We start from the raw sequence: 144,179 nt of genomic DNA, 5'->3' as shown, positions 1-144,179 counted from the left end.
CACCAGCACCACTCCACCACCCCAACCCCACCTCCCTACCCCCTACCACCACCACCTCTCAACCCCCCCACACCCCCACCATCACCTCTCACTCCCCCACCCCCCACCCCATCACAACCACACTACCACCACCACCACCACCCCAACACCACCACCAACACCAACAACAAAACCTAAGTCCTGTACCAATGAGCACTAACATTTATTTACTGTCTCCAATGCTAATTAGTGACAGTATACTTTGTCTCCAGGTATTTGTCCTATCTGGACATTTTATGTAAATGGAATGCTATATGTGGTCTTTGAGAATTCTTCTAATGTTTTCTAGGTTTGCTATATAGTAGCATGTACTATTATTTCATTCTTTGTTACTGTCTGAATAATATTTCATTGTGTGGATTGACCACATTTTGCTTTTCATTTGCGACCAATATTGGGGCTGTTTTCCCTTTGTGACTATGATAACAGACTGGGGCCTCTAGGAACATTTGTATCAAGTTTTCATGTGGACATAGGCTTTCAGTTTAATTAATTTATTTAATTGTGGGTTTTTATTTTTTGGTGTGTGTGTGTGTGTGTGTGTATGTGTGTAAGCACATGCATGCATGCATGCTATGTTATACATGCAGATGTCAGAAGACGATTTTTGAGAGTCAGCTTTTTCTTTCTATCATCACACTCAGCTTGTCAAGCTTGGTGACCCCATGAGCCATCTTGCTGGCCCTCAGATTTCTTACATGTCTGCACGTGGGACTGTATTTGTGAGACTGCTTATAACAATAAGCTTACATTTTTGAGAATCTTCCAGACTATTTTCAATATATTCATGATAGGTGGGGGGAGCACGTTCAGAGGGGGAGAGGATGAAGAAGAGGTTCAGGGAGGCAAGGCCCAAGGAACTATAATGTATGCTCAGCCAAAGCATCCCGTCCCAGATTGACTGCTGTCATGGGAACACAGCCAAGTTAATCTACGGAAGTGCCACAAATCACAAGGGTGTTGGTTATGTTTTACCAGGCTCAAGAACTGTCCCAGAGTCCAGTGTTTTGATTGGGATGAGGCTGGAACAGGAAGTTCATTTTTGACCTTCGGGCAAACACTCTGTGGAGGGGCTGACATACTGAGTGTGTCAGCCTAGGTAATTGCTGTGAAGAAGGAACTCATCACCAAGGCTCACCTCGTACCAGCCCACCCCACAGAACAGCAAGCCTGGCTCGGATCGTGTTTCCTGACCATTTTTTGTCCTTTCATCTCCTTAAGCTGGTTACACTGTCTCTTTGAGCTCTGGCTCCGATTCCCCAGAAAGGCTCTGTCCAGATGTTCATGTATTTAGCAAATGCACTTTTCTGATGCTTTGGCACGGTTGCTCTCAGATGGGGACCGATATTTGATGCTGTTGGTTATTGGGAACATGTACACTCAAATGAACAGCAAAGTCTGTGACTCAGATTCCCTGTGTCTCTCATTCTTCCTGTAATGCAGCTGATGCATCACTTAAGGAGAAACCGACAAGGGGGCACAGGGGAAAGCAGTTCTGTTTCCCTGTTGTACCCTCTCCTGGGTCCTGCAGGAGCTCTTTATGCAGAGAACGGTGTCTTGTGTCTCTTTGAGTTAGGGATTTGCTTCCCATTTTAAGCCCACTTCTTTCATACATAGGCAGAAACATTTAACCCACTGAGTTTTCTGGCCTTTCCCAATACTTTGTATTTTTTTGATCCTCTTTGAGCTAGAGGTATCTCAGAGACTTACATCTTACCAAGTGCCCTGGGGCTAGAGAATGGAGAAGACCTTCTTAAGGCCATCAGATCAGTGGAGGACCTGTGTCCCACATCTCTCTCCACACCTCTCTGCTTTCAGACGCCACTGTCCTGGAGTTGTGGGGTTTTGTCCACCGTTCCATTTCCCAGCATCTAGCTCAGTGCCTGGCACACAAGCCTGGAGCCAGTCTATGCCTTTTTGAATACCGATTGCAACAAGTGCTGCTTGTGGAGAGACTTGAGTATTTTTTTTCTCACTTTCTTTATGAAGCATAGCCAATGACGCAGCCATGTCAAACATGTGTCCATTGTAAGAAATAAATGAATTCGTGCATTTGCAGTGATTTAGAAACATGTCTCTTTCTCTGTACTATGGATCCCTGAATGTTGACTGAGTGGATGGAAGAATGTCTAGCTTATAGGAGCATCCCTCGGGAGGTAGTACAGCATCCTTCGGTCTATTAGACCCTATTCTACACAATAAAGTCTTAGGGCTGGGAAACTGGACTAAGAAGGGTAGTCCTGTAAAGACTGATGCTTTAGCCAGAGGGCTTTGGGATGTAACTATCTCCTCCTGGATATCCCTTCAACCCAAACTGCTCTTCTGAGGATTCCATGGGGATTCGAAAGCACAGCATAGACTCTGTTGTGGATACAGTTCACTGCTTTCGGTGATTGGTAGTTTGTGTTCTAGGAGATCTTGTCTCAGCCGTCTCTTTCATGCCAAAGCCTTTGGGTGCTTAATATCAAATGTGAAGATCTTGAGTCCACTGGGCTTTACTTAAGATAACAGAGTTCTCAGCATCTCAAAAGGAGGCTTGGGTTAAGCAAGATGTGGATTGAGGACTTCTCTGCTCATTCTGCTTCTAAATGCTGTCATTAGAAGGTTTCCTCTATCTATGGCCTGTGTGGTGTGGGAATCCTGAACTCCATCGGAGAGTGTGTGAGCAGGCCATGACCAGCACACTTGAAAAGCCATTCATGTATGATACATACCCAGATTCTGTCAAGGCAAGAAGTAGGTACATGCCTACTGCTCTGCCACTTGCCTACCTCTCTTTGTCACTTACCCATCCCTCCTCAGGTCCAAGATTCAGATAATCTGGGCTGGAAGGGATGTCACTGAGCTCTTAGGGAGGACAGTCTAATGAAGGGTGCCACGAAGAAATGAATGACTCCTTAATGTGGACTCTGGGGCCAGCAGGTTGCAGAGCGGTGAACCTTCATGAGACCTTCCATGTTTAACTTGAAACAGGTGTCTGTGGTGTTTGAATGCCAACGAGATGATTGAGAACCTGCCCTGCTGTACAGTCCTGAAGGCCCGAGTCCAGTGCCTGGAACACATGGTAGGAGGGGAAAACCGACTCTCAAAAGTTGTCCTCTGCTTCCACATACACTGAGGCACATATGTACCTGTCTGTGCACACATGCTCATACATATATACACACACATACTTATGTACATACACGCACTTGCTACTACTAATAAAAATAAAATAAAATAATCAGATTTCTAAATACCAACCTGAATCATGGCAGCCATAGCCTTTTTTGGGAAACTTGAAAATACTGATTATTTTATTTTATTTTATTTTTGTTTCTAGGATTTCTGACTTAGAAAGTTTGGAGTACAGCTGAGGAATCTAAGTTTTTATTTAAGTTCTCCCAAAGTAATTCTACCACAGAGTCAGGCCTGTGATACTCTCAGTCAGGGTTCATTGCTGGCTGCCTCTTAGCTGTGCTTCCAGAAACCGATTCCATGTATTTGGGTAGAAGTTTCTACAGAGCTGGATTTCCTCTCTCCTCTTCTCTTCTCTTCTCTTCTCTTCTCTTCTCTTCTCTTCTCTTCTCTTCTCTTCTCTTCTCTTCTCTTCTCTTCTCTTCTCTTCTCTTCTCTTCTCTCCCTCCTCTCCTCTCCTCTCCCCTCCCCTCCCCTCCCCTCCCCTCCCCTCCCCTCCCCTCCCCTCCCCTCCCCTCCCCTCCCCTCTCCTCCCCTCCCCTCCCCTCCCCTCCCCTCTCCTCTCCTCTCCTCTCTTCTCTTTCCTCTTTCTTCTCTTCTTCCTCTTCCTCCTCTTCTTCCTTTCCCTCCTTCTTCTTTTTGAGATAGGGTTTCTCTGTGTAGTCCCGACTGTCCTGGTACTCACTTTGTAGACCAGGCTGGCCTTGAACTCAGAAATCCACCTGCCTCTGCCTCCCAAGTACAGGTATTAAAGGTGTGAGCCACCACCGCCCAGATTTAAAGTTGTATTTATTTTTAAGTTTTTATACAAGTGTGTCGTGGATATTGAGCTTATTCCGCATTACTGGTTGCCAAGGGAATCTAGGTATAGCCATAGTAGAGAACCAGGGGGGGAAACCTGAAAAGCCTCACAGTCAACTACCCCTTTCCTTAGCAAAGGTACTGATGGAGTAACACCTGCAGGTATGACTACCTGAAATTGAGCATCCTTGCCATTAGGGACCCAGAGGACATCCAACCCAGAGGGTCCTCGTCATTTAGTTGTTTAGGAGCAGATCACTGCAAAAGATACTTTAGGTCTGACAAAATTGCTTTTTTTCTATTTATTTATTTATTTATTTATTCATTTATTTGTTTTGCTAAGTTAAGACACTGGAAACAAAAATACAGCCCAAGCACCATTTATCTGTACCATGCTGTAGTTTGTTTTAGATGACAGGGCTGGAGGGATGGCTCAGAAGTAAGGGCAGTTGTTCTGATCAGAAGGATCTAGGCTCAGTTTCCAGCACCCACATGGCCTCACAGCCACCCATGACTCAAGTCCCAGGGCATCTGATACCCTCTTTGAGGGTGGACTTTGAGGACACCGGACACATCTGTGGTACCTATACATATATGTAAGCCAAATGCTCATATACATGGAAATAAAAACCAGACATTAAATGAAGCTTTTACCTTTTCTATAGAGAACAGACCTGAAATAAAGCCAAGGGTAGTTCTTATGGTGAGAAGATTGGGTTAAGAGGAATTTGCTTCATAGTCTTAATCTTCCTTCATTAAGTTCTAGTTAGACAGTAATCAGCTTCCAAGCCAAGGTTAAACGTTCACAGGTGAAGCAATTGGGCCCTGTAGAAGGGAATGTCTTTGGCTCTGGCCACCGAGTTAGCAGGGCTGGGACCAGAACCTATGCTAAGAATGTCCGCTCATACTGCTATATAAAGCTCTGGTGACAGGCCTGGCACCCCTATTCTTCCTAGCTAACATGTGTGGATCAGAGCTGCTGGGAATGGCTGCCCAGTCCCTTAGCTGAGTCTGAGCTCACTTATCATGGCCACTATGATAATCACCAGGTCAATGGCTCTGGTAGGCAGGATCATCTCAAGGCAGGCATGCACACTTGTAGATTAACTTGGGAATTGAGGCAGCAGGATGTGACTTCAAGGCCAGCCTGGGCCACATAGCAAGGCCTTACCTAACAGCAAACAAACAAATAAGGAGGTAAAAATCTAAAACCTCCAGCAACAACGGAACGTGGAGTCTGATTGTGTGGGTCTCTGGAGTAACAGAGGAGAGCTTCAGTTGTATGATATAGGAGCGCATCGCTGTTCTGTCCCACTAGGACACTGTACTTTGGACATTAAAAATCAGTGAGCAATTAATTTTCTGATTATCTCCCGCAGAGTCCAAGTATCTTCCCTTACCATGTTGTTAACTTCAATAAGTCAATGAGTTGGCTAATTCTCGTGGAAAGGTTACCACTGGGGAGATTTCCCACAATATACTCTTGGAGAAGGAAGAAAACAGACTTCCAAAGGCAGCATCAATAAGTAGGGCATTTGATGCCTGGGATAAGATGTGGACAAGATGTGCCAAGCTCTTGGGTGCAGATGCTTAAGTCACTGCGTGAAGGAGGTAGGGCAGCCATGGTTTTGGCAGAATGGTTGTTTCCTCAGGACCAGCGTGGGACTTTTGAAGGGCAGGCCTACATCCAATTTGAATCTCAAGTCTACCCAAAGTGGTCAGATTCACTGCCTTGAGGTGAAGAACAGTCAGGAAGCAAACACTGGATGGCACACACTCCTCTCCTGAAGGGCAGGGCCATGACCTAGTGTTTCCTAGCACAGGGCTGGCCCTTATAGATAGTAACACCTAATTGGTTGAAACAAAGTGTCTTTTAGGGACCCAAAGGCATTTCCCTACATTGCAATCAAATGGAGATCTGGAGTAAACCAGAGCAGTTTTATGGGGGCGGGGGTGAAGAGCCTGGGAGCGGTCAGGAGGGACCGTCTGCCACGAAGCCATTGGATGGCTGCCCTGAAAATGGGTCGTGAGGGTGCTCTGGATGGGAAGGAGAAACACAGAGCAGAAATGTCATCAACCTCATAATTTGGCTGCTTCCCTAGCCCATCCCTCTTAAACCTATTTCCCGCAGCCAAACTGTTTAATATCCCAGCTGCAGAACCCTCTGGACACTCTGGCTCCTCTGGGATCCTACCTACCAGAGGTAAAAAAGACCGAAGGAATCCAGTTTCCTTTAAAGTCATCATGCGACTTCGTTTTTGACCTGTTTCCTCATTCTAATTTAGTCAAATAAACCCACATACCTTAAAACTGTGCCCTGCACCACCAAGGCACTGCGGCTCATTTAAGCACTGGCTGTAGACAGGAAAGTAGCTCGCTCCTTAGCTCAGCCAAACCCCTGTCCTGCAGCACTTCTGTGTCACTGGATAAGAAGTGGGACAGGACACCTCCCTGCCCTCCCGTCGCTGAATGACGAAGGAGGCTGAGAAACCTACGGCCACAGAGGCTAAAGTAGGAACAAAATCTTGAGACCAGAGCCCTTGTTTTTATTGGCGGGGGTAGGGATGGGGGTTAAAGGCAACTAACTGGAGCACAGGGGGATAAGCAACAAGCCCCAAGCATCACCAGCCTGTGTCAGAGCTGGGCCTGAAAACGGATTCTGTCGGTGAATAACACTGACACCAAGTGCCCGGGATTCCACTCTTGTCCCCATAACTTTAGGCAACGGTCTGATGTCGGAGAATCAGGAAGTGGTCAACTGAGATGCTAAATGGTCTAAGTGATTCATAGGGATTCCGTTGTTGCGTCTGCAGGAGAGAGCCGATAACAACTCTATTAACAATATATGGCCGCACGTGCCTCCGCAAGTCTCTACGCCCGTGAACATTTAAATTGGGGTGAAGGGATCGCCAGGGTTGAGGGGTAAAGGAGGAGCAGCAGGAGGGTTCAGATCCTGGCTCTTGAGCTCTGAACACACCCAGAAGAACCTGCCCTCCACTAGGTGCGGGCCGAGATGAGCGCACCACTGCCCTCTGCTGCACTGAGGTGAATCTGCTCTATGGCAGCGGGCCCTTGGCCAGGGTGGGGGTGGGCGCTGAGTAAAAAGCTGCACACCAGCTGATCACCGCCCCTTGAGGTCAAGCCACACCCCTCCTTTTCTGTTCTTAGCTGCAGGTTAGTAAGGTTAGGAACACCTGGTGCTTGGGGGCTCAATTGTAAAGTAAGATCAGCCATTGCCCCGGGGCCTCCCTAGCCCAGTCTGAAGGGGCTGAAAGTTCTGGCGATTCAATCTTTTATCTTACTGGCTTTACTGGGGGGTGGGGGGGGGATGGGGGTCAAAGCTCAGACTATCAGAATGCTTCTCAAAGGTAAAGCCCCCTTATTGCCTTGGGTAGGCACAGAGACTTGGGAGAAGAAACCAGAAGCCTGACTTCCCTGAAAAGCCTCCTCTTTGCCTTGCAGAATTTTTTTTCTGGCGGAGTTCCCCTGAGTCGCCTCACGCGATCGTTATAAACCCGTGTGTGACGTAGAATAGTAATTATTCTTCTTGTCTAATAGGGAAACTAAGGCCTGGGAAGTTTGTTGCCTTTTGACTGATTTGGAGGTGATTAGCTAAGACAGAAAATGTTCCTCCGGCTGGAATGAAATTCATCAGGCTTTAGATGAAAACAAATTAAACTTCAAAGCAGGAACAAACAAGGCACTCAGTAATTAACTGGGTGACACAAGGGCACAGCACATTGCTGCGCTTTGAGCCTCCTTCCCGATATGGCGGAGGCCTCAGCGTTATGACTGACTCCCAAGGTCTAAGCTGTGTCTGTTTTTAATGGGGTCAGCAGGGAGCCTCATGGTAGAGACTTACATAGCTGACATTTTTCTTTACATGATAAAGATGTTTATGAATTTTTGGTCTCAAGTTTAAAATAAACTGTCCTAATCTACAGTGTTAGGGGAACTGTTATTGCTTGCTTCCATTTTGATGCTGCCGAAATGAAGAACCACCCGATCTTTGGCAATCTTGTGTCTGCCTTGGTATTTATTCTGTGCCAGCCTTCCCGCTAGCCCAGGGAATACAGGAGTGGCCAAGGCACATGTGGTCTTGGTGCCCGTGAAGCTCATAGCCAAGCAGGGGAGAGAGACACAGATAACTGACCATTTGAGTATCCGGAGAATGTATCCTGTGGCTAGAACCATGGATCGGGACAAGACACTGTAGACTCTAACTGCAGGGCTCTGTCTGGCCAAGGCTTCAGAGGAAGCTTCCCCGGAACCCACAGGCTTTTCAGAGCTGGCCTGGCACACGGCGCCGATTAGTGAGGCATTGTGAAGGTCCTGAAGAAATCAGTTATTTGGGACATTCAGTGAACCACGAAAACTGCCATAGCTGAGGCACAGAGGGTCAAAAGAGAACGACCCGAGGTGTGGTCGGTGGAGCCTGAATGGCAGAAGTTTATCTTTTAGCCAAAAATTACAGCTAGTTATAGGCGTGGCGGAATGAATCCAGTTTGCACTCTTTTGGAAGGGAGTTCCTTTTGCTCCTCCCACCCCAGTCCCTGCTCCAGCTGTGCTCCCCACAGCCTGCTTCCACCAGTACCCCCAGTTAAAAATCCCACTAACTCCTCCGTAGACACACGCTTTTTAGCAGACGAGGTCAACGAAGCCGATGACTCTAGCAAGCTGTGGGGTCTTGACACACTGAAGCATTCTCCCTGCCTGCCCCCACCCCCTGCCATGTTCAAGCCCAGCACTGTGTGACAGAATGACCTGCCTTGGGACAGTTTTCTGACCTCACTGTCTAAGATAGCAGCCACTAGTCATGCCTAGCTACAGTAATCTGGAACTGGAAAATCTCAGTTAATTTTAATTTAAGCTTACAGAGTGCTGGGTTTGTACGTGATTTGTCCTCCATGGGCTCCTGTATAGGAATCCTTGGTCCCTGGGTGGTGCTTGCTGTTGGAAAGGTGAGCCCTTTAAGAGATGGGGCCGCTCTAGAGGAAGCAGGTCACTAGGGGTGGGCCTTGAGTTTTCATAGATTAGACTTCCTGTCTATTTCCTGTCTCATGTTTCTGCCGCCTTGTCCTCCCCTGCAGGATGGACTGTGTCCCTTCTCTAAACTCACATAACCCCTTCCTCTTTTGACGTGCTTCTGGTTGGGCGTTTGGTCAGTGGTGAGAAAAGCGACTAACACATTGTAGCTGGTAGGTAAGCATAGTGGGTAGTATGGCCCACACTAGTTCTTTCCATGATGGTGCATGGGCCCAAGGTTGCCAGGCGTTTTCAAGAGGAGCAAAAATCACCGAATTCTAATTTAAAAATTTCTAATTTAAAAGTCCTGGCAACAGTTCAAAATCTAAAGATACACAGTGGGTACTTATGCCTTTGAGAAGATAGAATAGATTCATTCTTATAATCTTTACATTCTTTAAATGCATACATGCATATATGTACATATATGTATATCTATGCATATGTGTGGGTGTGGTGCTTTGTAGAATATATATATGTACATGTTTTTATATACACATATAGTACACATATTTATGTTATAAACATATATGTGTAATGGATGATGACTCTGAACATTGGAAACAAGAAAGTAAGATTTTAGGACCTGTTATGGTCTGGGTGGTAAATGCCCCCACTGGCTCATATGCCTATACCTTGCTCTTTGGCCTGAAGCACTATTGGGAGTGATGGAAACTTTAGAAGGTGGGATCTAGTACAAGGCAAGGAAGTCAAGGCATTGGGGAAGCTCTTAAAATGGGGCATAAGGGACTTTGGCCCTTCCCACCCCCCTTTCTCTTTTTCTGGCTACCAAGATGAACAGTTTTGTTTTAACCCATGCTTTTCCCAACGATGAGGCTCCCCATATACTCAAAACAAGATAGCCAAGTGACGTAGAAGTCATGGACCAAAATAAAACTTCCTTCCTTGAAATCTGGTCATCTCGGACCCTTTTTACGGTAATGGAAACGTAGGTAACACAGGACCCAAGATAGGACCCAAAGTTTTCTTCTTTTGTCACATACTCTAGGCGTGAAACCAAACAGCACACCAGAAACCCCAACAGGCATGGAAAAGCTGAGTCCCAACGGAAGCTTTCCTTCTCTGGTCAAATACTGGGAAGGGAGACCACCTCTCAGAACAAGGAGCTTTCAGACAGAAGAACTCAACTCAAGTCAAATATGATGAAAACCATCAAGTCAGACATGCCAGCAAAGGTCAGATTTGCATCCACTGAGGCAGCAGCAGTTCTGCTTGGGCCTTGTCAGACAAAACCAAGAGAACTGGGACTTGCCTTTTGTGAACTTAGAAAACACAACTCTGCCTCCTTTTCCTCCTGCACGCAACTCTGCCGGGAGTGTAGACCACTTGGGGAACTTGGGCTTTCTTGTCTGCTTACAATAAATAGTGAGGGTGCCCTTCTTTACTGGGCTGGTGCTAGAGAGCAGCATCAAGAAAGGACGCCCCAAGGGCGTCTCCATTGGCAAGATATGTGAATAGCATTCCTGCAAAGTAATTACAAATACGTAGAAGAGCATGCAAAAATAAACTCAGAAGCAGTATGCATAAACAAAATGGTTTGAAAAATAAAATAGCTCCAGGAAGGCAATGAGACAGGAGGATGCTGAGCATAAAGAAAGAGTGCGTGAAGAAGAAAACAGTGGATTATTTTCAAGACTGAGGATAAGGCAAGGGTGGTCACTGTTGTTTCCTATATCCAATGTAGTGTCGTGTTGGGACTACACACTTAAGACAACACTTACTACACTCAAGACAACAGGGTCTTAAGATGCAAAAAGAAAACAAAAGGAAGTCATATAAAGAAGAAAGCTGTCCTTTATAGGCACCATGACTGACTATTTGGAAGCTCTTGAGGAACCTATCAAGCCAAGCCAAATATACTCGGTGTCCTAATACATGAATTAAGTAAAGCTACAAGAAATCAGATAAACATTAAAGGTTTCTAGCAGTGAGCACATGGGCACTGAAGCTGAAAAGGCAAGATGCCGTCACTCAGAAGTAGAATACTTGGTTAGGAATCTAATAAAACGTAGACAGGACTAAATTCTGAGTGCTGCGGGAGATGGCAAAGACCCCATGAATAGAGATAAGTATACCTCTGGATTAGAAACCCAGCAAACTGATGCTTTACTTTATCCCAAACTGGTGTGTTGGCATACAGGTTTAATGAAATTCCTATACAGGTTTAACAAAATTTCTATCAGTATTTCTGCAGTGCCTTTTGCTTTCCATTTGTGTGCATGTGAGTGCATGCCTCTGTGTGTATGTGTGCTTGTGCGCATATGCTCACATGTAAGCATATATGTAAAGAGTATATGTGTATATGGGTTCATGTACATGTCAAGGCCAGAGGTTGATATCCGGATTATTCTTGATGGTTCTTCCACCTTAGACAATGAGACAGGGAACCTAGAACTTGCCAAGTGCCTGGTGTTGCTAGCCAATTTGCTCTGGGGATTCCCCTGACTCTGGTTTCTGAGGCTGGGCCACCATGCCCATTTGTCATTTACAGGGAGTGTAGGGATCCAAACTTCTGTCTTTATACTTGTGCGGCAAACACTTTAACCTCTGTACCACATCATCAGCCCTGCAATGTCTTTTATGGGCATAGGTAGGGTATTCTCAAGATGTACATGGCAAAGCAAGAAAATCCAACTAGATAAGATAATTTTGGAAGAAACAAATAAAGTGGAAAGAATCAGTCTATCCGATGCTGAAATTCACCGTATAGCAGCAGTGTTAAGACTGTGTCTTAGTTGTGTTGGTGAAGGAGTACAGGTCAATGGGGCTGAATGAAAACCTAGAACCAGATCTGCAGAAATGGACCCCATTGGTTTCTGGCAAAGATTCAAAAGTAACTCATCGGGGAAGAAAGCCTTTTCAAGAACCACACCCTAGCACCTGGACATTGTAAAACAACAACAACAAAACTCTCTCTTTGTCTCATGTTACACATACAAATTTACCCCAAGTCAATTATGAACTTTTTGAGTGAAATACAAATCTATGAAACTTTTAGAACAAAATATAAGAGACCTTTACGATCTAGGTTTAGGCAGGATTCTTAGACAATGTGTAACAGCGCAATCCATAAAAAGAAACACTGATAAATTGGGCTTCATTAAAATTAAAGACTTCTGTGAGAGGCTGTTAGGAAGATGAAGAAAGAAACTCTATCTGAGAGAAAAATGACTGCAACCATGCAGCCAGCGGGGTCAGGACCCAGAGTAGACCACAGGAAGAAGCCTGGAAATGCAACGCAAAGTGTCCAATTAGAAAACATTTGAAAGACGTGAACAGACATTTCAGTGAAGAGGAGCCAAAGGTGGAGCCACAGGCAAACATCCCAATGAGGATCATAATGAGATGCTATGACAGAACCATAGGAGCGGCTAATAATAGAGTTGTAAGAATCTTAAATGCTGTTGCTGCTGAGAAACTAGATCACTTACCCACTGCAAGTGGGACTGGAAAACAGTGCAGCATTTTGGGAAACACTTGGACAGTTAAAAAAAAAAAGACAACTATTCAGTGTGGGGCTGGGGAAACGGCTCAGTAGCTACAGGTCTTGCTCTACAAGAATGCTGACCTGAGTCCATCTCTCCAGCACCTACATAAAATGTCAGGGGTGGTGGCACCTGCCTGCACACCCAGCGACATGAGGCAGAGGCAGGAGGGTTGCAGGAGCGTGCTGGTCAGCTAGTCTGAGCAACTGCAGAGCTCCAGGTTCAGTAAGAGGGTGTTTCAAAAAGGGGATACAGAGCAATTGAGGAATACAGGCAATATCTTCTCTGCCTCTACATGTAAGCACATGGGCACAGGCACCCACACATGTATCCACACACGTATCCACACATGTATATATACATACACCCACATACACCTGCACATAGGTGCACATGCACATGCACACATGACCTAAACATGCATTTATATCCCAGACCAGCAATTGTACTGTGGGTCATACACATTATGAGACACCATTCAGGAAAAAAATAAAAGAAACGAGAGAACAAACTAACAGTATATGCTAGTGTGGATGGATTTCCAGAAGGGCACAGTGAGTGAAAAATTCCACTGATTTTTAGAGATGGAATGAAGTTAGTCTGGCCATAGATGTAGATGTAAGTGTTCCCATATTGTGATGATGGATATATTTGATATTTTGACTGTGTAATGCAAAATGTTACGGTCAGGTACCACTATGTGAAGAACACAAGGAAATTCTTTGTTATTTTTATAATTACATATGAGTAACAATTGCCTGAAAATAAAAGGTTTAAAGAATACGTTACGAATACCAAATAAAAATATACCACTTGGGGCCAGAGAGATGGCTCAGTGGTTAAAGGTACTTATCATCAAGTTTAATGCCACCAAACCTGATGAGCTGAGTTTGATCTCTGGAAGTCACGTTGTATGAGGAAGAGAACCAACTTCTGTAAGTTGTCCTCTGACTTTCACATACGCACTGTGGTTCACAGAGATATATGTACAGACACACTCTCAATAGATAAATGGTAAGTGTGTGTGTGTGTGTGTGTGTGTATCTTCTAAGCCAGACATCAGGACTCATGTATCAAGTCCCAGAACTTGGAAGACTGAAACAGGATTTCAAGTTCAAGGCCAGCTTGGGATATATACATACATATATATATATATCAAGTGTGAGGCCAACTGAGCTGTGTAGTGAGACTCCCAAAATACCAAACTACACACGGCACACTTACCACCATCTTCTGATTTGTGCCATCCAATTCCTCTTCCTCTGAGTCGTTGCAGGCCTTCCCTTGGCAGCCTGGAGTGTGCTGTGACTCTTCACACCTTCCCCCTGGTTGTAGGGCTTCACACGCGTGAGTCATATCGCCCTACTTACTGTGTGCTTTCGGTATGGTTTCCCATTTGTCAAAATTCTATTTAGGTGAATTTTCCTATCCGCTTTGCCCCCCCCCCCACAAACCCCCATTTCCCTCGAATTATTTTCCTTCTGCTGCTTTGATGATTTGAAATGTGTACATTTAATCTACTGTGGCTTAATTAATGTATTTCATGTCTCTGATGGTACAGCAGGAAAGCCAGCTCGCTCTCTGCATCTAACATAGTTGAAAACACGGTGCTCTTCTGTGACGGCAGACGGCACAGAGATGGCTCTTCACCAGTGAGCAGGCGCCCAGCTGCGCGGGGACACCAGCTGGCTAGCCTCCGATTCATTTCTGACCTGCCGCTCTGCACCTGGAGATGGTGTCAGCTCTCACGGGCTGAGGTCTCAGTTCCTCAGACAGATCCCATGTCGGACATCAGCACCAAGTCCAGGCCTTCATCATTTCTGACCCATGTCTACATAATGGGGCTTCCATACCCTGATCCGATACACGTGCCGCACCCCTGCTCAGCCCGTGGAACTCACAGAAAACACTGTGCTTTTACTGTCCTTTTGTAAAGGACACTTAAAAAGTACTAACAAGCATCGGGTGAAAGTGAAGTCTGGGTCAGGAGCCTCTGCTCTTTGTGGTTGGAGCATAACACCCTCCCGGCATGTAAGTGAGGTCTGTTTCCTGCCCCCAAGCCCCTATGTGCTTAACTGTCTAGATGCTCTCCTCATCTTGTTCTTTGGGTTTTTACTGAGCTGTCTTTGCACAACAAGGATTTAAGCATGGGTACCTATGTGGAAATGAGATTAGACCGAGGGTGTGCCCTAATGCCAACAGACTGAGAGGACCCACAGGGCTCATCTGACCAACATCTGCTCCTTCAGGGAACAGAACAGGACCCCTTTCTGAAATGACGGTCTTAGAATCTGCTGTGTGGCAAGGTAGACCAGAGAGTTTCTTTCTGGCTTGCTTGCACCAGGAAGGCAGGGAGTGGGTGATTGGAGTATGCCTTCAGTTTCTATGACCTGCTGTGGGGAAAAAGAAATTCTACTTTTGATGGTGCACTTTGGAGAAATGAAAGGGACAAATGAAGGGGACACAGAAGCTTATAAGAGAGTGTCACGCGCCCACGCTTCCCGCCGGTAGGAACAGGCGTGCAACAAACAAACAGATTCTTCTGAGGATAACCTTTATTGTACAGCACTTTGAGCAGGGGGCTTCTTGAGCAGGAAACTTCTCTCTGAGCCGGGGACTCCCTACCGGGTTCTACTGTCTAGGCGACCTCTCTTGCGCAGTCCCCCACGTGCGATCTCTGTCCAGTCCCTGTCCACGCGGGATCTCCCGCAATCTCTCCTATCGGGTTTCTCTCCACGTGGTATCTCTCCGCCATCCCTCCACGTGGGGTCTCCCGAAATCTCTCCACTATCTTCCTCTTCACGTGGGGGAGAAAATTGCACTGCTATATATGCCTAGGAGACTCGTGTCGCTACCTGATTGGTGCGCCCTCCAGTAACTCAATAGTATGCCCTGAGAGCGGGCTATGATGTATGTGGCGCATGCGCATTAAGTCTCTTGGCTGGGCAACAGCTCTGTTTGCTGAGTTCTCAGCGGGAAGCTGGCGCCAAGTTTGGGTGTGGCACAAACGGCTCCCTACAAGAGAGGGAAGAAGGTAAGGAGAGAGACAGTGAGCTAGGGAGAGATCTCCAAGATTATGGTGAAGAATGCTTAAGTAGCATTCTGGGGAGGAGACCAATGAGGAGAAAAGAGTGTGAGGGTTGTCGTGGGTAGAGTTTTACTGCTGTGAACAGACACCATGACCAAGGCAACTCTTATAAAGGACAACATTTAATTGGGATGAGCTTACAGGCTCGAGGGTCAGTCCATTATCATCAATGCAAGAAGCATGGCAGTGTCCAGGCAGGCATGGTGCAGGAGAGGCTGAGAGTTCTACATGTTTATCTGAAGGCTGCTAGCAGAATACTGACTTCCAGGCAGCTGGGATGAGGGTCTTAAAAATCCACATCCACAGTGACACACCTATTCCAACAAGGCCACACTTTCTAATAGTACCACTCTCTGGGCTGAGCATATACAAACCATCACAAGGGTCAATGGGGTTAAGAAAACAAATAGGAACAAAATATATTGATAATTATGTCATAATTGAATCCATTACTTTGTATGCTAACTTTAAAAAAATGAGTCACTCTGGGCCTGTGAGACAGTTCTGTGGGTAAAGGTGTTGGTGCCAAGTTAGGTGACTGGAGTTTGATCCCCCAGTGACCCACATGTAGGAAGGGGAAAACCAGTTCCTGCACACATGCACTGTCTGGTGCACAAGTGTGCATGCACTACTAATTATTATTATAAATGTAATTAAAATGATCACTCTGAGACAGGCAGGTAGCACACATCTTTAATCCCAGCACTAGAGAGGCAGAGGCAGGCAGATGTCTTGAGTTCAAGGCCAGGGTGGTCTAAGAGTAAGTTTTAGGGCAGTCTGAGCTATACAAAGAAACCTTGTTTTGAAAATCAAACCAACAAAAAATGATCATTCCGAAGCATTCCAAAGCTGATTCAAGAAGCAAGATCAAAAGGCCAAATAGTGTTCTATCATCAATTAGTCTTATTGTTCTAGTGATTCAGGAAGTATCAAAAAGTATGGAATTTATGAGCCAAGAACCGTGGATGAAAATCAAAATACATAAACCAGAACAGCAGACAATTGAGCCTGTAGCTTATTGTAGCTTTGTCTGGTGTTGTAGTTGTCCCACCCAGTGTTACAGAAATTTTCTTTTGTGAACTTATACTCAGTGAGACTTCATAGGATCCCATGAAGTCTGTGTTGACGGCACTCTCTGCAACAGTGAGCTTACACTGATCAATCTGGTGACTCGGTGGGAATCAAGACAGTTCCCAATCTCCTTGGCCTGAAGCTGTAGCCCCGTAGGAGAACCTTTGCCTGGCATCTGCGAGACCATGGACTCAACACTCAGCACCGAAGAAACAAACAACCCAAGTATGCCTGCGAACCAATAAATAAAAGCATTGTTTCCTTTCCTTTCTAAAAGAAGGCTGTAGAGACTAGCATTCTTATTCCCCAAGGTTGGCAGCTGGGGCATTCCTCCACCTCACAGGCGAACCAAATATGAATCTCAGCAGCTGTAACCCGGCTTCGTTGCGGGGGTATTGCCTTCTCCTGTCCCATCTGAAGCCTAAATTAATTGTCAATTTTATTCTTCTTTTTTTCTTTTTCTCTTTTCACTTGTTTGCAAACTGCTTATGATTACTTTGTGGGTTCTTATTAACATAATTTGATGTATTTGACGCAGCTTCCGTTGCTATTTTAGTATGCACATTTCAGTTGCTAACGTACACTGATTTCAACATTTTAACATCTCCAGTGAACTGTAAGATCCGGCTTTCCATTCAGTTCCCTTTATCTTCACCAATTTTCGATATTAGTGTTGCAGGGGTTGTAATTCTATTCTAAAAAGGACATTTTAAATTAAATTTTATTTTTTTACACATTCATTTTACATTCTGCTCACTGCCTCTTCCTGTTCACTCCCTTCCATAATCCTTCCCCCTCCCCCTCCCCTTCTCCTCTGAGCAGGTGGGGCCTCCCTGGGTGTCCCCCACCCTTGCACAGCAGTCTCTGTGAGACTAGGTGATTCCTTTCCCACTGAGGTCAGACAAGGCAGCCCAGCTAGAAGAACACAGGCAACAGCTTCTGGGACAGCCCCAGTTCCAGTTGTTCGGAATCCACGTGAAGATGGAGCTGCACACCTGCGACTTATGTGCAACTACATAGGCCTAAGTCCTGTCCTGTTTGTTCTTTGGTTGGTGGTTCAGACTCTTAGAGCCCCAAGGATCCAGGTTAGTTGACTCCGTTGGTCTTCCTGTGAAGTTTCTCTCCCCTTCAGGGCCTGCATCCTTCCTCCTATTCTTCCATAAGAATCCCCAAGCTCCAGCCACTGTTTGGCTGTGGGTGTCTGTATCTGTCTGAGTCAGCTGCTGGGTGGAGCCTCTCAGAGGACAACATGCTCCTGTCTGCAAGCATAACAGAGCATCGTTAACATTATTTGAGATTGGTGCTTGTGCATGGGATGGGTCTCAACTTGGGCTGGTTATTGGTTGGCCGTTCCCTCAGTCTCTGTTCCATCCCCTGTGCCTGCATTTCTTGTAGACAGGGTAAATTTTGGGTTAAAAATATTTTAGGTGGGTTGGTGTCCCCATCACTCCACTGGGGTTCCTGCCTGGCTACAGGAGATGGCCTTTTCATGTTCCATATCAATGTAGTGACTCATAGCTAAAGTCACCCCCTTTGATTCTTGGGCACCTCCCTAAAAATGCAACTCGCCAAGATATATAATCCACTGCATGTAAGCCCCAGTTTTATTCTTTTATTCAGAAAGCCTCAGGTTTCTGTCTTTTATCATGTCTTCTGTTTGAAGAACCTACCTCAGTTTCTTAAGAGACATTCTTCTATGGATTATTCTAAAATAATTTTTTTCTGTAGTTATCTTTAAGAACACTAAATATATTGTGTTTTGGTTAGGACTTTTGAACATGGAGACTACGTCAGCAGGTGGGAAAACCTCAGGTGCATGTGAGTGAAAGGCTTTCTGGGCTGAGGCACCTGTCTTGACAGAATTCTTCTTGCTGGTGTCCCCAGAACACCTGGTATCTCCCAGGGAGGAGGAGAGCCATAATCTCAGTGGGGAAGACCACCTCTTTTGGCCATTTATGATGGCCATCAAGAGTAGGCTGATTGTTTTGTGATGCTACTGAGCATTATAAGAGTGTTTGACTCTTTGATCCAGGGGAGAAATGAGGCAGCCAGATGACTTTCTGTTGGTGGAGAGGAGGTTGGCAAGTGCATTTTCCCCCCATTGGATGGGAGGTCAGGAGAAGAAACCCTTTCTTTCACAGTTCTACTTTCAGTTGGCAGATAGAAATGCATATTTATGTCTACATATAACATATATATTTTCACATTTATATGTTATATGTAATAATCAGCTAATGGTAATCAGCACATCTATGTCTTCAGGAAAATGCATTTGCTTTGTGTTGGGTACTCTGGGAATTTTTTTTACTAGCTACTTCAAGATATCCAACTCAACAGATTGCTGGGAGGTTATCCCATGCTGACCGCCTCACCTTTATCCACCCTGTCTCTGTGCCCCTCACACTCCATACACTCCCCAGAGACTGGTTACTACATTGTTTCCCACTTCCTATTGGTTTTGTAGACGCTACGTGTCAGGAAAACATATAATAGCTTCTCTGCAGTCTCTGACTTTATATTTAAATTGGTATATTATATAATTAAATCAGCTGCCTAGGCCCATCTGTGTTGCTACAAGTGACAGGATTTCATTCTTCATGGCTGCATAATATCAATTTGACAACTGTTCATAGTGAAGATTTTGGTTTCTTTAAACAACATAGCAATATTGTAAGAATAGGTTTTTGTTTGAATCTCAGGTGTGGGGGATATGAGGCTGCTTCACTGTAGGTAACAAAGATTTGCCTTGTGCTCTAGCAGAGGTGTGGGTCTGCCAACTACAGATAGTTTCTTCAAGTATGTGAAATTTGGAATTCTGGGAACTTTTCAGAGAAGATATAAATTCTAGAGCCCTGATAGGTTGTGGCTGGTTGATGGGTTGTAGGTTGGATGCTGATGATTGCAGTTTGTTAAGTGGTCATGTGCAAAGAAGAAATAAGGAGAAATTAGATATCCTGATAGCATATATCAAACTTGCCCCAGGTAACTCAATTCCCCCAATCAGCAGTAAGTAGTCTAACAATAACAATGTCCTCTCTCCCCTCTCTCCTCTTTTCTCTTTTCTCTAGTGTTAGAGGTTGAAAGGGTAGAAGAAAAAAGAACCCACAAAATACCCAAAAGTCCAGCTACGGTTGATTCTATTCAACATTCAAGTTGGTGCTGCTATATAGATTTCCACATGATACATTATTACTTTTTTTTTATTATGCATGAGTTTTCAGGTTGCTTTCATCCCTGCCACCAACACTGATTCATTTAACAAGTTTGATTTTTCTTCCCCTGCTGGGGGACAGAATACAGGTCCCATACATCCTAGGTGAGCACACTACTGCCAAGCCAAGTTATCAGCCTTGATATGTGTGTGTGTGTGTGTGTGTGTGTGTGTGTGTGTATGTATGTATGTATGTATGTATGTATATATATGTATATATATATATATATATATATATATATATAGTGATTTGAGTTATTCATGAATAGTTATGGTTAAGGAAATCATTCTACAAATATACTTTTCTGGGTATCTCTCAGCTTATTCCCTTCATATATAAACAATGTGGCCAAATTATCTGGGGGAACCAGATGGGCTTCAAAAGTATACACGGCTGTAAAGAGAGGACATCTCTGCCCCATCAAAGACAGGGACAGCTTGGAGGGTGTAAACCACAGGAGACAAACAGCAGAAGTGAGTAACAGCAGAAACTGGTATTTTTATGCCCAGGTCTGAAAGGGGTCAAGACTGGCTGGGCTGGCTGAAGGGCGCCCCTTTTTCAAGTGATCAGTAAATCTCGGAGAGGGACATAAAGGGGTGCTCATGCTCTGCAGGGTCTCCACAGCAACACCACCCATGCTCCAAGCAGATAAGGCTGGTTTCCTTAGAAATGATACCAAAAAAAGGAATGGAGTTCATGAGGAGTAGGTTTTTGGTGAGGAGCAAAGAAAATTCCAGGAAGCTGAAAATACATCTTTATCTGCCAAAACTTAGGAAAGTTGTATTAGGTCATATTAAATAGTTGGCTTGGAGGGAGAAAGTATTCAAGATTATTTTCAAGGTTACCTGCAAGTACTTTATGTTTTAGCATACAATTATGCAAAAACAAATAAAACAACACCACCACCACCAACAACACCTTTTCCTAATGTAAACAATTTCTTCATTATAGCCATCAGGTGGCAATTTTCTGCTGGCAAAATACCCAAAGACTAGGTGAACATCTTAATGTGTACCGAGGGGGTGTGAATCAGAAGGGGCTTCACTGGAAGCGATACTTGTGAGACAGTGAACCTGTCCAGACTATCAAGAAGGGAATTTCAGACTTTGAGGACTGGGTGGGAAGTTTTACGTCCATGGCCTTTGAGAATAAGAATCCCTGACTCTGGGTGGGCATTTGAGAGAAGCTCTGGAAACGTTCAGTGTTGAAACAAACCGTGTGGAACAGTTTCCATTTTCCTCCCTGGAAAGCTCTTTAACCCTGAGAGCTACACCCCCAGCCTGGCGGAAAGCCCCGTGAGGAACAGTGAGGAAGGAGGCAAACGAGGCCAGGATGTTCCATCCTGCATCTCTGTCGCTGTGGCTTCTCCATGAACTGCACAGCAGAGTCTCTCTAGGCATGGACATAGTGTTCTACCTCTGGGTCATCACTGCCCTTCCCCACTGCTGAAGCCCAGAGGTGGGCGGGAGCTGCCCAGACATTGGCTGCTCTTCATCTTGTTGCGCCCTCTATTGGCCACAGCGTTGTAAGTAATCCCCCTTTCAAACTATAGCCAACCAACCTGTGTGCATGCATGCGTGCTGTGATTTAGCTTTCCCAGTACTCTGGCAGATAGATGAAATAAAAGATGTAGGAAATGCTTCTCTTTCTGAGTCTTGAGAACTTTCTAAAGAATACTTCAGGAAGGTGGGGTGAAATATTGTGAAAGAAAAACTGGCCGGTGTCTCTGGGCAAAAACTTCCTTCTCTAAAAAGAAAAAAAGTTTCTCAAAACAAATCTCGTTGTAGCGTCATCATCAAGAGTATAGAAATCAGACCACAAGATAGCAATCAATTTTTCCTCTTATCATCTTCTAAAAACATAACATTAGATATAAGATGAACTATAATAATCTCCTTTACGCTATGGAGTATGGAAAAATCCATACCCACTCCCCCCAATAATCGGGGTCCTTGGGCTTTGTTTTGACTCACATGGCACAGAAAAACAGACCTCTTCATTCTTTTGAACCATCCTTATCCTTTTCTCATTGATAAAATATGGTGGATTGGGCCACGTGGTTCTTAAGTCCTGTAGCTTTAACAGACTATGTGATTAACGGGGCACAGAAGGAAGCCATAGTGTAGTTTATGAACAGGGACAACATCGTATACGAGTGAAGACTGGAAAGTGTGGTGTGAATGTGGATGGTACCGGCACGCGGTTTCAGGCACTGAAAATCAATTTTGAGGAAAATAGAGAAATTCATGGCATGGCTTGGGTTATTGCTTGAAGGTGCAGAATCAGAAAGCAGTGCTATACCAGCTCTAAGTTCAGTTCACACTGGAGTCAAGCAATACCTGTATAATGAGCTATGTGAAATTCTATAAGGAAAAGTATTGAAGGGTCAAAGTTTGGGAATGTGCTCTCACTGGCTAGTTGTATAGGCTTGGCCGCTTTCTCTCTTTAAGTTCTTGAGTGAGGCTGAATGAGAGTTTATGATCTCTAAGGTCACTTCCACACTGGAATCCCAGAAGCCCACAAATTGGGCTACGTTCTCAGGGAGTTTAGGATTTTTCAGAAGATAGGATGCTGAGTTCTATAAAGCAAGAGGTGGTGATATACAGAGAGAACAAGGGAAGGATGAGGGGGAGGGAGAGGCAGCAGATGTCTTCATCCTCATCCCCAGCCTTTTCTTATCGTCAAATGGCATCTTCCTCCTCTTCTGTATTAGCTTGGAAGAGAAGTGACATGTGCACTTTGCTAGTCATTGTGGCTATTAACAAATACTCAAGGACTTCTTTCTGTCCAGAAATATTCAGTTTATGTGGGACTTAAAGCATATATGAAAATATAAAATACAAAAATGTCTCAATATAACAATGTTTACAAGGCACACAGTCATGTAAACACACTGCTTGGCCTCTCCTGGGAGGAGCTCCAAACACATGGGGGCTGGAGCTTCATCTTCCCTGCTTTCCCAGAGCACTGTCATTCCCAGCTGCTGGTAAGAACCTGTTTTCATCTCTCCAGAAGCTCTATCTGGCTGTCTAAGTTGAGTCAGCACCCGAACTATCATCAGAACTGATACCTGCCACCGTGCAGTGAAAGATTTCCAAGCCTGTGTGTGATGTGACCTGTCTATATCTACCTTGCGTGGGGACTGTGGAAGCAGCTGTCAGCACAGAGCTCTCACACAGGGAATGTGACAGTGATCAAAATGGGACTGTAAGCAAAAAAAAAAAAAAAAAAAAAAAAAAGCCATGGATGGTGTGAAACTAAGGAGACTTCGGGGATTTCTGTTGTTGTTGCTATTACAACAATATACTCTAGCCAAACCTGACCGTAACAGCAACACCTAATATGCTTTTATAAGCATGGTGGTATTTATTCTGGAAGATCAGATCAAGCTCAGAAAGGCTAAGTGTGTCAGTAGTGAGTAGGTAGCCAGCCTGCCGTGGAGCCCAGCCAGCTTGGTTCTTAGGCTCTGTTGGTGAGAGAATGTGGTTCAGGACTCACTTGCAAAGCATCTGCATTACCTTTCTACTCAGTTTCTCTCCCGGTGGTCCCTAGTGAAGTCTAGACATCTCCTGAAGCCAATAGTTCACATCCTTTACATGGTCCAGCTGGGTCTCTAAGGGGAAGTGTTATCATCGGACAGATGAGAGCTCACAGAGAGGGACCACTGCTTCTCTTTTCGGGAATCCAGATAAGTTAGGAAAGTGTGTGTTTTGAGTATAAAAAGACGTGTTCATACCTCATCTATTTCGGACTGTAAGCTACACTTTCATGTGGTTGCTGTCAACCTTACCACAACCCACGGAAAACTGAGTCTTGAGAAAAATCCCTTTACATTCTCAATGATCATCAGACCAAAACCAGTGGGGTTAATTTGACTTAGGAAAACACAGGTGCCTCAAGGAAAGACTCATTTCCCAGGAAGTGTACTACAAGCCCCTAGCTACACTTCCGGTTCTAACACCAAGAGCCAAAGGGAAGGAAAGAATTCTCATTGGCTGAAGGTACTTGTCTAGGGCTCTGATGGAAACAGCTCAGGACTCACAGCACTTACCTTCTAGGGGATTAATAGGCTTGAGCTGCAAAGAGACCCATCAGGAAAGTGAAGAAATATTGCCTGCAGAATTGCATTAGACAGTATTACATTCAGGAAGGCTTTGTCACATGGGGACTGGCATGCTGGAAAGTGTAGTCTTTCTCTTTGTGAGAAGTAAACCCTGTGAACTCTGGGGCCTTCGGAATCCCTTTACGGATAGGTAAGAACTCAATTGTCAAATATTCTCCCAAAAGGAGTTTTTCTGTTGGCTTGGGCTCCATCCCCCGTGCACACTTCCTTTGTTCCTTTTCTTTCTGTTTTTTTTTAATCACCCCAAAGCCTAATACTTCATGAGAATTTCCAAACTCCATCCCCCTGAAGCATGATTCAGAGCAACTCACAGAGTAGAAAGCATGAGCTAGACCAAGAGGCAAACCTCGGGAAAACTAGATATTTTTATCTTTCTAGTACACTGTTCTCCTCAAGATACACAAATTTCAAGTCTAAATAATTCTTCACGAGGAGAACAATGCTCTTATTATTCAGAATAGTGAGGAAAACTACAGCATTGTTAAAAGGAGGTTATTATCCAGGCTTCCCGTGGATTTCCAACGCTTGGCTCATTACGATACAGGGAAGTGTATTTAAAAATCTGAGCATGTGCTTCTGGTGTTTCCAAAGGTCCATCATGGGCTGGTGGGTTTGTTAACTTGTTACATTCTGAGTGATTCTCATTATTTAGGACACCAGCTGGGTGAATACAGGAGGCTGAGCCGAGCCTTTGCTGACACGTGGACCCCCTGGGGGAAACTTTATATATAATCTGTCTGATGTAAGCTTGATTTCCTTGACATTTCTCTCTTTCATAAGAATAAAAGGCTACAAGAAGTGTCTGTTTATTTTAGCTTTACTTTTGTTTGTGTTCTGAGAAGCAGAAGGCTCATAATCCTCTGGCTTCTTACCATCTTTCCAACGATTTCCCATCTATGACTTCATCCATCATCCCAGCCTTCTAGATAGCTAGGAAAAGACAATTAGCCTCAGCCTCCACTCCTGCAAGCAGAACTCCTGTCACAAGTGAAATGTATTATCTCCTGTCGCCCAAGCTGGAACTCCCCTGTGTCCTCATTCGTTGCCTTGCATCAAGGGCCAGGGAGGGCAGAATCAGCTTTCTTTCTAGTATGCATCCAGCTCCTTAACACTTGGGCCAATGGTTGCTAACATGAGGCCTCTTTTCTAAAGGGGGCAACGCAGTATAAGAGAAATGTTTATTCCGAAGTCAGAGAATTGACTCTCGCATCCTAGCTTCACCCAAAGCTTCTTAGCCCTCTGCCAAAAGCAATACATTCAGATTCCCCTGAGCCCAGTTTCCCTCCTGTAAAACGCCTAGCTCATCTTGCCCTCGCCATCTGTGTGAACGTCTAGTGAGGACCGACTGCAGCTGTCGGCAGGGAAGACTTGCAGGCCTCTCTGGGTGGGAGAACTGTTCCTTTCCTTGGTCCCACTGGTGAGGTTTCAGGAGTGTCGGTTGGGTGCTGGGATGAAGTTGTTCTGAGATTTGCCTGAAGTTTATAAGTTTGGAAAGGTCCAGTTTTCCAAGAAGGAAGCACCTGTGAACTTGGACCAATGGAAGGTCAAGGTTACATGAGAATAGAAGGGTGGTGAAGGATCTAGGTCAGAACGGGATACATTCATCAGAAGCACCTGCCCTCACTTCTCTGGCTCACTCTTCCTTTGCAGGTGGTCCAAGGACCCTTGAAAGGGCTGGTTACACTTGTCTTCTTGTGCTTCTGGGTCTCACCATCAGCCTTGTCCTGAAATGTTCTCTACCTAAACTGCTCATGAGAGCAACCACTGGCCACAGGTAGGTATTGATTGCTTGAAACATGGCTCCTGTGACTGAGGCACTGAATTGTTAATTTAATTTAATCCGCATTAATTTAAATAGCCACCTGTGGGCACATGGACCAGAATCCTTCTTTTCATTAAGTTTCACTGTGCGGAACGCTGTTCAATTGCATCTGTGTTATTATTATTTTGAAGCAAGGCCATATGGCTAAAGATGGGTTTTGGCATGTGTGTGGGGACAAGGGAGGGCAGACAGGAAGAAGCTTGCCAGCAAGGCCAGCTTGGTGGCTCTCAGGAGACCTCTAAGAGAACATCTGGCTTCATCTTCAAGTTCAGAAAGAGGATTTTTCAGGGCATGGAGAATCAAATTGAACTTTGGAGGTGAGAGCTCTTTAATCAGCTCCCCAAATGGATGCAGTCAGCCAGAAAGCTAACATGTCAATGTGCAAGAAGACTAGGAAGCCTCCTCCTGCTAGGCACTGGGTGAGGGAAGGACATCTGAGGTCTGCAGTAGTGGGCAGCTTGGTGAGTGTGCACCTCAATCGAGTAACACGCAATCATTCAACTGGCAAGGGGTGATGGGTATGTTCTCAGGGCACAGCAGATAAAACTGGTCCGGAGATTGAGGCAGCTGTGCCTGACTGTAGTCCTCTCTGCCTCAAGCATGGTATTTATGGTCTTGCTCTGTGGCATAGGCTGGCCTCAAACTCATGATCCTCTGGCTTCCTGTGGTTAGAGGTGTGTGCCACCATACCTGGCTATCACAGCAGACTTTATTTGCTAACCTTTATGGTCATTTTTAGCCCATTTGTTTGGTTATAACAGAAGTCGTCTGAGAAATAGTACTCCCCCTCCTCTTCTTCCTCCTCCTCTTATTCCACCTCCTCCTCTTCCTCATCTTTCTCTTCCTACTCCCCTTTTCTTCCTCTTTCTTCTCTTCTTTCTCCTCTTCCTCCTCCTCTTGCTCCTCTTCCTTCTTCTCCCCATTCTTCCTTCTATTCCTCCATTTACTCTTTCTTCTTTTCCTTCTTCCCAGCTACCCTGAAGTGAGCAGCTTTTTTCCAGCACGTGCTCCCTGCTGTGATATACTACCTTGCCACAGGCTCCTAAGTAATGGGACCAACCAAACATGACTCATGAAACCATAAGTCAGAGTAAACCCTTCTTCTTTTTTCAGTTGACTGTCTCAAGTATTTCATCACAGCAATGGATATCTATCAAATCCACTAATTTCTCAAAGATAGAAACTGATTTGGTTACAATGTGGTTCTGGGGCTGGAGACATATTTCAGTGCTCAAGCGTTTGTCTAACATAAGAAAGGCCCTCATTTCAGTCATTTGCACTGAGAGGAAAAATAATATGGCATAAGTAATATAATACAAACCTATGAAAATATACCAACGAATCATATTTAACGCATGACCTGAGGTTGAGAGTTTCTGGCTACCATGGGAGGTCCTAGCTTGCTCATTTGGGTTCCCGTTGAGAATAGATCACAGGTGTTGCAGAAGGCACATCCTTCTTTCTCCCCAGACTCTGTGAATTTAGGTCAGTGAGCTGATGGCTTAGATTTCCTCTTGCTTGATATTAGTCTCCTAGGGCTGACTTACCGTGGACTAAGTGCCCAACATATTTTCATTTTCTCAGTTTTGAAGATGGGAAAAAGTCTTTGGTCTTCTGAGATCAGTTTCTCTGGTTCCTAGATGGCCAAGTCTTTTGGGCCTACACATGGCTTTTTTTGTACGTAGGCATCCCAGATACCTCTCCTTTCCTTCTTTTCTTCCCCATCCCCTCCTCCTTCTTTTAAAATTCTCCCTATTTTTATTTAAAAAGTGTTTCATTAGTTATTTGAGCATTTTTGTGCATGCTTTGATCATATTCACCTCCCCCAACTCTTCCCAGATCCACCCCCTGTCTTCTCTATCCACCCAATTCTGAATCCTGTAAAAGAGAACAGGAAGAGTACTTTGTGCTGTCTAAATATTCTTGTACGTATGGTTTTTGCTAGAGTTTCATTGACTTAAAGAAAATGGTTTCTTCCTTTTCCAGCAGCAGCTAAAAATTGCCAATAGTCCAACTCCTGTTTTATGCTGGGATTTGGTCTGACTTGGGCTTGCACTGGTCTTGTATAGGCCATCACAACTGCTGTGAGTTCAGCTGCCTGTTGTGTCTGGAAGACCCTGCACTCATCCACCACATCTGGCTCTTATAACTTCCATCCCTTCTTCTGCAAGGATGCTGAGCTTTGGGAGGAGGGGGTGCAGGATTCGTTTGGCACTGAGCATTCTACAGATTCCTTCTCTGTACCTTGGCCAGTTGTAAATCTCTGAGTTAATCACCATCTACTGTAAATAGAAGCTTCTCGGAGGGTTGAGAGATGCATAGATTGATGGGTATCGTGATAAGTCATTAGGTGATTTAGTACTATGTTTATTGACCAAATAGAGTAGTAGGTTGCCCTAGTGGTCATGACCCGACACTCTATAGGTTCTTGGCCCAATAGTAGTTCCAGGTATGAGTGCATCTCTGGACTAGGACTTAAATCCAATCAGAAAGTGGTTGGTTACTCCCATTATATTTGTGCCACTGTTAAACTAGTGAGTTGGTCTTGTCAATCTATTCATCATTGTAGCTTGAGGATATTCCTGGGCATAACTAATGATGACTTTTCCCCTCTGGTAGCATGCATAGACCTTGCAGTGCAGTGGAAGTAGGGATGAAGCTTCTAGATCAGCACCATCTTCGTTTCCTCATGGCGATAGTAGTGGTTGATAATGGGCTTTTTATTTGTTAGCCTCTGATCTCTATTTAGGGCATGTTGCTCCTTCATAGGGTAATTCTATTTTTCTCAGTGTGTGTGTGTGTGTGTGTGTGTGTGTGTGTGTGTGTGTGTGTGTGCATGGAAGTATATGGACACATGCATGTTGAAGCCAGAGGTAGACATAGGGTGTCTTCCTTGCTCACTCCCTGTTTTATCCTTTGAGTAGGAATCTCACTGAACCTGGTGTTCTTTAATTGGCTAGGCTGGGTAGTCAGTAAGCTCTGAGGATCTGGCTGGATTCACCCCTACAGTATAGTTTATCTATGACTACCCTCTCTCTGTGCCTACACATAGGCACAGATATCTCACAGGTATCTCAGATATCTCTTTCTATTCTCCTTGTTCTTCTTCCTTCCCTTCCTCATTTTAAAAGAAGTCTATTTATCCATTTTTAAATTGTAGATTACAAATTGCACAAACTCACTCAGCCTTTCCATGTAGGTTCTGGGAATCTGAACTGAGGTCTTCATGCTTCTACAGCAAGTAACTTCATCCAGTGAGCTGTCTCCCTCTCTTTCCTTCCTCTTCATATAGGAACACCATTTATATGAATTAAACCCTACCCTTATGACCTCATTTAACCTTAAGTCCCTCCCTAAAGCAGTTATTTTGGGGTTAGGATGTCAACATTTGCATTTGCCAGACATGAAGAAAAAAAATTTAGCCTGTGAAATGTTCATATGATCTATACCTTATTGACAGGTAACTGCAGCAGGACCATCACTCCCATCTGGCTGTCTTCCTCTTGTTCCTCTAGGTCCTTCCTTTAGCCTATTCAGCCCCACCCTGTGCCTGCTCTGGTCTTTATGGACAGGGTCACTGTTCTATCCTGCCTCCTGCTTTTGGTTAAGTTTGGCTCATAAGGAGTCTAAGAATAGGAGGAGAACACACACACACACACACACACACACACACACACACACACAGAGAGAGAGAGAGAGAGAGAGAGAGAGAGACAGAGAGAGAGACAGAGAGAGAGACAGAGAGAGAGACAGAGAGAGGGAGAGAGAGGGAGAGAGAGACAGAGAGACAGAGAGACAGAGAGAGGGAGGGGATGGGAAGGAGAAGAAGGACAGTGATGGGGAGAGTTTGGGAGAGGTTGCCATGAACTGGCCATGTCCTTTCAAGGTCTTATCTCTTGCCTTCCAGCCTCTGTCTCCAGGTTCCCCAACAGTCCTGTGGTAGTAATGCTTCTATGGTTACTGACCACAGGACTTGGCACTAACCCTAGGACTTTCCTACCCCCACTACCCACTTTTTTAAATTGGATATTCTCTGTATTTACATTTCAAATGTTATCCCCACTCCCCCTACACTTATTTCCATGAAGGGGCTCCCTCTCCCAATCACCCTCTCCATCTCAATGCTTTGGCATTCCCCTACACTGGGAAGATAGGCCTTCACTGAACCAAAGGCCTCTTCTCACACTGATACCAGACAATTCTATTCTCTGCTACATATGCAACTGGAGCCCTGGGGTCTCTCCATGTGTGCTCAATGGTTGGTGTTTTAGGCCCTGGGAGTTCTGGTGGATTTGGTTGGTTGATAATGTTGTTCTTCCCATTAGGTTGCAAACCCTTTTAGTTCCTCCAGTTCTTTCTCTATATTTTTCACTGGGGTCCCCCTGTTCAGTCCAGTGCTTAGCTATAAGCATCCTCCTCTCTATCAGTATGACTTTGGCAGAGCAGCTGAGGAGGCATCCTTATCTGGTGCTTGCCAGTAAGCACTCCTTGGCATCAGCAATCGTGCTTGGGTTTGGTGTCTGCATATGAGGTGGATCCCCTTCACTTTTTATTCCTCTAGCCTCAAATCACCCAGCCTGCAGGTAATGGGGCCTTGACTGACATGGCCCCAGGAAGGAGTCCATTGATGCCTCTTCCCAATCCCTCTTTCATTTTGCAATCTCCTCTCCTCCCGTCTGTTTCTAGACAGTCCTGCCCCATCCTGAGGCTTGGCTAGCATCCCTTAGGCCACATGCTTTCCTTCTGAGGTCAACCACATCACAAGTTTTCGCTTTCTTGGTGCACCCGCCATCAGACCCCACAGCCTCTTTCTTAGAGGAAAAAGCCAGTTGGAAAATGCAAATGTGGGCTTCTCAGCTGATGTTACAGTTTATTGAGATGTCCCAGCATGTACTTAGATTTGGGGTACCTGATCCCCAGTTGGTGTCACTGCCAAGTTGTAGACTTTTTAGGAGGTTGCTTGTTGAGGGAAGTAAAGGGGCACTAAGGTATGAACCTAAGGTTGTTAGGTTGTAATAACCCAACCTTACTTCTTATTTAACTTTTGATTCTATTCCACCAAGGTGTGAGGAGGTCCTAGATTCACATTCCTGCCATTCTAGAACCTCCTGACTCTATGCCTTTTCCCTCCATAATGACTGTAACCCATCAAACTATGAGCAAAGCAATAGCTCCTCCAATGCTCTTTTTGTCAGGGGTTTGGTCATAATGAAATAAAGCTGGAGTCTGGTCTCTGCCTGGATAAAGGTATGATAGTGCATAGAATACCTGTACCAAACAAGCAGGCTTTTCCCCCCAAGGATGAAAGGATATTAGAATAGCTTTTGGACAGTTTCTTTTAATGTTCACAGACCACTGTGGGCACGGCAGGTTCCTTTCTTTATCTACAGTGTCTCTACTGACATTACCACTCCTTATAGTCATGTCCCAATGAAGATTCAGACATATCCTGGCTGTTGATGCAGATGGAAATTAATGCATTGGTCAAAGTCGGCAATGCATTCAGCATCAGGAGAGTGACAGGGACAGATTCATAGATGCTGGTGTAGTGTGAGCTGGGAACATAGTGAAGAGGGCACTGCAGGGACCCTGTCCCTTGCCTCAGTAGCAGCACAGGAAGCCATTTAAAGGGTAGAGCACAGGACTCAGGGTGTTCTAGTTCCCTTCTTAGCTGTTCTCCTATGTCAGGCAAGAAGCTCAATTTCTTAAAACCTTTGTCTCCTCAGCAACAGAATGCAGAGAGTCATAGTTGTCTTGTTAGTATAAGATACATGGTGGTGGCAAACCCTAAACCCTTAATACTAGCTTTGGGGAATTAGTCTCACCTGTGCTAGATAAGTGTGACCCACAGACCTATATCTCTGAGTTGCTTAACTCTACTTTGAAATAGAGTATGGTGACACTCGGTGTGTGTGTGTGTGTGTGTATGTGTGTTTGTGTGTGTGTGTGTGTATGTGTGTTAGTGTGTGTGCTCGCGCACACGCAGAACATGTGTGGAGGTCAGATATTAAGCTGTCTGGTTATTCTTTAGCAGTGGTTTACCTTGTCTCTAGATAAGGTCTCTCTCTGGGAGCTAAGGCATCCAGATTAGAGTAGGCTGGCCAGCAAGCCCCAAGGATCTGCCTTTCTCTATTTCCTTAGATTGATCTCAGGGTCCTATGCTTATGTGCTGAGCATTTTACTGAATAAACTCTCTCCCCGGCCCAAGAGTTAATCTTGGTTGTCATTTTGTCAGGATGTAGAACCACATTGGAGACAAGCCTTGAGGGTGGTTAGCAGAGATTGGAAGCCTCACCCTGGCTGTGGGGGGCACCGTTCTATTGGGACGAAATTCAGAACTAATAAAAAGGATGCGAGGTGAGTGCCAACAGTCATCTTTCTTTGCTTCTTCTGAAAATATTTATTTGTTGTATTTATGGGTGTTTTGTCTTCATGCATGTCTACAGACTACAGCACTTACCTGGCACCCAATGAGGCTAAGAAGAAGGTGGCAGATCCCCTGGAACTGGAGTTATAGACTATTGTGAGCCACCATGTGGATAGTGAGAGTTGAATTCAGATCTTCTTGGAAGATCACTCAGTGCTCTTAACTTCTGAGCTAACTTTCTAGGTGCTCTCTGTGTTTTGACTGGAAACTCAGTGTGGCCAACCACCTACTATTCCAGCCTTGATACCGACCCATCATTATGATGGGAGATTGTATCATCCCCCACTTTGAGCCAACATAACCCCCCCATCCTTAAATTGCTATTATTATTTTGATTGTTTGTTTTTGTTTTCCAGCAACAAGAAAAGAAAATAATATTTTTTTTCTAAGTTGCCCAGGCTGGCCTTGAAGCTCCTTGCATAATGTAATCTAGCAAAGATTGTACTAAGGAACAGGGTTTGTGGAAGCCTTGAATAATGAGGAAAGTTTATAGGAAGGATGAGATAATTCTAAAATACACATCAACATAGATAACAGTTCAAAATAAGCATGATACAAATTATTAATGCAGCATTTAAAGGAGGCTATCTATTAGGAAAAACATAGGGAGAGAAGGCTGTTGTCATACTGAGAGTCATATACCACTTAACACTAAATGAAGTACCTGTAGATATTTTATAGTCATTGAAGACATATGGGGGGGTGTAGATGGAGAGGTGGCTCAACCATAAAGAACACTAGCTCCTCTCCCAGAGGACTCAGGGTCTATTCCCAGCACCCACAAGGTAGTTCACAGCTGTCTGAAACATTGGCCTCAGAGGATTGAGTGCCCTATTCTGGCATCCTTGGGCACCAGGCATGCCCATGGCACACAGACTTGCAGGCAGGCAAACACCATACATATGCAAAATAAGTAAAAAGACCTTTTGAGGCAGGTCTTTCTGTGTTGCACTAGTCGTCTTGGAACTCACTAAGTATAGCAAGCTGGCCTCAAACTCACAGAGATTCCCCTGCCTCAGACTTCAAAGTCCTGACATTTAAGGTGATACACCCTACCTCATCCAGAATAAGTAAAATGAGAGATAGGGGTGGTTAGGAGGAAATTGGGGGTGGGCAGGTATAGGAGGCATTAGAAAAGGGGGTGAAGGATGGTCAAGGTATGATCAAAATATGTTGTGAACATATAAATGATTATCAAAGAATTAATAAAAATATGTTTTAAAAATAAGGAGAGTCAGGTGTGGTAGGAGAATGCCTTTAAACCCAGCACTTGGTGGGGATGAGGTAGGAAATTCTCTGTGAGTTTGAGGCCAGCCTGGTCTACATAGAGTGTTCCAGGCCAGCCGAAGCTACATAGTGAGTCCCTGTCTCAAAACAAAACAAATCCCCCTCAAACCTGAGGGAACTGTACTCAGCAAGTAAGAGTATTTGCTGCTCTTCCAGAGACCCCAGGTTCAATTAGGGTCTCCAACTCCGATCTGAAGCCCTCTTCTGGCCTCCAAGAGAACCTGCACTTGCACATGTGTGCTTTCGTGCACACTTATAAAAATAAACAAATCTTAAACAAACAAACAAAAACAATTTAAATGGGACTATGTTTATTTATATAATATGGAACAAATATTCACCTGAAAACTTTTCTTCCTTCCCTTCCTATTTATTTATTTATTTATTTATTTATTTATTTATTTATTTATTTGTTTATTTATTATTGAGACAGTTTCAAATGCTGTAGCCCCAGATGGCCTGGGATCTAGCTCACACTAACCTTAATCTGCCTTAGTCCTTCAGCTTTCTTATCCCGAGTGCTGGGATCACAAGCAGGAGTCACCACGCCCTGCTTGTTGGGCAGTGGGCAGTAAACACTGGTGAGAAGGGAGCATCAGGGCATTGCTGTTCATAGAGGTAGCATAAGACCTGTCTGACAAGAGACTGGACACACATCAAGCCCTTGATATCACACAGAGCTCAACTTAGCTGAATATGAACGATATCTTGAGCCATTCAAGTCAGATGGCCATGCCTAACTTCAGTCAGAAATGAAAAGGAGGCGCTCAGTCCTAGAACCATCCAGCGACAGAGCAACAAGGACTTCATAAGATTCTGATTTTAACATTTTTTTTTGTTTTTGTTTTTTTGTTTTTTTTTTTTTTTTTCAGGAGCAAAATTATAGGACCTACCTGTCTTTCCACCAATGGTGCTGGAATAGAGGTGTCAAGATACACGCCTCAGTGGGTGGGTGGGGCACAGGGTGTGCATATGCCTGCCTTTATGTGGGCAGCCACTCGGAACGTGTGGTAGGAATTTGAGCAGCTGATGCCTGCCATTAAAGAGCACATCCCCATGTTTGTTCAGCACCCTCTTGCAGCTCCTGCCCTGTGCTGACGAAGATGCCTGCTAACATTTTCTCAGTGCTTTTTTAGACTGTGTCTTGGCTGGCATTTTCCCTTGTGGGAGCTAGATGTCCCAAATGTAGAGCAAGAGAGTACCCCCAAACCCACATACCAGTTCAAGGAAGACATGGAGAAAGGCCGTAGTCCACCTGGGAAACGAAGGTCAGTTAAACAATAAAGAAAGAGCCTGAAAGTTCCTGTCCTAATAACCAGGATGAATTTAATGAACCCCTTTCTCATCTATTAAAGGTATATTGTCCCTTTTGAGAATGGGGATGGTGGAGAAGGTGGTGGAGGTATATCCTGATGGTAAGAAGGAGTGAGTCTTTGATGAGAGAGGTTAAGTATGTACACCTATATTTCATACTGTTGATTAGAAAGGCTTGTATAAACCTCAAAATATTTTGGTTAGAAGACAAAAAAAAGTTAACTCCACAGTCGGGGAAAAACCAAACCATAGATTTTTGTGATCATCAATCCGACCTTTCTAATCATGAATAATTTTCTTTTTTTCTAGTAACAGGATCAAAATAAGTAGGCTCCAAGGATTTGGAGATAGAGAGCAAAATAAAAGGCTGTGTTTCATCAAATTGGGAGAATCCTTTGCTGGGGCATTTAACAGTATAATAAGGAAAACTCATGTGGGCTTCTGATGTAGAGCATTTGATATTCCACAGGCGCTAAGTGATTACATTATTGAGAAGATATTTTTCTGGAATCCCAATGCTGTAGCAATTCAAGGAAAGGACAGCATAGGCTGAGATGAGGACTGAGAACCAATTCAGGGATGGTCACCTGGCTCTGCAGATGCTGTGGGGAGGAAGTCTCCGGGGAGTCTGTGCAGACTTACATGCTGTAGGCAATTGATTTCATGAATGCATTTTTACAGAGGCCAGTTGATAGCCTTCAAGATATTTCCAAAATGTCTAGAAACACCTCTGAGGTAAGAGCCACAGATTTAGGTAGCCACTTAAGGAAACTGGAACCCGGTGATCAAAAGACCCAATTATACCTAATATTTATGCTTATGAGATATAATCGCATAACCCATTTTAATCTCATTTATGAAAATTTCATTTAATGGTCGTGTTACATATTTTATCAAAGTGTTCTAACTATATAGGGAATATATCTAATTGAGTAAAGCCAACAGTGTTCTTTCTTATTGCATATATTCCTTAGGGGAGTCTAAAAAGTGAAGAAAACATTAGGAGATGCCGGACAAGAGCTTCTGATACATCAAGACAATTGCTTACCTGCCTGGCACTCAGGGATGCTCCCTGTATAAGGCACCCACATTCCCACATCAATGCAGCCCGTCACTCTGGGTCCCCATCTATCACCCACTGTGGGCTCCTAACAATTGCTGAGACAGGAGAACACGGGAGGCCCGATGTAGTTCAGCAAAGCTGCTGACTGAACTCTGGCAGTCAGATGCTTTATTCGCCTTGATGAGGATAAAAAATGAAACTCTGCCGTTAAAGGTCCGAAGCTTCAGCCAGGGGAACAATAGGCAAGTACATGTAAAACTCTCTTCTGGCCTGACCATCTTCGATGCTCCCTGACTATTCCTATTCAATGAGTTAAAGAGCCAAGTGACTGAAGGAGTGGGTGTGCGGGTAGTGGCTACACCATCCATGGAGAACATTTGATTCCTTTCAAGCATCTTCGACAGCTCAATGAGCAGAGATAACCTAGAAGACATGTGCTGTTATTTTGGTAAGGGCAGAAGGAGAAGTAGGGTCTGATGTCAGAGTTTCCAACAAATTGACCTAAGCTTATTAAAGGCAAAAATCTGTGGTATCCCAGAAGGTTCTAAGTACCTAGGAAGATGGGGGAATTCACATGCAAAGAGGATGACAGGGAATACCTTGTCCAGAACCTTCAAATTAGGGCAGAAGCAGAGGCAAGTACGAACCAAGGCAGCTCTGACCTGGAAGAACTATGAGACCAGTGGTCTCTGGGGCTCCAGATCCGGTTGCAGAGAAGTTGGGATGTGAGGACCTCATGTTCAAAGGCAGTCATGAGATCAGCTCCTATGTCTATGAGTGAGGTGTAACTGTTAGGGTGAGACTCACAAGCATGTTGCAAGCCAGAGTGGGACTGGGGCAGGTAGGAAGTGTGCAGTGGACTCAACCACTGCTTCCTCATCTTCTCCTTCCATGTCCTGATTCAGGAGTAAGGTCAGGAGCTGTCCATGACCGTCAGAGTTCCCCAGAGAAGTCCTAAACATCATATTCTTTTTGCCCAGGCACAGTCTGTTGTTAAGAGGTCAGTGGATGTGAAATTGGCTCTGTTTCGTGGTCACTTTGGTGGCTATAGAAACTGCCATTATGGCAATAAAGCAGACCTAAGGCAAGTGCTGAGAAGTGTGACACCATTCAATATAGCAAGGACTGTCATTCTCCATACCTACATATGGTAAAACCTGTGAAAGAGATGTTAGGGAGCCTGCCTCCTTCACACTGACAGTAATTGACAGAGCTGGGACTTGAACCTATATTGTCCTGCTTCAGTGTCCATGCTGTCCTGACTCTTAATTCCTGAGGCACTGGGCTGTCCTTCATGGTCCCCCCCCCCAGTCTCACCAGCTCAAAGGAGACAGGAAGGAGTTATCTTTGGGCATATGTCAGTGTGTGCATCACAAGGTGGGGGGGGGGCCCAAAGTAAACTTTCCTTACGATTCTGCCTTGCAACTATTTTCTGAGTGTCAGAAAAGATAATAAATGTGTATCTTGGCAGGATCCTCTTAACTCCTATCTGGAGGCTCAGTGAGAGAGAAGGGAGGGAAAAGAAAGAGGGAGGGAGAAAGATGGAAAACAAGAGCAGGAAGGGGTGGCCACACCATCCAAGGAGAACATCTGATTCCTCTCAAGTGTCTTTTGACAGCTCACGGAGCCAGTATAACCTAAAAATCATGTGCTGTTATTTTGGTAAGGGCAGAAGTATGGTTTTATGTCAGAGTTTCCAATGAAAAGACCTAAGCTCATTAAAGGCAGAAGGCATGTGGTCCATGGGCTGTATGTAATCTGTGGTGTTCTAGAAGGTTCTAAGTACCTAGGAATATGGGGGATCCAGAAGCAAGGAGGGTGGCAAGGGAGCACCCTGTCCAGTGCTATCAACGTAGCTAAAGGACAAGGTGAAGTGCGGTAGCTCCCAAGTCGATGGAGAGGGTGTCATAGCTGAACGGAATGGTCTGACCACACCCAGTGCTTGCACATGGTGTCCTCTAGACCTCAACCCCTGACTCAGGTGTGTGGCACATCTCACACCTCGGCTACAGGACCTTCCACTCTTGTGAAGTTTTATATTATTCTAAATAAACTGCTGGTGTCTCCTCAAATTAAAAGCTGGGCTCATTCAACTCGAAAATTGGCAGGCTAGTCATTCATTTTCTCGATCCTCGTGGCTTCTTGTATGGAGTAAAATACAGGCTCTTAGTGAGCTGTTTAAACATTGATGAGGAGCTGAACATTGTTTTTCCAGCTCATCGAAGCGAACGTATGATGCTGTGGAACGAAGAGACATTGTACACTGAAGAAGAAAGAGAACACCCAAAGTCTTCCCCTTCCCAGTGTTTTATTCCTGAGGCTAAATCAACATGCATTACATTTCAGCATACATCAGTAAAGCCTGATGTCAGAGATGGGAACGCACAACAGGAACTTGGAAACATGTTTTCCGGTTCTCTGCATTGTGACTTGAGATGCGGTCTCACTTCTGAGCCATGCCCACTGCCGGAAGAATGTTTAGATTGTTAGAACTCTATCTACGTCTTATTTGAAGTTGATGGCCTACCTATGAGAACAAGATCCTCTTTCACCCCTTCCATCTGCCAGCAACGACAGAACCCAGGTTAGTTTGGGGAGACTTTTGTCTAGCTCCAACTGGAGCCCCTCCCTAGAGGCTACAAAGGTATTCATTCATTTTGCTCACCCTTTTGCTCTGAGCTACACCTGAGCTCTTCCACCTAATGCCTTTCTGGGTCCATCAGTGCTTATGGGTGGTGGGTGTGTGGCTTTAACTACAGTGTCTGAATGCATTAGATCTGCACTTTATGGATAAAAATGTGCACTTTGGAGATTTATTTAGTCCTGGTTCCTGCATTTCTAGTCTCTGCAAAGTACTGAGCTTGCAGCTTTGAGCAGCTGATGGTTTGTCTGCTGTGAAGAGTATAGACCCTGTGAGCCTGGGTCCTTGGGAACCAGCTTCTGGTTGCAACCCAGAGGACTGTCCCACTAAGCAGGCATGTGTCAGGTTCAAGTCCCAACCTTCACAGCCAACCTACCACGCGCAGTTTTCCTCAGACCTTTACTTTCTGATCATAGCAAGCTGCCCCTTGCTAGGATAAAGTAGAGCATCTTCACTGGCTTGTCTTGATCCCCTTCACTGTGCCCACGGAATCTGGCCCAACACCTTGTACAGAGGTGCAAATTAACGAATGAATGATTAGATAATTATCAAACACAACAGTGACATTCCTAGAATCTGTCACCAAATCAAGCACCACAGGAACAGAAAATCCTTTTATGTTAAATGTCTTTTAGAACACCATCCTAACCACTTACATTAGAAACAACCCCCAAACTCAGTGTCTTCAAATACCAAGCCATTGCCTCTCTTGGTGCTGTGGACACACTAAGCTCAGCTGTGTTTTTTTTTTTTTTTTTTTTTTTTTTGGTTTGTTTGACCTGAGATCTGTCATGCTGTTTGAGAATGGAGTTGCCAGGGTTGGAGTCATTGGAAGGCTGGGCAGATATCCAAGATACATTGAGGACAGCTGATGTCAGAGGCAGGATTACCCAAACTTGTCAACTGGACAGGACCAGTTTATAACACTTGGCCTCTCCACGTGGCTTGGGTTTTTCACAGAACGGCATCAGGGTGCCCAAAGGGAACATCTGTCAGTGAGTATTCCGAGAGAGCCGATAACGAGCAACAAGCTTCTTATTATCTAGCCTCGAGAGCCATACCATATGGCTACAAGCAAATGTATTATGTCGGTGACTTGGTAGAGTGCTTGCCTAGAATGTATGGTGGCCTGGGATTGGAAAACAAACAAACAAACACAACAAAACTTCAAAATGCTTTCCCAGAGGACAGCCTGTCTCTGCAAGCACCTCCCTTTATCAGGTGATCTACTGCGCTGCTGAGCCCTGGGAACAGTCACTATCAGCTGGATTTGGCGGAGGGAAGTGGGAGCAAGGAAGGGGAGAAACAGTAGCATGTGAGATCGTGGGTAAGAGTTAGGTTCGATGGAGCTAACGCAGGATTTAGAATGAGGGGAGATAGAGGTTTGCGGATTACCGCAGACAAATCTCACCTGCTCCCTTCACTAGCTCGGTGTGTTCCCGTGGACAAGGCAGAAAGGTGAGCACAGGTCACAGAGTTTCTGCAAATGTTTTTGTCTATTATTTGTCGAGTATAACTCTCAATGAAGATTGCCCTACCAACGGGACCTAAACAAGTTCAGTTCTTTTTCGCGCATGGGCCACTTCCCATCTGTGGCCTCCTGCTGGGTGGAGCACAGGCTCTATGCCTTTCCTCTGGACTCATTTTAGAAATGCTCCTACGTTAGCTGCTGCCTTTGCCTGTGTCCCCATTCAGGTTGAGAAAGCTTGGCGAAGGGCCAGTGAGCTGTGCTTGATTAGGGAGGTGACTCAGGACTCCCATTGTGTAGCCTTCACTGGTGCGTGGACAAAGCTCTAGGGAAGCTGGATTCCGTACCTCCCATTCTGTCTCAGGGCCTGGCTACACTGCCAGGGATGAAGCCCTTAGGGTGCTTCATGAATGTTTATAACTGCCAGCAGGAAGCAGCCATCCTTAAGGGGGAGGCAAGGAGGAAGAGTTTTCTTTTCTTTTCTTTTTTCCCTCTTTAACCTTTCAAGAAGCATGATAGTTTCTTTCAAGCAATTAACCCAGACTCCAAGGTTTTGATTTCTTGTCTCTGTAAGGACCTACATTTCTTCCAGGAAGGGGGATTTTGTTTTACCGTTATGACAATATTTAGGGCAAGAATCTGCTTACTTCTTTTCCGGATGCTGAGATCCCAGGCGTGGCAGACTCTGGACAGGTGGAGGACACCCCACAGTCTCTGCGGTGTCCTCTACTGTCTGCAGTTGCATCCTTGTGTGTCCCTCAAAGCCCACTGCACATAGTTGGTTGTCTTCCTCGCCGCTTCCCCACAGCCAGCTTCCGGACATCTTGAACCCATTTCCTCAGTCAAGGTCTCCTAGAGGATGGCCTGCATCATGACTGGACCTAGGGCACTTGAGAGAGCATTCTGCTCTTCCATCCGTGTGACCTTGGTTAAGTCTTAGCAATCCCCTGGCTCCAGCTTCTCTGGATGTAAAACAAAAAAGCAAAACAAAACAAAAAAAAAAAAAAACAGACAAACAAATAAAAATCCGAGAGACTGGTCTCTTTAGTCCTTTCGTTCTTTTGACCTTGGGGTTACAATTGAAATAATGCTATTGAATTCTGGCAACTTGCCAGGTTCATTGTCATCCATCCTTTGCCAATAACCCTGAGTCTTCTTGTTCATAAGATGCCATACAGACAATGTGGAAATGCAAGTTGTTACTGAAAACATGGACTGGGCTCTCCTACTGCTCAGCCCCTTAACGCCCACGTTTCTTCCGGTAAGTAGGCTCACACTGTTCTTCCTAGCGGCTCATGCTCTAACATCTCCTCTTAGGATAAAGTACAGCAAATGGAAGCACCCGCCGGAAGCCTGGAGTTCAGACATCACATTAATGCAACACACAACACACCAATCCCAGCAGAATGCCCACAGACTGATTTGGTTCTCCTTTGATGAGGCTCAGATGCAAAGCAATAACTACCCTCTTGGAGGGAGGTGTGATTAGCTAGAGGGCTGCGAAGTCCCTGCTAGCTCCATCACCAGAGTATGAAGAACAGCTCCAAGGACGGCTGGATGCTCAGCCCTGGGAGTCGATATTTTGCTCATCTCAACATTGTGCAAGGTCCTGTTGTGCTACTAAGATTAGAAAAGCAGTCTTGAGGGAGATGGACATGGTTTGGCTTAAAAATCAGAAAGCGTTAGAAATTTCTAAAGTGATTTTATGTTCCTCTGCTTTCTGCTGCTGGCATCCACCTTATGCTCTCGGTGTTCTTCCATGTTCTCTGTGCTTGGGATGCTCAGGCCCAAAGGATCACCATTATCATTGCATTTGCTCTTTGGGGCCAAATGACGGGCCTTGGGGTCTGAGTAATTGAGGATGAAATCCCAGTTTTCTCCTTCGAAGGAAGGTTGTCTAATTTCTCTGAATGCCTTTAGTTTTCTTTATTTGTAACAGGAAGCTAATAATCCCCGCCTTACAGGCTTGTAGTGAGAATTACATGTGACAATAGGTGAGTGAACAGCACCAGTCTCGGTTTCCAGCATCCACGGGGCCCACTAAGCAGCTTTTGTTGTCCTTTCCCTTATGTTTATCTCTTATGGGACAAGGTGGAGCTGCTTTGATTTGACTTGTCCTTGAAGGGTTAGTGCTTTGGAAGCCTGGTCCCTAGTCTGAAGATGTTAAGAGGTCTTTGGGAGGAACAGTCCTAGAAAGGAACTAGTCTTACAGTCTTAATAGTAGTCTTGTAGGGTACCCTAGTCCCTCAGAGAGTAAGTTACTATAAACAAGCAAGACTCATGTCTCTTTGGTCAAAGACTTCTTGCTTCCCCATGTGACCACCCTCTTGGTTCTATTTCCCGCGGCCCCCTCCTCCACAAAGACATTAACAGTATTATGATGAGCCACAAAGACCAAACAGATGGGACCAGCCTGTCTTGTACTTCTAGTCTTTCCATCTATGAGCTGAATCAATTCTTATTTATAAAATATCCAGCCTTAGATATTTTGTTATGTAACAGAAATGGAAGGATATACCATTAACAGTATTATATTTATGCAAACATATAATTTATCCCACTAGTTGAAATTTATCCCATTAAAATGATAGCTTCTTGTGGGTAGGAATTAGTTGGCAATCCTTTGTTTTCAATGTTGGAAATCCATGGGCTTTCAATGTTAAGCACAGAGATTTCGGTAAAGCAAACTCCATATACTTGGTTCAGATGAATTGAACTGAATTAAACTGAATTGAATTGACTTGACTACTTTATTTTACTTGCCTTTTCCTTCTGATTTTTATCCAACAAAGACAGAAAAAAAGTCAGTTGTGTAGACAACAGGACAAAGCATCCTATATTTTAAGTTTAAAGCACTATTTTATCGGGAGTGCAGCTTTGGGGTCTTGTAAGCTCTAGTGAGTAGGGAGGCAATTGAAAGCATGACCTTTGTATGTGCCTTCAGTATTTAGCTCTCTACAGGGTGCTTGCTGAATATTTAAGTATGTTGCTATTCATGGTAAAAGCTCATAGAGTGACAGATCTAGGAGCCGAGAGGTAACTCAATAATGGATTTCATCTCAGACAAATGCAGGAGAAAGCCTGCTGAATATTGTAGTTGCCCTAGCTACTCAGTCCCATCCTGACATCCTAATGTGGGCTTTCTTCCTGTGAGGGGCCCTGGTGCTCACTCCTGACGCAGGGAAGAGGCTCTGTGAGCCAGGGTAAGCTCTACTCCAGAGAATGTTCTATATTCTGTCCACCCAGTGAGGAAGTTGTCCTGAAAGCTGGCTTTGGTTTCTGTGTTGGTGATAGAAAGACAGACAGAGCTTAGGAAAGCTGAGGCTGCACAGATGTCTGGTAAAGAGCGCTGGCTTGGGCCAGCTGCCTGGGTTTATCTTCATCCCCACACACCCTGCTTGCTTGTGACCTTAGGCACATTTCTCAATTTCATCAAGTTTCCATTGCTCCGATTTCTCCATCAGTAACTTGGAGGTGATAGTGTGCCTAAGGTTATAATGAAGGTCATAGGTCAGATCTAGATCAGGCATCTAGAACTCTGCCTGGGGTAGCAGTGTTAGTTGGAACAATTATGCAGACAGTGCTGTCACTTACTGCTGATGTAAGGCCTGCTCTGTAGCTTGTGTTTCTTGCCTATCTCAGCTTGGCAGCATCCCCTCCCTTCAATAAGAAAGGACTCCACAGGTAGAAAAGATACCAACTCCGGTGGTCCACACAGGAGTCAAAGGTCAGCATGGCAACGCTGAGAGGTAGAAGAGACAGATTTGGAGAATGGGTAAGAGAGAACACATGGTCACATCATGCCTATCTCAGGAAGGTCCAAAGTGGCCAAGACTCAGAGTCTAGGGGGCCAGTGATGACTTAAAAGAATAAGAGACACTGTAGGAAAAGAGGTTATCAAAAAACATTGGGATGGCATATAGAGATATTCACAACATTTTGGTAAAAGGTTCAAGTAGAGCCTTAAACTGAACATGAGATCCAGTACAGCCAGGAGGCTTACTGCAAGGTGCCTGGCGTGTAGCCCAGATCCAGAAGTAAACATTCACTGGTTTGGGGCCTTGACATCTCTATTTCTAGTACTCTGTGTTATTTTAGTCTGACAATAGTTATAGGCCATGTAAAATGAATGATGATGTTGTTTTAATAAAACTTTATTTACAAAATAGTTGAAGGAGTTGCTTGTCCTTATTCCAGAGCTGTGCTTTGCACATGATAGGTACACACAATGAGTGTTTATTGGGTTAATTTACTAGCTCCGGGAACACAACTCTCTCTCTCTCCCTCCCCCCTCTCTTCTTTCTCTCTCCCTCCCTCTCCCTCCCTCTCCCTCCCCCTTCCTCTCCCTCTTTCCCACTCTCTTTCTCTGTGGTTGTCATTGAGACTTGAACCTAGGACCTTGTACATGCCACATGATCGCTTAACTATAGAGCTACACTCCAAATTCATGCAGGTTTTATAAACACCTGTACTAAATTATTTGAAGTGCAAATAACTTTTGATAATGATATGCAAATATATCCACAAAGACAGATCAGAGCAAGGGTGCTTGGGTTACTCATAATATAAGCCCCTACAGGTTTGAGATATGCCTTAGAACTGCAAAGTATCTCCCTCAAGCCGCTATCTGAACTGAGTTCTAGGCCGTTGGCAAATTACTGCAACGGTGACCTTCAGGGTCAGGTAATGAGAGAAACAGTGGATTTTACCCCACCCGAGAGCCAGGCGAGAGGCACTGGCTTCCAGAAGAGTACTCTGAGAGTGCCCAGGGACCCTGAATGGCACTCTCTCCAGGTCCAGAAAATTGACTGCAAACACATTAAATAATTAAGAAACAGAACAAGAGTATGCATAGCGTCCCTTGTGAAGAGCTGGCCAGTGTGAGGAAAAGGAACATTTCCAGTGGGAGGAAATGGAACAGTAGATGGGGAATTGGAACCCTGTGAAGAAGCATTCATTTTGCAGTCAGGAAACTAGTCAGAAAAAAAACGAGGGAGAAAGGGGGAGGGAAAGAAAGAGAGGGAGAGGGCTTCTTTTTTCAAAATAACCACATAGTAGGGCAAGTTGAAGTTGTAGCTGCAACACTAAACCTGCATTCCTTGGCAACCTTCCCATGGGTGATTCTGAGCTCTGTCAAGAAATGGGAAGCTATCTTGAAGAGGAAGCTTATATTTGACCACAAGTTGCGATGCGTTTTTCTGTTCCCAAGAACACTGTGTAAGGGGATTGCAGAAGCCCAGGGTTCCAGAGGGATCTGGCTGTTCTGAGGAATTCTTTATGTTTTGGTGATGGCAACAGCTGCCTCTTTGCACATATGTGTAGATATACATGTCTATTTATGTGCTATACATATGTACCTATAGCTGTATTATATACAGACAAGTTTTTATATATTCTTAGCTGGGTTGCTAGCGGATAATGTACTATCTGAATTTGCCCCTATCTTTTATGTAAGCCAGCAAAAGTTCCCATGAAGCATGAAGACAATTCTTAATTTAGTTCATAAGTTTAGATAATACTGGGGATGGCAAAAAAAAAAAAAAAAAAAAAAAAAAAAAAAAAAAAAAAAAACAAAACAAAAAACAAAAAACAAAAACAAAACAAAAACAAAAAAAAAAACCCAAAAAAACCAAAAAACCAAAAAAAAAAAAAAAAAAAAAAACCAAAACAAAGGGATATAATATTTTAGAAGTCAAGGTTTCTTTAAAATTTTAAAAATCAGCCATGTCTGTGGGTGACTTTCCGATGCAGCAATGCAATCTGACCCTGATTAGGGACCATTGATACTGCTTTACTCCTAACATGCTCTCTACAGTTTATGTAGGTCCACCGGGGCTTGCTTCCCAGCCTGGGAAAGCTGATGTCCTGGACACAATTTAGTCCCTTGGCTGCTTTACTCAAGCCAACCAAGTTCAATTAGATTATATCCTGCACAGGGCTCCCCATCCTGAAAGACAAGGGTAACTTTGCTCCTCTGGTAACAGGGTGATGGCCACCACCTTCTCTCCCATTTCCCATCATTTCCAGCCACATTCTTTACTATGCCACACACCATATCCTCCCATTCCCCTTGCCTTCCTCTGGCCATCGACACACAAGCTTTCCATTGACTTAATCACCTGGTAGACTTCTACACAAGCTTTGGGACCCAGTTCATTTGCTCTCCTGTGTGGAGCATGGCTGATCTCCAAAAACATCTCATACATCTGTGATTCTCTGGGTCTCTACCTCCATGGTGTGCTATCTCTTTCTTCTGTCTGGACACGGATTTGGGGGGTATCTCAGTCAAATCCTACCTCTTCTGTTTGCTGTGTGTCTTTCTCTGGGACCTTAGCCTTTAGATCTTAAAAAATGAGGATGTTCAGAGGAACAAGTCACAGGATTGTTGGAGGTTTTGGTTCAGCTGTGCGTGTGTATATGTGTGTATGTGTGTATAGAGGGCTTACTTATCACAGAGCCTAGAATAAAGCAGATATTCAGTAGATATTTTTTTATTTTTCAAAGAACTTTTCTTCTTAATCTCTTTACTTGGAGACTGTGGATGTCTGAAATGTGACTAAAATATCTGGGTTACTCGAGTGCACTCCTTGTGAATGGAAAGCCCCGGGTTTCTGCTGTTGCTGTTAAAAGCACAGGTCCGTGGAAAGACAGAAGAAGTACCTGTTTGACTGAATGGTGTAGTGAATGAGTTTGGACACAAGCATTCATTCCTTGTAGGATACGTCCATGACATTTTCATAGCCTCAAGATTATTCTATTCTTTGGAAAGAATTGAGTACCGTCACCTAGGGTTTGTGGTCTGCTTTTAAGAACTAGGTATGTAAACAGGAGACAGATAAACAAAACCAAGATGCAAAGGGCAGCTTTGCTGAGAGATGAGAGGAGCCTTCGTAATAGACTAACCCCAAAACTCATACAGGTTATGGCTGAACTTATTTTTCTAAGTCTTGTTTCCAGGTATGGATAGGGAGAGTGAAGAGATGCTTTTGTGACCACCACTGTCTAACATGGCCCTTAGATCACTCCACTGGGAGAGATTTTCACAGGTGGAGTAGCCCTGCACAACTGTATTCTGTAGCATTTCCCCGGTTCAAGTCCAGCTCCTGTGTATCATCTCATTTCATAGTCAGATTTGTCTTGGAATCATGGCTCTGTGACCTTCAGGGCATATTTAACTGGACAACAAAATGGTACATGTTCAGTACAGTGCCCGGTGCCAGCTCTGATGCATTCTTTCCCTGTGGTGCAGCACAGCACATTGCTATAAAGAAGAAGGAAGAACCAGTCTGAACTCCAACTGGGTCCCTGTGTGTTCAGTCCAGAGGCTGAGCCTGCTGACTCAAGAAACTCGTTTCCTTTCCACTTTGTTTGTCAGTTGTCAGCACATCCCAGAACTAGAAAAATATCAGAGGGAATTATGGACTGCTTTATTGATTTAATCAGATATGTTTACACAAATTATGGGCCATAAAATTATAGGCTCCCTGTCGTCTTGCATAAGGCGCTTCCATGGAGCTGAAAATGGAAAGTACCATCATCCCTGGAAGTGGGATCCAGAGGAGCAGAGATGGCATTAAATGAGATGGAGCAAAACAAATGTAGGAAAAGCAGAGGAGGGGATTTATTCAGAAAACACTTTTCAAATGCTAGCGATTGAGGCCAGAAGGTCCCTACCATGGAGCTATGCTCATCACACCTAGAAACGTTTCCTAAGTCAAATGTGTAAGGAAAAGAGAAGGCAAGAGAGGGCTTGTATGTGGCAGGTGAGGGAGGCTTTAAATAACATTACCTTCAACCATAGGAAGCCTTTCAAAGGTTTTGAGCAAAGGAAATGAGACAGCGGGAGCTTTGCTTCAGGAAGATAACTCTGGCAAGAAGGTGAGAATGAATTCCTTCAGGAGGGGGCGGGGCAAGTGGAGACAAGAGAATGCTTATGGTTTATTGCTTTGTCTGGACAAGAGGCGATAAAGGTTGTGGGTGGGCATGGGGGAGGAACAAATGGCAGACAGAGGGTGGCACTCAGACTACAGGAGCTATGGACTGACTGGGAGAAGGGAAAGGGAGAGTGAAGGATGATTCAGGCTTTTAGCCCACAGAAAGTAGAAGTGTGTGAGTTAGCTAGTGCAACACACAGGGTATAAACATAGCTATCGTTACCAAGATGCGCTTGTTCATTCCTCGTGCAAATGTATGGGTATATATGCAGCTCTGTGTTTTAGACAGTACTTATCAGTCGCATAATGTGCACACATGTACATACTATACCAAAATACATACACACATGAAACACACGCATATACACAATACACCCATACATTTATACTCACAGAGACACACACACAGAGGCAAATATTAACACACATACTTAGACATAGAACTATACACACATACACATAGACAGATATGCACATCCATTACACAATCTATACACAGAGACACATACGCACACACACATACTGCTCAGTGTACTGATTTTACCTTAACTGTATATGAAATGGGACACTTTGAAATGAGAGTATTAAGATCTCTGACCTCATCTGAGGAGGAGCTACAGTTTTCATACCAGCCAGGCAGGAAATTTATGGCTCTGAGCAGACGTGTTAGTCTGATTAACAGTAGTAGCTTTAGTGACTGAACACTTGTACATTCAAACTGTGTACACCCCCCGCGTGTCCTCACAGCAGTGCGTGAGGCAGATACTGTGGAGGGCAAGTTCCCAAGCCATTCTCAAGTTCCTCCTCCCATCCCTCATGTAAAGACTGCCCTTGTAATTAGGGGTCAACACAAACCCAGATCTAGACATGCACGGAAGAGTTATAGGTAAGATGCCGGGTTCCTGTGAGAAGGAATGGTGTTTAAGAGGCCAGGCTGGCAATTCCTCTGTGCTCCTGTTTCTGGCTTAACCATGGCAGGCGTGATAACCAAAGCTCCATTTTCAACCATAGATGACAGGCATAAAGTTGAAAAGCCAAGGGTTCTAGATGTCAGGAGCAGGGAAGAGACAAAGTGTGACCTTAATTGCAATGCCGAGTTAGTGTACCAGTCTTGGGCTCATTATGTTAAGATTTTTTGACATTGCGAGCTCTCTTTTCTGTTTCTTGCAGACAAACACACCCTGGTGTTCAGTTTCTTGCCCAAGACCAACCAAGGAAATGATGGAGCTGGGATTTTTAACCCAAGTTATTCGCAATTATGTTATTAGCTACTCGTGATAGATAATAATAATAAAAAAGTATATGATCTTTGTCCCTGATGGGGACTCCGGTCATACAGTTATTTGCTCTTGGAATTTTCTGAGTGATAAGGATTGCAGGGACATGTTTTATTTTAATGAAGCCATTCTCAAAGAGCCACTAGAACCAGAATGGGGACTAGTCAGCAGAAATAGCTCACCTTGACTAAAAGATTGAAATATTCACTTTTAGCTGTTCCCATCTTCAACAGAGAAAGTGTAGAAACTGAATTAATCATCAATCTGTAATGATTTAACTTATTGTATCTGTATAAAACCCCTTGAATGGCTCCATAAAGTCACAAATGTTGACATTCAGTGAACCTTTGAGTTGGTATATATAGTCACATGCTAGAAGGGTAAAGACTCACGACTCCAAAGACTCCTGCATTTGGACACTTCTAGACTTTGCCCTACCTTTCATCCAGCTGCTCACTTATCTCCCTTATAAGAAATCAGGAACTAACTGCATGTGGAGTGCCTCCTTTTGTTCTGTGAGATCTCCTGTCAAACACAGACCCTGAGGAAGAGGTTTCGGAAAGTCTTAATTTCTAGCTATTGTCAGAAGTATAGCTGGCTTCTGTTGTTATAATAACCTGTTGTTATTATCTTAAGTAGGGACATTCTGTGAGGCTAACTCCTTTAATTGTAGAGTGGAATGCTAACTCCATGCAAAAAAGGACAGAATTGAATTGTGATTTTGAACACTAAGTGTCAGAAAATGGGATAATTCATACAGGGAAAATTTCCTATATAAATGATATTAGGAATGACATCAGAGGAAATAACTTCTACCCACTACCATATCTCTTTCCATATGTTAAAACTATATAGGGTATATTTTGTTATGATGCACACATGCTGTCCCGTAATGTTTACCTCTCTTTGTATCTGCAGTGAATGAACCTTAGATAAAAAATAAGTCTATATACCTTTATTCCTCCATTCAGGTTGTTCATGATGCAGAAGAGGGGCTGGTTCTACGTCTTAGCCTTCTGACAATTTTGTCTGAACTAAGAATTTCCCCCCATTTTCCAATGGTGAAAAGAAAACTGTTAAAGAATATTTTGTGACTAGAAAAAATACATAATTTAAATTTAATTTTATTGACCTTCAAGGTAACTATATTGGAACCCAGCCACAGCCAATCACTTCAAGTGTTGTCTGTAGCAACCTTTGTGCTATATAACCTCAGAACTGAATAGCTGTAGCAGAGATTATAGATTGCAGAGCTTGAGATATTATTGCCTGACTGTTGCGTGTGTGGGGCCTGGGAAAGATTAGGCACATGGACATACCATTGTTGATATAGGAAAGATTTCTCCACACGAGAGAGAGGGACAAGAACTGATCCCGTTTGGGGGTCTATGAACTGCACAGTCAGTTTCTCTCCTGTCCTCATGAAAATCACTGTTTTAAATAACAAGGCAAGAATCAGAAAAATGAATTAACTATCATATTTGCAAAAAACAAAGAGATACCAGAATGGAATCATTGGTAGTGACACAGGTGGAAACTGATTATAAAATAGATCAATAGTACTGATCATATGAAATGTGTACCCACAGAAGATGAAAAGGCAACCAACATCACATAGGCAATTTCAAAACAGTAAGAAATCCAAGTTTCAGCTTTAGGCTGGTATAAATGATAGAAATTTGGGGTCAGCAACAACTTTTAGAGAGCTAAGTTATCTAAATAGACTGATTTACATATAAGAATTTAGAAAAAAAAATGAATCAAAAATGGCCTCCCAAGGATGGTACCAAGGATAAACTGCAGCTTTGAAAGACCAGTAAGTTTCAAAGTTCCAGCACTGGTTAACACATTGAGATACTTTCTTAATGTGGTGAAATGTATCCCAAAAGCCATGAACAGCATTGCAGGGCCAACTAACCTTCCGATTACAGGTAAGGGCTTGTTAACGGTGTTATGCACTGTCTTTTTCACTGGACCCTTGAATTCAAATAGACAATAGAAAGAAACCGGCAATAATGGTTTGAATGAGAGAGTGACACCCTCCCTGTCTGCAGGTGACATGGCTGGCTATACATCAGATGAGTGATTTCAGGGCTCACTTGAAAAAAGAAATACACTAAAATAGCGAGAAAATGCAAAGATGCAGAAGAATTAGTCTTATCAGGTATAAGGACATCTAAGGATCTAATAAGGCAAGACACCATATAAAATAAATAGGCATGTTCCCTAAAACAATATAATAGATAAAACATTCTGTGGTGATTCAAAACGTGACAAAGATGACATCACAAATTAGAGGATAATTCAGTAAATGGAAGTGGAAAATTTGTGTCACCACTTGGAAATATTCCAGCCATCAAGTCTTTGTGCTGGCTGGTGTTTTGTCAACTTGACATGAGGTAGAGTCATCCAAGACAGGAGGACCTTCACTGAGGGGACTGAGTCCATCACACTGCCTATAAGGAGGCACATGGTTCATTCTCTTCTTTAATGATTGGCGTGGGAGGACACAGCTCACTGTGGGTAGTGTCACCCAGGGTGGGTGGGTTTGAGTTAAGCAAGTTAAATCCATCATGCTCCTCTTAGAATTCTGACACCCATCTTTCATTGACCTTCAACAGCACCTTCATATATACATAATACTTAAAAATGATTACTGATCTACCAACAGGGCTAACATCAAAAACAAAACTTACAAGGTCAAGTAAGGATGCAGATTGAACATCTACATACTTTATCCTGAGTGTAAGGTAGACCTTTAGAAATAGCTTGTCAATATTGATAAAGTTATTCTATGACTTAGCATTCCATTCTCTTTTTTTTTTATATTGGGTAAAAATTCATGTGATTATCTACAAGCATGTAGAGCACTCTGTGCGGCCCTATTTCTCTCCACCTCTACTGACAACAATTGATCATATGTCATTCAATGGAAGAATGGATGAATGAATTAAGGTGTTTTCACATAATAACACAGGGCAATAAAAAAAATAGGAATGTCCTGCTGTTTAACAGAGCAGCATGGAACAATTCTACAACATCTACCCAAGAAAAAGTTGGAAGAAGCCAGACACAGAGGGAAAAAAAAACATATATTGACTCTGTTGATCAAAGCTAAAACACTGCAATTTTATTTGTTACGGGTGAAAACTATGGTTTCTCTTAGGGCTGAGGCATAATAGTGAATAGGAGGGGGAAGAAGGGGGTTGGTGATCCGTTCATCTGAATTTCTAGAGCCATAAGTAAGTTCACTTTACAGAAATTCATCAATTAAAACAAATAATAATCCAGGGGCAGAAAGATGGCTTAATGGTTAAGAAAACAGGTGCACACACAAACATAAACATGTGCCAACAGAATAAAAATAGTTCATTTGGTTGTAGGTGTCTAATTCAGTGGATACACAGTGCAGGGATCTGTCCAGAAAGAATATAGGCTCAGATTTTGGGTGTAGCTCTTCCATCCAGCCTCTCACATGGTCAGGATGTGAGATCCTTCCGTGTTGTAGCTGATAGGCACTAACAGACTCTCGCTGGGACATGACATTTATCTCCTTCCCATTTGTACCATACAAATGAAGTGAAAATAGTGACACCCCGTTGGCACAGAAGCACACTAGTTCCAAAGTGCCCCATTTCCTCTTGCTATTAAGCATTCAGAGTGGATTCAGAATAACAAATGCCTGGCCCACTTTGAGAACACAGCCTGATCCTATGGTACGTATCAGGGCTTGTTCTTCCAGAGGGTGCTTATTAAGGGGTCTCTCATCCTTCCTACACAGATCTGCCAAGTGCTTGAAGTGACTCTGTCAGGGCAGTGACTTGTTCTTTCATGGCCAGGGGCTTGTAATGGGAAGGAGGCTGGACCAGAATAGGAAGAACCCCAGTTTATTTAAATCCTGGTAATGACAGAAACCCAGGAGAGTCACGAGACAGTATCATTGGATGCTATCATGACAAGAGGCCTGGACTCAGAGCCAGAATTCTGACTGCAAACCTTGTCTGCTATATGACTCTAGTCCGGTGTAATTATGCTATCCCAGGATCTATGTCCCCATCTGTGAAGTGGGGAGAGTTAATCCTGGGGCTTTGTCTCCCAAGGTTATTGGAAGAGATGTGGAGGTTTTCTTAGTTGAAACATGTGGGGCTTGAAAGCTGCTTCCTCGATTTTCAGCAGCATAATCATTAACCATTAACCTCACTTTCTTTTATGGCCCCTTTCATAGGCTGCATTTTGTTGGAGTCATTATCTTACATTAGCTGGCTTTTTAAAGTCTGTTCATCTCACAGGGAAGAGACATTTCAGATTAATCACATGAAACCTACAGAGCAGTGTTTCACCGCCTGCCGGAGAGGGCTGAGTCCTTCCGTGCTGACTCTTCCAACTCTCTCCCTTCTTACCTGCATCAAATCCGGCTTCAGGGGAGTGATACACGGGCAGTTTTACACATATATAAGTACAACACACACACACACACACACACACACACACACACACACACACGCACGCGCGCGCGCGCGCGCGAATCTCTTCCAAGAATGACTGTGAGCACTGCCTGCAGAGATAGGAAAGAGCAGCAGAGAGCTGAGCAGAAGAGAGCTGCTCCTCTTTGTGAGGGGGACCAGGGGCCAGGATACCCTCTTGAGTGACTTGGTAAGACAGCAAGATCTGTCTACTCAGATCCTCAGAGTGTGGCTTTCTTGTAACGGGATCTTAGCAACGAAATTAGCTTAGTAAGGATGTGGTTGTAGTGGATTGAGGTGGTCCCTGTCCACATGATGAACATCTTAATAGGAAGAGGACATTTGGGCAGAGAAGATGATGCACAGGAAAATAACTATACAGAGACCTAGACTGTAAGAGAGGTGACGGAACCACACACCGAGGAATGCCACCTCCATGGCAGCCACCACAAATTAGAAAAGGGCAAAGGAAGATTTTAGCCTTACATCTTTTGGAGGAAGGGAAGCACTATTTTCATCTTGATATTTGGACTTCTAGCTTTCAGATTTGTGTGAGAATAGAATTTTGTGCTTTTAAGACACACCGTTTGTGGTGTGTTATGATGGTGGCCCCAGGAAATGAACACAAAAGCCAGTGATGGTGTTTTCGGTAACTCTGCCTATAGCACGTGGTGAGCTTCTCCAACCCAGAGCTGAATCTGACTTGTTTCATCAGCAGCCCAGCCCCAGATATAAATTTCCTTCCCAAAGTCCCTGTTCAGAGATGCACCCATGAAATCAGAACATTATAGTTGCCTAAACAAGACTTGCACGCACAAGGGCAACCATAGTAGACACTCCAGTGTTGAGGGGGAAACACGCCAGTGTTGAGCAGGGACAAAATCTCACAAGGTTCCACCCCTAGAAGAATCAAACTGAATTCAGATCTGCTAAGAGGGGGAGAATCAACTGTTTCTTTAAATGAGCTTTCTGGTAGATTACTCAGTCCTAAGCTCTAAACACATATAAGTAACACTAAATTTAAATACATATATATATATATACATATATATATGTGTGTGTGTGTATGCATATACATACATGTATATATGCAACAATCATTAAAAAGGAAGAGGATATAAATTTGAGAGGGAGTGGGAGACATGGGATGAGTGGGAAGGAAGAGGAGATGGGGGTATATGTGATGTAAATACTATACTCACCGGAAATTCTCAAAATAATGTGAAACACCAGCACAAAGCCTCTGTTCCACAGAAGAATGGCAATGCTTGTCTTGTCTCTTCACTGTACTCCATTTTACATTCATCCTTGTAGGGCTTGGGGTTCACATAGACCTGAAAGGGTACTGGTCCCTGGTCAGTTTTCAACCCTTCTCCTAACTTGTGGTGACTTGAATGAGAATGGTTCCCATAGGCTCAGGTGATTGGCTGTTAGGCCTCAGCTGGAGGAATCATTTGGGAAAGCTTAGGTGTGAACTTGCTGGAGGGGGCATGTCACAGGGAGAGGGCTTTAAGGTCTCAAAAGAGCACACCATCCCTAGTTAGCGCTCTCTCTCTCTCTCTCTCTCTCTCTCTCTCTCTCTCTCTCTGATGCTGGAAACCTGTCTCTTGGGTCTACTGGTGTGTTGATGTTCTTCCAACCTCCAGAACTCTGAGAACAGAAATTTCTATTGTTTAAGTCACCCAGTCTATGAAGTCTATAGTGGTTTGCTATAGTGGCCTGAGCTGTCTTCCTGTCGCCTTAATCTCACCCACTCTCGTTCTGCTAGCTACACTCATAGTTTAAAACCACTTAAAAACAGACTTTGGCGGACCATCACGGCTATATCTTGTGGTAGTCGTCACTGATAGTGTTTGAACAATGGCTAGAGCTATGTTCCAATAAAACATTATCAGTTGACACTGGCATTTGAATGTCATATTATTTTTGCCTTCAATGAAGTTTTCTTCCCCTGACGTTTCAACAAGGCAGAAAGAAGAAAATTATTGAGTTTGTGCGAAACACACAGACAGATGAGGACTGTAGTTTCAGAGTCCTTGGGAAGTTTTCTCAGACTTCTTTAAGACGGTCTCTGCATTATGATATTTCACTCTCATAGATACCCCTCAAACAAGTACTGAGCACCCAGGATAGCCAGGGAGAAAGTCTGTATCAGATGCTGGGGATATGCATCTGAAAAAGACATGACCATGAGCCTGGGCAGAATTAGGGGTGATTCCAGGGCTTCTCTTTCCCCCTAAACAATCCAAGTCACAGGGATGTGAACATTTCCAGGCTGTATTTTTCTTCTCTTACATGCTCAGTGCACAGTGGAATAGAAGACTCAGCTCAGCACATTCTGATTACCTGCTGGCCCTTGGCTTTTTGAGTCCTTTTGAAGTCCCGTGGTCTTCTGTTCTTCTGGAGTTCATGGGTGCTCAATATTTATCTTATGAATATCCATGATGGTAAATTATCATTATGCAAAGACTGTCTTAGGGAAGGAGTTTCCCAGGGCTGTCAAACTACACCCTCATCTCTTGTGTGCGTCCCACAAACTCAGTAGTTTTGCCAAATGTGTTGGAACATCAAAGGAAGACTATCTCATTGTAGACAAAAATGATACAGCATTCAAATTTCAGTCTTATTGGAACACAGGAAGTAGAAAAATGTTCTCTTACTGAGATCATTGATCTGTTTATTACAGTTTTTTTTTATTAGTTTATAGAAAGCACAGAAACTACTTCTACAGTAGTTCACAGCCCAACTCATGGACACCCTGAGAACAGCAGGACTTCAGGTGGCTGCTTTCCTCGTCTGATTATGTTGCCTCTTGAAGAAGACACATGATAAATGGCTCAGAACTCAGCACTTTGACTGGGGCAGAGGAGCTACCCTATCGAAACATTATGATGCAGTTTAGTGGAGAATCCAGATTTCATGACAGTGAAGAACCAGCAAAGTCAAATGGGAGTGTTCTGTTGGCCCCTGAGCTCCAACCAGATGCTCCTGGGCCTGGATGCTATAGGTGCATAAAGTGAGCCTGTGCTGTGCCGGGTTTACAGACAAGATTTCTGTAAGGAAGAGAGACTTGCCTGGGTGGGGGTGGGGGAGCTTGAACACTTTCAGTCTTTATCTGTTTGTCTGCATTTCGCTCCAAAGCAAAGGCTATGAGAAAGGGCCTTGGACCCACTCTCAGAACATTTTTAGTAAACCTAGAGGTTGTTACCTTCGGGGTGGATGGTGTGATTTAACAGGCAGGAGGTGAAACAGTAAGGAACTGGATTCTTTTCGCTGAAAATCGGGTCATTAGATCTGCAGCACTGACAGCTGCTGGTCTCCCGAAGGTGACAGGTGTTTCTAGGGTCTTGTGCTAGACCTTGGATAGCAACAGCCATCTGGAGTTAGTTCATAGCCCACATGTATCTCAGAGCACCCCGGGAGCTCACAGCTGATGGAGACCTGAGGTCTATCCGCCATGCCCCACTCCCCACTGTCCCCACTGTAGTTTGGGATAATAATTCCTAATACTCCCCTGGGTCATTTTGATTCTGAAAGATGCTTGAATCGGTTATTTTCAATCTTAGCTGCCCATTGTTACTGTCTGGAAAGGTTTTAAAGTAATTCTGATATCTAAAGGCCCACAGCCAGAAAAATCTGTGTTAAATGATACATTTTCCACATCATAGTAATGGTTTTGACCTTATAATGGCGCAAAAGTGATATACTCAGCTTAAAAAAAAAAAAAAAAAAAAAAAACCCTTCACTTTTGATCTTTTGCCAAGTCAGTGATGTATTTTATCATTGAGTCAAACAAAGAAAATAAAAAAATATTTTGAAGTGGCCTGTGTGGCTAAGCTAGCATGTTTGGTAAATCACATATATGGAATAAACTTAAATATATACAACTGTTCATCTAGCTCTAACGTCCTTAACCTCTGTATCCCATACAGGCAATGCTGGGAGCCAGCAAGCTTCACCGCTGTTCTCAGACCTAAGGACATACCAGCCACTGGAGATTCAGAAGGTCAGGGGCAGCTACAGCTGTGAATTTACTCAGTAGGTCAAGCATCTACCTCCAAGTGACAGTGATAATGAGTATAAACACTGCAATATTTAGACAAGGAGTGAAGAAAGCTAGATACCCCTTCAAGGTTCCCTTATCAGTTTAAATGTGGGATTCCAAAGTCAGCATTTCCCAGCATGTGGAGAAGTTGGGGGGGGGTGGTGGTGAACGTGTTCTGGAGGCTTCAGACACAAGGCAAGGGCGGTAGCCTGGGAAATCCTAGAGTCTGGCCTCTGAGGTCTTTCAGCTCCCATTCTAAGGTCCCACAGGGCAGTGATTCAGTCCCTCCTCCCCATGCTGGAGCCACTTGTTGACTGTAAGCTCAACAGCAGTCACTGTTTGTCAGCTCAGAGGCAGTGTCCCCTGAGAGAGCAGCCAGCTGGCGACGGCACAGAAAGAAGCAAACACATTTGACTTTTCTCTATTGACAATGTTCAAGAAGACTGGACCTCTGTGTCAAGGCAGCAGGGTCACCGAGGCTTTACATCAAACCCAAGGGCAAGCCCAGTTCCTTCTCTGTTTACTGTCTGTTAGTCCAAAAGTAGGTATTAGCCAGACGCAGCAATTGCCTGGGCCCTAGTTCCAACCCCTGGAACAGGAAAAATAGAATTATTTTTAGAGATTGTCTCTTCAGGTTAGCTCGATAGAAGACTGGATGGCCACCTTGATGCTGGAAGAATCCAGAGCTAAAAGAATAAGCAGAGATTAGCAAGTGTGAAGCAGGTTCCAGGGCTGAATTCTGAGCCTGCCCCGGCTCAGAGAGATCTTGCCAGCGCCTCCTCTCCTCCATGTAGTGTGTGGCAACTTAGCGGCAGTGAAATTCATTGTACATAATAGATTGTCAGCTGCTTATTGCTAATGGATGATTTCAGAGGTGGAGAAAGATTTATTCAGGAAGTCAAGCATACACTTCCAAGAGAAGATCACTGGGAATAAAAAAAAAAAAAAAAAAAAAAAAAAAAAAACAATGACATGGTTACACGGGAAAATGTAAACACATCTCCCAAGTTGTCCATCAGTTTGACTATGTAGTTTGAAAGGCTGTGGGGATTTGGTTCAGCAAATTACTAATCGAGATTCTTTTCTTTCCCCCAACTGGGAGTCACTTTCAACACGCTAGCGATGGCTGTAGGAAAAACAAGGGGCAGCAGTTTGGTCTCCTCTTGCGGTCTCCAGGCTTGGATTTCTTGGGATTTAGTGGGTTATTCTTGTGGTGGTAAAAGAGGAGTCCGGAATACTTTGCTGACATCAGGAAAGTGTCCAGAGCCCTGCTGAGAGGGACTTGAGAGGACATCTGGCCAGCTTCATTGTGACGCTGAGGTCCAGATAAGCAAAGGATCACACGGGGGTCGTTTGCGGGGCTCCGTGCCAGGCTTCCCCACCGTTCTTACTATGGAGTGGAAATACCAACCTGGGCCTCACTGAGATGTGCCGGGGAAGAACAGGAATAGGAAGGATATACATTAAGCCCCTGGAGAGGTGGGGAAGGATTGGCTATGAACTTATTTATGCTCATTTTGTGAGGATCCACGTCTTTTACCACCTTACCAGCTGTGCCTACAGCTAGCTGAGGTTCCTGGGCCCCTGTCCCTCCCAGGCTTGAGCACAGGCATAGGCAGACACAGCCCCTGACATTTTCCTTGAGATGGTGACAGCTGGTAAGACTTTTGACTAAAGGCATAAAGAGCAAGCAAGCGGCAAAAAGCAGTTACTGTGTTAAAAGCGGTTTAAAAATGTGCTGCGCCATCTGTTTGGCCACAGAGGTTTTGTGGGGCATGCGTGGGGTGCGGGAGGAGGCCTCACCTCCCACTTCTGGGTATCACCTTGGTCAGGGCCAGCAAGAGAGCATGAGAAACTTTTCCAAGACTGCAAGCTTTGTCTTCTACGAAACTTTTCCAAGACTGCAAGCTTTGTCTTCTACGTACCTCAGCATCTCTTTCTGCTCCCCTTGCAGAGCCTCATCTTGTTTTCTGAAAAGACATTTTCTCAACGTCTTCAGCTGCTAACGAAGAGCCAAATCCGTAGATCACAGTAGAGTGGCTCAAAGGTGGGCTTTTGCTTTCAGCACTGGTTATGCGAGCTGTAACTAGGACTTAGGAGTATCTCAGCTGAGGATGAAGCCCCGTGGTAGAGCACTTTGTACGCTGTATGTGCAGAGCTCTGAGTTCAAATCCTAGGCTTCACTCTTTTCTTTCACATCTTAAAGTAGCCCACACTCTTTTTTCCATGATGACATTTTCTCATGTCTGTTTTTTTTTTTTTTTAGTTTAGTTTAATTTTTTTTTGTAAAAAGGTTTTAACAATACACTTTCTAATTATTTATGCCCCGTTACATGGAAACTATTAATGTTGTTTGCTGATTTCTCGCACGCTTCCTTTGATGAATTCTTGTTTAATTACATCAATATTTGGGTGCCTGTATGTTTTTGATGTAGGTCATTATACCAATTGCAAATATTAACAGCTTTGTCTCTGTGTTGAGTGTTGAACTTCTTACTTTCTTCTCCGGTCTGTCACTGGGCAGGCTTTCAGTGGAGCGTTAAAGAGCAGCAGTGTGTGCTTCTGAGTGTGCTCTGATCCTGCCTCCAGCTATCAGGGGTCTGTGAGACCAGGGCAAATGAACATCGCTTACTGTTTTAATAAAAAAAAGTATTAAAATTTTATCAAATTTCAGCATGCTAAAATCATTCATGGAGACGATTTTAGTCTATCGAGTTACATGGGTTGTTTTTTAATTTTTGTATTCGCCTTACATTTCTGGCTCTAATAAACTGCTGCTTTTGACTTTATGATGTTTTATGTAGAAATTGCATATGTTTACTTCTAAATGAAATGGTGCCTTCCACTCCACATCCACTGCGTTCTCCTTGGCCAGTTTTGGTACCGGGTTGTGCTAGACACATAAAGTGAACCAGATAGCCTTTATCTCCCTGGTGCATGGAATTAGAGCTTTTTTGGGTATTTGGTAGAACATAACCATTAACTTTTCCCTGTCTGTACACCGCAGCACAGGATGGGTGTGGTAGACCCTGTCTTGTTGCTATATCCTTGACTAGTTCTTTGATGATGGTCTTCTTTTCCAATTTTCTTGGTGTACTGTTTCCAAGAAAGCTTCCAAATCATCTATCGTTGAAGTGTTTTTGTGTAAATTAGTATGAATTCACTCTTGAATTAAAAAATAAATATATTTTGAAGCCTCAGAGACCCCTGTCACTATTGCTGTTGTTTGCTTAGCAAAGCAATGGTAAAGGTTGCATTGCTGAAGACACTGCGCATGTCATGCAGAGACTCTTAACTGGACAGAGCTGAGACTAAGTGGCTGTTGAGTGCTCTGTCCTAAGTGGGGGCATCTGCATCATGTCCTTCAAGGCCCTGGGAGCATCAGGAAAGACAGATTGTTAGACCTGGAACACGAGAAGAAGAATGATGAACACTGTCTTCTGAATATTATGTGGCCATTGTAGTCATCAACACAGCTGTGGCTACTGGTGAAAGACCCAACACACACACACACACACACATACACACACTCACTCACACATGCACACACACATGCACACACTCATATATGCACAGTCACACATGCACACACACTCACACATGCACATTCACACATGCACACACTCACACATGCACACACACTTATACACACTCACACATACTCACACACATGCATACACACATGCACACTCACGTACACACACATGCACACACATAATCACATGCACATTCACACATGCACACACACTCACACATGCACACACACTTATACACACTCACACATGCACACACTCACACACACTCATACACACTCACACACACATGCATACACACATGCATACTCACATACACACACATGCACACACATGCACACACACAATCACATGTACTTATACACATGCACACACTCACATATGCACATTCACACATGCACACACACTCACACATGCACACACACTCATACACTCACACACACACTCACACATGCACACACATTCACACATGCACACACTTATACACTCACACACACACTCACACATGCACACACTCACACACACTCATACACACTTACACACACACACACATGCACACACACACACAGTGCGGGAAGGAATAAGAGAGTAAGGAGGTGCCTGCTATGTTCATTATGACCATAACACATGGTATATACATCTATGACATTGTCACCAAGTTGGAATGGGTAGTGGCAATAGCATAACAAAACCAGTGAGGACTTGGGAAGATAGCTACCCAAATAAAGTGCTAGTGAGTACCAGAACCGGGTTCCCAGAATCCATGGAAAAGCCAGTGAGTCTGAATGCCTGCCTGTGTTCCCAGCATGTGGAAGGCAGAGACAGGGACTCCTTACGGCAATTCGGCTAGTCAGACTAGAGGAGACATCAAGTTCTAGGTCCATCAGGAGACCAAATCTCAATATGCAGTAGATGACTGAGGAAGACACTCAGTTGTTCACACCTGTACTCACACAAGCTCTTAGTGACACTTACAGGTCTTATATTACGCTATTCAGGTCTCCCCTTCCTGTGTCGGGCCAACAGCTGTTTGATGTGGTAATTCTGAGAACTAGAGAATAAAACACATAGCCATGGTGGGAAATGGTCACTTTCTCCTTGTGCACATTTTAGGTTTTGCTCTATGTAGCAAATCTATGCTCTTAGGTTTGTGGGGGTTGAGCCATCTATATGGATAGAACACATTCTTTGCATGCCTATTTTAGTGGTGCTGAGATTGGATAAAGGCAGAGGCCAGTCAAGCACTTTGCCGCTGAGTTATACCCAGCCCCTAGATAGTTTATTTCATTGAGTTGGAATAGCTTTTCCTATTTCCTTTCGTCTTTACCTTAACTTATAACTACTCCTTGGGGCACGTTGTTTTTAGTAGAATTGACCTAAATATATTTTCCACTTTTTAGTGTCCTTTTGCTTTGGACATGAATAATAAGCCACACCAAGCTGTATTTTATATTAAGATTCTACTTTAATAATCCCTGTCACTCAAGAGGAAGTTTGACCCATTCATACCGGGATTATCCATAGACTTCCTTCTGTCAATTCTGAGGACATTTTATTCATAAGAAGTTGCTTTCTTGTGTGTTCAACCCTGTGTAAAAGGCTGATGCACTTGGAGGTATTGACCTATGCTGACGCGTGTCTGGTGTCTCTCTGGTGACAACATTAAAATCTGTCATTTTTTTTCTTTTATTTATTGCTTCCTGATGTCATTCACGTTCTTCTCCACCTGAGTGTTTACATACTTTAGTTAAAACTTTTTTTTTTACACTAATTAAGAGCAATGTATAGCTCATCCCCACCTCTTCCTTCCTCTGCCACCCATGTCACTGTCCTTGGTTTCTCTGGGTGTATCTGAATGATCACAGCTTTCGTTTTGTTGTTGTTCTGTTTTTGTTTTCCTCCAGCGTCTTTTTAATTTCATATGGTCTCATCATGTCTTAGAATTCTTTGTCGCATACTTGAAACCTTAAAGAGAATCACCGGGCTGATCAGTCCGTTGTACCATTTGATGAGTCTGCAAACAGGAGGAGGAGCAAGGACTGGAAAGATGTCCAGGAGGGTACTACAATGGGACTGGAGCTGGTTTGTGTTGTGCTCTGAGTCACCAGGTATTGGGGGTAATTTGTTATCTGGTGTTATTACATCAATTTTGGACTGATACAGCAGTCTTCCAGGCCAGACTCAGACACTAACTCTTACCAAACTCTTCTTTAACCCAAAGGCTTGGCTTAGCAGTAAAAAGGTTAGAACTGGTTCCGGTGAGTAAGGTTAGTTATTTCCAGGTCCTGAGACAGGGATTGTAGCAGAAAAAAGAAGACAAACAATCAAAAAAAAAAAAAAAAAAAAAAAAATCCCAAACCAAACCAACCAACCAGACAAACAAAAAACCCAAAAGAAGACAATCAAGAAAACAAAAACAACTCCCCCAAAAGAAAAACCCAACCAAAACCACCCACAGCATCCCCCTCTGTACCCCCGCTCCCACCAAACCAACCAACCAACCACTCAACCAACCAACCAAAAGAAACCAGCCAGCCAATTGTGCTCACTTAATGCTTTCTGGTGACTTCAGTTAGGAAGAGCAAGACTTCGATCAGGAGATGGAGGACTGGGGCTAGGTGGTGCCTGGGGGCTTCCTTGTTTTTTTATGAAGCTTCCCATAGAGACATAGGGACCAGCCACCCTGCCCCTGGGCCTGAAATATCATCTGACCCAGAGGCTCTCAGAATCTCCACTAGAGCAATGGAAGGAATGATAGCTTCCAGATGAGCAATATGGAAGCCAGGAGGCAAGTCTTACCAAAATATCTTGATCTGTATGTTAGGAAATCAGGGAGAAGCTACAGGGGCCGGCTTCCCTCCCACCCAAAGAAAGGATGGATCTTTAGGCTCTTTGCTACAATTGAGTTTCCCTTGCTTAAGTGAATTCCAAATGCTACTAAAAATTCCATTCATTATTTAAACCATTTCAAGCTCCCCTGAGAACCTAAGAGCCCAGCAGAAAGGAAGGCACTTTCAGATGCTTGTGTGCTGGGGAGGCTTGGGGAGCTGGGTTAGAGGCAGAGGGCAGGTTTGCAATGTTCCCCAGGAGTCTAGGGTGGGATCAATGGGGACAGGGCTGGGAGCCATTACAACCATCCTGGGTGTTACCCTAACTCTCTGATCCTGAGAATCATCTGACTACTTGCTTAAAAAAAAAAAAAAAAAAAGATTACCAGGCAGGTGTGGTTTCAGCAGATCTGTATTGGGGTCCAAAGGCCAATCAAGCTTCTTTGCTTTTAGGGGTGCAGATGCTTCAGGTTCAATGATGGGGAGGGTCTCACTTTTGATCACAGGGCTCCAGTTAGCACTGGATCTAAATACAGAACAAACCCACGGAGGCCTGAATAGCATGGGTCGAGATGGCCACATTGTAGCCACATCGGAACTTGCATATCCCCTGAGTGTTCCGTACCCTCCTTGATTTTGGCAGCCCACTTTCTCTTTATAGGAAAAGCCAATGGTGGGCTGGGCCCCTGCAAGCACTGCCTCACTGCAGGGCCACAGGGAAGCTATTGATCTCAGAGCTATCGATATGAATCTTATATCAAATGATGCTTCTGTACCTATTAAGAACATTTATTCAACAACTTATTAGCACTCTGACCAACTATTTGAGAGGAGACTGTCTGAGGAGGAAGGATTTACTTTAGCTCATAGTTCTAGAAGGTTCAGTCTATGGTTTTTCGGTCTCAAGTGCTTTGTTCTGACGGCAAGAGTGAACGAGGAGGAAGCTGTACGTACACCTTGTGATGAACAGGAAACAGAGAGAAGGAAGAGACCAGGACCAGTATAACCTTTAAAGGCATTTCCCAGGGACCTACTACTTGGGGGTAGGGAGAAGCTCCCTAAGTAGTGCCACCAGCTGGGGACTAAGCATTTAACACAGAAGCCTTTGGGAAACATTTTATATCCAAATCGTTCTAGGACTCAGTAAATGGAAAAATCACTACTCCATTTTAAGTGGTATTAGCCAGTAAGCACTTGGTGAAGGAAGCAGATTTAAATGTAAGGCAAGAGCCACATTTTAAGTATGACTATGGGTGTGCTATTAGCATGGGGCAGCCAGCAAGAAGCCTCCAGAAGGGAAGCCTGCACTCAGGGAAGGTAGGCAGGGTTGCCAGGCCCAAGTTCCGAAATGATGCTGATTTCAGGCCTAATAATTAGTGCGGAAATGCACAGGGGTCAGGAAGCTTCCTAGCATCGTTGCCTGTAATAAAGAAAAATCCAGACGTAGCCGGCTGTTTCGATTAGAAGTGATGTAACAAGCAGGCTTTGGCCTAGTTTTCTCAAAGCAGGCAGGTTCTCTTGGCTCTTCCCACACCCTTTTCTGGACTGTCAAGTGATGGCTACTGCCACCTAGTGGTGAAGACTGCACTGCACTGGCATGGAGAAATGCTCTGCTGTGGATCTGGGGAGATGCTGTATCCAGGCGGACAAACCAAATCCCCCAAGTCTGTCTGTCTGTCTGTCTGTCTGTCTGCCTGCCTGCCTGCCTGCCTGCCTGCCTGCCTGCCTGCCTGCCTGCCTGCCTCCCTCCCTCCCTCTCTCTCTGTCTCTGTCTCTCTCTCTATTCTCTCTCCCTCCTTCCGTCCCTCTCTCCCCCTCCTTTCCTCCCTCCCTCTCTTTTTCTCCCCTTCTTTCTTACCCTCTCCTTCCCTGTCCCTTCTTCTCTCCCTCCTCTCTCTCCTCCCCTCGCCCCCACATACCCAGACACAGCATATAGTGAGACTGCCGAGTTCCTTATCTCTCCTCGGACATGGCATTGGAAAATGACATGGTCTGGGAGTTCTTGGGGTTTTTTTTACATAGAGGCAAGTCTCGGCACCTTATTTTTGCTTTGGTCAGAGAAATGCTAGTATGCGAGCTTGGAACAAAATAGTGACCCTCCAGCCACAGATGCTTACAGAAAACTCCTCTGGTCCAGGCTCCTTGCATTACAGGCGACAAAACAGACACTCAAAGATGGGGAACGCCTCGGATGACATCACTTGGTAGCCGACCGTGACCTTAGTCTGTCCTTTCTGAGATCCTCTTTCTCTCATGCATGCTCAGCATTAGTAACTAATGCTACTAGTTGTGAAGAATTTCTAACCACTTGGCAAGAGTGGAAACCTTAGAAACTTCAAGAGAGGTAGGAAGCCATTCCTACTGGTGCTTTAAGCATCTCCAACAGCACTCCTATCAAACCTTTTAGTTAAACATTACACAGAATTAGAATTTATGGATGAAGTCAAGTAATGAAAACTGTGAAGAATGACACTTACTGTGTTCCTCGGACAAGCTTGCAACACCCGAAAGTAAGGGAGACACAGCTTGGAAACCAAGGCAATTTGTGAGGAACTCCAAATGGGGAGTCCCAGCTCCTGCCTTCCTGTCTTCCTCTGGCCAAAGCCTGGGGTGTGGTTCTGGGAATCACATGAGAGAACCAATGAGAGAATTGGAAGATGTGTAAAATGATTTGTATAACACACTGTATCCATAGATGGCTTATTTCCCTTTTCGTGATTGAGTTTAGTTAATAATCAACAGAAACTTGTGTCTCTTAACTGGTTGGGCTGTGGGTGGGGCTGACTGTAACGATCTTAAACCAAAACCTAAGACAGAGCATCCTCAAGGAGAGACAGTGCTCTGCTGTCCTCTCTACTCATGTTTCCAGCCTGGCTCACCACTGTGAGCCCGGGATCTCTAGATGCACAAATTTAGAAGAAACTCAAACAGGTGCCTGAGACAGCTGCATTATTTACTATTCTAGAGGCATGACAGTGCCCTTTGGCCCACAGAATCCACACCTGTGTTGCTGATCTTTCTAATGATGATCATTGTGGTGGGTAAGGATTCACACCCACAGTTAAAATGCCATGGGTTCCATTATGGCTTATTAATCATCAAATAAGCTTCTTTTGTGAAGCAGCCTCCATGGTTTTACCCATTTTTCAAAAAGCCTTTGTGATGTTTTATTATTGATTTGTTGGAACTCTTTATATATTTGATACAAGTTTGTCAGGTTTATATTTTTGCAACTCAGTCTCCTAATTTGAGGTTTCCTACCTTATTTTCTGGATGATGATATCTTCTTAACAGAATGGATTTAAGAAAACATAAGTTCAGTGACCTTCTGTTTTGATTCATACTTAGTGTTCTTTTAATGCTCTCAGATTATCTTTGTTCAGTCTCAGAGTGCAGATATTCCCCCTGGTGTTTTCTTGGAGTCATTTCATGGTTTTCAGTTTTATGCTTAGGCCAGTGGTCTGCCTGAAGTTATTTTTTATGGGTAGAGAAGAGGGACTCAGGATTTCACATGAACGAGAGTCCTTCAAACATCATTTGTCAAAAACCTTTGTCTGTTCACAACTGAACTGGCTTAAAACTTTGGGAGTTAATTTTTAAGATAAAATGTTTTTAAAGTAAGTTTATGTTTTTGAATGCTCATGCCAACTAAATTAAATGAAAACCTAGGACCCGTAGGTCACAGCAGCACAAGTATTCAGGAGCTGTAAGTCCGATGAGTTTTAACTCCTCTATAGATGTATATGTCCACTGTCACAATCAAACACCAAAGAGTCTGATGTCCTCAAACCTCCTTCATGCCATCTTCACATCTGTCCATGGCTGACACATACACCCTGGACAGAACACTGACTGTTACAGTACCCCTCTTACTCATGTGTCCTCTGATTGGCGCACACTGCCTAGATTACTGAGCACACAGTAGGTTCAAAGATCAGGCTGTATGAGGCATTAGCTAGAGGACACTTAACCTGACTGATCTTTCCATGGCATTCCTTTCATACTTGACCTTAGCCAAAAGGTGGAGACATTTTTACAGTAGATTTATTGTGCTCTTCTAAAAGATTTATTTTCGCTTTCTTTTATGTGTCTGTGTCTGTATGTCACATGTGTGGGTGGCCATGAGTGTTACAGTAAATATTTTTAAAAAATCAGTTTATCTCTTTACCAGCCCTGAGGTCTCACTCCTCAGGCCCAACCCTGATACGGAGCTACGCGCAACCATGGTGCCCAGTCTGAGCCGCCTCCACGGCCCAACTTGGCTGGGAAACTCCCTTCCCTAGGTGGTTTACTACGGCCTGTTCTCTGCCTCTGTCCCAGGGTGTTTCTGTACCCCCAAATCCCGCAAACACAACTCTACAGCCTGATAGCTTTTCATGTAGGTTTATATACTCAACTCTCAATCCACAAACCCTCTATACAACAAGATTGTATCAAACAGACAAAGATACAAACTGCCTTTTATATGAGATACTAGACCTGTAAAATCCTTAATGTTCATAGCTTTTTAACACCAATCAATCCTACCTTGGTCTAGCTGATCCTTGGGAAGCTTCATGTTGCCACGATTTTCCCCCTCTGTCCTCTGACCTCCTCTGACCTCCTCTGACCTCTCCACCCTCTTTAATTCCCCTGCCCTGCCCAGTCACTGGCTTTCCTTTATTTTACTAATTAAAATGGGAAGGTTCAGTTGGAGTCATGTGACTAGGCAGCCCTTCTTGGGGAGGTGAAATTAACATTAAAATACTAACAGCTTCAGGACAATCTACACATGAGGACTTTATGTGGGTGCTGGGAACTGAACTCAGGTCCTCTGGAAGAGCTCCCAGCTGCTGAGCAGTCTCCCATACTGTGGTCTTTTCTTCCTGATTACTTTGGGTTAATTTGTTCTTTTTACATTTCTTGGAGACTCTCAGACATCCATGAGATGGTTCTTCTTCCCAACACATACATCTATTGGGACGACATCCCCTCCCCCAGGTTTTAGATGCTTTTCTACTAACTTGGGGATGCTGTCTGTCAGGGAAACTCACTTCAAGTATTTCCCAATTTCTTTTGAGAGTCTTCCCCCCCCCCCCGACTCATAATTTACTTAGAGGTATAGTGTTTATAGATTTTCCTCTCATCTTTCTTACTGATATCCAACTAAGTTCTGCTACATCTTGGGATGAATGTATTTTGTGTTCCCATTATTCTGAATTGGTGACTTTGTGTTCCACAATCCATGCCTCTGGTTTCCATTGGCATGGGCTTAATGCTCTCTTAAAAAGAATGTGTGTTTTTCCTTGTTGGGTTACTACAACTACTCAGGGGAGCTATTCATTTGTTGGAGATTTTTTTTTGTTTGTTTTTTCATATCTGAAATCTGACTCTCCTACTTTTTTTTTAAAGATGCCTTCTGATTTTATCATATATTATTTATTAAAAAGAATTTTTCATGAAATATATTTTAATCATCTCCCCTCCCCAAATATCTTCGAGATCCTCTGTACCTCTCTACCCACCCAACACTGTCCCTAACTGCTCCTTAAACCCTTTCTTACTTCATGAGTCAAGATTGTAAAGAATTCCAGTGCTGTCAGCCCATTGTATGTTCCTGGCTCTGCCAGGCTCAGGTCTAGGGAGGCTAGGAGGATGTGGGGAATTCACAGCCCAGTGCTGCCTGGCCTCTCCCCTCAGTCTGCATGCTGCTTCTCACTTTGCAGACCCCCCCCGGATGCTCTCAGATTTTGAAGTGACATTTTCATCCGGAAGCGACCTCCTCTTTCTCAGTTAACGAGGAAGCATGAAGGGTAGCCATCATGGTAGCCATGGGTCCTTGTGCCGTCTCCTGGCCACCTAATGTATTTGACTACAAGAGTCATTGTGGAATGGACACTGGACAAGGGATTTAAGTTACACAGCATGAATCACAGCTGAGACTTTTGTTTAGCCCAGAGAGACATAGAACCTGTTCTCTGGAGTTCATTGCTGGAGTCAACTCAGCGCTTGGGAAGAATTTACTTGAGAGTAAGTTGGCAGACAGATAAAAATAGTCTGTGAGGGGAACAGGGAAGCAGAATCCTAAGGAGCTTTCCTTGGGGAAAGTTCCCCATCCAGGATTCCTTCTTAAGCTTGAGAGCAACGCCCACTTTCTGAGAGGGCAAACAGCTTATTTCATGGTTCTCCAAGCCAAAACAGTTGTCCTAAAAGAGTCTCAGCTAAAGCTCAGAACCAGAGCAGAGAAGCTGCTGAAGTTGTCATGAAAGGCAAGCTGTGCTCCAGGGCCTACTTTTGATGGCCAGCGTTTGTGGGGCAATTGGCCGGTGGTGAAGGATACCCTGATTCTCTGTCGAGATAAGTGAAGCCCCGGAGGACCCTAAGGGATGGTAGGAAGCTTCCTAATCTCCCGAGAAATCAGGCCTCTTCACGCAGCCATAAGCACCTCACAGAACCTCACCCCTAAAGTGGCGTCGGTCATGCCCCAAGTCCCTCCTCCACAGGTGAGGATATGACCACACCCAGGATAGAATTAGCATCACATCCCCAAATATGTAGACAAGGTAGTCCCAAGTCCTCAGGCCAAGCAAATAGGAAGCACCTGTTGTCAGACTCTGAACCATCTCAAAACTATATATTGGGCCTGTCCGAAATTGAAGGTGTGCAGGAATCACTCCATCATCTTAGAGCTTCTGTCATAAGAGCTGTAACACTGCCACATGGGAAGATATCTGCTCTCCCTAATTCGGAAGCTCCCCTGCACCCAGCGCAGGAGTCTACCACGACCTCAGCCTGGCCCAGCATCTAGGCAGTGTCAGAGACAGAAGTGGGGTAGCCCTAGCAGCAGAGGCCAATTTTTCCCTCCCTGCCCTGAGCTCTCCCTTTGCCTGAACCCACATGCCTAGGCTGACCCAGCAGTGGAGGTGGCAGAAGCCACTCTGGTCCCTGACCAGAGATCCCCCTGTGAGATCTCTGGCAACCCATCCTGGCCCAAAGTTCCACAGGAGCTCATCTTACTTTGAAAGGTAGCTTTGCACAGTGGCAGTATCATAGCCAATGAGGTGTATCTGAGGTGTGATTCTTGCTAATTGAAAACTTTGAAAGGTAAGACAGGGTCCGGCAATGGACAGAAAGGATGACTGCTCCCTCTTTTGCTGGTACCTACAAAATCTACATTGTTGGCAGCTCAGAGATGATGGAATGTGTTCACTCTTGGGACTCAGTATTCAAAAAGAGAGAAAATGATCTGAAGCAGAGGGGAAAAGAAACAACAGAGCTTACTTGAATGGGAAAAGAAATGTTACTCCATGGTATTTTGCTATATCTGTTAAAATTAAATCAAGATCTCAAATTCAGGGAAGGTGACATGTTTGACTCATAGGTGAAGCGTGTGCCCAGCAGTTATTAGGAGCCTCAGGACCACAGGGATAGTTTTGCTGATGGGGAGGAGGGCCCTTGGGGGGAGGACTCTTCTCAAAGTCACATAAGGAATTCACTGCAGAGTAGCAGCTACTTTCTGCAGTAGATCTTCCTGCCGTGGATATTCCCCCGTGGTTCAGCCACCCCCTTCTGTCACTCTTCCCTCTGGCAGTCCCTGAGGTATAAGTAAGTTCTGTCAGGCAAGGTCTGAGGTATGAAGGAGGTGGCGTCATCATCAGGAGGGTTTTTGAGCACTTCCGTGTCCTACGCAGTGTTGGGAAGACCTTGGCAGCCCAATCAATGGTCTATGCCTTCCAGGAGTTCCCAGTCCAGTGAGAGTGAGACACAGAAGCACATGCTACTTAAGGCTGGTGTGGCTGGACCAGTGTTGTGCTCCTAGCAGGATAAGTCAAAGAAGGGGGTGCCCAGCCATAGTGAGGTTTCTTCAGAAGAGTAAGGTCTGATGTTAGATTTTGAAGGTCACTCCAAGTTCTCAATGTTAGTGAGGCATGTTACCAGATTCTGAGGGAGGAGAGCATATGCTGTCCTTGCATCCTTTGTGACATTTATCTTGCAGTGGCCTTTGTGTCAATGCTGCGAGTTTGCTTGGACCCCCAAAGCCCCTTTGTAGCTGTATTGGACATTCACATACCTCATTCTCCTATGCTGTCAAGAGAGTGTAGTCACAACATGCCTTCTTGATAATTACTCATCCCATAGAGATACAAATAGAACACACAGGAAGAAGTCCTGTGTACAATAAGTACCCAGTCCTTGGTTTGCGTTGCACGATACTGTTGTTGCAGCTTTGCAGGCCAGGCCTTTCCCTTCCTCTGTGGACTTGCTAGCGTATGCATTTGAGAATCTTCTGGGTTGACTATGCCAACAGATATCCCCCCTTGCACAGCCTCCTGGTGATGATGTTCAAGGGTAAAACATCTGAGCCAGAAAGAAGGGTCATCCTGGTACCTCCTAATGACTGGGTTCAAATGGCCCTGATGTCTTCTGCCAGCACTAATGAAAAAATGAACTACAATAATTAACACGCAAATGGTGCTCAACCCCCTTCCTCTTCATTAAAATGTCCCATAGCTTCAAGTGACATTCATTGTCTGAAATAAAGTCTCTATTCTAGCAGCTTCATGCCCCACACTCCCAGAAGGCATCTGTCCTAGTCCTTGGTCTACTACTATAACTGAATTCCACACACTGGGTAATTAATAAAGCATAAAGGTTTATTCTACTCAGGGTTCTGGAGGCTGAGAGGTATGAGATGGAGAGAACTCACAACTGGTGGGGGACAGAGTCCCCAGGTGGTGCAGGGCTCCCCATGGAGAGACAGCAATTTCTAACTTGAATCTTTTTATAAAGTCATTGCATCATCAAGGGTTCAGCCTTATAATCTCACCTAATCCCAGTTGCATCCCAAATGCTCTGTTTACAGATCCACTAATGGAGACTTTAGGGATTGGGTTGCAATGTGAATTTTAGAGGGACAAATACCCAGCATGTAGGAGCATCCACTTAGAGCACATGTCTACTTAGATGTGAGTGGGCTGGTTTGTCTGGAACTGTGCTGGTATTGCATAGAGAATAGCCAGGCTCTAAGGAGCCCTGGGCAACAAAGAAGATGATTCAGTGCTGGCAGAAAACATCAGGGCCGGCTAGGGACACAGAGTGTGATTGAATCCAGTCATTAGGAGGTACCAGGATGACCCTTCTTGCTGACTCAAATGTTTTACCCTTGAACATCATCACCAGGAAGCTGCACAGATAACGAGGAGTTATCTGTTGGCATAGCTAATCCAGAGGATTCTCAAATGCATACTCTAGGAAGTACATGGAGGAAGGAAAAGGTTTAGCCTGCAAAGCTGCAATGCCCTTTTGCAAAGCAAAGCAAGGACTCTCCTTACTTTTCCCAAATATCTCAGAGATCCAGTCATGCTGCTGAGGATGGCCTTGGGAAGAAGGGAAGTAACAGAGGCCCACAGCAGGTGGTGGGGCAAAGTACACAGTGGCAAATGCTGCCTGAAGCCAGGAGGATGCGGGACCGGAGAATAGGGCTCCGCACTTGGGTGACTGTAAAGGACCTTCGTGCAGACAGGAATTCAGGCAGCAGTGGCAACTTTAGATTTTGCGTGTCACCTCTGACCCAGTCTTTTTATATGTGGCTTCCTGCTTACTAAATTCTGTCCCTGATAACTTTGTGGTGAAGTGGTTGTCAGGCAGCGTGTCCGTCTCACATCTTTGAGAATCCCGGGAGGAGTAGGTGGAGTGTGTCTTGGAGGAACAGTGTTCTGGAAGAGGAGAGAGACCAATCAATGAAACTAATCAATGAAACCAGTTGCCAGGACAGTGCTGGGGGAAAACTCGGAAAAGGTAATATCCAGGCAGTTGTCTAGAGAGAATCTGAGGCTGCCATTTTTTTTTTTTGAAATGGTGTAGAACTCAGGGTTGAGGCAAATGAGCTATGGAGAATTGGGTTTCGGCAGGGGCCTTGCTGGTTAGCAGGATATTGGTGGGTGAAAAGAAGACACGGAAATCCAAGAAGGATGTGCAATTACTTTTATGTATCAAGTTGGGCAACTGGGTGCTCAGATATTCAGTCAAATATAATTCTGGATGTGTTCTCGAAAGTGCTTTTAGATGAGAGTTAGTCCTTCACAATATGGGCAGCTCTTGTCCAGTTAGTCGAAAGTCTAGATAGACCAAGAATAGCAGGGGACTCCTCTCTCTGGCTTATCAGTTGCCAGATGAAACTTTCTTCAGATAATCCTTCTCATCTTTGTGCTTTCATACTGATGGGGACTGTGTACTGTGTCTCCTGGGTCTCCATAGCTGATCTTGGAACTTCTCAGCTTCCAGTTCCTCCCTGCTCTCTCTCTCTCTCTCTCTCTCTCTCTCTCTCTCTCTCTCTCTCTCTCTCTCTCTCTCTCTCTCTCTCTCTCTGTGTGTGTTACTTCTCTGCAGAACCCCAACCAATCAGAAACCAAGACACAGAAAACATTGGACTTGACACATTCTGCATATCCTTCTGAGTCCCCAGGATCAGCTGGAGAGCCACGTTTCTGCATCTAGCCCATGGATCAATAGATAACAAGAATTTATTGTGTACTTAGTCTGATCTTCAGTGATGATGTATGTTACATGTTCATTCATTTAATCAATAAACACTTACTGGGTGTCTACAGAATGTCTGAAATGTACCATTGAACAAGATAAGAATCCATAATCTCTTGAAGTTCACTTTGTAGCTGAGGCAACGTTGAACAATAAACAATAGATATAACACTCAAATCAAGCACTCAGCATGTTCGAGGGTAGTTTATTGCTATACACACGTTAACTAAGGGGCGTTGAACTTCGGGATAGGTTGTCACTTCAAGCAGGTTATTCACTGAGCCTTCACTCTGAAGGGGAAATGTGAGCTGGGGATGAAGAAGCACGTGAAGGAGGGAACAGACATGGAAGAGAAAAGAACGCATGCGGAGGTTAGGGCATTGAGGAATGGGGCAAGACAAATCTGTTGGGGCTAGAGAGAGTGAAAAAGAAGGAGGGGAGGCCAAGAATAAAAGTGAGAGAGGTCAGAGCACACCAGGCCTTGTAGACCCCTGGGAGGGTCGCAGCTTTAAGAAGAATGGAGTTGTGTTGGTGGCAGGAAATGGGTTAGGGTCAGAGATGGTCATATGAACAGAATAAGGCCAGCCTCGCAATGGTGAGCATGTTTTCTTTCATTCCTGGTTCCTTTACATAAAATCATGTATGTATCTATTGTCTAGTGAAATCAAGGGTATTAGTGGGAGGGGAGGGGGAGGGATAGTAGGATGGGAAGGACCTGGAGGGGAGGGATATGCGCGACATACCAGTAAGAAAGTTACAGAATGCAGCTTTAGTTCAGACAGGAGTCCTTGAAGCTTTCTTGCAGAGGAACAATCAAATTGGTCTTATTTTAGCAGACCCACTGCACTTTTCAGTGCTCCAGGGGAGAGATGGGGATGGCTGAAACCAGGGCAGTGCCAGGTAGATGGACAATGATTGGAAGGGACAGGGAGAACATCAGAGCGGTTGGAGCAGCGTGAGCTAGGAAGATTCTGGCATTGGGTGAGGTTGCATGTGGACCATCAGATTATCATGCAGAGAAGGGCCTCAGTGGGGAAGAGAGCTTGTTGCACATGCATGAGGAACTGAGTTTGGATCCCAGGACTCATGTAATAAGTTGAATGTAATCTCATGTTTACTCAGCACTCCAGCACTTGGGGTATAGTTCAGTGGGAGAGACAAGATGGCTGGGGCTTGCCAGACATCTGATCTTAGCTCCGGGTTCAGCGAGAGACCCTGTTTCAAGAGAATAAGGCAGAGATTGGTATACTGGGATGCTTAGTATCCTCTTATGACCTCCACACATGCAAACTACATAGGTGCTTATAACCCTCACATGTAAACACACACACACACACACACACACACACACACACACACACACCACAAACATTATAAGACTACCCGAGGTGTGACATGCAGCCAGGCTCTTTGCACTTTAGGCAAGAGGGATGTGTTGGTAGACAGACCCGCTGTTCTCTCCCTATTCTGAAGATTCTGAGGAGGAGGGGGCTGGAAAGAAGGTGCTCTCAGCTTGTATCTTGCCAGCAGGCTCCTGAGCCAAGTACCTACTTCCTCAGAGAGGTTGGGGAGAGTGAGAAAGAAGCGTATCTTATTGTCCTGGGCATACCTTGGATAGTTCTAAGGTGTTGTTGGACTTCATGTGTTTCTGTACGTATTTGATCCATTGCAGTTACACCCCAGGGGACCTCTACTTCCAGTTTGTGAATAATCTACCAGGTCCGATTTCCTAACCTCCCACTCCTTAGCTGAGTGTCTTCAACCTGACGTCAGCCTTGACATTTCTATTCAGCTTTGACTCCAAGTTCCCTGGCCTAGGTGTCCGTTTGTAAGGACATCCCACTGTGCTGTCACACTTGTAACAGCCTTTGCGTTACTATGCTGACCTGGAAGTGGGAAGCCAATGGAAGCACAAAGCTGAGCAGTTATGAAGAAGGGAATCTGGATACTGTTATGGTACCCCAAGATGCAGCCATGCCTGAATCCAGGACTTCCTGATTACCAGCTGGTAAACTGCTCTCTTTCTTTTTTTTCTATTCTACTTTCCCCCCTTTCTCTCTTCTTCTTTTTCTTCGTCTTAAGCAAAAATTTGATCTGAGTTTTGTGTCTAGTGTTGTAGCAGGTGCAGGTCATGATTATGTGAATGCCTGTGTGAACCCCATGCGGAAGATAGAGGAGGAGGGTCCTTTTAAGGAGCCAGTGCCACGTAGAGTCTTGACTACTGAGTGTGTGCTCTGTGGTTTAGCAGCATTAACATCATTTAGGAACTTGTTAGACACCTCAGGCCTTTCCTCAGATTGCAGAATGAAAGTATTTATTGCCTTATTTTACAACAGAGATGGGGATGATTATGCACACATTCAGATCTAAGGAGCACTAGAGTGTAGTGTGATTATGTCCTCCAAAGATCAGTTCTCTGGAAGCTTGGTTCCTAGTGTGGTGGGTTAAGGCGGTGGGAGCCTTCACAGTAGGCCCAGGGAAAGGTGATGAGGTCATAAGGGTGCTGCCCAGGGAAGGGATTAATGTAGTTATTCCAGTAAGGACCCTGATTGTTCCTTCGAAAAAAGGTTCTTTTTAAAGAAGAGAACAATTCTGACTCCCAAATCTGTTTGGCTTCCTGGGTCATCATGTGATTGTTTTGTAAAAGTTCTGCCCTTTGTGCTGCACTCACAAATCGCCATTAATTACTGAACCAATAGGGTTTCTGTATCTTGGACATTCAGCCTCCAAACTAACTATAGGATACAAAACCCCCTTTTTGTTATAAAGTACCCAGCCTTGGGGATTTTTGTGCTAGTGTAGAAAATACAAGAATCATTTCTATGGAAGGCCAGAACAAATCTCCTTAGCTCCCTGGGCCTTTGTGACTGAGTATTTTTGTGGCCACCTGAAGTTTGGGATCAGGGATCAAGTAATGACGTTGGCAATGGAAAAATTTATTTTAAAACATCTTTAAGTCTCAGTTTTCTCTTCTGGAGATTGTAGGTAGTAACTGTAGATAATTGCTTGGGATTTAAGAAGAGCTCCTGGCAGTTCACTGGTAGAAAGTGCTTGGCACACTGCCAGACTTAGGCAGCGAGCGCTCAGAATATGCCAGGGATGTTTCCCCCTTCGGCTCTGCAATGATTGCATTATTTTCAACCCACCTGATAACTTTTGATAGGTCAAACGAGACAACAGATGGGGAAACATTTTTGGAATGTGTAAATTGATGAAAATGGAGTGTTTTTCCTAAATCTGAAGAGAAGATCATTCATAAAAGTGGTTTCACATGTATGGTTTAGTTGTTGGCTGGCTTTGGAAGGAGCCTTTGGACAGGAGAAGACCAGGGTAAAGGGGTAAGGGTGGGTCACCTTCAGAGGAGGGCACAGAGCTGTAGGGTTAAGTTGGGGAAAGGCCAGGTACCTCCCAGGAGAGACTGAATCATAGCATTTGGGCAGGGAGGTGAAACTAACCACAATGACACTCATGTGACACTGGCATGTCAGGACCCCTTTGTCCCATAGTTTCCTAGTCTGCTTCTGTGTTAAGAAGTGACTCACGGGCTGCAGACATTGATAAATGGGTATAGCCTACCACACAAGCTTGGGGACCTGAATTCTGATCCTTACCTTCAGTCTTCGTTAGGGTTTTATTACTGTGAAGGAACAATATGATCAAGGCAACTCTTATAAAAGAAAGCATTTAATTGGGGGTGGCTTACAGTTTCAGAGGTTCAGTTTATTAACATCATGGAGGGAAGTATGATAGCATGCAGGCCAACAAGGTGCTGGAGAAAGAGCATTGAAAGCTAACCTCCAAAGTGACTCATTTCCTCCAACAAGGCCACACCTACTCCAACAAGGCCACACCTCCTAATAGTGACACTCCCTATGGGCCAAACCTTCAAACACATGATTCTATGAGGTCATACTTAATCTAACAACCACAGCATTCATATAAAAAGCCAGGTGCAGTGGTTCGTACCTGTAATCCTAGCACTGGGGAGGTGGGAAAAGGAAGATCCCTGGGACTTGCTCCCAGTCAGTCTAGCCAATTGGTGAGCTCCAGGCTCAGTGTAAAAAATACTATTTTAAAAATTAAGGTAGAGAAGCAATTGAGTAAAGGGTGCTGCCACATGTACCCACATGTAAACCACACACACACACACACACACACACACACACACACACACACACACAAATACGGTGGGGGGGGGAGAGGAATATCTTGATGTATTATTGTACAGAGCTCAGAAGAATGCCAGCTTAGAGGCCTGACCTAAGCTAGTCTTAGTGTAGGGGGGAACAGGGTGTACTTAAAAGAAACCTGTATAGGACCAGAAGGAGGAGAAGCCTGTGTCCTGGGAGCAACCCAGCCTCTGTAGAGAAGCACTATCAAGCAGGAGGGCTGATGGTATAGCTGGGGCCTAGGATTGGTTCTGGGTGTGATTGGGAGTTAGGTCTCTGTGTGTTGGAGGTTGTCAGTGAGGCAGGAGTGGATAGGAAAGGCCTTCAGAGCACAGCCAAGGCTCTAGAATGAGAAGTGTGAGGAAGGACTGAAGGATGCACATGGGTCCTCTGCTCAGCCCTTGATGTTACTCTGGGACCCACCTCACTGGTGAGACGGAGCTTTTATTTTTTATTGCAGGGGCTTTTAGAGGACCAGCTTGAGGTTTAATAAGAAAGACAGAGACATCTGTTGGCTTGTTTGCCTCTAACTTAACTGGACTTCACCACTGCATCTCTCCACATAGCTAACTCAGCTCTACCTCCCTGTTCCTTCTGGTCTCCCTGCTGTCTGTCTGCTGGTCCTACTACTCTTGCTTCAGTGGCGGGGGTGGGGTGGGGGTTGGGGAGGCTGGGGGGGGTGAGGGGTGGGGGGTTATTATACAAAAAGCCACACTCATTACTCATCCAGTTGACAAGGGGGCAATGTGACCTTTCCCACTCATTCTGGGCAGGCGAGGAAGCCCAAGCATTTACATATCCTGCTTGTCCGGACTGCTGGCCCAGTAATTAACAATTGAGAACCGAAGGAGGAAGCAGGTTTATTTTTTATTTTTTCATATCCAGTAAATACAACATTTGTGGGTCATTTTAAAATCTCCTTCTCTTAGTTCAAGAAATTGCTTTATTTCTAACATCAGCAAACTATATACAACAATTACACATGAGAGCAATTATCAGGGTAAGAATCATATTCACCATATTCAGTCCAGTTATATTTGGCACCTTTGGAAAAACACTTCCCTATCTTCTAGAAGGTTCATGTCAAATGAGCGAGGGAAAGGAATCTGAAGCTTATATATCTTGACTCGTTTCCTTATCATCAGTTAAGCTTTCGTGTCCCCGAACCTTAAAACACCTTCTTAGACCCTAACTCTCTCTCTTACATCTTAAAACTTAAGCGTTCATATCTTTTCTGAGTCTGGTAATGAGGTAGACTGTAAGAGAGAGAAGCAGCTCTAACAGAGTGAGAATATCTTCCCACATGAGGATAACTGAGAAAGCATCTTATGCCTTGGTTGTTGCTGATAGGTTTATACAAGTATAATTGTCTTGTCTTCAACCCCATCAGAGAACTGAGGAGGATACATTTACCTGAGTAAACATTAAGTGAGGAACAAGCAGCTTCTGAATCTATAAAAAACAACAGAGACTTACTGGCTACCTGAACCTATGGTTCCTCAGTGGGGCATCCATCTTTGGCTGCCAGGCCCAGAATATCTGACAGGCTGTGTGTGTGTGTGTGTGTGTGTGTGTGTGTGTGTGTGTGAAGCAGGAACTAGAGTGAACTGTCCCACCTTATCTAGGCAAGGTAGAGCAATCGAGTGCCCAGTGTCCTGCTTGTCCACAGTTTGGACAGCATGCTGTTAGCAGTCAAGGTAAAGGGCAGTTTATAGCCCAATCGCCAGCTTTACTACATTTGAAGCAAGTTCCAGGTGGGGATTCTTCTGTGCCCATCATCTTTGGAGGAGATTCGGGGTGCTGCCAGGAGCTGATGTGTGTCTCTATCAGAAAAGCCTTGTTAAGAACATCTTAAGATGCATCTTTTAAAAATATTTAAAAACACATCTTAAAAAAAACTCCTAAATGCCATATTCTGTAGATCACTGAAGTATTTGAAGACCACCTATATGTCTAAAGTATATTTAAATAGATAAACTTGTCTATTTCTAGTGACTACTTTTTAATGTTAAAACATAGACAGGAGGCTAAGAAGGCTTACTCCTGCAATCAACCACATTAGTACCTACAATGACTACAAGTCTACAAGTATAGTTCTAAATGCATTGAAAGACTTGATTATTTATAGGTGACTGACTACTAACTTATATTTGCTAATTATCCCAACAGTTTACAATAGTAACCTTCATAACACTAGAATTTTGCACTATATTTTATAGTATGTTACACTCAAGTTATATGCACATATACCTTAAACAAAAATCAAAGTCATTTATACAGTATATTGCAGCAAATACAACCTTAAAATTCTATCATCATACAAAAATCCATTTTAACCTAAAATGTTTGAGACTTGTTGCTTTCTTAGTCTAAAAGGGGAGATGATAACCAACCCTTCTCTTCCCTTCAAGGAGATACAACAATCTACCATTTTTTCTCTTTGATTCCCCTCCCTGGTTACACTCCTAACACTAGATAGGAGAGAAAGAAGGATAGAGGGAGAGAGATCCCTTTTCTTTGTTTCTTTCCTGACCACAACCATTAACAACCCCAAGCACCTTCCCTAAGATGACAACAATCATTCACAACCCTCTGGATGACCAATACCACCTACCCCAGCTCTCTTGGGAATGAGGCTGTTGTGTTCTTTAGGTTGCTTCCTGCAGTCTGGGGACAACTGCAGGCTGGCCCAGGAGGAGCAGGTCTTGACCTGGACTCGAGCCTTATTGCCCCGCTTTCCTTGCCCAGACATAGTGAACAGTCCCAAGCCAACTGAGAACACAGGGTTACACGTTTTCACAGCCAGTAAATACAATATTTGTAGGTCATCTCATAAGTCTCTAATCAACCTGAGGCCTGAAATGAAGACAGCACTGAAGTGAGGCTGAGCCATGTCCACGTGCAACCTCAGTACAAGGAGGTCTTGCAATATGGTAGATACAATGAGCCAGACAGCAGACAGACCTGGGCTCCCGCACCTCGTTCTCTCCAGTTGCTTGCTGTTCATAAGGTTTCCGGATGATCTTTCCATCCTTTGAGATCACTTCCCCACTAAAAGCACATCCTTTAGTGTGAGGCTAAATCAGTTGTGAGCATGGGAAGCTCAGAGAGCAGGGTGTGGACAGAGTAAGAAGATGCTTTCAGAATCTGGTGGAATAGGGAGGTGTCTTAGTTGGGGTTTTTATTGCTGTGAAGAGACACTATGACCATGAAAATTCTTATAAAGGAAAACATTTTACTGGGGCTTGCTTATAGTTTCAGAGGTTTAGTTCATTCTCACCATGAAGGGAAATGTGGTGGTATGCAGGCAGACATAATGATAGGAAGAGGTGCTGAAAGTTCTGCATCCAGCAGGAAGAAGCTACCTCAGTGGATGTGGCTTGAGCTTGTGCCAAATCATGACCCTAACCCTCTAACAAAGTCACACCTACTCTGACAAAGCCACACTGCCTAACCATGCCACCCCCTAGGGGCCTATGGGGACCATTTTTGTTCAAAGCACCCCGAGGGATTAGAAGACAAAGGGGTTGGTAAATCCAGAAAAGTCTTCTTTGAGAAAGAGACATCCCAGGTATGGGAAAAGAGATAGATCCACAATTCTTAGGAAGTGAGTTCACTGTGGTTGAAATGGTAGCAGATCTAGCCACCAAGGCTATGAGGAAGCTTTTGGACAGGGTCATGACAGGGACTCTTTGCCTCTGGGCAACTCCCATCGTTCTTGGACTAGCATGTTTCTGGGCTGGCAAGACTGCCTGGTGCCATGCTGAGGAGGGGAGGCTGAAAGCAAGTGGGGTGATCAGGGCTCTTTGTGTCTGCTGGGCCATGTATCTCCCTGTGATGACAGTGCAAGGGTGATAACTGCTATGCTTTCCTACCTTCCAGTCTTTATAAGGCCCCACCTATCTGAGAACCATGCAACAGGAGGACTCTAGGACCTAGAGGTCTAGCTCATCCAAATTGAGAGGACAAATATCACAGTTCTGGAGCATTACTTCCCAAGGCAGAGAAAACTCAAGGAGGAGGAGGAAGATTGGGTACTCTGACATGTTTCACCTGAGATGCCTGCTGAAGATGACACCCTGAGATCCTGGGTCCTGCCACTCATGTCCCATGGGTTCCTCTCCCCTCAAGTGTGGGATTGGTCTGGGGACTTACTTTAAGAAACAGCAGAGGTGATGGAATGTCACTTTTAAGACCAGGTTATAAAAGGATTGAACTGTGGCTTCAGTCCTCGGGAGCCTTTCCTGCTGTATTAGTTTCATGCTCTGAGGCCAGACAGCTCCCCATTTGTTAGCTGACTCTTTAGGGGCTCACCTGACAAGAAACTGAGGTAGACCTGTGGCCTGTGGTGGATCTGAATGAGGATCTGAAATCTATAGTCTAAGGACCATCTAAGACCTGAACCTGCTAATTGTCATGTAGGCTAGTTTGGAAGCAAAATTTCCCTCTGTCTACATTCAGAAGAAATCACAGCTCAAGCCAACAGCTTGTCCCCAGTCTCAAAAAACAACTTGAGCTCAAGGGCTCCAAAATGAGGGCATTCAGATTCCAGACTCACAGAAAATGTAATACAATAAACAAGTACTGTTACAAACTACTACATATCAGAAGACATTTTCTGCAACAGATTAGTATTTATAGGGGTCTCTGTGACCACCAAGGATAGCAAAGTAACATTCCAGAGGAGGCAAGAAGATAGATAGTCTGTTTCAATACAACTAAGTGGCTGGCATTATTTTATGCTGATTTAAACATAATCTGGTGATAACGAACTCAATCCTGTATGCACCACAAAGCACAAAATAAGCTAACTAAAGATTGTATGCAATGACATCAAAATTCTTTGTAGGAACAAGGGGCCCCTTCCATAAAGGTGGGTTCTAGAGTTTGACAACACATGACACCTTCCACAATGATGGGTTCTGTAGATTAAAAAGATAAGCTTACAGCAAGGGTGTGTGTGTGTGGGGAATCTGATGCACTTTTGTACACAGATAACACATAACTCAGCCTTTTGGGCAGCACACAGGCTAAGCATTCCTCTGTGAACATAATGACCTCCTACAGACATAGATGTGTAATTGGGCACTGATGTCTGCCATATAAAGAAAAAAATGGGCAGTGCGGAGAGTTAGTGGGGACCAGGACATAGCTGGGGCAAATCTGATGGCAAAGTGCTCAAGTACAAGGCTTTCTAGTCCTGTTCGGGTTGGTTGATAGAGACAGTGTCTTTGTAATGGGTTAGTTGATAGAGACAGTTTCCTTGTAATGGGTTAGTCGATGGAGACAGTGTCTTTGTAATGGGTTAGTCGATGGAGACAGTGTCTTTGTAATGGGTTAGTTGAGGGAGACAGTGTCTTTGTAATGGGTTAGTTGATGGAGACAGTGTCTTTGTAATGGGTTAGTTGATGGAGACAGTGTCTTTGTAATGGGTTAGTTGATGGAGACAGTGTCTTTGTAATGGGTTAGTTGATGGAGACAGTGTCTTTGTAATGGGTTAGTTGATGGAGACATTTTCCTTGTAATGGGTTAGTTGATGGAGACAGTGTCTTTGTAATGGGTTAGTTGATGGAGACAGTGTCTTTGTAATGGGTTAGTTGATGGAGACATTTTCCTTATAATGGGTTAGTTGATGGAGACAGTGTCTTTGTAATGGGTTAGTTGATGGAGACAGTGTCTTTGTAATGGGTTAGTTGATGGAGACATTTTCCTTGTAATGGGTTAGTTGATGGAGACAGTGTCTTTGTACAGCCTGATTTAAAAAAATGTCCACCTTTAGCCATTCAACTGAGACTCCTCCCGGGTAGAGGTTGTCTAAGGAGGGAGAGGATGAATGGCTACACAAGCAGATATTTTGCTTTACGTTTTCAATAAATTGTTAACAGTTGGGCCTGGCGTACTATAGGAGAGCCTGGGAAGTCTTTCCATCAAAGTGAATGGAGACTCCCTGGTGATTTCAGTGCAGAGTAGCCAGCTGTCTGATGAGGTTATTTTGGGTCCATTTCCCAAGTCCACCCTCTCCCTCTCTTTTACTGTTCTTCTCACTCTCTCTTTCCCTGACCTGCCTCCTTTCTGGCTTCTCTCTTCCTCAACTTCTCTCCTTTCTCCTCAGATGCCTTTCCCATACCAACTCCTGTCCTCCCTTCCCCTTACCCCTTATCCCCTCCAGCCTCTTCCCTCCTCATGTCCTGCTCTTTTCTTCCCCTCTCCCTCCTCCCTCACCCTCCTTCCCTGGCTTATGATGAAAGGCCTTCTCAGCCTCCATACTGATGAATTATGCAAACCCTTCCAGCGGTGCTCCTGACATCCAATTAAGTCCTTGGCCAGGTTGATAACACAGACAGATTAAAATGTAATTCATTGGGCTTGACATTTAGGCCCCAGTGTGAGTGGCAGAAAAGAGAAACAACACCCTTGGGTACTTCGTTTGCATTTGGGGGGGGGGGGCTCTACCAGTGCTTGCTTAGTTAGCTAGTGCTGGCTTGGAGTAGTGAGTTTTCACACTGTGCTTGTGGTGAGTCAAGGGACTGGGGGAAGGCCCATGGTGGCCTTTCAGCTGAAGCAGGCCTTTTTGTTTTTTTTTTCTTTTTTGTTCCCTCCAGACTTTTAATTTGGAAATAATTTGAGATTTACACAAGAGTAGCAATCATAGCACAGCCAGTCCCCATATCCTCCCCTGAGCTTCTGCTGATGCTCACGTCTTATGTAACTACGGAACAGCGATCAAAGCAAAGAAATTAACATGGGCACAATCCCATTAGCTAAGCTACTGATGTGTTTTGGATTTCACCCAGTTTCTCACTAAGATCTTTTTTTTCCCCTCCTGCTCCAGGATCCAGGCCAGGACCTCACATTCCACAGTGGCCTTTTGTGATCTTGATTCCCCAGGGAGGACAGTTCCTCCCCAATCCCTAAGCCAGTGGCTCTCAGACATCATAATTGTGCCAGTGATTTCTCTTAAAGGGCACATCCATCCATAGACATTCTGCTTTGGGAAGGCTCTGCCTCAGGCTTGTCATCTTTACCCTTCACAAGCAGCCCACACAGAGATGTTGACCCTGCCCTGCCCCCAAGCACAGTTGGCTAGTCTCAGGGTTCTTAGTCTCTATGCCAACTCACTTGTCACCAGCACCAGGTGGGATCCTTCATCTTTTGACTCAGCCTTAGGATAAAGCTGTGCTCTTTGCATCAGCTATCCCTGGCCAGATCTGGAGGGAAGGGGCTTGGATTGCATGCATTTTCCCCTTTCCACTACTGAGGCGGTTCATAGTTGGCCTGAGCAAAATCCCCATGCAAATCTTACTTGGAGAGGCCAGCAACTGGGACCTCTGTGCCTAGACAGAAATCTCCATGTTGTTCTTTAATCCATAGAATAACCCTGCAAGGAGAGAAGGGGGTCTTCTCATTTTATAGAGTAGTTCTAGGAAAGATAATATAAGAGGTGTGGTTAAATTTCGACTTTAGGTAATGCCATACAGGAATATATTTATATTTTAATATTTTTATTAACACTGGAAGGTCAAATGTAGCTGAACCTCCTATTTTTGTCTTTAGTCTCAATTAAGTAATGGCCTGTGGTTGTAGAGATTGTAGATAGACCCCCAACTTGGATGTGGCAGCAATAGTTACCCTTGGGCTTGCCTGTCTAATAATGCCTTTCTATAACTAACAGGGTGTGAGGATCATATGTAGTTGTCCCTCATTGTGTCTCCAGGGTATGGTACAAGAGGGCAGCAGGGACTTAATAAATATTTGCTGCATAAATAAATGGTCTCATGCATGAGTACTTACACAGTATACATAAACATATAAATGAATGTCTATGAGCATGAATGTATATCTGAGTGTGTAGGGAATCACATGCATGTGTGTAATGTATGAATGGACACAGGCATTATACACACACATCACAGGTATGTGCAAATGAGTGGCCACAGACATGAGTGTGTAAGTGAGTAACTGGTATACGTATGAGCATATCAGTGGGTGACTGCAGACATGAAGGTACACATGAGCACTTAAAAGGGGGCTCCATGAACAAGTATATAGATGAGCACACGTGCTACACACATGCTCAGAAGGGCTGGCTTCTGTACTGACGGTGGTTAAACAGTTAAGCTGGTTAGGAACTAGAGGTCTGACCTGTCTCCAGAGACTGTACCCCACGAGAATGGGCTATGAGCCAGTTCCTCATCTTCTGCTTAGCACCTCTGCTTTCTCAGCTGTGAAATGGTGTCTCTGTAGTGCCTCTGGTTTATGATATTGCTCCCTTAACTCCACCCTCTTGAATAGGGTAATAATAGGGCTAAACGAAGCTTGATCCTGGCTCCTAAATATTTCTTCCCATTTCGCTATTTCTTCTCTCCTTTCTTCCTCCCAGCCCTCCTACGCCATGACAATGTTCTGAGCACCTCTTTTCGTGCTTGGCCTTTCTGCTTTGTTTATTTCCTTTTGCTTTTCATTGTTGTTGTTTTCCTTGAATGCCCCCTTCCACACTCTCAGATGGAACCATAAGCCTGGAGGAGCCGTACTGCGGTTCCTCTCAGACAAGGGAAGACGCTGGGAGGGCCTTGTATCTTTTAAAATAGACCTGTTGTCATCGTCGTCGTCGTCGGAATGTATTTTTAGCCCTATGAGAGATTGGCATGCTCTCTCTACCACCATCTGCCAAAGGCAGTTGCTAGGCAACTGACACTGACGACAGCAAGGGGAGGATCTGGGGACTCTAGTGGCTCAGTCCTTCTGCACTGTCTGGTTCTTACGTGACAACAGTCTGGCCCAAGAGAATAAACACTCCTAACCTGGGACAGTACAATTTAATTCAGTTCAAGGTTTCTGAGCTGAGCCCATAGGAGACTGCCCAGGAAACAAGGACAGTAGCAACTGATGTCTCTTTGTTGCCCAGGCAACAAGGATAGTGGAAAGTGATGTCTTTTTGGTGGGCAGAGCTTCTATTTAGAAAGGTCAGGGGCTATTGCACTGAGAAGATATAGCTCTCACAGCACTGTAGGGATGGGCTAGAGCTGGACATGGACTATTGGCAAATGGTCAGTCTAGAGTGGGAGTCCTGGCATGAAGCAGGAGGCAGATGGCTGGGGTTCCTGGGCTCTCACCCAATTTGCTTTATTTTTCTCTGTGTGAGTCGTCTGCCTTTCTCTGGACTCTAGCTGTCTCCTATCCAAAGTTAGGGTGTCAAACCAGGTAGAACACATTCATAACAAAGGAAGGCAAAATAATCACAGAACAGGGATCCATTAATTGGACTTGGCATTGGCTCTTTACCACTTATGGCTTGTTTGTGAGTTCAGGGAAGCCTCAGACACAGTCTCTTCTGTGAAAGACAGACTTGTTCTTATCATTCTTTGAGAATCCAGAAAATTGTACTTTGATTTAGGTATGTGTTGCATCACTGTAAATAGGTAGCTATCAATAAATTTCAAAGCAGAAAATGTAAGTCTCCTGTCAATACCTATCTTCTTTTTTATACTTGAACATGGGCATGACTCCAGTCTTCCCTGTAAAAAATTCTTACCAGAGAGAGACACCTGAAGAAATGAGAAGGGTACATCTCATGAACTTTCAGGAACATTGCTTCTCTCAGAGTTTCTTGTAAGCCAGGGCACAGCACTTCCTGGAAAACCCACTGACAAGCAAAGTGGGAGGCAGTGCTAGGGACGCAGACGAGATGATAGATCAAGAAGATGGCAGGAACCTGGGATGCGTTGGGCTTAGTGCAGCTCCCTCACCCCATGGAGGAGGGAATGAAAGTGTGTTGTGTGAGGGGTCTGAGTACCAGTGGGTGAATTGGGAAGATGTGTGACCAAGTAGGTACCACAGTGGATGAGCAGAGGTGTGTTCTATAGAGAATCTCTGGGAATAGGGGAGCATCTAGCTCTAATTGCTGTTCAAGGAGGTGGGTAGAACACTGGGGCAATGCTATCCTGATGCTCATCAGTTCCTGGGAGTATGTTACCTGGCACCTCCAGTCTTCTGTATGCTATGGGCAGAGTGAATGCCAGTAGCCCAAAGGCACTCCCATAAGGAATCTCCAAGTATATATATATATATATATTCCTTCCATTTTTAGTATGGTGACAGAGCTCTGGGAAAGAATCAGATTGCTCAAATACTAGAAGACATAAGAGAATCTGTATTTCCTTACCTCACCCAGGTGACCAGTGTAGCCAACATAGAGGTAAGTGGGTCCACAGGGTACCCATGATGCCTTTCACTTTCCTTGAGATAGCCATAGCTGCTCTCCGTTCTACCCCAAATGCTCTTCCCATTCATCCTAGTATATGGATGACCCACTGGTTGTTTGATTTGGTTTAGCTTTCACAGGTTGGTGTGATGATGGGAAAAGAATTGAACTCAATCAGGAAGCTTGCCTCCTTCTTTGCTGTCCTGTTTTATGGGAAAGGCACTGCCTGCTTCCCCCAGTAGGTTGAGACACATAGGAAAGCATGAGGACACTTAGGCTCCCAAGTTGCCTGTCATCCTCAGCATGGAACGGAAGTGGAGGACAGTGGCTCTCACAGGTAAGAGCATGATGTAGCTTTAGAGTAAACTCAGCTGAATGAAAACTGCCCTTCTGACTTGGTTAGAATCCAAACATCTCTCCACTTACTCTCCTAGGAAGACCTGGGATGAGTGCTTGGCCTTTCCATGTGCTATGGGAGAAACTGGAATGGTACAGGCCTACTAACTTGCTCGAGGTCACTTGCCAACCCATGCCAGGACTGTAGATATACTTGACACAGCACCCTTTGCTTGGCTTCCATCAGAGCAGGCTGGAAGCTCTACCTCTTAGCCCTCCACATGCTGCTCTTGATTCTAAAATCTGCCCTACTACTCCCAAGCTGGTCCACTCGATGAGTAGTTTATGTCAACACCCTGATTAAATCAAAGCCCAATTTAGGGAGCTCCCTAATCTCTCACAGCACAGCTCAATCATGGTGACTCTCACATCCCATTGCTGGTTTTCCTTCATGTGCTTGTGGCTTCTTTTAAAGGAACAAAGCCCCCCTTCTCTTCTTATTTTATCTCCTTCTCTTTTCATTTTTATCCCATTCAATATTAACAGTAGACTTAAAGGAACTACATTTTCAACCTCGAGGTTTCTTCTCCTTCCCTCCAAGGTCTTGAGCAGATTAAGATGCAGTAGACAGACATTATGTGGAGGTGTCTTTCAGCCCCCACTTGGCTTTGTTGCTGACCATCCCGTTCCTGACTGTGCCCTGTAGGAGAATCCAGACGCTGTGTACAGCTGCATCTCAGTGTGGCCCATTTTGGCTGGAATTCAAGGAGCAATTATAGCTAAATGAGTATTATTACCATCCATGTCAATTAGCATCCTTCTCCTCGAATGCTCTCATAAGGAAACAGGCACACTCTTTGAAAGATGCTGTCTGGTTTAAGCCCAAGTGTTTTTCTGGGGACTAGGATGTGTGTGCTTATCCAGAGGGAAATAGCACTGATCATCTGTCACCAGGTCTGAGAGTATAACCTGCATGATCTATGACGACAGGTCCCTGCAGTAGGCAGAGCTCAATTCAAATTCTACATACTACTTCCTCCTTCTGTGAACTCACACATGGGCCTAATTTCTCTACATCTTCCGATGGGTGATGCATGGCCTTAGGGGTTCAGCAAGATAGTGTGCTTAAAGTGCCAAAAGAGTTCTATGGTGATTTGTTAATGGAATTTTCTTTCTTCCTCATTCAGCATCTAATCACCAGCTCTTTGTCCTCTGTTGAGGGTGTGGTTCTGTAATCGGGAAGACTTTACATCAGCAGCTGGATGCTAAGGCACACATCTGTCTACATTTTAGGCCTCCTCTGGGACACAAAGCAATGTGTGCAGGGAGACTTTCCTGGAAAAACTTAAGTGTGAGGAAGAGTCACACTGAACGTCACACTGGCAACTCTTCTGTAGGGGCCTGGGATGCCCTGGGGAACAGAGTAAGAGCAATGGTAATTGGATGACCCCCATAACTGTGAAGTTCCACCAACTTTAGAACACTACTTTGGGAAATATCATGGGTGGTAAGGGAAAGACCTTGAAGGTGAAGAGATCTTTTCCTAGGCCCCTGGTGGCCTGATTAGAAAGAACATTGTTGTGGTTTAAATCTGCAGTAGACACCAAAGGCTATTGTCTTGAACATTTGGTTCCCAGCTAATCTGGAAGGGTATGGGACTAGCTGGTAGACACAGGTTTTCATGAGAGGGTCTCTAGTTCCTGACTTTCTTTCTGCTTCCTGATATTCATGATGTGAATAGTTCTCCCTATATACTCCTATAATGCCGTCCTACAGCTCTGGTCTGAACCACCATGCTAGCTAGGCCTTCTCTGTCATAGTGAAACTCTCAAGACCATGAGTCCAGACAATTCTTTCGCTCTTTAAATTGTTCCTGCCAGCTATTTTGGCCATTCTAACTCAAAAGCAACAAATAAAAATGCTTATCAAAGGAACTAGAGAGATGGGTCAGGGTCCTGAGTTCAAATCTCAGCAACCACACATGGTGGCTTTCAACCATCTGTAATGGGATCTGATGCCCTCTTCTGGTGTGTCTGAAGACAGCCACAGTGTATTCATATACATAAAATAAATAATTATTTTTAAAAAATGCTTATAAAATGGATCTACGAGCAGCCAGGCAACCTTGTTTTTTAAGCACAGGGCTTGGGCATGGGGCTTGAACCAATCTTGAAAATTTGCTCTATTAAATTGAGTAAAACGTTCTCATATCTTCTTTAAGTGAGAGATGGCTCAGGGAACTGGGGACCCAGAGAAGACAAAGTCAAGCTGTCACTACTCTTCTGGGTGATCTGTGAGGTAGTATACTAGTCTAGCTTTCTGCTGCTACTATAAACACTGGGGCTTAATGTAAACTGGGGAGGAAAGGTTTATGTGACTCAGAGTTTCACGTCACAGCCCATCACTAAGGGAGGTAAGGGGAGGCCTTCAGCAGGAGCTGAGTCAGAAACCTCAGAGGGACCTGCTCACTGGTTTCTCCCCGTACTTACATTCAGGTACCTTTGTTTTTGTTCGTCTTGTATTTAGAGATTTTTTAAACTTTATTTTATGCATTTGGGTGCTTTGCCTGCATGTGCTCCTGTGTATCACACATGTATCTAGTGCCCTGGGAAGCCAGAAGATGGCACTGGATCCCCTGGAACCGAAGTTACAGAAGAGCAAGAGTAACCATGTGGGTGCTAGGAATAAAACCTGGCTCCTTTGGTAGAACATTCACTGTTTCTAAGCCCTGCGCCATCTCTCTAGTTTCTTTAGCTGTGTTTCTTATATATCCGAGGACCACCTGCTCACTCAGAAGTGACACTACCCACAGTGCACTGGGCCCTCCCATGTCAATCAATCATCAATAATCAAGAACAGGACTCACTGATATGAGACCAATCTGGTGGAGGCAAATTTTCAGTTGAGAATCTCTCTTTCCAGATATGTCTAGGACTAGGTGTAGACATACACTGTCTAGAACAGTGGTAGACAAAGAAGGGTCTACCACTGAGTTACATGCTGTCCCTAATTAAACAGATGTTGGTTGAGCCCCTGTCACGATTTCACGCACTAAGCTGGGCGGATGTCCTGAGACTGCATTTGTGCAGAGCATTGACTCTGGCAGACAGAGGGACTTGCAAGTTCCCAGGGTTTTTATCCCGGGCTATAACTTACATTTCTCTCACCGAAGACAGTTATCTTTGGGTTTAGTAGAAAAGTATCTTTGCCTTCTCCCCTTCCTGTAACAGAAGTACTGGTCCAGGGTCCTGTGGTCAACTCCAATTCAAACTTTCTCAACAGAAGTTGAATGGCCTGTCCCAGGCTGGTTGGGTGCTAGATCCTGATGGAGGCAGGTTTCCTAGTTGTTTCTACTTCCTGTATAGTCTTTGTCTCTGCCTTACCCTGGACCTCGGTACTTTGCTAATGACCTGTGCTGGTACACTCATGCCCTGGCTTTGGACCCTGCCACTCACATCCCCCTTCTGGGAGCTTGTATTAAAAAAAAAAAGGAGTTGCCAGTGTTGGCATTTCAGAAGACAGGTGGGAGACAGACATTTGAGTCATACCTTTCGTGATTCCTATAGATTAAGGGATATTAAAATTGCACCTTATAGGGACCACAATTTGAGGTCTTTGGGACTTTGTGAGAATGTTAGGGACCTGGGTGAGGTTCAGAGACTAGAAGTTTTTCTGCTAGGCCACAACCATTTCCCAATAGCCCCTAACTTTCCCCAAAACTTTGATGTATGGAGGAGTATTTAAGATCTAAACTATAGCATCAGAATTTGGAGGAAAAAAAGCCAAGTGATCCCCTTTCTCAAACTCCTCCATGTCTTCTATGGGCATGTCCTTAAAATGTCAGTCAGTTCTGAGGGAGAGGGAAGTGGTAGACAGTGGTGTCACCATGCCATTTCTTCCAACCTGAGGAAGGGAGACAGCCATCTTTAGGACCTGGCAAATGCCACATCATAGGGTAACAAAGTCCCTATTGTTAATTTATGTCCCCCACCCCCCCAGGCCATATCCTCCCTCAGCACAGCCACCTTTCAGGAGTTAGGTGGTGAGGTGTTCTGTTTCACTGTAAGTAGAACATAAAGCACCCGGCATCTTTTAGTAGCTTTTGGCAGATGAAGGATCAGAGCTGTGCTCAGCATCTAAATGTAGAGTCAAAGGCTCAGAATCAAAGGGGAGGCATTTTGTTTGAAGTCAACTCTCAGGTCAACATACAGCACTGCTGTCATTTACAGGAACAGGGATGAGGAATTTTGGCTGCAGCAGGCTGTCTTGTGCTGGCAGAGGCACAGTCCGGGAACACCCAGAACCTGATTGTTGGCTTTGAAATTAAAATAAAAGCCATTGGTATGAAATAACTAAACAGGAACAGCTTCAGTGGGGTCAGCGTACCGTTTTCAGATATTTTGGCTTGGCCTGTATCCCATATAGAACGTGAGAGGTGCTGGTGTTTGCCATGGGAACCGCCAGAGGGATGCTGGGATGAATTAGTACTTGGCAGGTGGTTCTAGCCTACAGTGTAGCTGGCACCTAGTGCACAGGAATCGTTAAGAAGTCTGGAGGAGCCAGATCCCAGCAGCAGGTGATTCTTACCAGTGATGGGGAATCTGTTCTCCAAACTGTAAGGCTGGGCAGCTTGGTGTATTTTGAACACATGGGGTTAATTTTAGCTTCCCACTGAAGCTTTAAAAATCAAGTGAGGAGCATAAGAGATGGCCCTGTTAGTAAAGTGGGGCTTGAGTTTGAATCCCTGGTATTCACATCAAAGCCACGTGGTACTTCTATGACCTCAGTGCAGGGGGAAACAGGCAGAGATAGGGAAATCCTTGGAGCCTGGTGGTTAGCCTAGCAAATCAACACATGTGTATGCCTGAGTTTGCGCGAAATAAACATCTAACAGTATTTTCAACAGAATATTTCCTTGACACTATCTCTCTGTCCGAGGAAGAACCCTCTTTATTTCCTAGGTTTCCTTGTCATTCCACGAGTGTGGAGAATTTATTTTGCTAGTATATCTTAGTGTTTAGAAGTGTACTTCTAAAAACAGTATTGTGCTCTTGGACAGAGATATTGGTACTCAGGATTCAATACTGGTGCCAGAATAAGGTACGGAGGTTGAGTACACACTGGTAGGTGAGCTGAAGAACAAGAGCTCCTCCCAGCTTTTGGCTGAAGGAGGGTGAGCTTGTGTCTCCTGCCTCAGCCTAACCCCACTAGTTTCTTGCTTCATTTCACCTGGGTGGTGACCAAGCCCAGAGAACCAGGCTTTGCCCTGGGCTTTGGGCCTGAGCCCCTGGGAGCATCTACAACATCAAATAATAATTTCTCTTGGACTCCAGTTCTCCTTTCCTCAGTCAGGCTCCTTCCCAGATTCTATTATGGGATGGTGCTGAGCTTATTCTTCCAGACAGTGAGGCTCCTTGTCTATCTGGGGCAGAGCTATTATTCCTGGAGAGGAGAGTTGTGTGCTACCCAGTGAGTATCTCAGCTGTCTTTTCTTTCTGTCAACGTGTGGTGTGTGAGAGAGTCTGAATCTCCCTGAATTTCCTGCAGCTGGCCTCACTCTGTAAGGCGGCTTCTTGGGGACATGATTCTTTTGTTCCTTTCTTTTCTTTTTAAGCAATTTTTTTTGAGTTCTGGATGGATGTCGTTTGGAGTTTTTAAGGAGAAACATCTCCCTCTCTGAAATTTCTGGGCAGGACATTAGAGCTGCTGATAGGGAAGAGGCCATTGCCTGTGACTGGTGAATGAGACTACGACCAAGAAAGGCTTAGTAGGGCAAGAGGAGAGCATTTGAATCTGTATATTTTCCAGTGGTGTGAACTTGGGAAACCCCTTACCATCTCTGGACCACATTATTACTGGCTGTAAGGATAGGGTTAAATTTATTTAAAGGTTTGCAGTTAAAAACAAAAGCAAAGTCATTAGAGCCCTCATAGAAATCAAGATTAATTCGGTGTGATTGCTGGTTTTATTGGTTAAAATAGGATCATTCTTTTAGCTCAGTGTTTCTCAGCCTTTTTAATCTATGGACCTTTGGATCCAGATGGTTATGGGAAGATGTCCTATGCACTCACAGTGACTGACAAGGGCCTGAGAAATATTCAGATGTTGACAGAGACCCCATGGTGGGCAATTGTCCCCTCTGCAGAGAATTACAACTTTGAGCTGATTGAACTGTTAAATGATGAAGGTCCGATGATGAGAGGGATTTATCTCAGCCCACTCTTTGTGGCCTTCTGATAAATAGGATTTCAGGAAACAAAGTTTAAAAATTGGTAAATTGGGAATTTTAATACTCTCAACTAGAAACGTCCCGTGGACCCAGGATCCTTAGCTCTATGCTGCTGCTTCAAAAAAGTCAACCAAAGGACAACAGTCTTGACTGATGTTCCATGGTTATTTGGCTCTGTTTTTCTGTTTCTGGACCCATGACCATGTAGGATATAATAATCATGGTAAAGCAAGGAAACTAGAAGGGAGGAGAGGAGAGGTCAGAGAATGGAGGGAAGGAACAACAGAGGAAAAAGGGAGCATTCCTTAGGGATTTACTCCTTTCAACTAGGCCCTACCCTTTGAGTGTCCATTACCACTCAATAGTCCATCAATTTATGAATATGTTGCATTGATGAAGTCAGAGTCCCCATGATGCAAAACATTTCTAAGACACTCGCCTCTGAATATTGTAACATTGGAGACAAAGCCTTCAGTACCCAAGCCTTTAGTGGTCACTGTATGTAAACCATAACATCTCCCTTTAGCTATAGACTGAAACACACCTTCTTGTTTTATGTGGCCCCGAAATCTCTGGGTTTTGAAGTTGAAGAGGTCAAGTGGAATGGTCATTATCCTCAAGACTGTGATAAAACCTGTCTTGGACTGGGAACCTCCTACTGAAAAGCCTGAAGCCGTGGATCCAATAGTTACTAGTATAAGAGTGGAACCTAAGCACAGATTTTCTGGGTTTCTGCTCTAGATTGGATCTGGGGTGTTTCTTCAAGGCTTGGTTTCCTCCAACCCGTGGGTGGTGGAACCTTTAAGAAGTGGGGTATAGTAGGATATCTTTAAACCACTGGAGGTGTGCTCTCCAGGGAGATTGTCTCTGCATGAAAATGAGGATATAACCATGCCAAGGTCTGAAGAAAAGGATTTATTGTAGGATTCGAGGGAGAGTAAAGCGAAAGGCATCTGGAAGAGTCCAGGGCAAGGAGAGAAAGTAGACTTAACTCGGTCAGCAATCTGAACATGGTCATATACTCTGGGTATATGACCAAGGAGTTGACTATTTTTGTCCATACTAATAACCTGTCACCAGAGCCAGTTAGAAATGGAACACACCCTATTAACTTATCCTTCCACAGATTACAGAAATATAATTCACTTTATGGAGCAAAGTAGACAAGCTCAAGGGGTATCTTCACATATCTGTAGGTATGTGATCACAAGATCACAACACAAAACAGAAGCTCAAGCAGTCTCCTGTGCTCTTCTTCCTTTTCAATACTTATCACCATGTGCCTACTGTTTGCCTCTATTTTATAATAGAGTTTCTACTGAAGAAGCTTTAAACATTTACGAAGTGTAACTTATTATTCTTTTTTTCTGGATGTTATATTTTGCATTCTCCTTTAAAAATCTCTGCCTGTTCTAGTACCAAAAATACATTCTTCCGAGTTCACATTTAAGTCTACAACTCATCTTTATCTAATTTTTGTGTGTGATGAGTTAGGGTGAAAGTTCCTTTATAATAAATGAGCCTTGACATTGTGTAGCATAAGTCTCCAAACAATTTTCAACATTCCTTGGTTTTTCCATATAAGATTAGAATTACCATTTCAATTTCCAACAAAATGAAATGAAACAAGCCAGCTGGACTCTTCATTTGAATTCAATTTACTCTATAGTTTAGTCTGGGAAAATTGACATCTGTGATGATTAATTTTCACAATTTACTCGCCTGGATTTAGTGTTATTTAGGAGAGTAAAGAAACATGCTTCTGGGAATGTCTGCGAGGGTGTTTATAGACAAGTTTAACTGAGGGGAAGACCAATCCTAAATGCAGGTGGTTATAGTCCTAGATGAAATGGAATGAGGGGAGGAGCACTTCCAGTAGTGCATTAGCATTTCTTCTGTCTGCTTCATGGGCTGATAAGATGTGAGCTTCTGTGGCTCTACCATGATCTGCCATCCATGGCACATGGAAACCTCTGAAACTGGAAGCCTAAGTAGTCATTCCTTCCTTAACTTGTTTCTGTGATATATTTTGGTCAGAATGAAACACAAGCATCTTACTAATATTGAGTCTTTAAACATATGAACACATTTTCCCCCATCATCAACTGATATCTTCTTTAGTTTCTCTTAGCAATATTATGTAATTTTAGGATAAGAATCATTCAAATCTTCCATTCAATAGACTGAGTATTTGATATTTTGATTCATCTATACTTTGCATTTTGAAATGTTCAGCTTCTTTGTTCATAGAGAATAGAAAATTGATTTTCAAATGAAAGAACATTTTCATAAATTTAGTAAGGATTGTTTTTGATCTATGGTAATAAGTAGTCAGAAGAACTAGTTATAAGTTCAACTGACCGATGATAACTTGATGCAGTGAATGTACCATTTTAAATCATGAAATTACTGTTAATATTTTGCTTCTGAAAAATCAACCAACCAAGGATAAATTCACTTCAGTAAACTCACCTCTGAGCATCAGCAAATCAATAGTAGGCAGACCTGAACAAGCACACTTCTACAGAAGAACTCACCCCATTTATTCTACCTAAAAATCTATCTTACTCTGAACCCTGTACAATTTTCCTTGTGATACTTTCCATTGATTCTTGGGTAATTTACAAATGTGTTAACTTTTGAGGTGTAGAAATTTTTATCATGTTTGTTACTGATTTTTATATTGTTGTGAGAGGATATAATCTGCATAATTTAAAACAAAAGTTCTGATTTATTAAATCTTGCTTTAGTAAAATTTCAGAAAGTAGCTGAGGACATGCAGGCATGGTATGTTAAAAACTTCCAGGGAACAAAGTTTGGAAAGTTGGGTAACAGATGTCATATGATGTGGGTGGAAGCTGAAAATCTCCAGTTCAAAAGAAAACTAAGGACACTGGCAATCAGACCATGGATAAATCAAGGTCTGCCTTGAAAGAATTGGAGGTTCTAGGAACTTCTTCCCAATGAAAGGGACTGTATAGGATCAGGATTAAGAGAGAGAGGGAGATTTAAAAAATCAGCACTGTATTCTCAGTAAAAGACCTTTTAAATAAAGAAGTAAATGAAGAAAGAAGAGAAGGGAGTTTGCAACAGGGGGTGGCAGAACACCAGGACTGTAGCAGTGGAAAGATGCCATTAACAAAGACCTGTGCTATGTCAGTGGCTTGGTGGACCTCAGATATCAGACTCTATATTTCACCAACTTCCAGCAAATTAAAGGCCATGGGATAATAACCTGAGACAGCCTAGCAGAATAGCTTGAGACTGTGAAGAACAAAATTTGCATGCACTTTGCAGCAACATAGAAACCTAGTTGGATCTGAAGTCTGAGGAGAATATAGACACAAGGTTCAGGCAGTACACCTAATATTAGTTGTAAAGAACTGCTCAGAAACAAAGTCGGCATTTGGAACCAGACTCCAGAAGTCTCATACACACAGGTTTGTCTTCTGACCTCCCAAAGGACTGCTGAAATGTGAGAACAGCATTCATAACTATGCTCGTTAAGATGTCCTACAAGTGTGGCTAGTGTCTGTGTCTTGACTTGGCAAAGAACTGCTCAGGTGTATGGCAGATACCAAACCCGTAATACTCAGTATACAGTATATAGTACCAATAAGTCAATGGCCACATTATTATCAGTATTTCTTCCTTTATGAAATGATTGACATTTTATGTTTTTACTGTATTTTCTTAGTGGGCCTACCCTTTAATGATGATTGTTTGTGGACAGTATTTTACTTTCAACCTTGATACCCCTAATTCTCATTTAGAAGAAATCAACAACTCATCCCTATTATGACTTGAACACTGCAGTCACCTGCACTGAAAAAATAAGTTATTAAAAAGGTAAATCAATGATCTAATTCAAGATGCACAAGTCCTTGTGCAAAATAAAAGAAACATAAAAGACAAAGGGAGCATGACACTTCCAAAACTTAAACCTGTAGTAATGTCCTTTAGTGAGAATGAGTTAGATGAATTCCCAGACAAAGAGTTCAAGAGAGCAATTATACGTATGTTTAAGAAAATAAAGCAGGGCACAAATAAACTCCCTAATTAATCCAAACAGAGTTCAAAGAAGCAACTGAATAAAATAAAGAAGTCAGTATTAAAGTAGATGAGAAATACAAAAAAAAAAAAAAAAAAAAAAAAAAAAAGAAGAACCCAAAATAAACTGAAATAAGCCAAATTAAAAAAAAAGCCCCGTGGAAAATCTCACCAATACAATGTAAAGTGGAGAACAGAAAATCAGGGCTTGAACATGACGGTAGATATGAAACATTCAGACCATGACAAAGATAATAAGAAATATGAGATCACTGGGACCATATGGAAAGACCAAATCTATGAACAGATGAAGGATGATTAAAATGTTAAAGATACAGAAACATTCAATAAAATTATATCAAGAAGTTGCTAAAATCCAGGGGAAAGAATGATCCATCTAGGTATAGAAGGTTTTAACATTAATCAGATAAGACCAGGTCCAATGAGATGGTTGAGTGGATAAAGGTTTGTACTGTAAATTCAGATGACATGAATTTGATTCCCCAGACCCACATTGTGCAAGTAGAGAAACAACTTCCACAAGCTGTCCTCTGACACACACAGTTGTGTGTGCACATGTGTATAAATAACTATAATACAAAAGAACTTTTCTATACTAGCGTTCATTTATTTGTTGCCTCCAAGAAGTGTACCTCACCACCAAAGATATATACAAATAGAGATGCAGAGATGATTTAACATATGCAATAAATAAGTGTAATATATCTCATAAAGAAACTTGTCTTAGTCAGGGCTTGTATTCCTGCACAAAACATCATGACCAAGAAGCAAGTTGGGGAGGAAAGGGTTTTATTTAGCTTATACTTCCACATTGCTATTCATCACCAAAGGAAGCCAGGACAAGAACTCACACAGGGCAGGAACTTGGAAGCAGAAGCTGATGCAGAGGCCATGGAGGGATGTTACTTACTAGCTTGCTTTCCCTGGCTTGGTCAACCTGCTTTCTCATAGAACCCAGGTCTACCAGCCCAGGAATGGCACCACCCTCAATGGGCTAGGTCCTTCTGCCTTGATCACTAATTGAGAAAATGCCTTACAGCTGGATCTCATGGAGACATTTCCTCAAGGAAGACTCCTTTTTCTGTGATAACTCCAGCTTGTGTAAAGTTGACACACAAAATCAGTCAGTACAAAACTTGAGGACATAAATTACATTATCATCCCAGTGAATGAAGGAAGACATTTGACAAAATCCAACCAATGTCTTTTTATGATAACTTATCATGTTGCAGTTTAGGACCTTGGAAAAATAAGAACAAATAAATCAAGAACCAATAGACAGAAAGAAATAGTTAAAATTATAGCAAAAATTAATAAAATGGAAACAAAAAATGAACCAATGAAACCAAGAGTTGGTTGTCTGAGAAAATAAACAAAACCAACACACTCTTAGCTAAGATAACCAAGAGATTAAGAAAACCTAAATATTAAAAAGTGTAGATGAAAAAGGAGAAATTACCAGAGATAACCAAAAAAATTAAGAAAATCATTATCACACATTAAAAATGCATTCTACTAATTTGGAAAAGCTAACAGAAACATACTGATTTCTAGATGTATATGATTTACCAAAAATAGTTTAAATGTATTTATAAAAAACATTAAAGTAAAAATTTTAAAATCCTCTGATTAAAAAAGTCAGGCTCAGATAGATTCACTGCAGAACTCTACCAACCCTTTAAGGAAGAGCTAATGCCAAAGTTTCTCACACTATTCCATGAAGTGGAGAAGGTAGGGACACCGCCAAACCCTTTTCACAAAGACAATGTTATTATGATATGAAAACCAGATAAAGACATAAAAGAAAACTGTAGACTAAGCTTTTGATGAATATAGTTGCAAAAATTCTCACAAAATTAGTTCAGTCTAAATTTAAGTTTACATCAAGAAGATCATTCACCATGATCTAGTTGATTTCATTCCAGAGATGCAGGGGTGGTTCCATATATGCAAATCAGTAAGTGCTAACACTTCACAGAAATGGATTTCAGGACAGGAACTGCAAGATTACCTCAATGGATGCAGAAAAACCTTTGCTAAAACCAAACCAACATCTCTTTATGATGAAAGCCCTAAAGAAAAGACATCTCAGTGATTAAGATGTTTGCTACACAAGGCACAAAGGCTTGAGTTCAGATCTCTAGTTCCTTTGTAAAATGCATGTGCCACATGCGTACCAACCCTACTGGCTAGTGTTTATAAATATGGAAGATTGTGGAGAGCCTTCGGTGCCATTGGACAGTTGGTGGTGAGAATTTTGACATCACCAGGACATTTAGAAGTTAGTCAAGGCAGAAATCTGACTCTGGCCCTAAACTCAGGTAACTGGCCTGGATTAAGAACATTTACATTTGAAACTCAGGGCAGAACAGTTACATTTGTAGCTCAGCAGATGTAGGTGTGGCAGTCTCTTTGTCTCTTGGGACCACCTCTTCTCTCTGGTCTCCCCACCTAGCCTCCAGAAAGATGTTTACAGGATTTTTGATTATTAACTTGCTTGTTCCCTGACTCAGAACTGATGTTATCTTTCTGCAGGTAATTAAAGTGGTTTAAAATAGGACTGAATGAGAAAAGGTTTCCCTTAGCCTCAGAACTGGCCGAAGTCATAGTATAAGTTTGACTAACTATCTTTCTTTTCTTTCAATCATCGCTCCTGCCCTGGGGAACCTGTTGTCTGACCGAGCTGGCCTTAGACAGAAGATGCTATGTGGTATGTTGGGGTATGAAAGGCATTAGTGGTCTTGTATGCTGTCTTACAAGACCATGCATGCTGTAATGATGACCTACCATGTAAGCTGTGCAATCGTGGCATTACTGCTGTAACATAACTAACTGCTTTCTTATTGGATACGTGGCCTAAGCCACAGAAGGAAATCCATTCTTGGTACTGTAGAGCTGGCTAAAAGCCTATGACTATGGAGGTCATAGGTTTTCGAAGGGAATCTACTATTGCTTTGATAAATGGTCATACTGTCTTTTAAATATTTATGCTTATATTTGTAGATGTGAGCTATATTTAATTAGATTAAGTCAATTAATTCTGTTCAAATCCTTATCTCTAGTAGTTTCTCTTGCCCTTTTGATTATCTCGATGGTTTTGTTAGAACTTTGTGACTGTTTTCTATCTTTCCTTTAGGTCAGTGTTTGCTTCATAATATGGAGGGTGTGTTGTTAGGATTGCTATACAGTTCTAGTCATATCTGTGGATGTACATGTATGGATTCAGACAAGCATGGACAGGTAATATATATTTTAATTGCATAGACTTTCTTCTCTTCTCATTGTCCACTGGGGGGGGGGGAAACATTAACACAACTACTTATAGTTACAAAGATTTTATTGTAGTGAGCATTATACACAACCTAGAGATGACTTAAACAGAAGAGTGTAGAGCCCAGTGGTGTGGTGCACACCTTTAATTTCAGTACTTTGGAGGCAGAGGCAGGTGGATCTCTGAGTTCAAGGCTAGCCTGCTCTACAGAGTTAAGTTCCAGGACAGCCAGAGCTCTGTAGAGAAACTCTGTCTTGAAAAACCAACCAACCAACCAACCAACCAACCAACCAACCAACCAACTGGCCCTGTTCCTGCCGTTTGTTGGAATATGTTGCACACAGCTTTTAGATCTAGTTGGTCAACTGGTGAACTGTGTACTGAGACATGCTCAGCACCATCTCTGACATGCAGGAACTGTCTTCCTTCCCTTTTCTAATGAGACATCATTATGATAACATTGACTTTGTACATTAAGCAACTCACGTGCACTCTCACCCTCGCACACGTATACCCACCCACACACATACGTGACCACACAAACACACTTAAAAAGACACAGAGAAGGGTATAAGTAATGATGAAGGCCCAATCCACCCACCAGAAGTTATAAGAATAATAAATATGTATACAAATAGCAGAGCTCCAAAATGGACAGCGTAGAAGTTCACAGGTTTTGAGGGGGCAGTTGTACGGCGATAATTGAAGTTTTCGATGTGCTGCTTTGGACAATAGGTGGACCATTTAACTATAAACAACTTAAAAAAATGGAAGATCTTAAAAATAGTTGCTCCGGGGTCAGTGACAAGGCAGGATGTCATGGTAGGAGCTCAGGACATGATGACAGAGCAGGCTGCTCACTTCATTACAGTTCTAAGTCCTCTTCAAGCCCCTCACTCCTCCCACTGTGCCCCACCTTCTAGAAGTTCCAGCCCCTTTCAATTGCACCAGCAGACTGCTGACCAAGCCTTGAGCACATGAATGTCTTTTGGCAAGGGTGGGAGGCATTCAAGACCCAAACCGAAACCCTTCCTCCATCGAGCAAGTTGTTTACATCCCATTGGTTTTTATGTGTTTAGGGATTTATAAACTAAATTTGTCAAGTTTATATTCTATGCTCTGTCACAACTGATGTCTCTATTTGGTCAGCTTAGTGGCCAGGTGGGAGGGATTTCCTGTTTCTGTTTCATTTCATTTTCCTTTTAATTTATTCGGTGGCATTTAAGGGCAGTTTTTAAATGCATGTACATTGGAGGCTTTAGATATAGTACTGAACAATGTTGAGACAAAAACAAAACAAAACAAAGCAATAACATCAACAAACTATATCATTTACACATTCCCTGTTTTTAGTTTTAGTTTTACAAAGGGACTAGTAACATACACATCCAATGTCCTCACAAGCTGTTTGCCAAGCAGTAAGACAACAAAGAGTCACAGGACAGAGGGGTTCTTAAAAAGTTGCAGTAGTCCTAGGTCTACCCTGTGTATGTTCTTTGGTTGGTGGTTCAGTTTCTAAGAGCCCCAAGGGTGCAGGTTAGTTAATTCTGTTGGTCTTCCTGTGGAGTTTCTATCCTCTTAGGAGCTGCAATCTTCCCTCCTATTGTTCCTTAAGAGTCCCCAAGCTCCAGCCACTGTTTGTTTGGCTAGAGCTGTCTGCCTCTGTCTGAGTTGGTCGGTGGCTTGGGCCTCTCAGAGGACAGCCATGCTAGACTCCTGTCTGCAAACATAGCAATATTATTATTAGTGTCAGGGATTGGTGCTTGCCTGTGGGATGGGTCTCAAGTTGTGCTGATTATTGGTTGGCTGCTCCCTCAGTCTTTCTTCCATCCCAATCTCTACATTTCTTGTAGACAGGATAAGTTTTGGGTGGAAAATTTTGTGGGTGGGTTAGTGTTTCTATTGCTGCCCCAATCCACCATGGTTCCTGCCTGGGCAACAGGAGGCAACCTCTCTGGGCTCAGTATCCCCAATGCTGTGAGTCACAGCTAAGGAGACCTCCATTGATTCTTGGGTGCCTTCCCTATCCCAGGTCTGTCTTTTCCTGAAGATGCCTCTACCTCTTCCTCATCCCCCACCCTCCCACTTTCCTCATGTGGGTTGCAGATTTCTATTCAACCAAAGAACATACATGGACTGGACCGAGGTACCCCTGCACATATAGAACAGATGTGTGGGTTGGTCTTCATGTGGATCCCAAACAACTGGAGCAGGAGCTACTATAGAACTGTTGCCTGTATGTGGAATGTGATCTTCTAGCTGGGCTGCCTTGTCTAGCCTCAGTGGGAGAGGAAGCCCCTAGCTTCACAGAGACTTAAAGTGCCAGGATGGCCCCACCCACCCACTCAGAGGAGAAGAGGAGAGGGGATGGGAAGAGGATTGTGGGAGTGGGTGATTGGGAGGGGGCAGTGAGCAGGATATAAAGTGAATAAGTAGAAAATTAAAAAGCTACAGCAGCAGTATTTGCTGAATGGCTGGCTACTCCCAGACCTGGGCGGGAGGGTGACATCAGGCATTCCTCATGCAACAGTAACTGGTATGAACCGACAACTGGACACGCCCGGACTTACATGATATTAAGAGAAGATAAAATGTCAGTTCTGAAGCACTTTTTAATTTTTTAAATAATAAATAAATAATAAATGTATTTATTTATTTTCTTTACATCTCAATATCAGTCCCCTCCTCCCAATACCACTCATGCAGATCCTGCCCTGCCCCTGATTCCATCCTCCTCACCTCCATACACTACCCCTTCACCTCCACTCCACCCCACTCCCAGCACATCAAGCTGCCTTAATTCTGCTCCATAACCTAACACTTGTGTAGCTGCCTGAAAGTCAGCCTGCTTCAAGGGCTGCTCATTAGCTTTAGGAAAGTCACCTTCAAATACAAAAGCACTCAGTCTGCCAGCAAAGACTCTTCATTTACACTGATAAATGATACAGCAGAACATACCTTCTGGGAAAGATAGACTTAAAAAAAAAAGAGTGCATTGTGGACTTACAATTTCAAAAATCATTTCCCTTGAAAAGGAAGACACGATACTCTCAGATCTTTCAGTGTGCGTTGGATGCCAGTGATTTATACATTCTAAACTTTAAGCAAAATCCCATTTTTGAAATGCTTCTTAAGCCTCATCTAAAACAGAAGAGGAGCAGCCTGTCTGTGAAATGCCTACTCAATACACGATGGTATCTGTTTTCCCTGTGAAAACCCACCCAAGTCTGTCACTATCTTCAGAGTGTTTAGTTCCCCATCTGACAATGTCACACAAGTATTTAGTGCCTGGAACTACAAAAGCCATGAACAAAACCTTCCAGTCTTTGGAGATATTTTCTGTGTGTGTTCAAGCACTCAGCTGGCAGTCCACAGTTAACTCCGCCTTGGCTTCATGAAGGTCGACATTTGCCGAGTGCGTTCCCTACCTCTGAAATGCACGCTGCCCAGGACTACACGGGAAGGCTTTAAGTCTTTCTCATGTGTGAGGCAGCTTCTTGTTGCTGTGTTACAATGCCTTGCACAAACGTTTTCGAAGAAGGAATCATTTAGTTTGTCTCATAGTCTCAGGGATTCCTGTTTGTCACAGGGCCGAGGAAGCGGAGGGAGAGGACACTTGCGTTGGTAGGGTTACATCCACTCTTATTTTGTTTGGGCCCACAGAATATGGGGCAGGGCCACCGACATTCAGGGTGGGGGTCCTGCCCTTATGTAAGCCCCTCTGGAAAAGCTGTGACGTTTTATTGTGGAAAATGAGTTTGTCATTTCTCATCAGGGATCAGTTGTTAATGGTTTCTTCGTTAGGAGTGGGAGCCTGTGTCCACTTCTCCATCTTGGTGCCGGGACCCTATTGCACGGAGATACAGTATGATCCCAGTTTGTTGCTAATGGAAGTCTGCTCCTTTTACACAAGGGCCCTCTACTGGGAATCTGAATCCACCCACTTCTGAACTTGCCTGAGAGCTGAGGAGTGGGGGAGGGTGCCAAAAGATGCCACAGAACTCTCCCGCCACCGCGTAGGTACTCTTCTCTGGATGAAATGTTTCTCTGGTTTTGTTTCTGCACAGCTTCAGCTGCTTTGCAGAGCTCAGATAAAATCTATCCCGACAGCTCTGTTGGCACTGCCAGTCACCCGTGGCAGAACGGGCTCTTGATGGTTTTCTATGATTATTTATTAGTGACTTCTCTCTAGATGACTAGAGTGCAGGATATGATTGGCCTTCGGATAGCACCAAGACGTGGGCTGAGGACTTGCTGATAAGGTTCCCAGAGTCTTCTAGTATGGATCACTAGAGATGCACTTGCTTGGCTTCTCCCTAACACGCCTTAGCTCTTCTTCATGCTTGAAGGCTAGCCTCGTGGCGTAGGTGTTGGACAGGCAGTTCTCCGCCCTTTCATCTCTTCCCATCTTCCGAACAGCGTCCACCGCTGCTTCTAAAAATAGCTACCATTCTCTTTGTTCTCCCTGGGTTCCAGCGAGTCTCCTGTTTTCTGTCTGCTTTTATGCTTCCTCTTTAAAAAGCTTCTTTCTGATTTTCAGACATCGATCTCGGTATACTAAGTAGCAATATTTTTCTTTGAATTAATTCTGTCTAGAATTTGTTGAGATTTTTAGATATGTGAACGCCTTTTTGAAGTTAGTTTTTCAGGCAGTATTTTTTTTTTCTTCAAGTGATTTTCATTTTGCTCTCTTCTCTTCCAGATTCTAACATTGTTTTGAGATAAAAGTTTTAGTGTGTAGCAAGGCTGGTGCCAAACTGAAATCTTCCCACTTCTGTCTCATAAACTCTGAGATTACACCTACCACCCCAGCCTTTTCCGGTCCCCAGTTTCACACAAATGTTAAGACTGTTACACATTTGCCCTGTTCTGGTGGTGCTTTTGGGTTTCTCTTCCTGCCATTTGCAATTTGTGTTTTAGTTCGGAGAGTCTGAGTTGCTGTTTTCAGGTTTGCCCACCCATTCTCCCCCTCACCTAAGTTTACTCTCAAACTGGTCTAATGCAGTATTTGTCTTGTATGCAGCATTTTTATGCTTCGGAATTGTCGTTACCGACATTGTGGCGCTTTAGTTCGGCCTGGGATGTCCCATCTTTCTGCTCATCTTGCCCATGTGCGCGTCTGCCATGTGCTTGGAATAGTCATTTTAAAGTTCTCATCAATGACTAACATTCCTGTCATTTATGAGAACTGCTTTTATTGACGGTGTCTGACTTCTGATTGCAAGTCGTGTTTTCTTGTTTCCTCAGGATTTACATAGTCTTCTACCTTATATCAGATTTCATAATTACAGTTGTGCTTTGGTCAGCTTAGTCACCGTTGACCTCCGGTTTCACTCTTCCGGCAGGGGAGATTCAATCTTTTCCATTTGTGGGGCTCTAGTAAGCAGCACTGTCAGTGTAAGTCTGTTTCCCAGCATTCCCCTCGGCCAGCGCTCATTCCACAAACCTGCGCCTGGGAAGTGGCAGCCTGAAAGCCCTTGTTGGACTCTTTTCTAGACTTTGGTCTGCTGGGTTAACCCACATTAGCACTGGAAAGTTGGATGGTTTGATTCTGTTACCAAGAGGCTGCCTGTCTGGGTAGCTTACCCTTCTTCTTGCTTGAGATCCCCATGTGGCAATTTCTCCACATCTGCATTCATAAGCACACACCAGGAACTCTCTGTTCTTGCTTAACTTGTGTTAATGAGGCTTCTCTGTGACCATCCATCCAATCCTCAAAGAATGAGTTGAAGGAAAATTCCATACTTTTATAAGTTTATCCAGTGTTTTACTCCTTTCTACACCAGAAGCTGCAATAATCTTCTATGTTTTAACAGGTAGGAAAACTCCACGACTGACTTTACAAGCAGAACTATATTTCACAAGGTTTTTGAAAAGCTACCCTGGTGGCTGCTCAAGGTTCTGATATTAGGCCAGGGCAGCCTGTTGCATGGTAACCACACAGACTAATTTCTCTAATACTGAGCCAACCTCGTATGACCATGTAGCCATGGTGAAATCTAAGTAAATTCTTAAATTTCATTTGCTTCTAAATTGACTTTAAAAATCATCTTTTTTTTAAGGTCACACAACTAAAGGATTATTATCCATTTGCCAGCAACTTGGTTATGGTGATACGTCTGAAGATGGCCAGTCCATTAAACTGTTATCTTTTGCTCTCTCACCTTATTCTCCAGCACAAGATTAATTTTTATTTTTTGTATTTTAATGATTAAATGCAAGGTTAGTTATTCATGGAAAAAGAAAGTAAAAAGGACACACAGTATAAACTTACCTCTTAGTACTTTCCTTTTAGATTTATTAGATTTGGATATCTGTTAGTCTTCAGATTCAAAATGTGGGCAAAGGGCTCACTAAATTTATTGTTTTTCTTGCTCTTGTTCTTGTTCCTCTTCCCCTTCCCTCCTCCTCCTCTCCTCCTCCTTCTCCTCCCCTTTAAACAACAGACTGATGTTTAACAAAAATCAACAGAAACTGTAGTCACTGGGCTAAGATTTTAAGTCAGATTTCTTCCAATGATGTCTCACTAGAATGGGAAAAGCAAAACATTTTCTGGATATCAGAGGTGGTTATTGAGACAGGGTGCATGACTCAGCCATCTTCCTTCCCATTGTTTCCAACTTCTCATTTTTCTCCCCACAAAAGTCATCCTGTGTCCCTGACCTCTCTTCAGTAGTCTTTGCTTGGGAGAGTAGAGGTTTTCCCTCTATATTCTCAGGATTGGCTCTTAACTAAACTGACTTCCTTCCTACCAGCTCTCAGGCTTTTGAGGACTGAACATATAGATTTGAGTCCTCTAATACCCTAAATAAATCTAAGCTGATCACAGTATGCTGAAGAGGGAAACTGGAGAATCTCCAAGACCTTCATGAGAAAAAAGGCAGTTTGGCACAGCAGGACTTGGTAGCCAGTATTGGTTCAACTCTTAAGAGGCTCAAGAGGCTGACCCTGAGTGGTTTATCTTAGGCATATTTAAGTGCAGGACAACCCAGTAAAACTTAGTCTTGTGATTTTTATTTTATGATATTATATGGACTAGCCAAAGATTATCTTGTGGTTTTATTCACCTTAATTTACATTTAAACCTTTTATTGATTCTTTATGAATTTCATACCCTGCATCCTAATCCCACTCATCTTCCCGTTTCTCCTGTTTACTCCCTGCCCTCATAACACCATCCCCCCCCCCAAAAAAAAAAAAAACAAAAGATAAAAAGACAAAAAGTTAAAAACCAAAGCCAAAACAAATCTTGCCTTGGAAGTTGTGGTGTGTCTCAGAATATACCCTTTTGTCCAAACAGCTTTACTTGCAAATGTTTGTTGCAATGAGTCATTGGTCTGGTTGGAGGCCTTTGGCTTCTGCTGCACCATCACTGCTGGGTCCTCACTGGGACTCCTTTTGTATATCCCTCTGTTGCCCTGAGATATCGTCAGAGATGGCCATTGAACCTAAAGCACGACTCAGCCATCTTTCTTCACACTGTTCTCTTCCCTCCCTGTAAAAGCCATCTTGTGTCCCTGACTCAACCCTGCAGTGGGTTGGTCTGATGCTGTTTGTATTCTAATGCTAAACACTGTTACCTCCATAAGCAGATTCTCATGTACTCAATTGATGCCACATGAACCTTCCCCCAATTTAAGGGGTCAACAAAAGGCTCGAACCTGTGATTGGGCACTGCAGGGAGAAAGGTGGCACTGCAGGTTTGAGAGGGAACTGCAGGGAGAGATGGAGAGAGGAAGAAGAAAGATGATAGAGGAAGCTGCCATGGACCAGAACTGAGTAGCCAGGAGTAATAGGAAGTAACAAGGGGATTAATAACTGGGGAATACATTAGCATTATAGATTTCAGCTACACAATTCCACAAGCACAAACAAAGTATACCTAAACCTTTGGGAGGAACAAAGAAAGCTAACTATAGACCAGATGTAATTAGATGGGAAACTCTTTGTAAAGTTGTGATACCTTCCATAAAGATGGTTCTAGAGTGACAGGGAAAAAAAGAAGTTTCTTCAAAAGGTCTGGAGCAGGGTCCCGTGTCAGAAAGTCTCTGGCTACACAAATAATGCAAAGGTCCCCAGGCTACAAAACAGACCAGCACCAGCTTTCTAGGCAGAAAACAAGTTCTGCATTCCTTCCCTTGAAGGGACAACCTTGTGTACTTAACATCTCAGGTTCCCCCACAATCTTGGTTCTCAACCTTCCTAATTCCTCAACCCTTTAATACAGTTCCTCATGTTGTGGTGACCCCAACCATAAAATTGTTTTTATTTCTACTTCATAGCTGTAGTTTTGCTGCTGTTATGAATTGTAACTTAATTATCTGTATTTTCCTGTCGTCTTAGGAAACTAGTCATTCAACGCCCATGGATGCCATGACCCACAGGTTGAGAACTGTGCATTTTTGTGAGCACAAAGACCTCTGTGATCCCTACAGTATTCTGTTGTATGCATTACTGGATCTGAAATGCTAACTTATGAGAGGAATTTAATAGATATTGAAGGGAGTTGTCTATATTTGATTTTTATTCTCCCATGAGGTCTTTGGTCTGTTTTAAATGAGGGAACCTCATTCGAGCATCTCCAAGTGTTATAGTCACTATTTCATCACTGGGACCAAATACCCAACAAGCAATTTAAGTAAGAGTTTTTTTTTGGCTCACAGCTTTAAAGGTGCCAGTCCATCATCATAGGAGAGGACAGAAAAGCCAAACAACTCATAGCATGATGTCTAGGAAACAACAAAAAAGAATATGAGAAACATGGTTGGGATAAAAATATAGCAGCCAAGGAAAACAGTCCCCCAGTGACCCACTAGTTGAGTTAAGCTATAGTTTTTGCTTTTCATTGCCTCCCCTAAACACTATTATGTTATGAATTCATCAAAAAGATAAATGCATTCTTTAATCCAGAAGCTTCTTGGTCCAATTTACCATGGAAACCATCTCACCTCCCCACCCCAGAGCATGCTTTTCTAATCTCTTAAGCATTTATCCATCTAGTTAAATTAATAATCACGATTTGCTATCACAAAAAAGTATTCAATATTTCTATTCTCTGAAAGAGTTTCTGCCATGTTGACATGATAGATCTTCAAATGCTCACCTGACCCCAAATCATAGAAAGATAAAATGAAAAAAAATGCCTATACAGGATTCTCTTTCACATTTTCCCTCTCAAATTTCACAAATAATAAAAATGCAAGAGTTATTTACTTAGAATCTTAAGCACCTTGGATGCTCCTTGAGATTTGGGACTAGATAATTTGACTTTCCTTTTCCAGACTGAATGTTTCTTGTAACCAATAACTTCAGATTGATTTTTTTTCCCCAGGCTCTCGTGGGAGGCCGTCTTCTGTGTCTCATGACCCTTCTTCTCATGGCTTTTCTCCTCAGTCTGATTGATATGTAGTGGAAGACAGTCTCTTGGTTGTTTTCAGGATCATCTCGGCCTTAAAGACATTTGGATCCTAAAACCCTGGAGCCCCTGAATGGTACCAGCATGTCTCTCTATAACAATAGGATGACTAGTAGAAGTTTAAAATGATCAGTGCCTTCAACAATGTCTGGGGATGGGAAAGGGGCCTAGTGTTGAGCTCATAAACAATCTTCAGTGGTTTAATCAATCATGCCCATAGAACAAAAACTCCTAGTCCTTCAGGGTGAGTAAGCTTGGTGAGCCTGTGATTGGTGCCCGCTAGAAGTTCCTGGAAAGGAGATAAGGGTAGGGTAGAGAAGATTCGGCAGGGAGGGATGAGAGGGGGGGTGAGGTGGGGGGAAGAGAAATGCCATTTTAATGTCCTTTGTTATTCTACTTCGTCTTTATTTTTTTTAATAACAAATGTATCAATGGAAGTGCTACCCTGAGTTCTCTAAGCCACTCAAACAAATCAATCCTACCATAGACTGGGTTGCTAAAATTCCAGTTTCTATCTGACTGGAGGGATGAATCAGTCTACTGTTTGTGACTGACATCTGAGATAGTTTGTAGTCTTGTGGGGCCAAGTGCTAACTCAGTGGTTTCTGTTGCTCTAGGCAGTCAAATTGAATTGTGTTAGAGGGTATCCAGATGGCTTTCACTGGAGAAGTGTTTGATGTATAAAGAAATACCCTATACATTGGGTGAAGTGTTGTGTTGAATGGTGTATAAGACTACAAACAAACAAACCAACAAACAAACAAAAACTTGGTTTTTTCCTTTATCTCTTAGACTCACCAAGATCGAATTCATGTCCTTTAGAGTTCTCATACAGGATTGAAATGCTTTGCTGGGTTTGGGTTATTCTTGGCCACTTTGCGTAAGTGGTACCTTCATCTGTTGAATTCATTTATAATTTTAATCTTAACATATACTGAAGTCCTGTTCACTCAGACATAGGGATGATCAATGGAATAATAAGGAAACCCAACAGATCACAGCCCTTGTGTGATCCGAAACGAAGTGTAATGGTTCATTTGGTCAACTCAGTGGAATTTCGAATCTCTTAGAAGACACAGACTGTGTGTGTCTGATCCTGTGGGCTCTGGTTCAAGACTGAGTATGAAGGAGAAGGCTGGAGCTGAGGAGATGACTCAGAGTTAAGAACACTCTTGTTCTGCGTACTTCTTCTTCAAACCCCTAAGTCACCTTTGTTCGACCTGCCTCTTTCTGGGCTCCTGAGCAACCCACTTATTTCCACAATGTCCAGAAGTTACGTGTGTCTGTATTTCAGGTTGCTCTCATTCAAGATAGATGTCTAAATGCACTGTTGGAAATGGGACACCAGTTTTTCCCAGTCCTCTTTAGGTTGGCTATTGTGGAACAATTGGATTTCTATCCCATTTTTTTTAAAACATGACTTTATATGAACAGAGCCTGATTTTTTTCTCTATCAACTAGTGACAGAGAATCTGCTATGGGTGGGTATATGGATTCTCTTACATTTGCTAAGGGAAATGACATGGACAGGAATGCCTATCTAGCTTGCTTATATTATTATAGATTTGCTTAGTTTTTACCTTCTAATAAATAGTAAATGTGATTGTCTCGCCTTGTTTCTAGATCTGAAAATGTTCAGCTCCTAATTGGCAACACTGGTGTAATTTTAAAAGCACACTAGCTCTTTCTTGAGAGCTCCACCTCAGTTTCCTCAACCTCCCAAGGCTAGCTCCACCAAACTATCAATGACCACTCCAGCTGTATTCTTTCTCCTGGTTTTCAGATTTTTATCATAACTTGGAAGCCCCCTCAATTTGTCTGGGTCCCTCCCCAATTTTAAACCTCAATAAAAATCCTTGTATAAAATCCTCTCTGGGCACATGTGTCTTAGCTGATTCAATGCAAGCAGTATCAGAGTAGACTTAGAAAGCAGTCGGGCGGTATGACAGGGGCAGGAACTGGGCCTTGAAGGAATAGAAGGTGTCATCTTGTTTGACTGAAGGTGGTCAGGGGGCCTCTTGCACAAAATGGGAGCTCAGTTGTTAACATTGTTTTTGATGACGAGGGGGAGAATATGTAACAAATCGAGAGCACAGCAAGAGGTACAGTAATATAGGATGGGGAAAACAGGAAACCAAAGCCAACACAGACAAGAGAGTAGCTGATGGATCTTAAGTTCAGTACTGCAGACGATGGTGGAAGACAGAGCCCTTAAGAAACAGGGAATGGCTGTGCATGAGATCATCAGTGCCTGGATGAGAGTGTAAGGCAGGTCTCTCCACTCTATTGTGATAACCACCCTCAGCATGCTGCGGCCACTCCATTCTCCTGTCCCCTTTATTGTAGATGTTAAACAACATCTCATGGTCTGTTTTGCTTCTCAAGAAACAATGCCTTATTAAGCAACTCCATCATTTCTGAGTCAAGAGCCTTTTCATGGGTCATTGGATGTTTTGGGTCTTAGAGTCTTTCTCTTGGAAGCTGAGTGTCACCACCTAGTATATGAAGCTTCACCATCTTTTAGAATGGTGGCTATCATTCTTGGAGGAAAACTCCGTGAGCCCAGAAGACCCATTTCTCTAGTTCTCCTGCCTGCTGATGCTGGTCCATGACCCCACCACTCCCATGTCTATGGTGAAGTCTTACCCTGCAGCTTCACCGAGTTTCCCCGGCCACGTTTTAAGCACACCAGGCATTCTTTCAGGCCAATCAACCAGACATCATGTAATGTGCTTTTTAAAAAAATGATTAAATCCTCTCCTACCCCACCTCATCTTCTTCCACTCTTCTCAGGACCACCATCAAGAATCATCTCTACTCCATTCTTGTTAGTATATGTGAGGCATGCTACAAGACTCATTTGGTGAGAAATTAATTTTCTTCTACAGAATGGACAACTGAAACCTAAAAACTCAAGTCTCCCAGATTTCATTTCCCATGTAGGCCAGTAATTCTCAATCTGTGGGTCATGATCCCTTCAGAGGTCCAAATACCCTTCCACAGGGGTTGCCTAAGGTCATCAGAAAACACATCTTTATATTATAATTCCTAAGAGCAGCAAATTACACTTATTAAGTAGCAGTGGAAATAATTTTAAGGTTGGGGTCACCACAACATGAGGAATAATATTAAAGGGCTGTGGCCCTGGAATGTTGAGAACCTATTGCTGTAGGCAATCTCCACGAGGAAATAAAATTTTATTTTGTGAAGCATGAGTCCCAGATACAGCCTGTGTCTTGTTGGAACAGGCAAGTCTTTTTTCTTTTAGTAAAAAGGAGAGGACTAGATTTGCTAATTTGTAGACTTTAGGGAAAATCTTGGTGTTCATGGTTTTCAAATGTGCCATCCCAGTCCCCATGACATGCCTAGTGTTTTAGTACCTTTGGCTTAGGAGACCTTAGCTTCTTACCAGGTCACATGTAGAGCTTCTTGTATAGCTCTGCTCCTCTTATGATTGAACCCTGTGTCTAACTTCCAACCCAGTCTAGGTTCCAGGAAAAAAAAAAAAACTCTGTCTAAAAGATGACCATAGGCCCTTTGACTTGCATGTTGTCATGTTGACTTCAGGTTCTACCAATACTCACCTTTTTCTTCAAGTTTCCCAGGCAGGTAGCAGCCAGCCAATGCCACACTTCAAATGCCATTACTTCTATGTCTAGTAGGGTTAGAGTTCATGTGCTCCCACAAGCTGCCCTTCCCAATCTGTAAGTTTTAGCAATATGAGGACATTGGACTAGCAAGTAACTGAATTTCATAATTTCACTTTGTTCTTTCTTCCTAGCCCTTTTAATATCAGTAGACTTAATTTTGTTTCCTGAAAGCAAAACCCAATACAAGGCTTCTGGGAAAAAAAAAGGAAGAAGGAAAAAAAAAAAAGCAGAAAGAGAAAGGACAAAAATTAGACTGTGTGTGTGTGTGTGTGTGTGTGTGTGTACATATGCACATATGCATTATAGACAATATAACTGTCACACGTGTGCAGACATTATAGACAAGATTACTGTCAGAATATTGAGACTTTGGGTTCTCAGTAACAATGAGAACCCCACTTCTCCAAGTCTCTGGCCTTGTAAGCAGTGTAGAGAATACCTCCAGAACTCTCGTTGCTACTGTGACCCTTTCACTGATGGTTGCTCCTGTGATTCCAGTCTCACTTGAGGAAAGATACGTTCCTATATGTTCCAGTCTGAGTCTGATTGAGATCTTAGCTTTCATCTGGCTTTTCTCTCTCAGGGTTCAGTAGAGCAGCTCAGAAACAGAAGTGGTCAAAGGTTAGTGTCTCTCAGGGCCACTGGTCTTTGCTACTAATGAGAGAACATTTGGGACCAAGGACGTAGTGGTAACTGAAAAGGTTAATTGATTGTGGCCAAGTAAACAGAGAAGCCAATCTAACCTTCCTGATTTTACTGTTCCTTATTTCTTATCCCATTCTCCTCAGAATTATAAGATTTGCTTCTAAGAGGCAAGGAAGTTAGTTTCAAGGCCCAGGTATGTCCAGTATTGTGATATTGGACAATCATTCTGACATATAAAGCTTCATTTTTCTTATATCCAAGTTGGGGAATTTTTTCTTTTTACACACATGAGGAATTTAAACTAGGGTCTAGTACCTTCGGTGCTTCCAATTAATGGAAGGGACACCTGAGACACTCACAGGCATGTCCCGAGTGATAGCAGGACAGCACCTGTGAAGTGTGAAGCCCTTTTGAAAGTTTTAAAAGTAAACTATGGACTTCTGACAGAACAGGGATGGGCACAGATACCCAGTCAGGGAGAATCTTTGTGGCAGCCACTCAGGAGACCCGGGAACAGTGACAATTAAAGTAACCGACGAGGGGCACATAAACAGATGAACATTGCAGACCCTCGGCCTCCATCTTGGCTCACATGACTTTTGAGATGCCAAAATTTGTGCCTTCAAAGTTATGTCCGCAACCTCCCTCCTCTTTGTAAAAATGCCTCTGCTTCTTTGTCAGGTTCCTGTGGTCTCACAGGTAGGTCTGGAAATCTCACACTTAGGACATAGTGTCATTAAATGTCTGAAAGCTCTCATCATTTATACTATGGGGGCACTAAGGCCCAAAGGAGAGGAAAGATTTGCTTAGGGACACCTTCCATTCTGAGGGAGAATCAAAATAGTCTCCATTAAGAATTGTAAGGCCATGGCTAGCTGCTTAGGACTGCTGTACCAATAAGTGCCATCTTGGACAGGCAGGGAGCGAAAGTCATTCTTCCTCATGACTTTTTGGAGACCAGTATGTAGGGAGGATTCAGATTTAGATTCTAATTGGACACACATTATTGTCCAACCTACTGTAGGTTCAAGATCTGAGCAAAACACTTTGACGTCTACAGAGCTATAAAGGTTGTCTGGTTTCAGTCACTGTCCTGCTGCTCACCTGTTGAAAGGCCAATGAGCCCGACTCAGATGAAAAATGAACACACATTAATCAAGAATAAAACCATTAAAGTTTCATGCAAATTACCTCAGTAGCAAACATCCGTGGGAGCATTCATTAGGGTGCTTAAATGCTCAGTGTTACATGCCTCTCAGACATGCTGGGGATGCTTTAGACATTCCCTCTCTTTTACCTACAAATTCCTAGAGGTTATGGTCACTGCAAAGATTGGCAGTGTGTGTGATCATTATTTGGTGTTTTCATTTTCCCGTATGTGTGCATGCCTATATGAATTTATGTGTGCTGTGCATGCAGGTGCCTGTGATGTCAGAGAATGTGGAATATCTTGGAAATGGAGTTTTGGGCAATGAGGATGGCCTGATGTGGGTGCTGGGAACTGAACTCAGGTCCTTGTGAGAGCAGCAAGCTCCTACCTGCTGAGCTGACTCTCTAGTCTCAAATGGTTCTTAATGTTAACTTAAAACATAGGAGATTTCTGCTGAGTCAGGAACCAGACTTGCGTGGATTTTACAGTCACCTTTCTGCACGTTTGGTGAACCAACAGTACACAGGAGTGGAGTTATGAGCAGGGAGAGGAGGGCCAGCTGGAGTAGTTCAAACCTTCATGGATTTATGTGCCTTTGTTTAAGCAAAGAGTTTCCACCAGTTCCTGGTTCTGTCTTTGAGAAAATCCTTTACTGTTTCTTGAATAGAGTTCTGTGTCCAGAAGGAATTTAATACTTGCTCATGACACACCATATGAATGTTCATGAAGTGACTACCCAGAAATCTGTGCATTAGATGGATACTTCCCAAAGCTACTATTATAATTTTCAAATCATAATGCTTGGGACCCAAATCTCCAAGGGATGGGAGGATGCGCCTTTGACCAAGTACCAGTCCAATTTTCAAGCACTTGGGAGATTCTATTTGAGGCTCTTGACTAAATGAGGTGTGAAGTCACAGGGGCAGGTGGGTCTGTTCCTGATTCTTGCTCTGGATCCCTGGGATCTACCAGCAGTTTCCCAGAGCCTGTACTTATATAGGAAAGAACATTGTGCTAAGCAGTCAGAATGCTTAGCAATGTTGATATCATAACTGAAAAACCTAAGGATAGGTTATAGTTGCAGAGGGTGACTGAAGACACAATTCAAGCCAGCAAAAAAAATTGTGTTGAGGACAAGTAATTAATTCTCTTAAAAACTAAAACAGTATAAAAAAACTCAACCCTCAATACTGTCACAAGACAAATCTGTACTGAAGTCACTGTAACTTTAGCAAATACATATTTATTCAGTTTGCCAGAGTCCTTACCATACCTGATTGCCTCTCTCCTGGTCATCTTCATTCACTGCAAGTTTGCAGCCTTTCTTGGCTTTTGTCAGCATCTGATATCAATTGAGTATCAAATATTTCTTACAGGATCTGTAGTGATGCTATTTTTGAGAAATTGTGGAAGCTTTGGGGGATGAAACAGCTGGGGAAGTGACTCACTTAGGGCAGGTCCTTGAGGGTTTCTCGTCTCTGGCTTCCCCCTATGTCCTCCTTTCTGCCTCTGTTTGTCATTGTAAAACCTTCCACCAACACATCAGCTACCATCAGCCCTTTGAAGCCATAGGCCCAAACTATCCAACCCTTCTGAGATTTCTTTAGATTGCGTATTTTATTACAGCAAAGGGAATATCTGACCCACATGGCATCTGTGTGGGAAAACCCTGGGTTAGCGGATCCTAAGTCCTACCGATGTGTCCGTCATCCTATGAGTTTAAATCTATAAGGCGCTTTTCTCAGTGCCAGTGTTAATCATTACCCACTCCGTATGCAAATCAGAACAGGAAAGTCCCGTTTGGCCAATTCTCTGAAAATCTTGCCTTGACATGATTCTTGATTTCTTCTTTGTTCTGTGTCTTGACTGTTCGGCGCCTGTCTACTCACAGGCAGCACTTTCTGGTGCCTGACTGAAGTTCTTTGAGGCCAGAGGCAACTGTGGATATCCAGACAGTTCAGGCAGGCCAACCAGATGAGTGGGGACTGGGTGTATCCAGGACAGACCCTAACCCGGGTCATTTGGATCTTTGCAGCCATCATTATCAGGGGTGAGGTGGCTGGTGGGAGATGAGGGCTCTCAGGCTGTGGGAGAAGGGCAGGGTTTTCTATTAGGGGAACCGAACCTATTTCCCCGAGGTCTTGGGGAGGTGGCCATGGAGAGGGATGTGTAGTCCTTGGGTTACTCACACCTTGTAAGGAAAGGTATCATCCTGGTCACCGTTAAGACAGGTCTGTGCTCTATGATGTTGGAGACAGGAGCTGCCCAAATGACAGAGCAAATGATGCCAAGACTCTTGGGTCCTGCTAAGTAAGTAATTCAAGGCTTCATGCTCTGTGCAAAACTCAAGAGGTTTATATGCCTAGACCCGCAAAACACCATCTTCCCAATCCCTTTCAGGTATTGTTATCATGAGATTTTTTTTCAAACACTCACTGACATGTATTCGTTTTCATAAGTAAGCAAAGCAGCTGCCCAAGTCATCCAAAGAGCGACTCCGTAGATCTTATTGCTTAGGGGTCCATCTAGGCTAGAATTTAGAGGAAGTTTTACTTAGTTTATAGAACTGTCATCACCCAGAAGCTTCGGGCAGTGACGGATATGTGGTGGTTTTGTGGTGAGTGTGAGAATGACAAGACTGTAGCAGACTCCGCAATCCATTTGGCAGGGTCCTGGTATCTGCAGAGCTCCAAAGACAGGGCAACTTTGGTGTGGTGGTGGGCTCTCAGAAGCATCTGAGGCAGGGCTCTGTGATGGTGGTTTCCAAACAATCCTGAAAGAAGAGGACCTTGCTTCAAAGAGAAGGTCCCAGCTACTGTAACCTCTGGGTGGAGAAAGAGCCCCCAGCTTGGATGATTGTCTTCCTCTTTCCAGCCAGCTTCTCAGCCCTGCTTTATTTTTCCTTAGGATCTGTGACTGAAGACCCACAGAGGTATACCAGTTTGGGATGGGTCCAGGGGAAGCAAGCCACCGTGCTGGGAAGACTCGAACCCGTGAATGTGTTTCTTGGGATCCCTTTTGCTACACCCCCCCTCGGACCTCTTCGGTTTTCCAATCCACAGCCTCCGGTCCCCTGGGATGGTTTTCGAGAAGCCACCTCCTACCCCAATTTGTAAGTTACAGGTGGCTTGTGTCTCAGGGAACCTGAAGAAATTGTTTCGGGGAATGTAGGTCATGAAGTCCGGGAACAGAGGAGAGGAAATGTGGACCTGGTGGTGGGAGAACACAGACCTTCAGCGAGTGTTTCCGGGTCTCAGCTCTCCTACAGTGGCTGCTCAGCACAGTTGCTGGAATATTGTAAGAAGTGTACCTTTTCCTTGGTCTCTTCAAAACTTCCTGAATCAAACTCCCTGGAGTTGGGCCCAAGAATCTTAATGATCTGAAAGCTCTTTGGGGATCTGAGTCCCGAACAGATGTAGGAAGGGCTGTGATGGGCTCCCCAAGTCTTTTAATGAAAGGGACTTTTCCTGGTTTCTGTGTGACCCTTCACCCTGGGCTGACCTCTGTGATCAGTCTGGGTGAGAGCTTCAGAGAACAAAATGACAGTATGTGTGTGTGTGTGTGTGTGTGTGTGTATGTATGTATGTTTCTCTCTGTGTGTGTCTGTCTGTGTCTGACTATCTCTCTCTCTCTGTATGTCTGACTCCCCCCCCCCCCCCCCTCTCTCTCTCTCTCTCTCTCTCTCTCTCTCTCTCTCTCTCTGAGTGTGTGTGTGTGTATGTCTGTCTGTGTCTGACTCTCTCTCTCTCTCATCACAGCCTCCCTCAAGGAACATGTAGACCAATAATGACAGAAGGCAGAGAAAGATGATTGATAATTAAAATGTAACAAGCCAAGGAGCACCACTAGACAACCTAAAGCCAAGAACTACCTACCCCCAGCTTTAAGACAAGGTCAGGCATGCCTCAGGGGAAAGCAATGAGGTCGAGGTCTAAATTTATGAACGACAGCATACAAAGAATCCAGGAGCATAGATGCCCCCAAAGGAATGTACTTCAGTGGTGGTTGCAGCCAAGACTCCTCACATCTGGGCTGACAAGGAGGCAAAGAGCAGGATTCACTTCTGTTCCTTTCCCCTTTCCTTCGCTGCAAGACTTCAACCCATAGGATCTGTGTAGGCTAGACCCTCCTAGGGGAGCATCTCCTAGGAGATTCAAAGTCCGGTCAAGTTGCCAATGAAGATGTGGGGTAGGGTAGGTAGGCAAAGTAAATATATTTTCAATTTACAGTGTACAAATTGCAAAGATGTAATCTATTATAAACTGAAGGCTTTCCTTAGTCCACTGTGGAAATCCCTAAGATCTAATGGTATCCGATTTTGGAGTTGGTTCTGAATGAGTTAAATGAATAATTGAATGAGTAAATAAGCAAAAATCAAATAAAAAACAACTAATGAATTTTGTCATAGTATTTCTAGTCCACATGTGAGACACATGAATTCAATTTTTTTGTGGTGTAGGGAATGTCCCTGGTACCAAGGTACTCCTTTATCCTGGGACTTATTTGATAACCTAAGGGCTAAGAAAGCAGAAGAATGGAACATCCCTAGGGCTCTTTAAGGCTTAGGCCAATGGCATTTTTATAGACAGCTGATGCCTGCATACAATGCAAAGGACTTTTATTTTGACATGCTTTTTGCTCAGAAGGGATGCCTGGGTCTTGTTTCTGTCCCAGGAATGAGCCCCTCCCAGGAAGGCTTGATGCCAAGATGGTGAAGATTAACTATGCTCCTCCCTCTCTTTCCCTCTTCCTCCTCCTCTTCCTCCTTCTCTTCCTCTCCCTTTCCCTTCCTCTCAGGTGCTTTCAGAGCTTAGAGTGGTTCCTCATATATCAAAAACTGCTCAAAGTACGTTACCCTAAACTTGGAGTGTCAGAGGACTGCCTGTATCTCAACATTTATGCACCAGCCTATGCCAACAATGGCTCCAGTCTCCCGGTAAGGCTGCCTGTTGCACTGGGGATCCATCAGCAGGCCTGGGAAGCAGCTGGACTTGGGGCATCAGGAGTTAGACCTAGCCTCCTATTGGAGGAAAAGTTACACAAGTAATTAAAAAAAAATCACACTGGAAGTTGTCCTCTGTCATTGTCTCTGTTGATTATTTCAGTGGTTTAACAGTCAGTTTTCATTTTGATTTTCCCCCTTGCTGGTAAGTATTCAAGTTGTCTCTGCCCCTTTAAAAAGATGCATTTTGACTGTTTCTTTTTCTTTTTTCTTTTTTTTTTTTTTTTTTTTTTTTTTGAGTTTGAGAACCTCCTTTTAAAAAATATAGTTGAATTATTCGGCGTTTTTTAAAAAACTAATTGAGACTAATGTCTGGTAATTAGTTTAAGTCATAAGGAACCCTGTAGAATAAAGGAAGGTTTTCTATGGTCTTCATTTTAGCCACCTTCCTCTCTCAGTACCCTCTCTCCCCATGCCTCTGCAATGAGAGAGCCTTTGAAAGAGTGTAAGAGTGGTTGGACTTATTTTGCAGATGAGGAAGTTGAGGCACAAGGAGTGCACACATGCTTGCTCTATGTTGTACAAAGCTTCCCCTCCATGGCTCCTTCATTTTCCCTGACTCAGGGTTATCATCTCAGATATGGAGTTAGATGAATGGAAGGGATTTATTATGAGCTATGAAAGTGACAATACCATTTGAATAGTACTTTGCGTTTTTCTGTCCTACATTTTTCTAAATAAGAGAAGATTTCTATATTCCCCCTTTCTACCCCCTTTACACTGAAGATTAAAGAAAGAAAGGGAAAAACCTAAAGAAACCTCTTTAGCTTAGTAATGTCTTAGTAATTTGTCTTATCACGATAGTAGAATACCCAGGCAAAAGCAAGTTTAAGAAGAAAGAAGTGATTTCGACCAACAGGTCTAGGGGCCAGTCTGTCATGGCAGACAAGTGGAGTAGCTGCTCCCACTGCATCCACAGCCAGGAATAGAGGCATGGATGATGACGTTCACCAAGTTTGCTTCTCTTAGGACTCCAGGCTCAGATTCAGATGGGTTCTTCCACCTCTATTATCCTAATACAGATAGTCTTTCACAACTATGCCCAGAGGCTAACCTAATCTAGACAATCCCTTACCCACTCACTTGGAAGCATATCTTCTTCTAGTTGACTCTAGAGGCTCCCTAATGCTGCAGCTCTTTAGAATAGTTCCGTGTATTTCGGTGACTCCCAGGTCCGAAATTATTTTCATTGCTACTTTTAACTATAATTTCGCTACTGTTATAAATCATAATATAAATATCTGCATTTTCTGATGGTCTTAGGAGACCTCTGTGAAAGGATCATTTGACACCAGAGGGGTCACAACTCACAAGTTGTGAACTGCTGTTCTAGAGCCTGTGAAGTCGATAGTTTTAACTTCACAGTGTTTGCTCTTATGAATCTTACAATGGTTTCTGTCTTCCTGAGAGTCACAGACTCAGTGGGCTTCAGTTACCAGTCTTTGAACATTTGAACTGAGTCAACGCTGCTTTAATGGCTTTGACTACAGACTCTTATTTGGACCTCCCAGAATCCTCCTATGTGAGGTAGTTATACTCTTACTTCAGGGGGTAGGGGAGGGTCCCAGAGCAGTTGAGTAGACTGTCAGAACACACTAACTAATCCAATCTAGTTATGGGGGTGCCAGGAGTCTATATGCTTACCCCTAGGGTCTATGCAAAAGACAAGACCCTGGAAACAAGATTTAAAAATAAGAGTGAGCCATTTATATTTTCCTCAATTAAAAAGAATCCGACAAACATGGGGAAAGATTGGCTTGAATGATTCTGTCTCCTCAGGTCATGATGTGGATACCCGGCGGTGGCTTTGAGACTGGTTCAGCCTCCATCTTTGATGGGTCTGCCCTGGCTGCCTATGAGGATGTGTTGGTTGTGAGCATCCAGTACCGCCTAGGAATATTTGGATTCTTTACGTGAGTCTCTTCTGGTGAATGGCACTCCAGACAGAAAGGGGAGCTGTGCAGCAGCTGTGGGCCATTTACCTTAGGATAAATGAACCTTCGGTGGCATTGAGTAAATTAAGTCCTAATTAGTTTGGCAATTTAGCACATTAATATAAAACTCCTCAAATCCTAGCAGTTTAAAAAGACCTCTTTCTCATCAAGGACAGTCAAAGCGTGTGTCCCTGATACAGAACAGATGTCCTTGCACATGGTTAACCAGGGCCCTAGGACCCTTCCATCTTGTGGCTCTGATGCAGATGCTCTACATCTGTATTTGACCAGCAAGGAAGAATGCATGCAGGGCCCTGGGTCAGCCTCAGGGAGGCACTCGCCGCTCCGTTCACACAGCACTGGGTAGAAGGCATTCACAGGGCCCATACAGCTGCTAAGGAGGTAGACAGAAATGTAGCCCAGAGGTGTGACCTGGAATTTTATGAATCTTATGGTCTGGGACAGGCCTGATTGGGCAAGGAGCTGGATACCATGGTGTTCATGGAATTTGGAACTTTATCATTTAAAGACTGTGAGGGTCCTAGAAGTGCCCTGATCAGAGAAGTGTAGCAGGAAGCATACTTTGGAAGAGATTGGAGACTAGACCATGCTTGACTGGTGTTCATTAACAAATGAGGGCTACTGCCCACTTACTGATCTATAGAGGGTTGACTCATAGAAGGAAGAGGAAGCGAATGTAACTCTGTGCCTGTTATCTTTCCAGCAGTCCCATGGGGCAGGTTGCTATCTCTATCCTTTGTTTCCTGAGGAATTTGAGGCCAAGTGGTTATATGACCAGCCCAAGGCCACTCAGATATGCAGTGAATTCTACGCCTAGAGATCTTAGTGACTTCTGTGAGATGGTTCTCCCTCAGGGAGGAATGGAACCACTGTGGAATGAAGGTTAAACTGGCAGGGCTTGGAGAGGGCTGAGAATGAAAACTCAGCCTTGGTCAGCCATGGTTACAGACAAAGGGGCGTAGAAGGAGGAACAGGTTAGAGAACTGGAGGATGGTAAGGGACAGGATGTTGGGATTTCTCTCACAGAATGCAAAGCCCATGGCAGTTCTTGGTCCCAGTGTCTCCTTGTTCTCTGGTATTTTCATGTGCTTCCCTGTGAGTTGCTCAATAATTCTGGGAAGCATGCAACTTTTTTGAGGCACATGCAGAGTGTGATTTGGAGAATGAATTCTGAGGGCAGAATGATCGGCTTCTAATTCTTGATCTTTCCGACAAGGACATTTAATATCTCTGTGGCTGAATTTCTCAGTCAGTTTAAAGGGGATGAATATCTTGGTGGCACGTTCGTAGATTTATCTGAAGAGAACTGGCACATGCATGGCCAGGAGGTGGCACTGCTCTATTCTCTCTGTCAGCATGGAGGACACATGGGGTGGTGGGATGTATAGTCTAGACTGTACTCAATGGACAAGCTGAAGCCCAAACAGCACAGTTTCTAGAGGCCAGTGTGACAGGGCAGAGAAAACCCAGAGAAGCAAAGAGGACAATGTCCAGAGCCATCTGTGGAGATTTTAGGAGTCAGTTGAACATTTTTCTTTTTTCTGCTGTGGGTACTGCCTTTATTGGAGTATAAGGAGGCAATTTGTGATTTTGTTATTCATTGGAATTTCTTTGAGAAAGGCTGGCTCAAGTGGCAGAGATAACCCTTAACAGCTGAACGTTTTAGGGATCCGTGGGAGCCAACGACACCCTAATATTAGACATAAAATATTGTCTGTGTACTTCTCTTAAGGACGGAATGTCCACCATTTCTGAGGAAATCCCAGAAAAAGGAGGGCTAGGCCTTATAGTGCCCTCAGCTCACGCAGGACACTGGTTCTCAATGTCCTTCCAGCTCATACCTGACTGAGACTGGGGACTGGGGACCTGACTGGGGACTGAGAGAATCATGCTGGTCAGCTAAGAACTCTCACTTTGCCTCTTACTCCAGCACACAGGACCAGCATGCCCCTGGGAACTGGGCCTTCCAGGACCAGCTGGCTGCCTTGATGTGGGTCAGGGAGAACATCAAATACTTTGGTGGAAACCCTAACTCCGTGACCATCTTTGGTGGCTCAGCAGGGGCCATAAGCATTTCTAGCCTCGTGAGTTTTCTGCTTCATGACTTGGCTGTGGGGTGGTGGTGGTGGTGGTGATGGTTTACAATCATAAAGACAATAAACATCATCTACATTTGGTTGGTGCCCTTGGATCAAATACATGTAACAATTTTTATTTCCTTAGGGTTACAAGAAAGACACCTGTATAAATTCTTTGAGAATTTTATATGTGCCCACAATGTATTTTGATTATATCCATTTTTTCTCCTCTTCTAGACTCCCCCAAGAGCCAACTCTCTAAGCCTCACATTCTTTTTATTTTGAATAACCCACCGAGCTCAGTTTGTGCTGCCCATAGCTCCATGGGTGTGGAGTGGGCCACTGGAGTAGGAAGAACATTTTAAAGAAAACATATTGCTTCACAGACACATTGTGAATCTGGGGCACAATCCATTTCATGGACAAGACAGCTTTCACCAGGAGAGTTTAGATGAATTCCTAAGATTACATAATGAGTGGTGATTGGAGGGGGAGAAAAATCCCTGTTTGTAGTCCCCCCCCCACACATGGCAGCAGGTGGCATCACACATCACAGGGTGGGAGGCTCTGAAGGAAGAAGCATCACATTTTGAACTAGGAAACCAGGAAGTAGGGATGCATGCAGTTGTGCCTGCTCAGTTACCACTCTCTCCTGAGAGCCACGTAGGTCCTTTCGGACACCAGTGTCCCCTCCTCAGCTCTACCTTTTCCACACTATTTTCTAGTACTGCCACCCTGGAGACCAAACATCTAGCATTTGGACCTTCTTGCTGGCAGGGGGAGTCACAGAAACCATAGCATTGTTCACTAGAAAAATCTCATTTAAACATGAATGATTAAAGCCATTGAAAGAACCGTAGATGCTCACATATGCCATTCATTTCCCCCTGAAAACAGGACATAGGGATTGTCCTTTTGGAGCTTGTCTGCTGCCCAGAGTTTGGATGTGGATCCTTTTGTATAAATCAGTTGCGGGACTCATTGCCTTTGAGTGTGATTTCTGAGTTTTTTTTTTTTTCCAGTCAGTACCATTTAAACATGTATACAAAGTAGCTTGTAGTTTGCAAAGTATCTTATTGCAAACTACTCTTATACTATTGTAACAATGTAACAGGTTTTTACAGTTCTCTCTAAAATATTTCACTCTTACTGATACCAATTTGACAGAGATTTTTTTAGCCACCCATATTTACTAATTCTTCCCTAGACACAATGTTTTCTTTTTATATATGAAGTTTGCTGGTTCCTATGATAGTCTCTTGCCCGTGTAGTAACAGTAAGTAGGGCAGTTGACAATACAACATTGAATGCTACACACCTGACTGTTGGGAATAGAACAGTATGAATCTGCTAGAAAATGACTGTCCCCATGTGGTCAGCATTTCTCTGACATGTTAATCAGAGACCAGTTCCATAGTAGTGGGTTAAGAGGGTTTCCACTGTGCAGTGGCCACCAGTACTGGAAGTAAGTTTTCAGTATTGCTTTCTAAGGAGAACTATGTTAACTCACTTTGTATATATTATAAGCGACATCCTTCGAGAATGAAATTGACCAGGCACCGAGTGAATGCTAGCAATCAGGCAACCTCTGCGGAGGGCAGGGGCTGGTTGGGGAAGGTGTGGTTATGGGGATGGGGAGAGGAGGGGCTGGTCAAGGAAGGGCTTGGCTTCAGAGGTGACAAAATATCTGTGACAGAGGTGCAATTATTGCTACAGTGTTTCAGAGGAACAAATGGATGCTTGGAAATATTAAGTGACTTTCCAGTAGCAAGGGAACAAAGACAGTAGAAACCCTGTCAGAATAGCTGACTTAAGTGTTCCTGAAGCCGATCATGGAGGTACACACCTGAAATCCTGGCACTCAGAGGCTGAAGCAGAAGGATGGGGGAGGGGGCTGGGTCAACAGAGTAAGATCCTAGCTTAAAAGCAGAAAACCAACCAACCAACCAACCAACAAACAAGCAAACAAAACACCCTCGAATACCCAAGCAGGGTTCTCCAGGCCAAAGCTTGGATTCCAAGGCAGCCATTCTGGGAGAATGTCTTTAAGGAAGAAATTGGTTATGATGGGTGTGATTCTGGGATAACTGATGCTGAGTCTCCTACATTCTCTTTCCAGATTCTGTCTCCTTTGAGCATAGGGTTGTTCCACAGAGCCATCATGCAGAGCGGAGTGGCCATCATCCCCAGTCTGAAGAGCCTTGATAATGAACTGAAACATGATGTAGGTAAACTGTTTGTATCTCTTCTTAGTGCTCAAAAGCCCACAGGCTGCCTGTTTCTCATAGGCGTAGATTTCCTTACTGACCATGTCCAAAGAACCTCATGCCAGTCCAAGGGCTGTCTTGGACCTATATGGAGGGTCTGTTCAACAGGAAACGGACCAGCTACACAGCACAGTACAGCACTATTGTGCCCATGGGTGTGTGTATGTGTGTCATGGAACAGCAGTTCTTAATCTTGTGGGTCACAACCCCAGGAGGGGGGAGTCGAGTGGCCTTTTTATATGAGTTGCTTAAGATCATCAGATAACAGACATATTTATGTTATAATTCATTATTATTTACTTTTATTTTTTTATATATGTGAGCACACTGTCACTGTCTTCAGACAGGCCAGAAGAGGGCATTGGATCCCATTACAGATGGTTGTGAGCCACCATGTGGTTGCTGGGAATTGAACTCAATCCTCTGGAAGAGCAGTCAGTGCTCTTAACTGCTGAGCCATCTCTCCAGCCCCTGGGAATTATATAACACTAGTATAATAGTAGCAAACAGTAGCAAAATTACAGTAATAAGGTAGCAATAAAAATAATTTATGGTTAGGGGCCAGTACAACAAAGAACTGTATTAAAGGGTCACAGCATTAGGAAGGTTTAGAGCCACTGTCACAGAAGAAAGGAGTCCAGCTACACAATGCAGCAGTATTGTTGTGCCTGAGTGTGCACATACTCGTTACAGTTCTTAAATAGTTTTTGTGGGGATACAGATCAGTCCTGGTATTCTTATTCTGTACAGTTAATCTTCTGTGCCTGCCATATTTTATGCTACCCTAGAGAGTCATGTTGAGAAAGACACTGAGGCTGTTTTCAGGGCCGTGGTATAATGGCTGATAGAGTTCAGGGGATGAGGTAGGGTGTATATCCCAGATACTTGTTATCCCCTGGAAAGTAGTCATTCAATAGGTGCAATGTTCTTTTTCTTTTCCTTCCTTCCTTCCTTCCTTCCTTCCTTCCTTCCTTCCTTCCTTCCTTCTTTCCTTCTTTCCTTCCTTTCTTCCTTTCTTTCTCCTCCTGCCTGTTCCCCTCTGTTCCCCTCCCTCCATCCCTCTTTCCTCCCTCCTCCCTCCTCTTCCCTCCCTCCTCCCTCCCTCACTTTGCTTCCTTCTCTTGGAGTGGATGTCTCACTGTGTTACCTTGACTGGTCTCAAATTTCTGGGCTGAAAAGACCTTCCTATCTCAGTCTCTAGAGCATATGGGACTATACTGTTAACCCCTTCAATAGGATCATGTGGTACATTTTCTTAAACATGATGTAGAAAATAATATATACAACCCCCAACACCTAAATAATATCATAAGATTGTGAACTATCATCAATGCAGATGAATACTGATTTCGGTAATGCTTAATTAAGCAAAGATACTTTCAGCTTATGCGTCATTCATTCACTCTCAAAGCACTCATTGAGCTTGTGTCGTTTCTCAGTGATCTATTAAGAATCATGACTTTATCAATGGAGAACGCATATTCTCAACCAGAGAAGACTATAATCTTTTGGTTATGGAGGATGTTACCTGGAGTCTGTGGATTGGTGTGGAAGGTTGTTCTTGAATGACCTAAAGTCACCTGTAGCCACTATATGCTGGCCATGAATGCAACTTATGTTCAATCCTCAAAGCATTCATGACACCCAGAGAATAAGGACAGTTGTAAATGCCTAATTTCTACAAGTATGGGAAGCTTAATGGTAGGGCACAATGATGTTCAGCAATGACTTGGTAGGTAAGGTAGGAATACTGGAGTATATGGGATCAGGGGATGAAGAGCATTATGGGACTTCAATGATCTGGAAGGATGTCCTAGAGAAGGCAGGGCTTGGGCCTCAAATTAGAGAAAAAAGCAAATAGAAGCAAATATAAAATAATTGTAAAATGAAAAAAGTAAGATTGTATCTTTAAAGATAGAGAAAGGACCCATAGAGATTTCTAGCCATGTATGGGGCTGAAACTTAATCAGTAGAGATCAACTTGGCATGGTTCCCAAATCCTACCTCAGCTGATGACTTGATCTTCCAAAGCTGTTCCTCACTCTTTAGGTCCAAGCACACTTAGTACCTCAAGATCAGAACCTTGTACATTGTAGCTGAGTCTACAGGACTAGTATATCTGTGACTAGGAAGGAACCCTGATTCCAATCCATGGCTGTAGACTGACAACCCCTTTCTCCCAGCTCTGGAAGCCATGAGAGTTAGGATAGCACAAATCTAACTTCAGTATAGCTACATTGACCTACGGAGAATCGGTGGCATGCTAGACCTCACTCAGATGGACCAACCAAGGCTGGTAGCGGCTACTTTCCAGTTTGTTGTTCCTCTGGATGCATTCAGTACCGATGTCTGTCTGCCCTCTCTGTAAACAGTTGCAGGTCATTGCAAATGTCTGTGATTGTAATGTATCAGACTCCAAAGCTTTGCTGGAGTGCCTGAGGAAAAAGTCTTCTCTGGAGTTGCTGAGCCTTGGCCAGGTGAGGAGGGAGGAGAAAAGCTGGGGGAGGGGTGGGTAACTCAGTAGATGGAGTGGCTATATATTATATCCCTTAATTTATTTTGATCTTTTTAATTTTAATTTTGACCTATTTTTACAAGAGAGTGGTTGGAGACTCATGAAAACCTCTGAATGTTGTGGGGTTTTCGACTCTTAAAAGTGATTTAAAGAACATTGTGGGTTAGTTGTTCAGCCTGGGTTGTTGTTTAGACATTGAAGGCATCACCCTGGGAATAGGGCTCTGTTTGTACCACATGATCCCAAGCTAAAGGCAAGACTGATAGCTGGGAGTTCTAATTGGAAGTAACTTTCTGGTTGTAACAGAATATTCTAAAATCTCAGTTGCCTAAAAAAGAGTGACTGGAGACACACCTGCTGCTGTAGGCATTCAACCAAAGTCTGGCTGGCACTTGTGGATTTCCATCATTATATGACTAATGACAAATCTTGAGAGTCTGCTAGTCCTCAGATGTTTAAGATTGTTACTTATCAGACTCAAATGTTTGTAGCTACTTGGCAAGGATCAAACTCCTGTAGTCTAGAGTCTACAAAGTGGGTAATAAAGACCCACCAATGTAAGCTCATGCATAGTTCCTTCTACCCAATTTCCTAAACAGGAACCTAAAGAGAGGAAACATGATCAGGGATGGGGAGAGAGCTCATCCAAAAAAATCATTTACTGCATAAGCCCTGATGATGTGAGTTCAATGCCTGGAACCCACACAAAGGAGAAAGGGGAGAACAATCTCACTCAGCTGTCTTCTGGCCCCACAAAGACAGTGGTATGCACGAACCCATGCCACAGCCCCTCCTAAAAGTACCTGAAAAAGATCAAAAGTAGTTTTTGCTTTCTGAGGCTCAACACACAGTAATGGGTTTGAACCCACTTTTCTCATCCAAGCAACTTCTATTCTTCCCTTTTTGGGTAGAAGCTCTCAAGCTTTATCAGGCATCAATCAGTTTCACCTGGAGCAGCCCCAATGAAAGTCTGCTGGACTGCCCTAAGAGTTGCAGACCCGAGAATTTATGTATCTAAAAAACTTCCAGATACCACTGATGGTGCTCTATGAACCCCTTTGCGATCTACTGTGCTAGGCTCTTATTTTTTATTGTGTGATATTATTATTGTTGACAAACCACAGCACAGAAAAGGTTAGATAATTTTTCCTCTTAAATGCACGACAGGCCAGATCAGAAATGAATACATTTGGCTAGGCCAATAGTGTTTTGCTTCTCCTTCGAATGCATTTGGGCTTCCGAGAACAGTAGATTTTTGTAAACAGAAACAACTGTTGGTTTTTCTTTTCCTTGTTGCAGAAAGCAAAGTCATTTACTCGAGTGGTCGACGGCTCTTTCTTTCCTCAAGAACCGATAGAATTGTTGTCTCAAAAGACATTTAAAACAGTTCCTTCTATCATTGGAGTCAATAACCAGGAGTGTGGCTACTTATTGCCCATGGTAAGCATGCTGCCTGTCCTCCCTGCCTCTGCCTCTACAGCACAGCAACTGTTTGCTTTCATAGATACCCTTGTGTGATACAAATTGGTAGCCCATTGATATTCATGTAGCAATAAACTTCCCACTGACCCGAAGAGGGGTCATAGTCTGCTAAGGGAGGAATTTATTTGGCTTGTGATTTCAGCCAGTAGAAGCAAAAACAGTATAGTTTCAGCATTTGGAGATGGCATTGCATGATGGAGAAGTAGAAAGAAAAGGCTATGTGCAGAAGAAGTCCAGCATAAAGAGGCTGCTTTACTTTGTAATGACTCACCCCCTTGCAAACTAACCAGGTCCTAGGAAATTTACAGTAATCTCTTATATGGATGCTGCTCCTGTGACCCAATCACTTTCACCTAGGTCCTATTTCTTAGAGATTTACTATCGCACAACACATTTATAATGGGAACCAAACTTCTAGCACATGAACACATGGTTGGACATACTCGGTCACATCTAAACTAAAGGCAAGAAGAACTGGAGTCTGGAGGATTCACACTATATCAGTCTTGGCACTTAGACTGATTTATTGCAAAAGAAGCAACTGTATACAGAAGAGAGTTGCATCCACTGTCTTTACTAAAAACAAACAAAACAACCCCTACAGTTACTATTTCAGATAGATTTGGGAAACTTCACTCCTTCAAATTATATCAAGTCTTGGTCCAGGCATTTTGACTTCCAAGAACCCAACAAAGATTGCTTCTGCTGTGGACTTATGAAAAGTAGAGAAATTGTATCCACGTAGCGACCCAGAACCTTCTATTGTAGACATTCATAGCTTCCTGTCACGTCACATTCTCCAGGGCTGAAGAGTGGGTATGCATAATTAAAGGTGGCTTTTAGAGCATGCCGAGAACAATGAAGAACACAGGGTGGGGAGGAGTCATCTCCAGGAGTATGAAAGGGCAATGAGGATAAGTCCTCTGAGGAGAGATGGATGGTCGAACAGATGCCTAGGTAAGCAGAGGGACGGACACTTTCTGGACGCTGGGAAAAGCTTTTCATCGCTTTACAAATTTGGAGGAGAGGTCAAATTCATTATCACATCAAAACTCACTTAGACCACCCTCTATGTTTGAAATGGGCAGGGTTGCAGGGAGATAGGACTAAGAAATAAAGGAATCAATGACTGTAAACCACTGTGACCAGTCCCCGGAGTGCCTTCCACATACCAGGCACATAGCACATGAACGGGAACTTGCAAGCAGGCACCGTCTCTTCTGCTTTATAGTTAAAAACCTGCCCTTCAGAGGGTGAGAGTGGTGTTCTTGTCTCCTAGCTAATAAGGAGAAGGTGGTAACTTTACACATTTAACCTCTGCCTTTAAATAGCCTGGTGTGTTATATGCCCACAGTAAATGCTAGCTTTTAGAATAATGCTGAGAACCAGGGGGAATCAGTACTGAGATCTGCACCATGGGACACGTTGCCTATGGGTTTCATCCAAATCTGTTCTTATTTACTGGAGATCTATGGCAAATTCAGTTCTTAAAACGTGTCTGTGGGAAATTGTCAGGGAAGAAGATGACACGATTTTTCAAGTAAAAGTATTTGACTAGTGAATTGTAGGTCTACCTGATGTGGTTTTTAACCTGTAGCACTGCCAGGAAATATCACCAACTAATTCTACAGAGCGTCAGCCATGTAAGAACTGCCACCGTGAGTGTTTTCCAAAGAGCGACTCTAGTCCAGCGTCAGCATTCTTGGTGGGTGGTTCATTGTTTTTATCTTGCAAGTAAGGAATCAGAGACATGAATAATTATTAGCAGATTCACCACACCCTTCATCTCCAGGTCCCTGAAAGGTCCTCACCCCCCCCACCCGAGTCTCACCACTTTTTACAGCTGGCCTCTTACTGGTCATGATTGAAAAGGTTTTGGAAGGAGAGTAACAAGCCACTGGCTTCTCTGTAAATCTGGGGTCAAAACTAAGCACATATCACTATAACAAAGTGAGAGTCTTGACATCTTAAACCCTGGAAGTGTATCTTCTCACAGTTTTGGAGTCCCCCGTGCCTGAAACCAACTTGTCACAAGTTTGGCTTCTCTCTGACTGGTGGATAGTCACTTTCTCACTGGGTTCAGTATAATGTGTCCTTATGCTTGGATTCCTGGTATCTGTGTTTGAATTCATCTTCTTGGGGTGCCTTTAGTGGACATATTGAAGTAGTGTCACTGCTTTAAAGATCAAATACTGTTCTGCTCTGATGTACAGGGTTCAGGGAGGGGTGTTCAGCACTTCAACATACAACTTTAATCCAGCTGATAGCCCGTAACCACTGGGACTCCCCAAGGCCACAGGTATGACAGGGAATGGCTGCCTTTGATAAGACATTCATTGACCAACTGATAGTCGCCAGTGCTACTATGCATGGATACCTGGGGCCGAGTGGGCTTTTGTCTATGCAGTTTCCATTGGGGGGAAAATTACATGTTCAGGTCCTGTTTTGCTTTCTTGATGCCCAGGTGGTTCACAGAGAATACCCTGTTTCTCTTCACAGAGGGACACACCTGAGATTCTCCTCGGCTCCAATGAGTCAACTGCTCTTACCTTGATCCATGTTTTGCTGGTAAGTGACTGTGTGTGATGTGGCTCTCCAGAGAGTCATTCACTTGGCAAATATCCCTGCCTCACACAGATGGATAGAGCTGAGAGTGCAGACATTCAACAGTGACTAGTTAATCAATGAACTGATTCTGTAGACTTACCATTGGCCCGCAATCCCTTATTGCCACAATTCTTAAGCCCTAACAATTCTAAAAACCCAAAGGCTTTTGTTGCCTTTATATTAGCCAAAAGGGAGCTGTGACTCCTGGACCTTTTCATGTTTAAGCATTCATTTTATTTATTTATGCCATTATTTATGTTTCTGGGACATCTGATTATCATTTGAAAAGTTATGAATTATAAAATATACAGGGGGCTAGAATTCTCTATTTACTATGTGTCCATCAGGTATTGTATAAACGTCCAGCATTAACATTTCAGATTTTAGAAACAAACATAGCATAAGCATCAGGTCTAACTCTAAACAGGATGTGGAGACCAATTTATTTCTTTCCTTTTTGCTCCTTCCTTTTATCTTCTTTCTTTCCATATATTTATTTGGCATGATCTCAATGCCAAAGTTCATGGAACATACATTTACTGGAACCAAACATTCTAGCACTTTCCCTTGTGATAAGATGTGGTGTGAGATGGACAGATTTGGCCATGTCTGTGACATTGAAGCAGATCTCCATGGCCTGTGATGTCCACAGGGGGAATCTGGGTCACTCCTTTCAAGGAGAAAGTATTTTAGGGGGGACTCGAGTAAGTGGAGCATGGAAGGAACTATAGGGTCCACCGAGGAGCTGGAGAATGATCGGGTGAGGGTGTGACTGCAGCCAGCGAGGACCCATGAGACTGTTAGATGTCAGAGATGGTGCATGAATTCACTGAAGTGCCAAGAAACAGGGAAGGTTTCTTCTAGCTGCAGAGGGCCTGTCTGGGTGGACCCGGGAACCCATTAGCTCCTGGGATGGGAAGAGAGATGTGTAGTGAGTCTTGACTACCCAGTGAGGTGAACTGAGTCTGAAGATGGAAGGACATTCAAGATATAAACTGAGTAATGGGTTCTCTCCAGCGGGATGGTAGATGCCCTCTTGGAGGAGAGTTCCACTGGGCTGGGTAATAGGGAAAGGGACAGTGGAGGAGAGGACGGGTGTTTCAGATGTTGAATGTGTCAGGAGTGGGTATGAGTAGATTTTCTGGGGAGGCACAAGGACAAACAATGAGGTGCAACACCTCTGAGAAAGACCTGGCAGCATGCAGGGTCTCCCTCACAAGTGGTGGGCAGTTCTCTGGCCTTGCTTCAGAAGCCTGAAAGTCTGCCTTGTGACTATCTTTGGGTGGCTTGTCAGTGGCTGAACAGCTTCTCTACTTGGACACCTCCAGGCCTGGAAGGTCTGTTCCTCTCACAGTCCAAGCAGATAGGCTTTTGTACCACAGACTGCACTGCAGCCATTCTCTCGTGCCATGAGCCTGACTAAACCAGCCTCAGCCTGCTGAAGTCCTGAAGGGTGAGTCTCCGCTGCACCCCCAGATGTGGCTTACGCAGCTTTACCTTCAAAACCCACAGCAAAGTGCCCAAGGTTGTGCTGCCAAAGCAAAGGCGTAAGGAACAACAAAGTTCCCTAGATCAGTGAACCCTTTTAAAACAGTCGCCATGCTGACAGGCTCTTGGAACCTCAAAACGCTGACCTACAGTCCGCCACTGGTGCTCAGGGCTGGGGCAAGGCTAGAAGAGTGGGAGGCAGCAGGAGTTGGGGTGCAGAAGGCACTCAGTTGTCCCATGGGAGCGCTCAGCACTGGTGAACAGGAACCAAGTGCTGCTCTCTGTCAAGCAGCATGGTATGCTTGTCCTCTAGTGCAAACCTTAGAATGACCCATTTAAAAATGACAGACAAGGAGACTGAGGCTGCAAGACACCAGATGACTTAGAAGGACAGATTAACCCAGGAGCAGGGGTGGTTTTATGGATGTGTGACCAGTGTGTCATACACCACTTCCTGCTCCTTCAACTCGAAGCTCTGCTGTCCACACCTGGAAATTCTTAATAAATTTGGGACACAAGACCTCAGCTTTCCATTTTGTAATGAGCACCACCAGTGTGTACAGTGTGGCCCAGGCCATGGGGTTTGAATACAGACTTACGAAAGAACTGTGCAATCCTAGGATTGCTGGGAGGTGACATGAGGCAATGCATAGGCTGTATTTACAATTTTACAGGCTAATGATTAATTAACAGGTTGGCCATTGTTGACTTGGATTTCCTATGACCATAAATTTTTCTTTTTTCCTCTTTCTCTCTTTTTTCCCTTTCCCTTCACCTTTTCTCTTCCTTCCTCTGTCCCTCCCTCCCTCTCTTCCTTCTTCTCTTTTCACAGCACGTTCCCCCCCAGTATTTGCACGTTGTGTCTAAAGAGTACTTCCATGGCAAACATTCTCTGACGGACATCCGAGACACTTTATTGGACTTGTTTGGAGATGTGTTCTTTGTGGTTCCTGGTCTGGTCACAGCTCGGTATCACAGAGGTAAGTCCCTGAAGAGCACCTCCTCAAGGACACAGACAGTGAGACAGGAGGTCACAGGGACCATGTTTCCCACTGAGGACCCATCCCTGGGCTCCTTCACTGTGAGGATCTCTTTGGGGTGTTAATGATGGAAGAATGCTATGCCCATCTTTGTGGCTCAGAAACATAGACCACTTATTTCAGTCTTTACTTTCTTCAGTTTTCTCTCTGGAGCTGTTTGTTTTCAAAACATCTTAGCTATAGGAGTAAAAGGGAGAAATAAGATAGGAGAAAAAAAAATCCTTGAGGAGCAGATATAAAGGTAACCTCCTTTCATCCGTTCCTCCCCCTCCTATCCCCTACCCTCCTTCCTTCTGTTTTTCTTCTAACAAATACTTATCACTTCCACACCAGAACTTTTGTTATTGTTTTTGCTTTTTTTTAAAAAAAGAAATAAAGTAAACAAAGAAAGAAGAATGTATTGCTTACCTACAGGAAACATTACAAATACTGAATAGAGCCTTTAAATCAACTATTTTAAATATGGAGTGGCAGGTGTGCTAACTACTGTCTCACCACCGCCTGAGCAAAACTGTACTATTTTTAATATGTTTAAATATCTAAAGGAAACCATGAGACTAAAGTATCACTAAATAGTGGCATTAAAGAGATAGAAGTTATTTCTTAAAATTGAGAAGAAACTGAATAAAGTGGAAAGACACAACAGCTGAAATGAACAAGTTACTCCAGGATTCACCACTGCTCTGTGCACGAGAGAAAGAACAAGGCACTTAGTTGTGCCCTTTGAGACTCAGTCTAAAAGAGAAAAGAATAAAGCGCACAGTAATCCTGGAGGACAATGTGATCAACCAAACATATGTCTAATAAGACCCCAAGAAAGACAAGAGAGAGAAAAGAGGCAGGAAGAATAAGTAATGGACAGAATGTTCCAAAGTTGTTTAAAGTCTGGCATCCAAGAATGTCAACAGCCCACATACAGGAAAAACTTAGAGAGACCACAAAGAGACACATTGTATCTAAAGGCAGAGATCACTCAAAGAGCTTCATGGGCACAGAGAGCTGATACTTGTCATCTACCAACCAGATAACCACAGGATCTATCAAATGAAGTGATGATGGTCAGAAAACACTTTCCCCATTCCCCTCCCCAATCTCTACCCGTGTTCATGGATAGCCTCTACTCCTCCCCACTCTCTTCCCTACCCCCTCAACTCCCCTCCCCATGCCCTAAATAAACTCAATTTCATACTAAAAAAAAGTCCAACATGATATAATGAATATCATGATGAGAGTTCAATACATGAAAATCATCCATTCTCTCTTCACACATTTACCTCCCTCCCCTCCCCCATTCTGTTGCTTGCTCCTTCCCTTCCCTCAAACAACTGTCTCCTCTTTCTTTCTCTCTTTTGATAATTCTCTATATGCATGTGTGTGTTTATAAAGAAACACACATTCATGCATGCATTCTTTCTCTCTCTCTCTCTCTCTCTCTCTCTCTCTCTCTCTCTCTCTCTCTCTCTCACACACACACACACACATCACATGTAAGAGAAAATGTGGACTATTTCCCAAATGTTTTCATGTCTCTTAGCAAAATATCTGTGCAAGTTCTTTGTTCTATTAACTGAGAATTATTATTTTTTGTTGTTTTAGAAATTCTTTGTCTATTACACAGACTAACTCCATTTGAAATGTGATTTGCAATAATTTGCAAGATGTTCTATAGGTTTATTTTCTCTTCTGTTGATAATGGGTAGCAGGATGCTGGTGTGAAATGCTCACGCATGTTGCCTCACTTGTGTTTTCTTTGTTAGTTGTGTATTTTATATTGTAATCTTAGAAACCACTGCTAAATGCAAGACAATGGGAATTAAAAAAATATTTATATTTGTTGTGTTTAAGTGTGTGGGTGTGTGTGCATGCACACGTTGGATTAATGAACAAATTCTGTGTAGTCAATAAATGATTATGCATAATATTTGCATAATCTATGCATAATAATGCATAAATGATTATGATATTTGTCAAAGCTCCTCAAATTCTACATTTGAAGTAGGTACATTTTATTATGTGAGAAAGAAGCACAAAGAGAGGGAATAATTGTAAGGCAGATGTATGATGCTGTCTTGTTGGAAGAGATTGCAAGAAACGAGCTGATAACTAGAGGAAAATTTGGGACCAAATGTGTGTTTTTGCATGGGGGTGCCTGTGTGCTCAAGTTTATGTGTGATGTTTCAGAGAAAGGACCTTTGTTGAAGGAGGTGGGATAAAGGTTGCATGTATGTAGACTCTTTTGTGAAGGGAAATTCTGGTGCCTCCAGACATCTGAACCAGGGTGAAAGACAGGAAGTTACATGGGACATCTGGGCTCAGTATAAAACTTTTTTTAAAGTAGAATTATTTTCTTCTCAGAGTGTGCATAAGGCTGTCACATTTTTGTCACTAGGGGTGATAAGAATGGTATAGAGGGGCATTCCAGCCTCCAATGAGGAAGGAAAGGAAAGAAGGAAGGAAGGAAAGAAAGAAGGAAGGAAAAAAGGAAGGAGGGAAGAAAAGAAAGAAAGAAGAAAAGAAGGAAGGAAGACAGGCAGGCTAGTTTATGGAGCATCTTTGAGTTTGCACACCTCTGAGTCTGTAAATTTGGGCCTTGACAGGTAAGGATGCAGGGCTAAGCCTACCTGATGTTTTCTGCCCCACCTCTTTCAGATGCTGGTGGACCTGTATATTTTTATGAGTTTCAGCACCGACCCCAGTGCTTTCAAAACCTAAGGCCAGCCTTTGTGAAGGCCGACCACACAGATGAGATCCGTTTTGTCTTTGGAGGCCCCTTCCTGAAGGGTGATGTGGTCATGTTTGGTAAGTGGCTGTGGGCTCCTCTTGCAGAGACATGGGATGTGGAATCTGGTGAGAAGAGTCAATTCCTCAACTGCTGCTGTAAAGCTCTGCTCATCCCGCCCCACCACACTCTTCAAGAGTCAGTAAGAGCTGGCTGGCTGGGATTTCAATAACTCAGTGCTTTTTAAGTGTATATGTGTTACACAGCTCACCCCCCCCCACACACACACAGGGGTGGGAGAAGGAGAGGAGGAAAAGAAAGATGGAGGAGGAGGAGAGAGAGGGAGGAGGTGGAGGAAAAGGGAGAAAGGAGGAGGAAAGGAGAGAGAGAGTAGGAAGGAAGGAGGGAGGGAAGGATAGAGAGATAGATAGATAGATAGATAGATAGATAGAGATAGAGAGAGAGAGAGAGAGAGAGAGAGAGAGAGAGAGAGAGAGAGAGAGAGAGAGGGGGAGGCTAAAAAGTTACAAGCAATCCCCCATAGGAACAACCAGTAAAACATTTAGTTTTAGACGCCATGAAATGGATGGAGGGTCTTCACTAACAGCCTTTGGCAGAGGATAGAGGTTTTTCTTGAGATTTGTAAACTGCATTTTAGCCATTTTTTTAAATCTATTTATCCTTATTTCAGAGATAATGATGACAGAGCTACCCCTAAGGTGCTTTTTGTTTGTTTGTTTGTTGTTGGTTGTTTTTGTTTTTACAATAAGAATGAAGCTAAATGATTGTTATAAAGCAAACAGTAAGCACTTAATACATGCTTTGACTTGGCAGTGGTCCCCCACTCTGGGTGAAGAAAACCCTCTCCAAACTGGAAACAGTGATCAGCCTTAGTGTTCAGGAGGTGAATTCCTTGCATACGAGAGTCTTTGAAGTCTGTAAGAAAAGAGCAGGCTAATAAAAACTGGAAGAACGTATGAAAAAGTAGATATGAGGGTGGCCTTTAATATATGCAGCCTGCTCAGTTTCAGCTACGTTCTATAGAAAGAACAAGGCACAAAACATGTGCCTATGCAAGAACAAATGCGTTAGAGAGGTGTGTCCACCTGTGCCATATGTCCACCTTTCTGAATGTATTGGCAACAGTGCTGGCCTTTGAGCTGGCAGTCAAGTTTGTGCAGGGAAGTGATGAGATTTACCTGTCCGGTGTGAGCTATTGGAGAAGTGATTTAAAGTGTGTGGGACAGATGCTATACACAAAATGGCATTGTTTTGTAGATGGGCTGGGGTATCCTTGGACTTTATTATTGTCAGGGCTATCTTAGCAAATAACAGTGGGTGGCTGGAGAGAGATGGAGAGAGATAGATAGATACATAGATAGATAGATAGATAGATAGATAGATAGATAGATGATAGATAATAAATAGATAGATGATAGATGATAGATAGATAGATGATACATAGATAGATAGATAGATGATAGATAATAGATAGATAGATAATAGATGATAGATAGATGATAGATAGATAGATGATAGATAGATACATAGATAGATAGATGATAAATAGATAGAAAATAGATGATAGATAGATGATAGATAGATAGATGATAGATAGATAATAGATAGATAGATAATAGATAGATATAATAGATAGATGGATAGATAGATGGGTAGATAGATTTTTAGATAGATGAATAGACTAGAGCAGAGGACCAATGAGAGGGGTATGCTCAGTTTGCAATGTATGGGAGGTGCCCCAGCTGTATATTGGAGCTAGGACTTAATGATTCAGTGATGGGGTCAAGGCCCGACTGGGCTCACCAGTGGGAAGAGTCTTGGGATCCCTGTGAAGTAGGTAAGCAGCTGTGTCTCTGTTAATCTCCTACAGAGGAAGCCACCGAGGAAGAGAAGTTGCTAAGCAGGACCATGATGAAATACTGGGCTAACTTTGCCAGGACTGGGTGAGTGAACCAGCCAGCCTCCTTGCAGTTGGGGGTTTGAGGATGGCCATCTTACTGGTGTCTGCGCTCACTTTCAGGGATCCTAATGGGGACAACCTGCCTCTGTGGCCCGTCTACGATCAGAGTGAACAGTACCTGAAGCTGGATGTGAACATCAGCACTGGACGGAGACTGAAAGATCGAAGAGTGGAATTTTGGACAGACACCCTCCCCCTGATTATGTCGGCTTCCAAAGCGCCTCCCAGCTCCACTTTCTCTCTGATTCTCTCTTCACTACTGTTGCCTTTCCTTCTCTCCACTGCTTCTTAGAAGTCATCATTGTTTGGCTCTGATTTTTTTTTTTATCTAAGTCTCTCCCCCAGCCATTATCCCCATTCCCAGCTGAGCTGCTTTCCTGGGGATTTCGGTGTGCTAATCTGCTTTAGCTGGTGTTTTATGGGCTTATGGATGAACCTCATAAAATTCTTTTCAGCATCAAAAAAAAATTCAATTTGTCTTGGAAGGTAATGGAATTTTCTCAATGAGTCTGGAGGAGGGCTGGTCCATTACATGTCATATAATGATCCCATTACTCATAGAAAATAAAATCAGAATGCAAAATACATGCAAGGAACACAATTTAATTTGTGCTCATCAATCCCCTCCCATCTCCAGAACTCAAGATACAGATATCGAAGAGAACGAGGGTCCCTTAGCCCCAGTGCGGTATAGCTTTTAGTAAGAGCTCTGCCTTGGCACCTCTTGGTTTGAGCTGCGTGTTAGTAAGATGTGTGGTGGAGGGACACCTTCTGCTCTGTGTGGAGGTCTAAAACCAGACAGCAAGGGTCAGGCCAAGAACAAGGAGAAAAGAGGCTTTGGTGACATTGTTAAAGATGATCCCACAATTCATTAAAGCTACACCGAGTGCATCATATATACCAGGTATGTCCCCTATGAGTACAGTGGATTTTAGGAAAGATCCTCACCTCTGAATATCTTATGGTGTAAACTTAGTGAGGGCTACTCAGAAAATGCAAGGCATGTTACCATTTAGTAGAGAGAGGACTTGATTTAGAGCAAAGCTGTAGGCTTTTTCTAGAGAACTCACATTTAAGAGAGGAAGGGTAGAATCAAGTTAGACACCTGGCAGGTGTGTGTGTGTGTGTGTGTGTGTGTGTGTGTGTGTGTGTGTGTGTGTGTGTGACACGTTTACGCTCTATGTCCCTACTGTACCTGTATAACTTACCACAGTATCTTGGTTTTGCTCTGACTGCTTCAGGATTA

The 144,179-nt window shown here is 43.7% G+C and overlaps 1 protein-coding gene across 1 annotated transcript; it reads left to right on the top strand.

Moving 5' to 3' along the window:
- Positions 1-76,588: 76,588 nt before the first annotated feature.
- CES5A (carboxylesterase 5A) lies at positions 76,589-143,381 on the top strand. Its single transcript, XM_080937065.1, has 15 exons — positions 76,589-76,670; positions 102,362-102,378; positions 102,805-102,908; positions 120,707-120,911; positions 122,597-122,735; positions 124,581-124,714; positions 126,687-126,840; positions 128,954-129,058; positions 131,474-131,578; positions 132,916-133,056; positions 135,598-135,666; positions 138,026-138,173; positions 140,883-141,032; positions 142,844-142,916; positions 142,994-143,381. The coding sequence occupies exons 3-15, from the start codon at positions 102,875-102,877 to the stop codon at positions 143,223-143,225; spliced, it is 1,689 nt and encodes a 562-aa protein (XP_080793191.1). The 5' UTR covers positions 76,589-76,670; positions 102,362-102,378; positions 102,805-102,874; the 3' UTR covers positions 143,226-143,381.
- Positions 143,382-144,179: the final 798 nt, after the last annotated feature.

The sequence above is a fragment of the Micromys minutus genome, assembly GCF_963924665.1.
Source record: "Micromys minutus genome assembly, chromosome: 24".
In the NCBI taxonomy this organism is placed as follows: domain Eukaryota; kingdom Metazoa; phylum Chordata; class Mammalia; order Rodentia; family Muridae; genus Micromys; species Micromys minutus.
This window is presented reverse-complemented; position numbering and strand designations above follow the sequence as displayed.

Bases quoted from the DNA above. Each gene is read 5' to 3' on its own strand.
- CES5A (XM_080937065.1), top strand. From the start codon at position 102,875: ATGTACATGTATGGATTCAGACAAGCATGGACAG. The intron at 122,736-124,580 runs GTAAGGCTGCCT...CTGTCTCCTCAG, and splicing joins ACAATGGCTCCAGTCTCCCG to GTCATGATGTGGATACCCGG. The intron at 129,059-131,473 runs GTAGGTAAACTG...CTCTGTAAACAG, and splicing joins ATAATGAACTGAAACATGAT to TTGCAGGTCATTGCAAATGT.